This window comes from Callithrix jacchus, chromosome X (assembly GCF_049354715.1).
Source record: "Callithrix jacchus isolate 240 chromosome X, calJac240_pri, whole genome shotgun sequence".
In the NCBI taxonomy this organism is placed as follows: domain Eukaryota; kingdom Metazoa; phylum Chordata; class Mammalia; order Primates; family Cebidae; genus Callithrix; species Callithrix jacchus.
In genome coordinates, this window is record NC_133524.1 from 55,215,619 (window position 1) to 55,351,717 (window position 136,099).

General features: G+C 42.2%; 4 protein-coding genes and 1 non-coding gene across 45 annotated transcripts; 3 read left to right on the plus strand and 2 right to left on the minus strand.

Moving 5' to 3' along the window:
• The first annotated feature begins 7,844 nt into the window (after positions 1–7,844).
• On the plus strand, positions 7,845–18,358 carry TRO (trophinin). Of its 12 annotated transcripts, none has more exons than XR_004738799.3 (14): positions 7,845–7,899; positions 9,247–9,335; positions 9,634–10,824; positions 11,513–11,617; positions 11,723–11,786; positions 12,042–12,121; positions 12,641–12,732; positions 13,420–13,499; positions 13,593–13,635; positions 14,050–14,112; positions 14,674–14,788; positions 15,607–15,714; positions 17,670–17,960; positions 18,133–18,358. XR_004738799.3 is itself a non-coding variant. In XM_017968514.4 (13 exons), exons 2-12 carry the CDS (start codon positions 9,291–9,293, stop codon positions 17,947–17,949), a joined length of 4,221 nt encoding a protein of 1,406 aa, XP_017824003.3. In that variant the 5' UTR covers positions 7,845–7,899; positions 9,247–9,290; the 3' UTR covers positions 17,950–17,960; positions 18,133–18,358. The 12 variants fall into 12 exon arrangements, 10 of the variants coding, with proteins under 10 accessions (XP_017824003.3, XP_078220157.1, XP_035145313.2 ...); XR_004738800.3 differs by having other exon boundaries at positions 9,262–9,335; XM_017968514.4 differs by having other exon boundaries at positions 15,607–17,960.
• On the plus strand, positions 14,312–14,440 carry LOC118150837 (small nucleolar RNA SNORA11). Its single transcript, XR_004738968.1, has one exon. It is a non-coding gene; the product is annotated as a small nucleolar RNA SNORA11 (small nucleolar RNA).
• On the minus strand, positions 15,024–83,128 carry PFKFB1 (6-phosphofructo-2-kinase/fructose-2,6-biphosphatase 1). Of its 29 annotated transcripts, none has more exons than XM_078364046.1 (16): positions 83,010–83,128; positions 51,349–51,474; positions 48,975–49,002; positions 48,092–48,158; positions 47,119–47,193; positions 46,578–46,634; positions 44,430–44,551; positions 40,020–40,227; positions 39,551–39,644; positions 39,252–39,424; positions 37,209–37,355; positions 33,621–33,725; positions 24,072–24,201; positions 21,848–21,910; positions 20,740–20,804; positions 15,024–20,382 (listed from the first exon to the last, which is right to left on the minus strand). In XM_078364046.1, the coding sequence occupies exons 1-16, from the start codon at positions 83,035–83,037 to the stop codon at positions 20,323–20,325; spliced, it is 1,548 nt and encodes a 515-aa protein (XP_078220172.1). In that variant the 5' UTR covers positions 83,038–83,128; the 3' UTR covers positions 15,024–20,322. The 29 variants fall into 29 exon arrangements, with proteins under 29 accessions (XP_078220172.1, XP_078220170.1, XP_078220167.1 ...); XM_078364044.1 differs by having other exon boundaries at positions 39,551–39,647; XM_078364041.1 differs by having other exon boundaries at positions 39,551–39,647; positions 48,975–49,068.
• Positions 83,129–84,924: 1,796 nt separating this feature from the next.
• Positions 84,925–94,010, plus strand: APEX2 (apurinic/apyrimidinic endodeoxyribonuclease 2). 2 transcript variants are annotated; one of them, XM_002762915.7, is made up of 6 exons: positions 84,925–85,174; positions 86,278–86,361; positions 86,988–87,168; positions 87,699–87,845; positions 88,540–88,609; positions 92,751–94,010. In XM_002762915.7, the coding sequence occupies exons 1-6, from the start codon at positions 85,018–85,020 to the stop codon at positions 93,666–93,668; spliced, it is 1,557 nt and encodes a 518-aa protein (XP_002762961.5). In that variant the 5' UTR covers positions 84,925–85,017; the 3' UTR covers positions 93,669–94,010. The 2 variants fall into 2 exon arrangements, with proteins under 2 accessions (XP_002762961.5, XP_078220180.1); XM_078364054.1 differs by lacking the exon at positions 86,988–87,168.
• Positions 94,011–95,286: 1,276 nt separating this feature from the next.
• On the minus strand, positions 95,287–117,543 carry ALAS2 (5'-aminolevulinate synthase 2). The gene is made up of 11 exons (XM_002762916.3): positions 117,504–117,543; positions 112,089–112,284; positions 111,316–111,438; positions 110,358–110,468; positions 107,324–107,546; positions 106,286–106,470; positions 103,491–103,670; positions 101,388–101,552; positions 100,559–100,827; positions 99,330–99,492; positions 95,287–95,577 (listed from the first exon to the last, which is right to left on the minus strand). The coding sequence occupies exons 2-11, from the start codon at positions 112,267–112,269 to the stop codon at positions 95,414–95,416; spliced, it is 1,764 nt and encodes a 587-aa protein (XP_002762962.2). The 5' UTR covers positions 112,270–112,284; positions 117,504–117,543; the 3' UTR covers positions 95,287–95,413.
• Between the last annotated feature and the right edge of the window lie 18,556 nt (positions 117,544–136,099).

Here is a 136,099-nt window from a genome sequence, read left to right on the forward strand (position 1 = left end):
AATTTTTCAATTTGGCATTCATTGGGTGAATGCCAGTGACCTGAAGACAATTTATATTGTCTTCAGGTCACTGAGTTTCTCATATATGAAAATTTATCTTTCACTTCATTTGGAAAGCTTTTGGTTATTACTTCTTCAAATGCATTTTCTGCCCAAATCCTTTTATGGAACTCCAATTATACATACATTATCTGCATTGATAATGTCCATCAGGTCTCTGAGTTTCGTCTGTTTTTTTCTGCAGCATTTTTCTCTGTGTTACTCAGATCGAATAATTTCCATCAGTCTGTCTTTAAGGTAGTTAATTTTTCCTTTTGTAATTGGCATTCTGTTATTGAGCCCATCCGATGTATTTTAATTTTACTTATTGCATTTCTCAGTCTAAAATTTTAATTTGTGTTTTTCTTACAGGTCCTATTTCTCTTCTGAATTTCTTTTCCCTTCAATTCATTTCTAGTATGGTTTTATGTACCTTATGGTGTATAGTCACAATAGCTGCTTTAAAGTTATTCTCATAATTCCAACATTTGAGTCTTTTCTGTTTTGTCATATATTGATTTTTTCTTTCCTTGAGAATAGGGCACATTTTCTGGTTCTTTGATATGGAGTAATTTTCTATCATATCCTGGACGTTCCAAAAGTTATTTTGTGTAGCCTCTGGGTTGTTAGAATCTTCTGAAAAATGTTGATGCTTTTCTTTTAGCAGAAAATCAACCCAGTTAGATTCTGGCCATCAGTTCTGTCTTGCCTTTTCTCGGTTACAGTTAAAATCTCAGTATAGTTTTTTTCTTTTCTCTCTTTCTCTCTCTTCATGTATATATATATATATTTGATCTTCATATATATATATATATATATATATATATATATGCATGTTTGAGGTTGAGACTTTTGTAGGTGATTTAATTCTCTGTTCAGTTCCCTAAGCCTTTAAATTACTTGTTTGGTTAATTCTTGCACATGCATTGTTTAATGGTTGGGCTGAGAATTGTGTGGTTTCATACACATATATGGGAATGCTTTCTCTATCTCTTTTTCTTCTGAGATTTCTTGTACATACCACATCCTACCCAGGTTTTTTTGTGCTTCCTCTGGCCAAAAAGATGGCAGAGAATCCCTCAGAGTTTTAACCATATGCTCTGCTCCGGTCTTTGAGTGGGACACACTCAGGGCAAGGCTGAGAGAAAACAAACTCTGGATAACTTACCCTTATGCAGGTCACTTGTCTATGTTTTAACTCTCCTCTGCAATCTGCCTGGTTTTAGTTACTTTGCGGAGTGCTTAGACAGGTTTTCTTTTATTTAAAAAATTTTGGCTGGGCGCGGTGGCTCAAGCCTGTACTCCCAGCGTTTTGGGAGGCCGAGGTGGGTGGATCATGAGGTCAAGAGATGGAGACCATCCTGGTCAACATGGTGAAACCCCGTCTCTACTAAAAGTACAGAAAATTAGCTGGGCATGGTGGCGCATGCCTGTAATCCCAGCTACTCAGGAGACTGAGGCAGGAGAATTGCCTGAACCCAGGAGGCGGAGGTTGCGGTGAGCCAAGGTCGTGCCATTGTACTCCAGCCTGGGTAGCAAGAGCGAAACTCCATCTTGAAAAAAAAAATTTTTTTTTGACTAGAGTTTATAGGTATAATGAATGAGTATGGTGGTGCCTATATGGGGTTTATACTGCCGTAGCAGAATGGGAACTTCTAAGAGCACTGTATTGTAAATCTCATTCTATTTCTCACTTCTTTATTCAACATTATGTTGGTAACTCTCCATGCTGTTATATATAGATTTAATTGATTCTCTTTTCCCATTGCATGAGATACAATACAAATGCTCATACAATACTTTACATATTTATTCTGTGATTATACACTGCTAGGTTGCCCAAACTTTTCACTACCACAAATGATATCACAATAAACATTCTGTGCATGTCACTTGGTAGGCCTAAGAGAGATCTTTTCTGGAGTGGCTTTTTCAGTTATAGTGTGAATGTTTCTTAATTTCACTAAATACTGCCAGATTGCTCTTCAAGATGACATCACTAGTTTGCATTCTCAACTGGAGTATCTAAGGGTTCTTCTTTTCCCTCATCGGTTGACATAATCTGACTTGCTAATTTTTCCTATTTAATGGGTGTTGAATGAGGTCTCAGGCATCGTATTGCCTGACTTCAAACTATACTATAAGGCCATAGTCACCAAAACAGCATGGTACTGGTATAAAAATAAGCATGCAAACCAATGGAACTGAATAAAGAACCCAGAAATAAAGCCAAATACTTATAGCCAACTGATCTTCAAAAAAGCCAAGAAAAACATAAAGTGGGGAAAGGACACTCTATTCAACAAATGGTGCTGGCATAATTGGCAAACCACAAGTAGAAAAATAAAACTGGATCCTCATCTCTCACCTTATACAAATATCAACTCAAATGGATCAAAGACTTATATCTCGGGCCTGAAACCCATAAAAGTTTTAGAAGATAACATTGGGAAAACCCTTCTAGACATGGCCTTAGGCAAAGAGTTCATGCCTAAAGACCCAAAAGCAAATGCAACAGAAACAAAACTTAATTAAACTAAAAATCGTCTGCATATCAAAAGAATTAATCAGTAAACAGATAACCCACAGAGTGGGAGAAAAATCTTCTCAATCTATATATCAGACAAATAACTAATATCCAGAACCTACAAGGAACTAAAACAAATCAGTGAGAAAAAACAAACAATCCCATCAAAAAGTGTGGTAAGTGCATGAATAGACAATTCTCAAAATGGGGTGGGGGGCTAGGGGAGGGATAATAGGGGGTGGGGGGATAGGGGAGGGATAATAGGGGGTGGGGGGATAGGGGAGGGATAGCATTAGTAGAAATACCTAATGTAGATGATGGGTGATGGATGCAGCAAACCACCATGACACGTGTATACCTGTGTAACAAACCTGCAAACTCTACACATGTACCCTAGAACTTAAAGTATATTAAAATTAATAATAATAAAAAGATATACAGATGGCCAACAAACATATGAAAAAATGCTCAACATCATTAATTTTCAGGGAAATGCAAATCAAAACCACAATGCAATACCAACTTACCCCAGGAAGAATGACCATAATAATAATAAAAAAAGGATGTTGGCATGGATGTGGTGAAAAGGGAACACTTTTACACTATTGGTGGGAATATAAACTAGTACAACCACTATGGAAAACAGTGTGGCGATTCCTTAAAGAACTAAAAGTATATCTAACATTTGATCCAGCAATCCTACTACTGGGTATCTACCCAGAGGAAAAGAAGTCATTATATGAAAAAGACACTTGTGCATGCATGTTTATAGCAGTACAATTCACAATTGCAAAATATGGAGCCAGCCCAAATGCCCACCAATCAACAAGTAGATAAACTGTGATTATATGTGTGTGTGTGTATGTGTGTGTCTGTGTGTGTGTATACATACATACACATATATAAAAATATATATACTCACACACATATATATTTTTATTGCACTTTAGGTTCTGGGGTACATATGCAGATCATACAGGATTGTTGCATAGGTACATACATGGCAAGGTGGTTTGCTGCCTCCATCCCCTGTCACCTATATCTGGCATTTCTCCCCATGTTATCCCTCCCCAACCTCCCCACACCTGCTGTCCCTCCCCTAGCCTCCTGCAAAAGACCCCAGTGTGTGATGCTCCCCTCCCTGTGTCCATGTGTTCTCATTGTTCAATACCCACCTATGAGTGAGAACATGCAATGTTTGATTTTCTGTTCTTGTGTCAGTTTGCTGAGAATGATGGTTTCCAGGTTCATCCATGTCCCTACAAAGCACACAAACTCATCATTTTTTATGGCTGCATGGTTCCATGATGTATATGTGCCACGTTTTCCTTGTCCAGTCTATCATCAGTGGGCATTTGGGTTGGTTCCAGGTCTTTGCTATTGTAAACAGTGCCTCAATGAACACACGTGTGCATGGGTCTTTATAATAGAATGATTTATAATCCTTTGGGTATATACCCAGTAATGTGATTGTGATGTCAAATGGAATTTCTATTTCTAAGGCCTTGAGGAATCGCCACACTGTCTTCCACAATGTTGAACTAATTTACACTTCCACCAACAGTGTTAAAGTGTTCCTATTTCTCCACATCCTCTCCAGCATCTGTTGTCTCCAGATTTTTTAGTGATTGCCATTCTAACTGGTGTGAGATGGTATCTCAACATAGTTTTGATTTGCATTTCTCTAGTGATCAGTGGTGATGAGGATTTTTTCATATGTTTGCTGGCCTCTTCTTTTGAAAAGTGTCTGTTCATATCCTTCGCCTACTTTTGAATGGGTTTGTTAGTTTTTTTCCTTGTAAATATGTTTTAGTTCTTTGTAGATTCTAGATATTAGCCCTTTGTCAGATGGGTAGACTGCAAAAATTTTTTTCCATTCTGTTGGTTGCCAGTTCATGCTAATGATTGCTTCTTTTGCTGTGCAGAAGCTCTGGAGTTTAATTAGATCCCATTTGTCTATTTTGGCTTTTGTTGCCGATGCTTTTGGTGTTTTAGTCATGAAGTCCTTGCTTATGCCTATGTCCTGAATGATTTTGCCTAGGTTTTCTTCTAGGATTTTTATGGCGTTAGGTCTTATGTTTAAGTCTTTAATCCATCTGGAGTTAATTTTAGTGTAAGGTGTCAGGAAGGGGTCCAGTTTCTGCTTTCTGCACATGGCTAGCCAGTTTTCCCAACACCATTTATTAAATAGGGAATCCTTTCCATGTTGCTTCTTTTTGTCAGGTTTGTGAAAGATCAGATGGTTGTAGATGCATACACACATATATCTTATATGCCATAGAACACTATTCAGCTATAAAAAGGAATAAAATAATCACATTCTCAGCAAGCTGGATGGAATTGGAGACCATTATTCTAAGTGAAGTTAACTTGGAAATGGAAAGCCAAATATCATCGTATGTTCTCATTCAAGTGGATGTTAAGCTATGAGGACGCAAAGGCAGAAGAATAATACAATGGACTTTGGGGACTAGGGGGAAAAGGTGAGAGAGATTGAGGGATAAAAGACTACACATTATGTACAGTGTACACTGCTCAGGTGATGCATGCACCATAATCTCAGAAATCACTACTAAGGAACTTGCTCATGTAACCAAACACCACCTCTTCCCTGAAAACCTATTGAAATAGAATAAAAACAGAAATACAACTGATTTTTGTATGTTGAGTTTGTTTCTTAGTTTTTTTTTGTGGATTCCTTGTCTATATATAAGATTATGTGGTCTGCCAACAGGGAAAATTAAACTTCTCTTTTATTTTCTCTTTTTCCAAATTGGATGACATTTCTTTCTCTTGCTGAGGATGTCAGTACTATGCTGAATGTAAGTGGTAAGAGCAGGCATAGTTGCCTTATTCCTGACCTTAGAGAAAAGGCTTTCCACTTTTCACCATTGGTAGGATGTTAGCTATAGGTTTGTTGTATATGACCTTTATTGTGTTGAGGTACATTCCTTCTCAACACAATAAATTAGGTATGAGGTACATACCTAATTTGCTGAGTTATTTTTTTAAATTATGAAGCATTGTTGAATTTTGTCAATGCCTTTTCTGCATCAACTGAGATGACCATGTGGTTTCTATTCTTTATTCTGTTAAGGTATTGTATCACATTTAGTGATTTGCATGTGTTGATCACACAGTGATCAAGTGTGATTTATCCCAAGGATGCAAGCTGCTCAAGCGTTATTTATCCCAAGGATGCAAGCATGGATCTGTTTAATATTCTGCTGAATTTGGTTTGCTAGTATTTTGTTAAAGATTTTTGCATCTATGTTCCTCAGGGATATTGGTGTGTAATTTTCTTTTCTTCATTGTCTTTGTCTGGTTTTGGTATCAGGGTAATTCTGGTTTTGTAAAATGACTTTGGAAGTATTTCCTCCTTTTCAATGTACTGGTAGGATTTGAAAAGGATTGATATTCATTCCTCTTCAAATGTTTGGTAAAATTCAGCAGTGGATCCACCAGGTCCTGGGCTTTTCTTTGATGAGAGACTTTTATTACTGATTTAGTCTCCTTTCTCAGTATAAATCTGTTTAGATTTTCTATTTCTTCTTGATTCAGTCTTGGTAGGTTTTATGTGTCTAAGAATTTATCAATTTCTTCTAAGTTATCCAATTTCCTGGCATATAATTATTCCCAGTATTCTCTTATAATCTTTTGCGTTTCTGTGGTATTAATTGTAATGTCTCCTCTTTCATTTCTGATTTTGAATCTTCTCTTGTTTTTTCTTAGTTGATCTAGCTAAAGGCTTGTCAATGTTATTTATCTTTTTATAAAACCAACTCTTAGTTTCTTTTTTTTTTTCCTATTGGTTCTATTTCATTTATTTTTGCTCTGATCTTTATTATTTCCTTTATTCTGCTAATTTTGAGCTTAGTTTGTTCTTCTTTTTCCAGTTCCTTGAAGTGTAATGCTAGGTTGCTTTTTTCAGATCTTTTTTCTTTTTGATGTATGTATTTATTGCTCTGAAATTCCTTCTGAGAACTGCTTTTGCTGCATTCCATAAGTTTTAGTATGTTGTGTATACATTTTCACTTATCTCAAGATACTTTAAAGTTTCCCTTTAATTTCTTCTTTGACACATTGGTTGTTCTGGAGTATGTTGTTTAATTTCCATGTATTTATAACTTTTCCACAATTCTTATCATTATTGATTTCTAGTTCCATACCTTTGTGCATATATTACTTGATGTGATTTCAATATTCTTAAATTTGTTAAGACTTGTTTTTGGCCTAATTTGTGATCTATCCTGCAGGATTTTCTATGTGTGTTTGAGAAGAATGTATATTCTAGTGGATAAAATATTCTGTAGGTCCTTCTTGTCTAAATTATAGTTGAAGTTCAATGTTTCCCTATTGATTTTCTGTCTGGATGATCTGTAAATTGTTGAAAATGGGGTCTCCGAGTCTCCTACCATTATTGTATTGCAGTCTACTTCTCCCTTCAGATCGATTAACATTTGTTTTATATATTTAGGTGCATCTATGTTGGGTGAATATATTAAATATATTTATTATATCTTCATGATGGATTGATTCATAATCATTATATAATGACCTTTAAAATCTTGTTTTATGGTTTTTTACTTTAAGTCTATTTTACTTGACATAAGTATAGTTATCCTTGCTTTCTTTTGAATGATTGAATGAATAAATGCTACGAATTGTTTTCTGCATGGGGAAACAGTGCACCATGTCACAAGAGACAGCCTAAGTACAAGTTGTTATTTTTAAAACATCAATATAGTCATTGTCGGATCAATAAAGACTTTTCATAGATTTTTACACATTACCGTTTTTATTCTGAATTGCATATGATGTAGGGGCACCCCCCTATCTTTTAATGTTTAGAGCCTCTAAATGTTTTAATCTGGTAGTACTTGAAAGACAGAAATGAATATGACCTATTCCCCGCTCCAGAGTGGCTCTAGGGAAGAGAGATCCAGACACAAGGTATAACAACACTATGTAAACAGTGTTGGGATAGAAGGTCTGAGGAAGGGTTGTTGTGGGAGCTCAGAGAAGCACATTCCTCCTAGGGGAAAGAGGAGAATCAAATAGGAACAGAGATACAGTGTGGGGAATAGAGAAGTCAAATGGAGAATAAGAGGAAGTGATAACTGAATAGGGGCAGTAAGCAGAAAAGAGGAGCTACATTGAGGAGAATGGAAAGTTTAAAGTAGGTATGGAGGGGCGGAGACTGATAAGCAGGAACGGAGACCCCCTCTGGAGGCGGAAAGAGGCAGGACCACTTCCGGCCAGGGAGCGGGTTAGGCTCAGACCTAAGGAGAGGCTTGGAGAGAGCAGACGCCTTCTCGATTCAAGAAGACGAGGTGAGTTGAGGTGCCTGGCTTTAGTGTAGATCCTGTGGGGGCTTCCTGGCTGAGGCTTCCACGTGCCCGACTCCACACGCCCCTAAGGTTTGAAGCAAACCTGCTGGGGATTCGGGACCTAACCGCATGGAAGTCATCTTTAGCGGTGGCTGGACCCAGTTCGCACAGGAGAAAGTAGGAGGCAGAATCCCCTTTGGGCCACAGAAAGGAAAGATCTGGACTCGGTTCGGACCGTGGAAGGGAGGGATGCAGACCTCAGATCGCAGAAAGGAAGGATCGAGAAATCCTTCAGACGGTAGCACGAGGGGAGGAGGACACACACAGTTCGGGAGGGAGGTAGGAGACGGCAGGACTCCGTTTAGGCTGGAGAAAGGGGGCAGGACCCTGTTTGGGCCACAGAATGGAGGGATCGGGACCCAGAGAAAGGAGTGGGCAACATCCCTTTTGAGAATAGCGGAAAGGACCAGACTCAGACTGGAGAAAGGAGGGGATAGGACCCAGTTGGTTCCGGTTTGAACAGGGAAGAGACAGGACCTGGTAGGGTTTGAGAACAGGAATACACCGAAGGTTCAAACCGTTGGATTTGGGGGTGGGGTATTCATGTTGCAGAAACGGCGGAGCTGCACACTTGCAGACGTGGAAAGAGGGGGGAGTGGTGTGGGTTGGGGAAGGGGAGTTGCGGAGACGTACCGCAGAGCGGAGGGAGGGGGCTTATTAAAGGAAGGGAGCTTATTAAAGGAAGGGAAGGTGCAGAGAAGTGCTGCAGAGCGGAGGGAGGGGGGTGTATTGGGAAGGGGCGGTGCGTGGCAGTGCCGCAGAGGAGAGATGGGCGGTGTTGGGGTAGGGGCGGTACGGAGTGGTACTGCAGAAGGGAGGGAGGGGGCTAGTGTTGGGGCAAGGGTTGGATCGAAATGTGATGCAGTTAGAAAGAGTGGGTCAGGGTTGGCGCCAAGATGTTCTGTTGCTCTGAGAGCAGAGGGCATATGTGGGATTGAGCTGGTTAGAAACTGTCCGGTTTACCAAGGCGCATGCGCACGGAGAGCTTGAAAGAACCGGTTCTTTGGGGATCTCGGTGGGCGTGAGATGGGGGCTGGGGGCGCCTCTAGTCATTGCGCATGCGCACTATCGAGTTGCGGAGGGGGCGTGTAAAGGGGCGGGTCGTAGAACTGACCCTCTTGGAGGAAAAAGGAGCCGGGCCTTGGAAACCAGATGGCCTGGGTTTTTTTTTATGTAGGAGAACCCAGGAGTTGAAAGGATTAGGTCCAAGGTTACATGAGACTCCCCTACGTAAGGATAAGTGAGATGTCTGATGAATCTCCCCCTCCTTCTCATTCTCCTCTAACTCAGGCCCATTCCCCTCAGGCTCAGCTGTTACTCGGCCTCCCAGAAAGATGGATAGGAGAAATGACTACGGATATAGGTTGCCTCCATTTCAGGTGAGGCCTCTCTGCATTCTCTCTAGGCCATCTGCCCGGTCCTGAGTTCACTTACTGCTCTTCAGACCCCTTCCACCATGTAGTTGCATAATTCCCTGCCTAACCCTTCTCAGTCCTCCCTTACATGGTGAAGGAGAGGAGAGGAAAACGTGCCTGACTCTATTCCTTCCTTGCTCCCTACACCTTCCCCCACCCCATTTCAATTAAGTGCTGCTCAGAGAAAGGGAAGGCCTTTGTGGAAAGGGGTGGGCTTTAGGGAGGCCAGATGGCCCAGAGGATTGTAATCCTAAGTGTGTAGGGCCCTCTGCCTCCCCCTGGGAGCCTGGGGCTTCCCTTCCCTCCAGATACACAGACTGAGACCACAGAAGAGGACAGTGTCTTGCTGATGCATACCCTGTTGGCGGCAACCAAGGACCCCCTGGCCATGGACCCACCAGTTGTCAACCGGCCTAAGAAAAGCAAGACCAAGAAGGCCCCTATAAAGGCTATTACTAAGGCCACACCTGCTGCCCCTCCAGTCCCAACTGCCAGTGAGATTGCCACCAACAAGCCCGAAATAACTTTGCAGGCTTTAAACCTGCCAGTCATCACCCAGATCAGCCAGGCTTCATCTACCACCGAGGTAGCCAATACTCAGGCTTCTTCAGTCACTTCTCAGCCTAAGAAAGCCAACAAGATGAGGAGAGTTACTGCCAAGTCAGCCCAAGGCTCCCAATCCCCAGCTGGCTATGAGGGTGTCACTACACAGCTCAAGTCACCCTTGCAAGTCCTAAACCTACCAGCCATCTCACAGAATAGTCACGTTCCAATTGCCAATGAGTCAGCCAGTTCCCAGGCCTTGATAACCTCTGTCAAACCTAAGAAAGCTTTCAAGGCTAAGAAAGTTGCGAATAAGGCCATAGCTAGTGCCACCGAGGTGTCACCGGCTCCAAATGCCACACATACAGCTATCACCCAAGGCCAAATTACCAGTGAGACAGCCAGTATCCATACCACAGCAGCCTCCATCCGAACCAAGAAAGCCTCCAAAGCCAAGAAGACAACTGCTAAGGTCATAAATATTGACACTGGGCATGTAGAGGCTCGAAATGTCACTGAGGCAGCTACCAGGCAGATTGAGGCCTCAGTAGTAGCTCTCAGGCCCAAAAAGTCCAAGGGCAAGAAGGCTGCCAGTAGGGGCCCAAATTCTCTTTCTGAGATCTCTGAAGCCCCACTTGCCACTCACATGGTCACAAATCAAGCCCTAGCAGCCACCCTGCGGGTCAAGAGAGGGTCTAGGGCTCGGAAGGCTGCCACTAAGTCTCGGGCAACTGAAAGCCAGACTCCAGTTGCTGACCAAGGGTCCCAGGCCAAGATGGCCACTGCTCAGACCAACGTAAGTGCCCTTCAGACTCAGGTTGCTGCTGCTGTCCAGGCCCTGGCAGATGACTATCTGGCTCAGTTGAGTCTGGAGCCCACAACCAGGACCCGGGGCAAGAGAAACCGAAAGGTGAGATCTCTGACGTTACCATCCTTAACTTTGTCCTTCTTTTCCATTTCTACCCTTCTAGTTTGTTCATTTCTTCTATAAAAGTTTGCTGAGCCTTTTTTCTTTGAGGTAGTCCCTGTGTTCAGATAGGCTGTGGAAGATGCTGAGAAGGCGATACAGTTTCTGTCCCCTAGTAGTTCACAGATTGGTGGGGAAATAAGACATGCATACACTTGTTACAACCTGTGTGTAATTCTACTTGTATTTAAATAGTAGTTATGATGTGCCATGCTTTGTGTTGGGTACATTTACAGAGGGTATGTCTGAATGTCTTGAAAGTAACTTACCAGCAAGGGATCATAGGTCCCAGTTTTACATGTAAGAGAACTGAGTCCCAGAGAAATGAAGTGACCTGTTCAAGAGGTGCCAGCTAGCATAATCAGTGGTGGCCAGAGGAAGAGAAAGACCCTTAGGCTCTTATCTTCAGTTGTTCCTGGCCTGGCAGAGGAATGAAGTTCCTTCCTGGAAGACAGTGAAAGATAAGCTCAGAACTCAGGGTGGCCAATGGCAAGGTCAGGATCAGGCTTTACTATAGCAAGGTGGGGGGAAGGTGTTAGAGGGACTTTCTGTCTAGAGGAGGCAAAGTGAGAAGACAGAGCCATCTTGTTCACCCGGTGACTCTGGACCTTCCTTCTTTCTGATGATGAAGTCCAAGCATCTGAATGGGGATGAGAGAAGTGGCAGTAATTACAGGCGGATTCCACGGGGCTGGAGACCTGCGCCACCGCGAGATGTGGCCATTTTACAAGAAAGGGTAAGAATCAAATGCTGTCCAGTCTCTTCTCTTCTTCACCTGCCCTCTTCTCTGCCACCTTCCAAGTTTTCGTTAAGATCTCTCCATCTATTCCTCTCCTCCCAGGCTAATAAGTTGGTGAAATACCTGTTGGTTAAGGATCAGACAAAGATCCCCATCAAGCGCTCAGGTAGTGTCCTACCAACCCTCCTCCTTGAGCTCTCCTCTCCACTCCCCTCTCCTCCCGTAGTCTGGGAGTAACACTTTATGGCCTCTTCGTTCTCTCATATCTCCACACTTGCCCTCCTCACACTCTGCCATGGCTGGCATCGCCCATTAACTCACTTCAGGTCTCTGGTTGCACTGACCCAACTGGACTGGCAAAAGGGCTGCAGCTCTGTGACCCCTACTAAGCTCAGCTACTCTCACCTCTCCTTTTCTACAGACATGCTGAGGGATGTCATCCAAGAATATGATGAATATTTCCCAGAAATCATTGAACGAGCAAGCTACGCTCTTGAGAAGGTGAAGGGGCAGTGCTGGTGGATGGGCACAATGGGGAAGCTTTGAATTGAGCTAAGATATACACGTCCCGTTTGGAGAGAACCACAGAGACCCGCTAATCCAGACCCATCACTGTGCCAATGGGCAGACGGTGGCCTAGGGAGAGGTGTAGACTTGCCATGGGTCACACACCAAGTCAGTGATGAAAGCATGGCTAGGACCCAAGTCACTCAACTTAGTCTCAGCTTCTATCCATGGTTGGACACATTCTGCATGTATTTCAGAGCTCACCTCTCCCTTCTGTCCCCATTCTCTGTCTCCCTAGACTCCTGCTCATCACAAAGATGATGTTGATGACAGTAGTATGATTGCTGCGTGTTTACTGGGTGCCAGGCACTGGGTGCTTTATATGCATTATCTCACTGAGTTCTCACACATGCAAAACCCCCTAAGTACACCAGGAGTTTTAGGATGCTCAGAAAGTTCACTGATACCTAAGCTGAATTTTGTGATCTCACAGGCTATTCTTTCACTTGGCAGATGTTTCGAGTCAATCTGAAAGAAATTGATAAGCAATGTAGCTTGTATATTCTCATCAGCACTCAGGAATCCTCTGCAGGCATACTGGGAACGTAAGCTGGGAAAGGGCTGGATGGGAAGAGGGCGTCTGCTTTTATGTCTTGCTACCCCTTCTTTGTCCTACTTCCCCCATCCTCTTAGAGAGTCAGGAAAAACAGAGTCTCAAAAGCCCTGTCTCAGCTCCTGCACACAGTTGGAGCCTTGCTCACAGTAGTGGCACCTGAGTATGATTGACTGAAGGGTACAAGAGCCTGGGATGGGACATTCCTGCTGTCAGGTTTGCTGTCTCTGTAGAAGCTTCCTAGGAAAGCAGGCCTGTCATTGTTTGCCTGTTCCGTCTGAGTGCCTGGCCTGGCCTTGGCAGAGTGGTTCTTAAGGAGGGCTTCCTGTTGTGGGTGGATCAGGATGCACAAAGTGCAGGAGTGTCAGTGGGGCTGAAGGTTTTGAGAGAGAAAGAAAGGAGTCACATTGACTGAGTGCTTGTGTTGTACCAGGTTGACAGCCATTCTTCTTCTTGGCAACCTGGGGAAGGGAGAATATGGTTTTCCCATTTTACTGAATTATAGACTAAGGCTTGCAAGTCTAAGTGCCTTTCCCAGGGTGGCATAGAGCTGGAAGCAGAGACTGGGCAGAATTCTGCATCTGAGGAATTTGGGAGAGGCTAGCCTAGTGAGCTGGCTGGTGTGTCTTGCGGATGGGTGCTGAACATAAACCTTCTTTCTGTGCTGTTATTCCCTTAGGACCAAGGACACACCCAAGCTGGGTCTGCTCATGGTGATTCTGAGTGTCATTTTTATGAATGGCAACAAGGCCAGTGAGGGTGAGTGGCTGGGCATGCAGCTAAATGGGAGGCCATGGTCTGGATTCCATGTGTTCAATTTCTGTCCCTGTCTCCTCTTGCCTCCCCTCGCAGCTGTCATCTGGGAGGTGCTGCGCAAGTTGGGGCTGCGCCCTGGGTATGATTGGGCTCTCTCAGCGCTTGCTGTCCATGTTGTCCTTTGGCAAGAGAGGACGGTCCTAGGATTGCATCAATCTGGTGGTCTGGTGGAGTGGGTGGGGGTGCTGGATTGGGTAGAGGGCCCAGGGTTCTGACCTGGGTGGATGATGGGCAAATGGTCCTGAACTGTCTGCTCTGTCTCTCCTCTATGTCCTCTATCTGTTCTAAGCTGAGATGTTAGACCTTCAGGGATCCCTGACAGAGCGGCATCTGGTCTCCAATGCTTGCGTCTAGTGGCCATGTGCTCACTACTTTCTTTGCTTCATTGAGACTGCCCCATGCGCTAGAGAGGTCTCTTCCATGTTGAGAAATGCCTCTGCCCTCATCTGGGCAGTTCTGATCTGTGTTCATGGGTTATTTTTCCCATTGTCAGGGTGAGGCATTCACTCTTTGGGGAAGTGAGGAAGCTCATCACAGACGAGTTTGTGAAGCAGAAGTAAGTGGTGTTTGGGGCTTTGTCTGGCCCTGAAGTTTTCTGGGTCTACTGATCTTGTTCAGAAAGTGCTTAGTCAGTGCCTTTCTTATACTAGCTTGAGAGGGATGGGCATCCTGTGTCCTAGAACTGATATTGTCTAAAATTACCATGGGCAGACCTTTCCAGGACTGGGACAGCCTCAACCCAAGGCCCTTGCAGTGAGGTGTGCTCAGAGCAGGGGGCCTTAAGAATGGCTTCTCTGTTTACAACACACCCAACAGGAATCTGGGCGTACTCCTCACAGATGGCATGATACTTTGGCCTTCCTGTGACATCATGCCCTATACATGTCTCCCCTGGAAAAACCCAAGGGACTGCTTTGCACAGAGCCGGTGGGAAATGGCTCAGTATTGGAGGCCAAGACCGTGAACTATGTTTTGTAGTGAGTTTGGGGCTGAAGGGTCTTAGAAATCCTTGTCCAGGGGCTGTTTGTATTTGTTTGGAGGAGGTTGCCACCTGGCGTCTAGTGCTTAGACAGCAGGTTTGCTTGGTTAGAAACAAGTTTCATTTCCTTTTTCCAAGGTACCTGGAATACAAGAGGGTCCCTAACAGCAGACCACCTGAATATGAGTTCTTCTGGGGCTTGCGCTCCTACCATGAGACTAGCAAGATGAAAGTCCTCAAGTTTGCATGCAAGGTAATAGGAGAGCTGCCTGAGCTTGGCATATTAAGGCAATGGGATAACCTTGGCTGGGGCAGGCAATGCATAGGGATGGGCAGGTACAGAGCAGCCTGCAGTTCATATATAAACATGTGGAGCCTCATTTATGTCCTAAAGTGCTGCTAGATTTATAGTTTACATCACCTCATTCATTCTTCATACTTTGCATTAATCAGCATGGGCTGCCATAACAAAATACCCTAGACTGGGTGGATTAGAAAACAGATTTATTTTCTCATAGTTCTTGAGGGTGAGAATCCCAGGTCAAGGTCCACCAGGGTCAGTTCTTGGTGAAGGCTCTCTTCCTGGCTTGCAGATGGTTGCCTTCTCGCTGTGTCCTCACATGGTTTTGTGTGTGTGTGAGAGAGAGCAAGCTTTCTGGAGTTTCTTCTTATAAGGACACTAATCCTGTTGGATCAGGACCCCACCCTTATTGCCTCATTTAACCTTAATTACCTCCATAAAGGCCCTATCTCCAAATACAATCACACTGGGGGGTTAGGGATTCCACATACGGGGCGGGCACAACCCTTCAGTTCATAACATATTTACTCTCTTATCATTTCCTGTACTTATAAATGAAGACACTTAGGCTAAATGAGGTTAAGTAACTTGTCCAGGGTCACATAGCACGTAAGTCATCAGAGCTGAAACTAGATTTCAAGACTGACCCATGAAAGAGCCCCAATAACTAAAAAGTTAAAAAAATTATTGCTACTAGTACAATATGAAGCCCATAGATTAATACATGATTACTCGAGTTATTTTCCTTATGATTATCATCCCCATTTCAGGTGCAGAAGAAAGACCCCAAGGACTGGGCTGTGCAGTACCGCGAGGCAGTGGAGATGGAAGTCCAAGCTGCAGCTGTGGCTGTGGCTGAGGCTGAAGCCAGGGCTGAGGCAAGAGCCCAAATGGGGATTGGAGAGGAAGCTGTGGCTGGGCCCTGGAATTGGGATGACATGGATATCGACTGCCTAACAAGGGAAGAGTTAGGCGATGATGCTCAGGCCTGGAGCAGATTTTCATTTGAAATTGAGGCGAGAGCCCAAGAAAATGCAGATGCCAGCACCAACGTCAACTTCAGCAGAGGAGCTAGTACCAGGGCTGGCTTCAGCGATGGTGCTAGTATTAGCTTCAATGGTGCATCCAGCTCCAGTGGTGGCTTCAGTGGTGGACCTGGCATTACCTTTGGTGGTGCACCCAGCACCAGTGCCAGCTTCAGCAGTACAGCCAGCATTAGCTTTGGTGGCACACTGAGCACTAGCTCCAGCTTCAGCAGTGCAGCCAGCATTAGCTTTGGTGGTGCACCCAGCACCAGCACTAGTTTCAGCAGTGAAGCTAGCATTAGCTTTGGTGGCATGCCTTGTACCAGTGCCAACTTTAGTGGTGGAGTCAGCTCTAGTTTTAGTGGCCCACTCAGCACCAGTACCACTTTTAGTGGTGGAGCCAACTCTGGCTTTGGAGGCATACTCAGCACCACTGCTGGCTTTAGTGGTGTACTCAGCACCAGCACCAGCTTTGGCAGTGCACCCACAACAAGCACAGTCTTCAGTAGTGCGCTTAGCACCGGCACTGGCTTTGGAGGCACACTAAGCACCAGTGTTTGCTTTGGTGGCTCTCCCAGCTCCAGTGGTAGCTTTGGTGGTACACTCAGTACCAGTATCTGCTTTGATGGCTCTCCCTGTACCAGCACTGGCTTTGGAGGCACACTCAGTACCAGTGTTTCCTTTGGTGGCTCTTCTAGCACCAGTGCCAATTTTGGTGGTACAGTAAGCACCAGCATCTGCTTTGATGGCTCTCCCAGCACTAGTGCTGGCTTTGGTGGTGCACTCAACACCAGTGCTGATTTTGGTGGTGCTATGAGCACCTGTGCTGATTTTGGCGGTACACTCAGCACCAGTGTCTGCTTTGGTGGCTCTCCCTGCACCAGTGTTAGCTTTGGCGGTGCACTCAACACCAATGCTGGTTTTGGTAGTGCTGTCAGCACCAGTACTGACTTTGGTGGTATACTAAGCACCAGTGTCTGTTTTGGTGGCTCTACCAGCACCAGTGCTGGCTTTGGTGATGCACTCAACACCAATGCCAGCTTTGGCTGTGCCGTCAGCACCGGTGCAGGCTTCAGTGGTGCACCCAGCACCAACCCTGGCTTTGGTGGTGCATTCAGCACCAGTGCTGGCTTCAGTGGGGCACTTAGTACCACTACTGACTTTGGTGGTACTCCCAGCAACAGCATTGGCTTTGGTGCTGCTCCCAGCACCAGTGTCAGCTTTGGTGGTGCTCACAGCACCAGTCTCTGTTTTGGTGGAGCTCCCAGCACCAGCCTTTGCTTTGGCAGTGCATCTAATACTAACCTATGCTTTGATGGCCCTCCTAGCACCAGTGCCTGCTTTAGTGGTGCTACCAGCCCTAGTTTTGGTGATGGACCCAGTACCAGTACCGGCTTCAGCTTTGGCAACGGGTTAACCACCAGTGCTGGATTTGGTGGTGGACTGAGCACCGGTGGCCTAGGCACCAGTGCTGGCTTCAGTGGTGGCCTAAGTTCCAGTTCTGGCCTTGATGGTGGGCTAGGTACCAGTGCTGGCTTCGGTGGAGGACCAGGCACCAGCACTGGCTTTGGTGGTGGACTGGGCACCAGCGCTGGCTTCAGTGGCGGACTGGGCACCAGTGCTGGCTTTGGTGGTGGACTGGTCACTAGTGGTGCCTTTGGTGGTGGACTGGGCACCAATGCTAGTTTCGGCAGCACACTTGGCACCAGTGCTGGCTTTAGTGGTGGCCTCAGCACCAGCGATGGCTTTGGCAGTAGGCCTAATGCCAGCTTCGACAGAGGACTGAGTACCATCATTGGCTTTGGCAGTGGTTCCAACACCAGCACTGGCTTTACTGGCGAACCCAGCACCAGCACGGGCTTCAATAGTGGACCCAGTTCTATTGTTGGCTTCAGTGGTGGACCAAGCACTGGTGTTGGCTTCTGCAGTGGACCAAGCACCAGTGGCTTCAGCGGTGGACCAAGCACGGGAGCTGGCTTCGGCGGTGGACCAAACACTGGTGCTGGCTTTGGTGGTGGACCGAGCACCAGTGTTGGCTTCAGCAGTGGAGCCGCCAGCCTTGGTGCCTGTGGCTTCTCCTATGGCTAGTGAGATTTCAGGTAATTGCAATATTTCCATAGCCAGGATCCACAGGGATGGGTATAAGTGCAGGGAGATGTTATAAGAAACACTGAGGCAGGTGAGCGGGGTGGAAAGATGAGGGCAATGAAGGAATTATGAGAAGACAGTATATTTGGTGCTAAAATGTTTTCCTATTTGTTTTGATTTCAGATTTATTCCCCATGTTTACAGATACCGCTAATAAATTGCAGTAGTCCTTCCCATGGAGCCAAAGTACATCCTTGGAATCTTTGTCCACACAGCAGTCTAAGCAGCTACGACCAATCAGCTGAGGGTGTCACATGATGAAATAATGTTTGCTTTTCCTGTTTTATTGTTTGCTTTCTGTGTGCTGTCATATTTTGGTATCAGAGTTACATTAAATTTGCAACATGAATTGGAGTTTTTTTCTGTCTTTTAATATGCTTAGGTAGTTTTAGAGTGGCATCTTGGGTTCATAGAAAAGCTGGAGATCAGCAAAGCTCTTTGGAGAACGTGGGGCTCCAGCTTTTGGCTCAAAGGCAAGTATGACTTCAGCAGGATAGCAGCCTGGGGAACTCATGGCAGGCAAGAGGATAACAGCTTGAGGAAAGATATGGACAGGGAAAGCCTGGAGCAGAAGGCAAAGGGAGAGGGTTGTGGACAGTAAGTACAGATTGATTTTGAGCCATTGGTGTAAGAATGGAGGGAAGGGCAGAAATCACTAGGTGTAGACATAGGAACAAGGGAGGGTTTGATTGGAATAGGAGAGGAAAACTTGAGCATATTGTATAGACTGTGGGGAAAAAGCTAAAAGGGATAGGAGATCGATATGGAAGAGTCAGGAGTTAACTGAAGTAGCCCATCCCTGAGAAGGTAGGATGGAATAGGGTACCAGAGAAGATGACCCTGATTTTGAATAGGACTTAAGGGTGGCTGTGGACGCAGATAAATATAGATCTGCTTCAAGCAGTGATCAGCAACTTTTGTAGTAGACAATATCAAGAAAAGGAGAAGTGGATTACACAAGGTTTAGGTCTTGCTGGGTGGTTGTGATAGAAGGATAAGGGAACAAAGGCAGCAAGTTTATGAGTCTGTCTCTTTACCACTGGGTTGCTGGCACCTGGCTTATGGTAGCTGCATGAAGAGTGGCTGAAGAGATAGACCATAGGATCCAACACAGTTAGGGACAGAACACTAAGGATAGACTGGGGGACCAATGAGCATTCAAAGGACTCTGCTCTTGATGCTATACAGCAACAAATATTGTTCATTCAAGAAATACTACAGGCTGGGCACAGTGGCTCATGTCTGTAATCCCAGCACTTTGGGAGAGGCCAAAATGGGAGGATCGCTTGAGCACAAGAGTTCGAAACTAGCCTGGATAACATAGTGAGACCTTGTCTCTACAAAAAAATTCAAATTTCGCTGGGCATGGTGGTGTGCACCTGTGGTCCCAGCTACTTGTAAGAGAGGCTGGGGTGGGAGGATTACTTAAGCCCAGGAGTTTGAGGCTGCAGTGAACTAAGATTGCACCACTACACTTCAGCCTGGGTGACAGAGTGAGACCCTGTCTCAAAAACAAAAAAAGGTAATACTACATATATGCCTATTGTATGGAGGCATGCTGCTGGGATTCAGTGGATGACAGTAAGGATGCCTGGGGTCGGGGAATGGGCAGTGGTCAGACAGTTGGATGCTTGTATTTAAGAAGTCAGACCAGAGAGATGATACCAAAATCCATGGAGCAGGTGGTTGAAGGGGAGAAGATGATCACGAGTTGAGGGGGTCAGGGGACTGGGAGGCCAGAGTATTGGTTAGATCATACACATAAACAGTGAAATCACTCAGGATGGCAGCAAGAGCTGGAGAAGAGAGGAGCACTTGGCTCAAGTGCCAGATTCTTCTCTTGAGTGTAAAGATGAAAGTGTCTTGCCCCCAGCAACCTTGCTCATCAAGGGACAAGGCCCACAGGCACTCACAGGTACCTATCTTCTCCCCCATCTTTGGAGGTGCTACTGTAGAACTTCCTTCCAGGAAGTTCTCACCCATTCCATGCTCTCAGCAGCAGAGCTGAGTCAGGATTAGGATCAGTACCTTAAGAACAATTGGAAAAGCCTTGCCATGACCTCCTCCTCTCCTCTTGTAGGCAGTAAGTCTTTATTCGTCAGAGAACAGGAATTAAGAAAGTGAGTTTCATCCAGAGCTAGATAGCTGCTTGGTTGCAGCCAGTAAGCAAGGCTTGTTTGGGAGCTGCGGAGGAATTCCTCACTGGAAGTGGGGTGCCTCCATGAGGACAAGGCAAAATAGAAGAAGAGCAAGGACAGCATTTCCTAAAGGTGGAAGGCGAGGGCACAGGCAGTTTGACTTTGTGGAAAGGGCTCAGTAGTGGGCAGGGACAGTATCCAGGGCTTCCTCAGGTTCCCGGGTGATGTCCACATTCTGAGGAGAGAGTGCAGGATTAATAGGAAGGAGACAGCAGGGTAGGGTCCCAGCCCCTCCCCTGCCTCTTGTCCTCACTGCCAGGCTCCCCTCTTTTAGCCAGGCCTGGATCCTGACCCTCAGGTAGGCCTTGTGGAAATCTCAGCCTGAGGCCTTTTTGGCAGGAATTGCCCAGCCCTTCATCTCCATGTGCCTGAGGGCTGGGCTGTGGTTCCTGCATTTCTGGGTGCTGGTTGCTCTGCCTTTTGGTGCAAAACACCCAGGCTCGGTGGGGTTGGGACAGCCTTTCTGTGGAGAAGGTGCTTTCACCATGTGCTGTGTCCACAGCCAGCTTGGGCAGCAGAGTCCTCCACCTACCTCAGGCTTCTCCCGGTGTGTGTTCACAGCCTCCACATTCAGGTAGATGGACTCCACCTTGCAGCCTTGGAAAAGAACAATTCATCTGTCCATAAGCCCCTGAGGTAGGCGCAGGTCTCCCCTCAGGTATCACCTCCCCCTGTCACCACCCACACCCCCAGCTTCATACTGTGTACAGATTGTCACTCGCCTGTAGGGAGGGGAATTCAGACAGCTGTGTGATGTGTGGGGAAGACACCAGGCCTAGGAAGCAGCCAGCAGGGCATCCTGTCACCTCTGCCCCTAACCGTCTTAGTTTTCTGCACTTCAGCTGCACATTTGTAAATGGGGATGGAGATAAGAGATGAAGTCTATGGCTGCCCAGAGCTCTTGTGGTCCACATGAGAGCAATCTCATCTGTGTAATATTGATGTAGCTCTGCAGATCCTCCAAGCTGTGTTAGGTGCTGAGGAGGTGGAAGAGTCCTGGGGCCACTGCCTTGGGCAATCAGTGCCAGGCAAAGTTTATCTGAAGGACAATGTGGTTGTGGCAACACCAGGAGTGTGGAAAGTCACAAGGGAGTTCTAGGGAACCTGAAGACGGAGGAGGGTGTATCACTGGGACTTGGGGCTGACAGAGGCTGCCTAATGCCTATGGAAGCTCCTGAAGCTTCATGCCTGTGAGCTGCACCTTATTACAGGCTACAGTAGGTCATCTGCCCTGTTCACACCCCAGAATAGGTTTAATTCTGTCTCTTCCCTGTTCATGGACCTTTCATAGCTAATACCCCAAGAAAGAGCCTGAATTGCCCAGGCTGGTCTTTGTGTTCTTTCTCCAATATGATCCTAACCTACAATTTTCCTCTGGTCCCCTTTGGGGAAGCCCCCTTCTACAGCTTGGTGCTCTGTGCTGGGTGCTCTGGCAGAGACACAGAAAGTCAGAGCCAGCACCAGATTTAGAAGTCATCCTACTCTATGTTATCTTACTACCATCAGTCCCATCCGCACCAGGACATCCACCCACCTACCCAGGGAACCTACTGCAGGACTCTTCTGGGCAAATGGTAGGCACTAGGGCCATGCTCATAGCCTCCATATGCCTGTCCTTGGATCAGGGTGGGAGTACTTACCATAAGCCACAGGAGTGAGTTTGAGCACTGTGTGCAAAGGGCACTTGAGATACGGAAGCTCATCTAGAAAGGAACAGGAAGCAGCTCTCAGAGGCAGGGTGCTGGCCAGGACATGGCCTCTCCAGGCCTCCAGGCTTGCTGTATGCTCCTGCTTCCACGTCCCCTCGTTGTGGTGGGGCTTCACCAGGGGCCCATTCCCTACCACCCTGCAGAGGCAGCACTGAGAGCAGCTGGGAAGAGAGCAGGGAGGCAGGAGCACCCTAGAAAATGGTAGTGAACTGGACTACATGTCGCACAGGAGGGTCAGACTGTCCACCCTGGAGACGACCACCACCTCACTCACATGGCAAACAGGAGACCCAGGTAGGTTTCTCTTCCGCCCCCAGCCTGGGGCCTTCTGTAGACCCAGCACCGCAAAGCCCCATGGTCCACACCAGCAAGTGTTTTCTGAGACCCTGCTGTGGCATTGGACAGCTCCCACAGCCTTCTCCCAGCCTGGCCTGCTCTCTCTGATCACCCCCATCGCAGACCTGGCGATGGACGAGCATTCGTGCATTCACTTGTTTCCAGTTATTGACATTATCCATAAAGTTGTTCTGATTATCTGTGTACAATTTCTTGTCTGGGCCTGTTTCCATTTCTAGGGCAAGCCCGAATGAAGGGGAGGTGGTAAGCCCATTTCATGGTTTTGGCCAACTGAGGCTCCGAGAAGGAAGATGCTCTCCGCAAGTTGCATAGCCAGGAAGTGGCAGAGCAGGGACTTGAACCCGGGACCCTGTGAGGCTGGGATGCTACTACTGTACATCCTCCTTATACACTTGAGGAAAAAGACTCCGAGAGGGGAAGTGACTTGCCGGAGATCTCTGACCCAGCTCTGCCGCTGCCTCCACTAGTGACCTTGGTCCAGCCTCTTCTCTCTCTGGTCCTGCGTTTCATCTCACAGGACAAGATTGGACTAGATGTACTCTGAGGGTGCCCCAGCCCTGAGGTTCTGTGGGTCTGCATTCTCAGTCACATCATCTTTCTGGGCCTTATTCCAGCATTCACCTGAGTAATGGGGTGGAGGGGGTAAGAATATCTGTCAAGTGCTGCCCTGTCTGGCTCCCAGGACAGGAGGCATGTGTTTAAGAAGCACCCCAAGCATATCTGAGAGGGGAAGTCCTCTGGCATGTACCTGGGATCTATGTCTATCCCTGACACTCTGAGCCCCATGACCTTGGGCCAGTCACTTCACCTCTCCGGGTTTCCATTTCCTCATCTGGGCAATACGAGTTCTAGCACCTCCCTCATAGTCTCAAAACATTGCCCTGAAAAGTAGATATGTGAACATAGAGAAATCTAGCAGTGCAAGGACCCCCACCACACATCCTATCACCAATTTTCAGTGAAGAAATTGAGGACCAGAGAGAGGAAATTCCTTATTTAATGTCAAGCTCTCAAGTGCCCCGGGTTCCAATTCTGGATGACTCCATATTACAGTGTTCTTTATTTTCAAACTAGCATCGAAGAAAAGATCCTATACTGCAAAATACTGAATATAATTTTGCATTGTTCTGAGACACTTTAAAAATATCCTGGAAATGCTAACACTTGGAGTGATATAACAGTTTTTTGCCAGTCCAGCTGCCCCAGTTTGCAGTTCAGCCTATGTAGTCAGTGTGTAAACACTCTGTAAATGCAATGCCTAGATATTTAAAAAAAAATAAATTATCATTTGAAAAACAATTTAAAATGAAAAACATCACCATCTTGGGGGAGATTACCCCTATAGCAAGGACAGAAACTTGTAATCAGGATCATGAATCTGTGAAAGGCCCCACTATCACCTGATGGTAGCATGTTTCAGAGAAATACTAGCTCACCTTTTCCAGATTGAGGCAGATTGTTAATGTTGGCTTTGAAAATGTTAGCTAAGAATAATACCATACTAATAATAGCAGCTAGCATATAGCACATAGAATGTGTCATGAACTGTTCTAAACTTTTTATGTTATTTAAAATTCATCATTATTCTCCCCATTTTACAGATGAGGACATTGAGGCCAGAGAAGTTAAAGTAATTTGTGAAAGGTAGTACAGCTAGTATTGAAAGAGAAAGAATCTGAACCTAGGCATCCTTGTTTTAGATACTCTTCTCTTAACTACTAAGATATAGATATCTAATCACTGGTGTCAATGTCTCAAATCCCATCAAACTTCCCCAAAACAGAGAGGAGGGTAGTACCTGAACTCTTATCCAGGAAATAGGCCAGGAGGCACCGCATGACAGCCTGGTGGCAGATTACCAGTACATTCTCCTGTCGTTCTAGCTCCATTATAACTGGCTCCAGACGCTGAACCAGATCCTCATAGGACTAAACATAAGAGAAATATTTGAGTGAGAAAGGGAGGTGAGGCACATTTGCCCAGAGGGGAAGAACTCTAAACTAGGAATCAAGAACATCTGGTTCCAGTGCCAGTTCAATTGTTGACCCAGCAGTATGACCTTAGGCAACTCACTTCCTTCTTAGGGTCTTAGTTTCGTCATCTGCTAAATGGGGTCTATCAATATAGTAGACTAAATAAGTGTATCAATACAGTGGACTAAATAACAATGACAACAATAAAACTCCCCCACTGCAAATTGTCTTCTTAAGTGCAGTACCAACCTTTCAAAAAAATAAGGGAAATTTTATAAATATAGGGCCCAAAAATGAAGAAAAACGGAAAAAAAGTGATAAGTGGATGTAGAAACCACAGTTGCCCTGGGGGCATTTGCCAATCATAGTAACTAAGAGTTCTGAGTTTTAAAAACATTACAGAAGTAGAAGACAAGACCACCGGTGTGTATAAGGTGGGGAGTTGAGACAGACTCTCACATAAATCTGAGACCCTCAAAAGGCAAATCTTTACACTCTTAGTAAAAGTTCCTTAATAAGCAAAAAGAAACAACAAGAAAATGTATCTGTCTTCCTTGGCTCTCAGGGGAAATAAGTGAAAAGCCTCCTGTAAGAATTTATAACCACCAGACTTCCCTCAGGTGGGTTGGTGATTCAGAACTACACTACCCATGTGGTTTGAAGAATGTTTTGCTGAGAGTTTAATAAAAAGTGGTCCCAAGTTATGAGCTCCCAGGACTGCTTAGAAGAAGCAAATGGAAATCTCTCTGGATTCTCTCAACTCAGGCTGTGTGAGATTCCCATAGATAAATTTTTGCCAAGCTGGAGCTCATATAACACACAAGGAAATAAGCTACCATGAGTGAGAATAAGCAGAAACAAGAAGAGAACCCTAAAAACTTAAGGGATGCCACAATATAAAATAAATATGCTTGAAACTTTTAAAGAAATAAAAGGTGGAATAAAAAAATGTGAGGAAGAAATAAGATGCCATCAAAAATAGGATATAGAATTGAAAAATAAATAGAATTTCAAAAATAAAAAATATAGTCATTAAAATTGAAAACTCAGTGGATGGGGTAAGGAACTTAAATACTACTTAGGAAATAGTGATTGGAAGATAAGGCTGAAGAAATTACTTAGAATACAGCAAAAGATACAAAGAGATAGAAAATAGGAAGGAAAATTTAGGAGACATGAAGAATAGAGGCAGGAGTAACATATATCCAATTGTATTTCCAGAGGAAGATGATAGAGAAAATGTGAGAGATGAATTTTTAAAGATAAAATATCTGAGAGTTTTCCAGACCTGATGAAGAATCCCAATCCTCAGATTCAGGAAGTCCCACTAATCCCAAGCAATATATTAATAAATGAAAAGAAATTAACATCTAGACATATTAGAGAGAAACTTTAGAGCAACAATGATACAAAAACCTTAAAAGTAGCCTGAGAGAAAAGAAAACTGGACTGACAGCAGATTTCCTGGCCACAGTAGAAGCCAGAAGACAGTGAGGGTAATACCTTCAAAGTGCTGGGAGAAAACAACTGTCATTCTAGAGTTTTCACTCAGCCAAGCATCACTAGGATTAAGAACCCCTCCTACCAAGAAATTTTTAGACAAAAAGAAGGGTGTGTTTATTAGCAACAAATTCTCACTGAAAAAAGCTTCTAAAGAAAGATGGAGGAAGTTTCCCAAGACGGCGTGGTAGGAACAACTCAGGATTGCAGCATTCATTGAAGGCGCAGAGGGTGAGTCCTAGCCGCATTTTCAGACGGATCTTTGTTGCCCACAGAACGGGGAAATTCCCAGGTGTAGGAGAGTCACGGGAAGCCAGCGCAGCCCTCTCAGCTTGCCCAGCGGTTTTGGCCGGTGCTGCAGCGCAGCGGCACCCCGTGCTGATCTGGGTGCCCTGTTAAACCGGCAATCTGAGATTTGGGAGGGCAGATTAGCATATCCATCTGATTAAACGGGACTTGGACAGTGAGCCAGACAAGGAGATTCCCGGGAAGCGACATTTGAGCCGGTGCAGTGAGCCCCTGCACGGGAAATCCCACAGATCCTACTGCCCTACTAGCAGGCAACTAAAACACCTGGGAGAGAGTCATTGGTTCAACTTAAAAAAAAAAAAGAGGGAGAAAGGGCTCTGAGGCAGGGAGCCAGGTGATCAGGCTCGGCAGGTCCCACCCCCACAGGGACAAACAAAACTGCATTCGAAATGCTAGGGGTTGAGAGTTTCACTGTGGGCACAACTGAATACAGGACGGGGCAGCTCTGTGGGGGAGGGGTGTCCGCCACTACTGAAGCATTCCGCCCTTACTGAGGTACACGCCCATTACTGACACAGCCTGCCATTGCCAAAGCAACCCGCCATAACAGAGAGACTCCGCCAACAGGGTGGAGCCCACAACAGCAAGGAAGAGCCCACGGGCAACAGGGCGGAGCCCAGAACAGAAGGGCGGAGCCCAAAGCAGGAGGGCTAAGCCCACCGCAGCAGGGCAGAGCGCACAGCAGCAGGGACTGAAGTGGACCTCAGCAGTCGTACAGTGGAGGGGCTAGACTGTTAAAAGGAAAACTAAGTAACAGAAATACTTCAGCATCAACAATCTGGGCGTACACTCAGAGACCCAATCGAAAAGCCAGCAACTACTCAGACGACAGGTGGATAAATCCACAAAGATGGGAAGAAACCAGCGCAAAAAGGAGGAAAACACCTGAAACCAAAACACCTCGCCTCCTACAAAGGACCAAAACTCCTCACCAGCAAGGGAACAAAGCTGGACGGAGAATGAGTGTGACAAAATGACGGAATCAGACTTCAGAAGGTGGATAATGAGAAACTTCTGTGAGCTAAAAGAACCAATGCAAAGAAACTAAGAACCTTGAAAAGAGATTTGAAAAAAGATTCGAGGAAATAACAAGAATGGACAACTTAGAGAGGAATATGAATGAATTGAAGGAGCTGAAAAACACAACACGAGAACTTCGCGAAGCATGCACAAGTTTCAACAGCCGAATTGACCAAGCAGAAGACAGAATATCAGAAGTCGAAGATCCACTCAATGAAATTAAATGAGAAACCAAGATTAGAGAAAAAAGTGCAAAAAGGAATGAACAAAGTCTCCAAGAAATGTGGGACTATGTGAAGAGACCTAACCTACGTTTGATAGGTGTACCTGAATGTGACGAAGAGAATGAATCCAAGCTGGAAAATACTCTTCAGGACACTATCCAGGAAAATTTCCCCCACCTAGCAAGACAGGCCAATATTAAAGTCCAGGAAATACAGAGAACACCACAAAGATATTCCACAAGAAGAGCAACCCCAAGGCACATGATCGTCAGATTCACCAGGGTTGAAATGAAGGAGAAAATACTAAGGGCAGCCAGAGAGAAAGGTCGGGTCACCCACAAAGGGAAGCCCATCAGACTCACAGCAGATCTCTTGGCAGAAACTCTACAAGCCAGAAGAGAGTGGGGGCCAATGTTCAACATCCTCAAAGAAAAGAACTTTCAACCCAGAATCTCATATCCAGCCAAACCGAGCTTCATAACTGAAGGAAAAATAAAATCCTTTGCAAACAAGCAAGTACTCAGAGATTTTTGTCACCATCAGGCCTGCTTTACAAGAGCTCCTGAAAGAGGCACTATACATAGAAAGGAACAACCAGTACCGGCCATTCTAAAAACATACAAAATGCTAAAGAGCATCAACAAAAAGAAGAATCTGCATCAACTAACGGGCAAAACAGCCAGCTAGCATCAAAATGGCAGTATCAAATTCACACATAACAATATTAACCCTAAATGTAAACGGGCTAAATGCACCAATGAAAAGACACAGACTGGCAAATTGGATAAAAGTCCAAAACCCATCGGCGTGCTGTATCCAGGAAACCCATCTCACAGGCAAGGATACACAAAGGCTCAAAATAAAGGGATGGAGGAAGATTTACCAAGCAAATGGAGAGCAAAAAAAGCAGGAGTAGCAATTCTCATCTCTGATAAAATAGACTTTAAAGCAACAAAGATCAAAAGAGACAAAAAAGGTCATTACATAATGGCAAAAGGATCGATACAACAAGAAGAGCTAACAATCGTAAATATACATGGACCCAATACAGGAGCACCCAGATATACAAGGCAAGTTCTTAACAACTTACAAAGAGACTTAGACTCCCACACAATAGTAGTGGGAGACTTTAACACTCCACTGTCAATATTAGACAGATCAACCAGACAGAAAATTAACAAGGATATCCAGTGCTTGAACTCAGACCTGGAACAAGCAAACCTGATAGACATTTACAGAACTCTCCACCCCAAAACCACAGAATATACATTCTTCTCAGCACCACATCACACCTACTCTAAAATTGACCACATAATTGGAAGTAAAGCACTCCTCAGCAAATGCAAAACAACTGAAATCATAACAAACAGTCTCTCAGACCATAGTGCTATCAAGTTAGAACTCAGAATTCAGAAACTAACTCAGAACTGCACAGCTTCATGGAAACTGAACAACTGGCTCTTGAATGTTGATTGGATAAACAATGAAATGAAGGCAGAAATAAAGAAGTTCTTCGAAACCAATGAGAACGTAGACCCAACATACCAGAATCTCTGGGACACATTTAAAGCAGTCTCTAGAGGAAAATATATAGCAATAAGTGCCCACATGAGAAGAGTGGAGAGATCCAAAATTGACACCCTAACATCAAAATTGAAAGAGCAAGAGGAGCAAGATCAAAAAAACTCAAAACATAGCAGAAGACAAGAAATAACTAAGAACAGAGCAGAACTGAAGGAGATAGAGACACGAAAAACCCTTCAAAAAATCAATAAATCCAAGAGCTGGTTTTTTGAAAAGATCAACAAAACAGACAGACCACTAGCCAGGCTGATAAAAAAGAAAAGAGAGAACACCCAAATAGATGCAATAAAAAACAATAAAGGGGAAATCACCACAGATTCCGCAGAAATTCAAACCATCACCAGAGAATACTACAAACAACTCTATGCACATAAACTAGTAAACCTAGAAGAAATGGATAAATTCCTGGACATCTGTGTCCTCCCAAGTCTAAACCAGGAGGAAGCCGAAACTATGAACAGACCAATAACAAGGTCTGAAGTCGAGGCAGCAATTAAGAGCCTACCACACAAAAAAAACCCAGGTCCAGATGGGTTCACAGCTGAATTCTACCAGACACACAAAGAGGAGCTGGTACCATTCCTTCTGAAAATTTTCCAAATAATCTAAAAATAGGGAATCCTTCCCAAATCATTTTATGAGACCAACATCATCCTGATCCCAAAACCCGGGAGAGACTTAACAAGAAAAGAAAATTTCAGGCCAATATCCATGATGAACAGAGATGCAAAAATCTTCAATAAAATACTGGCAAACTGACTGCAACAGCACATCAAAAAACTTATCCATCACGATCAAGTAGGATTCATCCCGGGGATGCAAGGCTGGTTCAACATACGCAAGTCTATAAACGTAATTCACCACATAAACAGAACCAAAAACGAAAACCACACGATTATCTCAACTGATGCAGAGAAGGCATTTGACAAAATTCAACAGCCTTTTATGCTAAAAACCCTCAATAAACTTGGTATAGATGGAATGTATCTCAAAGTAATAAAAGCTATTTACAACAAACCAACAGCCAATATCATACTGAATGGACAAAAACTGGAAGCATTCCCTTTGAAATCTGGCACTAGACAAGGATGCCCTCTCTCCCCACTCCAATTCAGTATAGTACTGGAAGTTCTAGCCAGAGCAATCAGGCAAGAAAAAGAAATAAAGGGTATTCAAATAGGAAAGGAGGAAGCCAAATTGTCTCTATTTGCAGACGACATGATAGTATACCTAGAAGACCCCATCGTCTCAGCCCAAAAACTCCTGAAACTGATAAGCAACTTCAGCATTAAGTCTCAGGATATAAAATCAATGTGCAAAAATCACAAGCATTCCGATACACCAATAACAGACTTAAAGAGAGCCAAATCAAGAACGAACTGCCATTCACAGTTGCTACAAAAACAATAAAATACCTAGGAATACAACTTAGAAAGAACGTAAGGGACCTCTTCAAGGAAAACTACAAACCACTGCTCAACGAAATAAGAGAGGACACAAACAGATGGAGAAACATTCCATGTTCGTGGTTAGGAAGAATCAATATCGTGAAAATGGCTATATTGCCCAAAGTAATTTACAGAAGCAATGCTATCCCCATCAAGCTACCATTGACTTTCTTCAAAGAACTGGAAAAAACCACCATGAATTTCATATGGAACCAAAAGAGAGCCCGCATAGCCAAGTCAATTCTAAGCAAAAAGAACACAGCAGGAGGAATCACACTACCGGACTTCACACTATACTACAAGGCTACAGTAATCAAAGCAGCATGGTACTGGTACCAAAACAGAGATATAGACCAATGGAACAGAAGAGAGGCATCGGAGGCAACACAACATATCTACAACCATACAATCTTTGATAAACCTGACAAAAACATGGAATGGGGAAAGGATTCCCTGTTTAATCAATGGTGTTGGGAAAACTGGCTAGCCATGTGCAGAAAGCAGAAACTGGACCCCTTCCTGACACCTTACACTAAAATTAACTCCAGATGGATTAAAGACTTAAACATAAGACCTGGCAGCATAAAAACCCTAGAAGAAAATCTAGGCAAAACCATTCAGGACATAGGAGTAGGCAAGGACTTCATGACCCAAACACCAAAAGCATTGGCAACAAAAGCCAAAATAAACAAATGGGACCTAATGAAACTCCACAGCTTCTGCACGTCAACAGAAACAGTCACTAGAGTGAATCGGCAACCAACAGAATGGGAAAAAATTTTTGCAGCGTACCCATCTGACAAAGGGCTGATATCCAGAATTTACAAAGGAAAAAACCAAACAAGCCCATTCAAAAATGGGCAAAGGATATAAACAGACACTTTACAAAAGAAGACATACATGAGGCCAACAATCATATGAAAAAATGCTCATCATCACTGGTCATTAGAGAGATGCAAATCAAAACCACACTGAGATACCATCTCATGCCAGTTAGAATGGCGATCATTAAAAAATCTGGAGACAACAGATACTGGAGAGGATGTGGAGAAATAGGAACACTTTTGCACTGCTGGTGGGAGTGTAAATTAGTTCAACCATTGTGGAAGACAGTGCGGCGATTTCTCAAGGCCTTAGAAATAGAAATTCCATTTGACCCAGCAATCCCATTACTGGGTATATATCCAAAGGACTATAAATGGTTCTACTATAAGGACACATGCACACGAATGTTCACTGCAGCACTGTTTACAATAGCAAAGACCTGGAACCAACCCAAATGCCCATCGATGATAGACTGGACTGGGAAAATGTGGCACATAGACACCATGGAATACTATGCAGCAATCAAATACGATGAGTTCGTGTCGTTTGTAAGGACATGGATGAAACTGGAGAACATCATTCTCAGCAAACTGACACAAGAACAGAAAATGAAACACCGCATATTCTCACTCATAGGTGGGTAAGGAAAAATCAGAACACATGGACACAGGGAAGGGAGTACTACACATCATGGTCTATTGGGGGAAATGGGGAGGACAGTGGGGAGGGGAGCTGGGGAGGGATAGCCTGGGGAGAAATGCCAAATGTGGGTGAGGGGCAGAAAGGCAGGAAAACACACTGCTATGTGTGTACCTATGCAACTACTTTGCACGTTCTGCACATGTACCCCAAAACCTAAAATGCAATAAAAAAGAAAAAAAAAAAGAAAGATGGAAAGTGAACTCAGAGGGAAGATTTGAGATGCAAGGGGCAAGAATGATCAGAGGAATTGGTAAGAATGTGGTTAAGTCTAAATAAACACTAACTGCATACAATAATAACAACAACTTGGGGGTTAAGATCAAGTTTGACCTAAAATACAAACAATTAACATGTAAATTAGGAGACATAGTGGCCAGAGTTTTAAAGTTCCTGTGTCGTTTAGGTAGAGAGTGGAGATACTGATTTTAGATTTTGTTAATAATTAATATTAAAATGTTAAGGATTCAAGTTGGTTGCATAATAGCAGTGAGAAAATATGAGTGATTTAAAAATTCAACATTTGGCCTTACATCCTTACTGAGATATCCACTAAAAATTGAAAGAATCACAATGAAAAAATTTTAAAATGTTAAGGGTAATCTCTAAATGAATGGAAACAAATTATATAACTTAAATATGGATATAAAAACTTTATGAATTCTAAAGAAGGCAGGAAAAGAGAAAAAATTAAGCAGAGAGCTCAAGACAAGATAATAGTAACTAACTAAAAATGTTAGTAATTACAAGAAAATTACACCAAACTTACCATTCAAAAGACATATATTTTCAGTTGGGATTAAAAACAACAAAACCCATCTATAAGTTGTTTATAAGAGACACAAAACAAAGATACGCAGAGAAGTTGAAAGTAAATGAATAGCTAAAAGTGAACTAGATAAGCAGTTACCAGAAGTCACTGATTCTTGTATAGCTATATTAATATCAGATAAAATACATTTTTAGGCAGAAAGGATTATGGAGGAAGGAGGTTTGGTCACTATGTAATAATAAAATGCAATTCACTGAGAAGATATAATTGCTTTAAGTTTGTATACCTCGAATAACATAGCCTCTAAGTACCTAAAGGAAAATGAGGGCAAATTAAGATGAATTTTATAATGTCATCTCTGAGGATGAAGATAAAAACTGTGAACGTGTTGTGTGACTGAACAGACTATCTACTGTTTTATCTTCCCAGATGTTCTTCTTTTCTGATAACATTTCCCAGGAATTTATATCAGAAATAAAGTATAACTAATAAATGCTCTAAAATGTGGAACTGGCTAAATGGAGGCTTGATTGAAAGCAATGAATACTCATCTCATATGGGGATAGGGAACTGATGGTCTGGTTCATGTGGTGTCAAAGAAGTTGATTAAATTATTGTCCCTTAGGACAATGTCAACTTGCCAGAGAGGCTGGAGCTTTAGGCAACTTGGCAACAAAATATCAGGAAATCAGAGCATGTTGAACTATTTAAAGTGTCTTCATGAAGGAATACAAGAGACAAGGTCCAGGAAGCAGAAAGCAAGTAAGCAAGAAAATTATGTAGCTTTTAAAAGAAAGGGATGGATCTGTTGCTTATAGCCAAGAATCTAAGACAGTCAAGGGCCAGATAATCATGTGCCTTGTGGGATGGTAGCTGCTGCAAGATATGCTTACTCTGTTTCTAAAGCTGGCCAGACAACTGAAGAATCCTGGCAGTTTCAATGAAGCCAATGGAGAGTAGTCCTAGGCATTAGGCTACCCCTCCAAACCTTACCTCTCCCTTGGGATAACGGTAGCGATATTTATCTTGGTCTCTCAGTGCAAATTCTTCAGGGTAATGTTCCTGGATTTCTTCATAGGTCATTTCCTCACAGACACCCTGAGAAAAAGTATTTGGGGGTAGAAGTGTTCACAAGATGAAATTCCACAGAGCCTTTGCCATAATTCTTCAATGATCGTGGAACAGTAGCACATGAGCACCTGAGTCTCTGAGAACACAGCTCTGGGTTTGTGCCTGTTGTCTATAAGTGTGTGTGTGTGTGTGCAGGAGGTGTGTGGCTGTGTGGATGTGACACTGAGTGTATGTGGACATGTTTTCAGGCTGAGTGTATGATGTTTTTCTATGATTGTACAGATAGGTATGTAGGTGTACATTATACATATAAGTATGTATTTTTATAAACCTATGGGCATAAGGATTTGTGGCTGTGTTTACAAGTCTGTGTACAGCATGCCCATGATATGTACTTGTGGTATGTTTAAGGCCTTATGCCTTGTGTTTGTGTATTTGTCTCAGCATATGTTGTGTGCTTGAGTGTATGTGTGTGTGTACAATTGAGCATGTGAGAATGTGTCCATGTGGTATTTCCATGCAGGTCTTAGTGTGTCTGTAGCATGTGTGTCTGTTAATGTATATGTCTCTCATTATGTCTCTGGTGTATATGTGAGAGTATCTGTGTGCCTGTGTCTGAAGTCCTCTGCTTTTGGAACTCTGGCAGATAAAGAAATAGGTAACAACAGACATCTCAGAGAGGAAAAATCAGTAAATTCTTAATGGTTTCAGAGTGGATTTGGGGGAGATACACTCTTTTCACTCAAAAAATGAATGGAGTGCTCAGAGAATGAGTTCCTCAGGAGCTTATGAGAGATTCCAAGTCTACGGAGAAACTCCCAGAGGTGAGGTGACTGCTGATGGTGATGGAAAGTGATGGGTTTCTAAAGTTTCCTTCTGGGTATGTGGATTCCAATGAAATCTCACTGTAGGGGGCCAGTGGCCTCTGATTGTTGTCTATTGGGCCCATCTACCATTCCCCCGTCAGGGGTGAGGAAGTAAACCCCTACCACAACCCACAAACATCTCTGCAGTGTGAAACTTCTCCAACCCACACTGCCCATGGAAGACAGTGTCCCCTGCCGGGTACTCAAGGTCCTTCCAGATTGGCTTTAACTTTCTATTCTGAGGAGTACTTGGAAGACTGTTGCCTGTGAAAATGGTCATTGACTCCTTATTGAACCAAATTGCTTAACCTCTCTGAATTTTACTTTCCTTATCTGCAAAATGTGGAGAATTAGAACTACTTCATAGAAGTGTTTTGAATACTGGAAAAATGTAAGTAAAAGATATTAGTACAGAATGTGCAAGGGACATTTTAAAGACTCAGTCAATAGACTCAAGTATTAATATTAGTAGCAATCATGGAAAATAAACCAGAAACTTAAATTTCTGCTTTATCATCATTCTAAATTCTTGCTTCTTCCTCATTCATGACTCAGAGCCAATTCCTGAGATTTTACCTCCTAAATTTCTCTCAAATTGATTTCTTTTTTCCTCCCTCTCCATTTGTACTACTACAACCTTAGCATTTCCACACACATAAAATACCCTCTTTGTTTGTGAAGTTTCCGATCTCTGTGTCTCTGCCTGGATTGTCATTCTTGATTCTTTCTACTTGGTTCACTGTTACTCAGACCTGGGGCTTCAGCTAGGTATCACTTCTTCTAGGTAGATCATGGCTGAGTTAGGCATCCTGCCCCAACTTCCGTGCACCCATAGTCTTGCCTATCAGAGTCTGTATCACACATGCTCTTCTCTATTTCTCTGTTTCTTCCTCTGTCCACCCTATTTAGCCTGAACATTCAGTGAAGACAGGAATGAATCAGATCAATCTCTACCTCCAGCACCACTCCAGAACCTGAAACAAGGAGGGGTTCAATAAATGTTTATGCCACATGTGGGCCAGAAATAAGCAGCCACCAAACTTATCATAAAGAAATTTCACATTTGCTTGCATATATTTTATAGCAAATGTATGTGGTATACAGAACAATGCTGTATAGCCATTTTCTAACCATGTGTATCTCTGTACCTCTATATTTATATACTCATATGTATGAATGTACACACACATACATGTCTGTTTCTACAGAGGCATATCTAGCAGGCAAGTAAGTTAACCTACCCACACGCAAGTTATTTATACCTGTGGTAAAGCTTTTATGTTGATGCCTAACAATCTTAACCTGTGCACTGCTGCCCAGTGCCATTGTACCTACAGTGCGGGTAAACAGTGGAGAGGAAACAGCTCCTTTCTCAAAGAGCTCATGGAAGAACCTAACCCTGAAGAGCAATTGCTATACCACCAGGGTTGGGTCCTTCACTTCTCCCTCTTCCTCATCCCTTACAGCCAGTGCACCATCAAGTCCTGTTATCTCCACCTTAATGTGGTTTTCGGAGACAGGGTCTTGCTTGTCGCTCAGGCTGGAGTGCAGTGGCATGATCACGGCTCACTGAAGCCTCAGCCTCCCAGGCTCAAACGATCCTCCTATTTCAGCCTTCTGAGTGGCTGGGGTTACAGGCATGCACTGCCACACCCAGCTAATTTGTAAATTGCTTGTAGAGATGGGATTTCACTATGTTGCTCAGGTTGATCTCCAACTCCTGGGCTCAAGTGATCCTCCCACCTAGGCCTCCCAAAGTGTTGGGATTACAGGCATGAGCCACTGCACCTGGTCTGATTCCACCTTTGAAACATTCCCAAAGTCCTTCTTCATTCCATCTCCAACGCCACTACTCTGGTCCAACATGCCCCCACATCTTGCCAGACTAATGCAATCAACTTTTTACTGGTTTACATGTTCATACTGGCCTTCTTCCCACCAAGTTTCCACACATGCCCAGAGGGAGCTTTCTTTAAAAAATGTGCATTGTATTGACCACTCCTCCTTGATGTGGACCCCATCAATGGCTTCCCATTGTTGTTAGGGCAGCATTTGAATCCTTCAACATAAACTGTAAAGCCTGGTGGCCTGAATTCCTTTCCAGCCTCATTTCCCTTTTCTCCAGATCTCACTGTTGCAGTCCCAGCCTCTGTGCTATTCTTTCTTTCAGTTCCCTGAACTTGCCAGGCTCTCTTCTTATCTCTGGGTCTTCACATATGAACTGTTTTCTGTCCCTGAATTAAATTTATTTCCATTCCCCAGACCATCTTGCCTCCTTCTTATATCACCTCTAGCTTTCTGCAGGAAGCTTTCCTTGTAAATCCCCCACCACCAAGTCAAGTCAGGAGCACCCTCACCTTTTGATCCTCCATAATCCCTTGTACCTCTCCTCTCATAGCCTTTTGTCGCACTGAGATGTAATGTCCTATTTACTATCTGTCTTTAGGATGAGGGCAGAGACTTTGTCTATTCTGGCCTTCACTGGATCCCCAAGATAGAATAAGGTCTGGCACATGGCTAGTTGTCAAAAATGTTTGTTGAATTAATTAGGTCCTCCATAGAGGCTGGAGCAGAGGCAACTCAGGGGATAATCCCAGTCTCAAGCCACTCCCCCCACACAGGAGCTTCACCCCATGCATCTCACCGCATCAATCTCATTCAGGGCCTTCCACTGCTCATAGGGGACACCCAGGGCCTCAGCTGTCTCGATGGTCCTCTTCATGTGACTGGTCCACACCTTCAGGGAGCTGATGCCCTGAGACTGAATGAAGTTGGCCAGTGCATAGGCATACTAGGGTGTGGGGATGCAGAGGAGGAGAGAAGGGGAAAAGGAGAGGTGAGAGAGAACATGGTGGCCATGAGAACAAGCTTAGATCTGCCACAAATTGAGTGGTGATGAACAAGCAAGAGCAAAGAGTTTAAATGTTCCAAATTTATACAAAGCCATACTCTTTCCCATGTGATGGTGGGCCAAGGGAACAGAAAAGATCGTCTGTGTGTGTGTATGTGTGTGTGTGTTCACTGATGATTGCTCACCAAAGCCGCTACTTGGTTATTCATTCATTCAAACAGACCCACCTCTAAAATTTGTGGAGCCTGAGACAAGAGGACCAATGGAGGCACTCCATGCACAGTCTATCTCTCCATTTCTGGCTCTATCCTGCACTTCTATGTGCCTTTAGTACGTGCTTGTGGATAACCAAGTCACATGACCGAGTTTTGTCCACATTTTCACCTCCCTGATCCCCATCCTCCACAAACAGCATTCCCTTGGTCCTGTGATATAACCTGACCTCAGGTGGATAGACACTGGAACAGGCCCATGTAGGAACTGAAAGTGGACTCTAGACAATAAGGGCAAAGAATTCCAGGGTTGGGGGTACCTAGAATATGGACTGGAAGTAGGAGGTGTGGGATTTGGGAGACATTTCTCTTTGACTCTGTGAAAATTTATTGCTTAAGCAGGGTTCCTGATACCCAGGTTCCAAGGGCATTCACACATGTATTGAGTGGTCATGCCCCTGTGCTGGGTGCTGGGGTATTATTGCTCTAAAGACACGGCCAGTCCTGTGAGGGAAACACTGGCAGCACCGAGGGGAACCATGAAGGGAGCTACTGATTCGCTCCTCTGTGTAAACGTGTGTTGCTAATTCCACTGATGGCATGTGTTAGGAATGTGTGCACAGGTGCATAGGTCCAGGCACACATTTATATATGTGGAAATGGGCATTTCATACATACATTTCATTATGGACATGAGTCAGCAGTCAGCGTGCTCTGGTGGAAGGAGCCCTTGACTGGGAGGTAGGAGCTGTAGGTTAAACCCCTCCAGCTCCCTTACATGGTCCCTTTTGCCCGCAGACACATCCCTGTCCATCACTGGCTTCATACCCATAGAGCACTGGCTCACTCAGCCTGCTCTCCGGGGGCCGCACTTTAGAAAGTGGCTGGGGAGCGCCCAGACCGAGGCCTGGTGTGCAGTGGGCGCTGTGCAAGTGAGAGCTACCTCGATGGGGACATGCTTTGTAAACTGGGCCTGGTGCTCCGTGATGAATGAGCATGAAGGTGGCGCCGGCTGTGTGCATGGACACACATACAGGTTTGTGGCCTGGGAGGCATGCCCTGTGGAGGTGGCCACGTGTCCATCTGGGCTTCGAGCTGGTGGGCAGGGCTGGACTGGCTCCAACTGAGACACCCCTGGCTGCGGGGGCTGCCATGGGCTTGGGTCACGCCTCCAGCAGCCTCTGACTCTGCTCTGAGGAGCGGGACATGGGGGAGTTACAAGTCAGAGTCTACCTCCAGGGGAGGCTGCCAGTCTGGAGGTAACAGAAAAGGAGCCACCAGGACACGGCCATCTGGGTAGCGCCTTGCCTTGGGACCCCCACCTCTCCAGTGGGGGAGCTGAGGACAGGCAGGTAGACCCGGCTTTCAGTTCTGGCTCTGTCTCATCCTGGCCACCTGCCCCAGAGCTGCTCTCTGCTTGCTCATCCATAAGCCGGTGGCAGGAATGCCCACCCCATGGAGCTGTGGTGATGAAGTGAGCCACACATGGGAAGCAGATGGTACCGTGACTGTGCATAAGTGTCTGACAATCGACAATAAATGACAACCATGACAACAACTGTCCTCCTTGCACTTCATTTCCCACCTGCCCCACCCCCAGCAGTCCTGCCAGCAGGAACAATACCTGTGCTAACAAGCCCAGGTGCGGATCAGATGCTGTGGAAATCGATCCCTTTATTCCAGCCAGCATCCAGAATGTGCAGGTCACTGTCCTGGGCTGGGGGGAGAGACTTGGGCCAAGAGAGCCACACATGGGCCAGTACTGGGAGAGCTGGAGCCCAGGGCATGGCAACCCACCTGGGAGGGAGGAGAGGATGGGGAGGGCTTCCTGGACCACACCATGGAGCTGGCGCTGGGCCTTGGGAGTGGGGAGGGCAAGGAGGACACAGTTATAGGTTGGGACAGGGGCTGCCAGTGTGACACCTGTGTTGGGGTGAGGTGGGGAGTGCAGAGTTGGGGAGAAGAGTGATTCAAGGGTGGGTCCTTCAGGGCAGCTCTCTGTGCTACTGACAGTCACCTGCTGACAGAGGAGACAGAAGAGGGTAGAATAGGTGGGGGAGCTATACCAGCAAAGGCATATCTTTCATGAGAAAGATGAGGGGACCAGTCAGACAGGGCCAAGGGAGTCACTGTAATGGAGCAGCTGGTTTTGGGAAGGCCTTGGGTGCCAGGGCCAAGCTCTTAGACCTGCAGAACAGGTGGCACTGGGAGCCATTCGGCAGCTGGGTCAAGACTGAGTGGCTGAGGAGTGGAAGAGCAGGAGTGATGGAATCTGCTTCTACCCCATCCCTGGGTCCTCCCATCTTAGAACCCAGAATGTGGCCACTACGACACCTCCAGCCCACCTAGGACAGCCCAACCAACCCATCTGGGTGTATGAGGCCCTCCCTACCTGCTTGCCGCGAACTGAGAGGCCAGAGTCACCTCCGATGCGGCCTCTGAGGTTGAGTTCACTTTCACCATGCCGGCATAGGTAGATGGAACGAGGTGTGACGTGGATGTTCATGAGGTAGTAGACTGTGCGGCTCTGGATGTGATCCTGCACTCGGTTCACCATGTAGCGTGTGCCGACGTCGAAGATCTTGATGTATGACAGGTGGCTGGGCCAGACCCAAGCAGGAGCAAGGGCAGCTCAGGGGCTAATGGTGGTAGAGTTGACCCCAAGAGAAAGCCCAAACCACATACCCTTTCAAGCCTCTTCCACAACCCAGCTGTCACCTATTGTGATGCCATGCCTTGCCCTGTTCCGAGTACCTGTTCTAGAGACTTGGTTACTGGCCAACCAAAGGAGCTCATTGCATGCTACCATCTGCCATGTCTCCTTTCTTCAGCCTCAGCTTGAGCCAAACTGTCTTTTCACCTTCACTCATCCTATTACAGGCAGCTGGATTCTCTGTTCTGTGGTTCACCCCCTGACATAGTCAGAGAAGCAGCAATCCTTTGCATTCCTGGCTAGCTCCAATATCTTACTGGCAGCTCCTGACTTGTTCACTCCCCTACCCTTTCTGATCCTGAGTTGAGCTCTTCACCCCTCTTTTGTTTTTAGCCTCTGCTACATATTGTCCTTTATACTCTACACACGGCTACCACATTGCATCTGTATGTATATGTGTCTGTGTCTGTGAATGTGTATGTCTCTCTCCTCACTCAGAAGGGGGGGTTGGCCTGGCTTATTTTCCTCTTTTCTATGCAGTCAACAAACAAACTGTAAACATACTCCTCTGTCCTAGGCACTGTGCTTGGCATGGAGACCCAGTGTCTGTGCTTTGGGAGCTCTTTGGCCAGTCAGGAGCATATACTTGGAAACACATGATCAGTGCTCAACATTCACTACATAAACAGTGTCACTCACTCTAAGGTGTGCCAAGTAGTGGGGTATGGGGATACAGAGGTGGTCCATAACATCATTGGGGAACTTGTGGTCCTTGGCCCAAGTTCCTTACTGTCTCCTCAATTCCTTGCTCTGTCATGAACTAATACCTGTACACTGAGTGATAATCAAACTCTTCAACCACCATTCTGTGTAGAAGCTGGAGGGTAGAGTGAATAATCAGAAGACTAGAAACATGGAGTAAGACTTCTGAGGTCTATGCTGTACCAAGCATTAAATCCTTTAGTTGTTGGCTTGTACAGAGTTCAGAGAGATCCCTGGGAAAAGGAGTGGAAAGCTGGGGCAATGGGGTGACACCAGCAACCCTGATTGCATGGGAACAAAACCAAGTGAATGGAAAGAGCTGCACAAACCCGAGGCAGGTAAGGGTGCTGATAGGTTTGGTTTCAGAAAGCCTCTCCTGAGATCTTCCTACAGAACCCCTTTATGGCTGCACCATCCTCATCATGCCCATCTGTGTCCAATGGCTTCCACAGGGCAGTTGTTATTTGTTGAACATTTTCTGAGCATCTGGTAGGGAGTGGGAACTTTTAAGCGCATGAATCTTCATAATAGTACTACAGAGCAGAGATTATCGTCTCTGTTTCATAGGTGAAGAAACTGAGGCACACACCTTCTCGGGAAGAAGAACCCCAGAATGCTCCCCTCTCTAATCATTTCTTCTAGGACCAGAGCCTAGGGGTAGAATATATCTGATGCAAACTTGTTGCCTAACTACTAGGTCCTTTGAGGCTCTAGGACCTGCCAAATTCTTCAGCTTAATCTGATCTTCTCTAGTTTTGCCTTCTCACACTGGCCCCAGGTGGCCTTACTTTATGGTCCCATGCCCATACCCATATCTTCTCTGTTTCATTCTTGTTTCCATGCCGTTGCTATCACACTTGGAATATTTTCTGTATTTCTCTACTCTTGTTTAGATTTAACTAGGCACTTACAAAGTGCTATTCTCTTTGCTTGATTTCCAAAGTTGAGCTGCTATGCATTCATACCTCAAGAGCCAGCACATTCAATCTCTTTAGGAAGCCTTTTCTGAAACCAGGATCATGTGAAGTCATTTAGAGGTGTTCAACACCAAAAACAGTAGAGTAGCTAATGCCTACCCCCATCCGAATTTTTAATTTTACTTAAAAATTTGAAAGTAATTTAAAAAATTTTTAAATGAAATTAAAAATTTTTAAATAATTAAAAAAATTTGTTTAAAATAAAAATTATAAACTATAGAATATGGGGAGGTCCTCCCAAGTTCTTGTTTTATATTTTTCCACTTTGACTACCTCAATGCTGTTTTTGAAATATCCAGTGTTTAAACCTTTTAAGTCAGCTGGGTGCGGTGGCTCATGCCTGTAATCCCAGCACTTTGGGAGGTCAAGGTGGGCAGTTAATTTGAGGTCAGGAGTTCAAGACCCGCCTGGCCAACATGATGAAACCCTGTCCCTACTAAAAATACAAAAATTAGCCATGCGTGGTGGCAGGCATTTGTAGTCCCAGCTACTCAGGAGGCTGAGGCAGGAGAATTGCTTGAACCTGGGAGGCAGAGGTTGCAGTGAGCTGAGATTGCGAGACTGCACCCTAGCCTTGGTGATAGAGTAGGACTCTGTCTCCATAAATAAATAAGGCTGGGCGCGGTGGCTCAAGCCTGTAATCCGAGCACTTTGGGAGGCCGAGATGGGTGGATCCCGAGGTCGAGAGATCAAGACCATCCTGGTCAACATGGTGAAACCCCGTCTCTACTAAAAATACAAAAAATTAGCTGGGCATGGTGGCGCGTGCCTGTAATCCCAGCTACTCGGGAGGCTGAGGGAGGAGAATTGCCTGAACCCAGGAGGCGGAGGTTGCGGTGAGCCGAGATCGCGCCATTGCACTCCAGCCTGGGTAACAAGAGCGCTGTCTCAAAAAAAAAGAAAAAAAAGATGACATAAAGCTGAACTTGTAGATCTGTCTTCTTCTGGCCCAAACTGATTCATTGAAAAGCAACCTAGCACCTGTAGGAGTCTAGGCCCAGGGCTGGGGCTTTGTCAATGCCTTTCTTTCACTTACACCTCCCATCCCAGCCTTCAGGCTCCTTTCACCATATGCTCTTAGCCCATGTTGTGCCTTTTTGATAATTTTAAAAAGTCATACTTTCCTCAGGGTCACACAGCCCTACTTCAGCACACATCTTGGTGAGAGAAGTGAGTGTACCCTTGACCAGAGTGCCTGAACAATGAACGATCTACCCAATTGGGATATGGGTTCGAGTATATATTGTGCTACTGACTCATTCATTGTGTAGCCCAGGGTAAGCCTTTGACCTGATCTGGATCTCAGTTTCTCCATCTAAAGAGTGGGGCAATAACAGTGCTCATCTCTTGGTACTTCATTTGGGTAAGGCCACTCTTTAAATTTCTTAGAGTGGTGATGACCATTTGAAACCTCTTTATACTTCTCACTTGGCATCTCTTCTCATTGCAACACTGTTTCAAAGAGTGCAGGGTTCTGGGAACATTCTACATCTAAAACTCATATCCGCTCTCTCCTATCTTTAGTTGATATTATGACAGAGCATTTCCTGTTTTTTATAGGTCTTCTCATATGTCAAAGCACTATAGAAGCTACCCGAGGATAGAACTCACCTCTTTTGCACCTATTTATACCCCCTACATATACCACACCCCAAAGGATCCAGATACTTGTTGACTGATGAGACATGGGAATGTTGTGAAAAAGAGACGTGACTAGGAGACAGAACATGTAATTAGAATCCTAGCTCTACTTCTGAACTGTGGTAGGAGCTTGGGAAAGTAATTTCAGCTCAGACTCAATTTCTTTTTCTTGACGTTTTATGATCATAAGACCTATCTCAGCCTCCTTTACAGGAGTTCTAGGGGATTAAATGCAAGAAAGAAGGTAAACATGTTTGGAAACTGAAGTGTCATTCATGTGTGAAGAACACTTTTGTAATAATAATCACAATATCCACAGAAGGGGGGCATTTGTTCCCAGGGTCCTGAACTGTTCATATTGCTCAGGAAAGCACTATTTTCATCATCTTAGGAACACCTTACAGATCAAGGAATCAGAGCTGAAAGGATCCAACCCTGTCTCTACTAAAATATAAAAAATTAGCTGGGCGTGGTGGTGTGCATCTGTAGTCCCAGCTACTTGGGAAGGCTGAGGCAGGAGAATTGCTTGGACCCAGGAGGCGGAGGTTGCAGTGAGCGGAGATCGTGCCACTGCACTCCAGCCTGGTGCCTGGTGACAGAGCAAGACTCTGTCTCAAAAAAAAAAAAAGAAAGATCATCAAGTTCAATTTCTTGATGTTACAGCTAGAGAAGTTGAGGCCCAGAAAGGAAGGATATTTTCCCCAGATCCTACAGGATATCAAAACTGGGCTAAAGATCTAGACCTTGACTTTGGGGTGCTGGCTCTTACCTGTCCAGTTCCTCATCCAAGGGTTGGTAGTTGACCTCATAGCACTCAATTCTCTTTAGAAAGTCTTCCAGAACCTTTTCCCGGTCACAGTCTACATAATCAGGGCTGCCAAGTTTCACTTGCTGGGAGCAGGGAGAATAGAGGTATCAAGGGAGACACTGGGAGACAGAGTGTCTGATGGTTTTCTTTGGAAGGTCCCTCAGAGACTATTGAGTACAAGATCCCTCATTATAAAGATGAGGAAATCGAGACCTGGAGAATGCATCTTGCCCAAGTTTACAAAAATCAACCAATTGAAAAGAAGCTGGATTGTGTGACTCCTCATTCCTAATCTCTGTGTGGTCGAACTAGGCCTGTTACGCTATACTTAGTGCCAGAGCACACGATGCTTATAAAAGAAGAACATTTATAAGAGGACCAGAAATTGTGACGTGAGAAATGGCTGAAGAAGAGGAACTAGAGCTCTTGGCCAGGGGTGATTATGGCTTACATGTATCAAGTGTTTACCAGAAGATTATGACGTGCTGTCTTCGGATTTCTGAAGACTGGCCTCTCCTAATCCACCAATACCCGCTGTCTTCTCCACAGTCCTCATCTTAGGTACTGGCACTTTTATCCACCCAGTCATCTGATCCTAAATGGAACCTGGGAGTCATCCTAGATATCTGTCTTTCTGTCATCCCTCACTTCTTAGTAGGTACCAAATCCTCTCTACTCTATAATTTCCTCTAAATATCCATTCTCTCTCGTTTGTGCTCACTATAGCTTTGTGCTCAATTACTTTGTCTATATTCTTTTTACTTCTAATGTATTCACCATATTGGCAGCCAGAAGGATATTTCTAATATGAACATCTGGCCAAAGTATTCTCCTGCTTAAAACCCTTCCACATTTCATCATACCTTTTAGAAAAAAGTGTGAATTATTTTAGCAGGTGGCTCACGGCTTGTCACGATTGGGCCCCATATTATTTCTTCATCCTTATCTCCCATGGCTCCCCTATTCCTCTACACGTTTGGTTTTAGCCAATTTAAGTTACTTATAGTTCTCTGGAGATGCCATACTTAGTATATGCTTATATCCTGATTTTCCATTCTTCACCCACCAAATTCCGATGTGTTCTTCAAGGTGCCATTCATTTTAATTTTGCCTCCCTTAGGAAGGCTTCCCTGATTTCTGTCCCCATGCAAAGTTCGGCCCTCAGCACTGTGTTCCCAAAGCTTCCTCTGTTCCTTCATATCACATCAGCTCAGAGTTCTGTATATATACTTGCCAGTCTTCCTCACTAGACTATTAGACTATGTGCTCAAGGGAAGGATTCTCCATATCTATGTCTCTAATGCCAAGCCCAGGTATATATTCAATTTCTGTTGAATCAGTAGATAGATAGACGGGGGGATGAAGAGGGAAGATAGAAATTGGACCTGCCATATGTCCTAAAAGGTTAAAAAAATGACCGATTAATAAAAACTATAGGGAGGCAGATTCCAGCTTGACTGGACAGTATTTGTTGAAAGCAACGGGCCCCATTTCATTGCAGGTATAAAAAATCCAGATACACATTTAGATAAGATTTCAAGTATCTGATGGAGGGTAGCAGAAAATTACCTTTAAGGTCTCTTCTGTTCTTGAGCTCCAGTAACTTGATGAAATAGGGAACAACAAAATGTGGTAAATGACCTAGTTCTAGATCACATGCCAAGAATCTAAGAGCAGGGATAGTGCTGGTATGAATTTTGGGGAAGAATACAAAATGAAGGCTTTTGAGGCAGGCAGCCAAGCCTGAGGTCCAGTCCCATTTTCATCCCTTTCTGTCTGTATGAATTTTTGACAATTCATTTCTCTTTTTGGACCTTTCTAACCTCAGTTTCCTCTCTCTAACATGGAAATAACCTCTAACATACAGGTTTGTTGTGAAAAATTAATGACAGTCAAGCTTGGTACCTGGAGCATACATAGGACACTATATATGTTGGCTTCATTAAAATTAATAGAGTCATTGTAAGCCAGGATGGTTAGGGAATGCTTCCTATGCAAACTAGGAGGAGAAGATCAGGGAGGAATTCTTTCTTTAATCTCACAGAGGTGCCTTAGGCATGATCTAAGACTAGGGCAGAGCAAAGTGGAAAGGTAACTGGTGCTCCTTACCCTGATGTTTTCTGCAATTACGCCAGGGTCATTACAAATGGACTCAATGAAAAAGACCTATAAAAGAAACAGAAAAGAGATTTCCAGCAGGAAATTATGTTTGGTAGGAGCTGAACATAGCTTTACTCCTTTTCAGTAGCTCTAAGTCATCTCCAGGGGCATCTCTGACAATATAATGCTCTCATACAGTGGTGTCTTGAGGCTTTTGAGTTTCATGAGGCATATGGGCTCTAAACTGAATGGCCCCAGATTGTTTTATATCTTTACTAGGCTTAGGTCTTATATAAGCTTTCTGTAGTGACTCTCTCTACTCCTTCCCCATAGCCAGCCTGTCTATAGTCATCTTCTATTGCCTAATGTGGCATCCCTCTTTTCTCGTTCTATTGGCTGCTTCTGGCTATATCCTGGAAAGTTAGAAAACCAAATTAAAATGCTGAGTTTATGGTAGCTGATTTGGCTGCTCTGAGTCCCCTAGTTTGCCTTTCTTAGGGGTTTGTGCTGGAGAAACAAACTCTAGATAAGAGTTGGAGTGTTACCATACCTTGTAACCATGTTCTTTCGCAAACTGCAGGATCAGTGACCTTCGTTCTCTGGTAGTGTTGGTGGCATCAAAAACCTAGAGGCAGGTAATGAGACTGGCTTACTCTGAATCTAGTGCTAGTAGAATATCTACTCTTTGCCCATCCCTGTGCTAAGTGGAGGGCTTCCATATGGAGGTAGAACTTGAACAAAGTTTTGAAGGATAGAAGGAGTCAGAATTGGCTTATGACAATTTCACAAGCACACATTGGGCCCTTACTGTCTGTACAGAAATATATGCTACCTTGTGAGTGTAATAAGGCAAGAGGAAATTGTGGGTTTTCATTAGGGTCATTTTATAGGTGAGGTAACTGAGGCCTAGAAGAACTTGCCTTGACCAAAGTCACTGTGAGGAGCTGACAGAGCAGAGCTAGAACTGCTTCTCTCAATTCCTAGCTGTAGCTTCTTCCTTCCATATCACTTTAGAAGTCCACAACAACAGTAAGCAATTCCCTGTCCTCAGCACCTGAGATTGGACCATTTGCGTATTTGAGAATCTCCTTCCCTTTTAGAATTTGCAAATCCTAACCCAAAGGTCTATGATTTTAAATTGAGTAGATATTTAGGTAAATCTCTAGAACTCAAAACTGTTAGTACTTCAGTCTTAAACTCTTAATGTAGTCCTGCTGACTTATTGGGGGTGGACTGGTAGTAAACAGTGGTAACAGTGGGGATTCTGAAGCTACACAACGTGGATTCCATTTCTGGCCCTGCCAGGTATATGTTGTACCATTTGGGGAAATTATTTAATGCCTCTGTGAGCCATCCTTCTGGGCTCTGAAATAGGGTATAATGACAATACCTATCTCAAGGGGGGAGCATGAAATTAAATTATTAATATATACAAAGTACTCAGAACAACAGTAAAGGTTCGGGACATGTTAGCTAATCCCCTTCCTAGCAGATACCCAAGGGAAAAGTAAAAATTTCTTTACCGCAACATGACCTTCCTCATGGCTGAGATAGTTGTGAACATCCTTCAGGGCTGCCAGGGCGCACTGCCTGAAATAGACCAGGAAAGAAAAAGAGACAACCCTTATCCCCCAGGATGGATATCTCTCTCTTTGTCTGCAGTATCTTCTGTACCATCACTCATGTCCTCGACTACATCTGCACAGGGTGCCCTATTCTTTAGGCACCATACTAAATACAGAGGGGTCAAAGAGTTGAAAGTGGCTCTGTGTGCACAGTTTACACAGCTTAGGGGCAGGTATAAAGTGACACAATCCGGAAAAGCTGAGCAGTGACAGAAGCCATATTAAGGGCTCCAATCCTTGAGCTAATGGAACTCAAGCTGAACTGTTTTATGAACCCAGGTAGAGCATATGGTCTGTGAAGTAAAAGGCATTCCTGGCAGAGGTAACACACAGGCATGACAGTGGCAATGGATTTATGCTTTCAGCAAAAGTGTTCGTAATGATTACTCACTGTTGGGTTCTATAATGAGGGCATGAGGCCTAGAATCTGTTCTGTAAGTATTCAGAGTCTTGTAGGGTAGACAGACCTTGAGGTTGAACCAATAAGAATGGAGAAACTAGAGTGGGCCAAGCTATTGAGATTCTTCTCTCAAATGCTAAGCTGAGAAGTTTCTACTCTCTCCTGTCAGAAGTAGAAGACCATTAAAGGTTCTTGATATGTGGATGGTTATGACAAGAAACAGGCTTTGGGCAGGATAATGGAAGGGCTGTTCCAACTACTGTTTGAGAGTCTAAAAGGCCTCCCTTTCTGGTCCAGATTTTTCTGCCCTACTCCCCCAATATCTTAATAAGGGCCTTTCACCATGAGATAGCACAGGTTCCTAAAATATCGAGTACTTACTTCCTGATTTGCAGGGCCTCCATGTTGTCTGGAAGAAAGAATTCATAGTTCTTGTAGCTCACTGCCTCTCGTCGATACTGGCCTAAATTAAACACTGAAAGCAGGGAGTGCCAGTGAAGAGGTTGGGAAGATGCCTGTGGCCAAAAAATGTCCCTGCTGGGAGGGACCTCAGAGGTAGAAGAAGGTATAATTTGTAGCTATAAAATGTGCTTTAAAAACTACAATTATGGCTACCAGTTTATTTATTTCTCACAACAGCCCTGCAAAGTAGAGATCACTATTACCATTTTATAAATGAGGAAACTGTGAAAGTTATTTCCTGTATGTAGAGATCTCAGATTCAAACCCAGGTCCATTTGGCCCCATAGCCAATGGTCTTTCCATTATTCTACTTTGTCACAAACGCCAATCCTTAAAATGCCCTACTCCAGTGGAAAGATGAAGAAACAGAGATCTAGGAAGTAAAATGAATCACCAAGGGTCAAACACTGAGTGAGCTGGTGACAGAATAGACTGGACCTCCTGATTTCTAGTCTAAAGTTATTTTATTTTTCTATATTAGGAGGGAGATTCTAAATCTAAATCTCTAGGCCATACTTTCCCACTTACAATGATGAAAAACTAGAGAGGAGGGAAGGAAAGGAGGAGAAAGAGGATAAGCAGCCAAATAATTAACATTTCATTCATTCATTTAACAAATACTTTTTCATTCCTACTCTGTGAAGCAGGGTATAGCTCTGGGTCTCGGAGATTAGCTCGATCTTCATTATGGGGACCCTAAGGCACTCACAGTCCAACAGGTAAGACAGCGAGTAAACCAGTAAACAGAGAGCTCCCACAGAGTTCATTAAATGCTCTGACAAAGACAATATGAAGCCATGCAACAGAGTGAGAGGGAAAGAAAAACTAATTGTTTTTGGAATGATCTGAGAAGATTTCACCATTTGAATCAGGCTTTTTAGGGTAGGTGCCTTTTACAGGCAGGTATGCGCAGTGGCAATCAGGAACAAAGGCATCCCAGGTAGAGGAACAGCTTGAACAGGAGTATGGCATTGGCAGAGCATGTTTGGAACATGGTGAGTCATCCACTATAGCTGAGGCCTGAGACGCTGGAAGGAGCCAATTGTGAGGGTCTTGAACAACAGGCTAAGGAGCTTGGATTTAAACCTGCAGGCTAAGGGGACCTTTGGAGGCCACAGGCACAAAACTTTGTGCTTTGAAATATGACTCTGGAGGCCTTTGAGAGAATTGAGTGGAGTGAAGAAGAAAGAAAGCAGGGGAATCAGGGCAGAAACTCATCTGCCAGTATCCCATGTGCCTCTACACTCAGCAGATTTTCCTTAGAGCTTACAGTCCTCCATGAGAGCTGCTCCTTCTCTCCTTCCCTTCTGCCAATGTCGCATTCCTCCCACAAGACTCAGCTCCAACATATCCTATGTAGGAAGCTTTTCTTGCTTTCCAGTCAGCAAATCCCTATGTGATTTCATGCAGCACCCTGATCCTGCTCTAGAATTCCCAGATAATGTGAAGTATTCTTATATATCCCAGCTAGACTCAGAACTCCTCAAGGACAGGGTGTGAGTCTCATCCATTTTGGTATCCCCATTGCCTAGCAGGAGTTTGGACACATGAAAAACCATTGGGAAACTCCTCACCAGTGAATTAGATAAAGAGAACAGAGATGAATGGAAAGAAAAAATGGGAAAAGGAAACAAAAATTGGGGAAAGGAAGGTAGATGGGGAGAGATAGAGGGAAGCAGGGCAGGGAGACAGAATGTTGAGATTTACAAGAAAAAGGAGAGAAAAAGAATGGAGAAAAGGAGACCATAGGGCTAATGTGGGATTCTTTTCTCTTCCAATCAGTAGAACCGTACATTAGACTTGGCACAGTGAGTACCAGGCTTAGAATCAAATAGACCTGGGCTCATATCCTGGTTCTCCTACTTACTGGCCATATGCCTTTAGACAAGGCACTTCACCTCTTGGGTCTTAATTTCCTCAACTATGAAATGGTAAAGAAGTGGTAATGCTAATAAAAGTTGTAATATTGGTATGGCAGGAACAGCAATGGCAATAAAAATAGTACGTTACTCACAGGATTGTTTTGAGGTCTTGGAACATCCTGAGAGAAGACATTTAATCTGAATACTAGTTTTCCTATGCCTAGCACCTAGCATGGTGTTGGGCACAAAGTATGTGCTCCAGAAGTTATAAAACGTATAAGAATGCAGTCACAGTGATAGCAGTAATCCTGATGTTGGTAATAATAATGATGGGGCATTTCTGGTATTGAGGACTTTGGCCTTCTACCTAAGGAAGGTTTTCAGTCAGTGGCTTTTATAGGGTTGTTGAACAAAGGCTTTCAGAGACATACCTTTAGTTGGTGTTCCTATCCAGTTGAGATAGCGTGTGAGCTTCGTGGAGATATAGGTCTTGCCTCGAGCTGGTAAACCCACCATGATCACCATTGTGGGGGAATTGGTAAACTGCGGTATGGATGCTGAAAGACAAACAGACCCTCAAAAGCTTATCCTCAGACTCATATGCTCTTCTGGTATTAGGTCAGAAATGTAGAGTTGTAAAGAATATCTCTCCCACCATTACAGTAAGAAAAAAAGTTGGGAAAGTGAAAATTAAGAACTTCTCTTGGACTTATCAGAAAACTAGAAAACTGAGGCTGCAGTACCCCAAACCTGTAGAAACAAGCACCTTCAAGGGAGGGAGCCACAGGACCAGGCATTTGTTTATCTGGTGCAGATACCACAGAACAACATACAAACTCATAAGAAGATTCAGCCAGAAATTATTAATGAATTGCTAAAGGCTGGTTATGGGCTCGTGAGAATGATGTGAAGCCTGTAGGGGCTGCATAAGCAGTTTTGTACCCCTTTGCAGAGTTTTCCTCCAGGAACTCCCCCAGGTGCTGACAAGAAAGACTGAGAAGAATCCTGAGAAAGATATCCTGTAGTTCTGGCTTGGGGAGAACAGTACAATAGCCATTGCTGAAATTCTGCACAGACTGTTTTTCCTATATTCTCTATGAAGCAAAAGCCTTACTATTCAGGAAAAAGAAACAAAAAGTATACTTTGAAAGTACTGGAAGAAACTCACTGCAGCGGGCAGAGAAGAATGGCCAACATCACTGAAACTCTGCCCATATATCTTACCTAAGGGAAAAAAGTCTTAGTCTTCAGAAGCTGAGGGCACTGGTGAAAACTCACTATGTCTGGGGGAGAAAATTGAAAAAAACATGTTCTAACCTGGGAGGGGCAGGAAAATGTGCTAGGCTCACCTAGGTTAGAACATAGGAAGAGGGGCAGGAATACTTGTGAAGGTCACACCTCCAACACTCAGGGTAAGCCTGTCTCAGACTGAGACTCAATCAGAATAGCATAGAATGTCCCTGGTCCCCATTCCCCCACTACCAGGCTAAAAAGTATCAGTAAAAATAACAGTGGAATACATCTATAAGAGATGTAAGAGATATATTATCTCCAGGGTGCAGCACAAGAAGAATCAAGGCAAGGAATAAAAATATCTAAAGAGAAAAACAATCATTAGGATCAGAATCAGTTATGACACAGATATTGGAAATATCAGACAAGGATTTTGTTTATTTATTTGGATTATTTTGTTTTCTTTTTTTAGATTGATAGATTCAGGGGGTATATGTGTATGTTTGTTACATGTGTAGTTACATGTTACATGTTATATGTGTAGGTATTGTGTCATGGTGGGGTTTGGGTTTCTAGTGAACCTATCACCCAAATAGTGAATCTAGTACCCAATACGTAGTTTTTCAACTCTTGCTCCCTCCCTCTGTTCCCTCTTTTGGAGTCCCTTTTGTCTATTGTTTTCATCTTTATCAGCTAGGAAACTTAAAATAGCTATTATTAGTATGTGAAAGGCTCTATTGAAAAAGTTGTGCAAGATCAGATAGGTAATTTTGGCAGGGGTGTGAAAAGTAGAAGAAAGAATCATACATAAATGGGAGAGAAAAAAACACAGTAACAGATCTGAAGACTGTCTTTGATGTGCTCATCAGTCGAGACTCAGCACAGCTGAGGAATCAGTGAACTTGAAGACAGGTCACACAAAACATCCAGGAACTATGGAACAATATCAAACAGTATAACATATATGTATTTAGAACACAAGAAGGAGATGGAAGAATAAGGCAGAAGAAATATTTGAAGACATAATGGCCAAAATTTTCCAATGTAATGACTGACACCAAACCACAGATTCAAGAAGCTCAGAGAACACCAACCAGGGTAAATACAAAAACCAAACCAAATACCACATCCAGACATATGAAATTCAAATTGCAGAAAATCAAGACAAAAATAAAATCTTGAAGACAGCCAGGAAGAAGGTGGTAGGTGGGGAACATCTTACCTACACAGGAACAAAGAGAAGAATTATACGAAGCTTCTTGTCAGAAACCACATAAGCAAAAAGACAGTGGAACAAAACCTTTAAAGTGTTGAAAGAAAAAAATGCCAATCCCGAATTCCAACTTCTGCAAAAATATCCTTCAAAAATTAAGACAAAATACTTTTTCAGATAAACAAAAACTGAGGAAACTCAACATGAGTAGACTGCCTTACAAAAAACATTAAAGGAAATTCTTCAGACAGAGGGATATGATACAGGTCAGAAAACTGGATGTATATAATTAAAGGAAGAGTGTTGCAAAATGAATAAATGAAGAAAAATATAACTTTATTTATTATATTCTTAATTGTTCTAAATAACTGATTGTTTAAAGCAATAATAGTAGCAATGTATTATATGTTTATAGCATTTGTCAAAAAAATAATGGAATACAACAATGACACAAAGAATGGAAGGAAAGAATTTGGGACAGCCTTGTACCACACATGAAGCAGTATAGTGTTATTTGAAGGTAAACCAAATTATATAAAAATGTACATTGCAAACTTTACGGAGACCACTAAAAAAGTTTACTTAAAAGGTATCTAAATAAAAAAGAAAAAAAAAGGTATCTAAATAATAAATAAATTCATGAGACAAAATGGGATCATACAAAATGATCAAATAAAATAATGAAAGGCAGAAAAAAGAGGGAAAAAGGAAACAAAAGCCAAATACAATAAATGGAAATCATCAAGAACAAATATAATGAAAAGAAAACAGAAAGATGGTAGAATTTATTCTAACTATACTGACAATCACTTTAAATGTGAATTGACTAAATATTCCAATTAAAGACCAAGGTGGTTAGATTAGATTTAAAATTAGGATCCAACTACATGCTGTTTACAAAACATATATAGTTGGGTTCAATTCTCAGACCTTTTATCTCTCACTAACTCAAATATAAAACTCTGATAGAATACATGGACACCTATATGAAAATGGAAAGGTAAATCTGGTGTCAGAGAAGACACCAGAGTTTGAAGTGCCAACTAAACAACTGCAAATTCAACATTACTTTTCTCCCATTCGGTATTAGAAGCCTGAATTCAACACGGTGTGTAATCCAAAATGAGCACTGTTTAGTAGACAGAGATGCAGAAGTCTTGGAGTTTTGGCTCAAGAAGTGTAAAGAGAACTAAAATTCAGAGATTGTCGGGGAAATCCCTTGGGTTTTTATTTACTGCTTCTTTGGTCCCACAGTGGACGTAGTAAAAGCAAAGGTGGCTCAGAAGCAATAGTGGCCCAGGATGACACCTTTATACTAGCTTTTCCTCTGTCTCTCTCGTTCTTGTTCTCTCTCTCTCTCTCTCTCTCTCTCTCCCTCGTTCTTGCTCTCTCCTCCTGCTACTTGTTTCTGGAAATGCTGCAACCATGACAGTGGGTAGTTTTTGAAGAGAAAACAGAAAATGAGAGCCCAGGGAACTGGAAAGTACTGAAAAGATAAAGGAGAGGGAAGAGTTTTGAAAAAGCAACAGTGTGTAATTGATTAGAACCCCTGGGCTTACCGCTGACTTGTGACTACTTTGATCTTCATTAGCATACCAAATATTTGGAAACTCAACTAGAAAGTAGACCTCCCTCAAAGTCTCAGACTGACCACTAGATGGTACACACACAGGACAGACCTAAATAGTACTACTAAAGGCTTGAAAACTGAATTGATGTTGGAACCAAAATACACAAAAGGCTAAAACAAAAATATAGACCTCCATAGGATATAAACAAGGATATAAACAGAATCTCGAAACAACACTCACAATGTCCAGGATACAAACTACAATCAATCAGTATGCAAATAACCATAAAAATGTCAATTCACATGGAAAAAGACAACAGGCATGAATGATGAGATAAGACATTATATTATCTTAAATTATCTATTATAAAAATGCAGAAATGATGAGTTCATGTCGTTTGTTGGGACATGGATGAATCTGGAGAACATCATTCTCAGAAAACTGACACAAGAACAGAAAATGAAACACCGCATATTCTCACTCATAGGCGGGTGATGAAAAATGAGAACACATGGACACAGAAAGGGGAGTACTAAACACTGGGGTCTATTGGGGGGAAAAGGGGAGGGTCAGTGGGAGGGGGAGGTGGGGAGGGATAGCCTGGGGAGAAACGCCAAATGTGGGTGAAGGGGTGAAAGCAAACAGAACACACTGCCATGTGTGTACCTATGCAACTGTATTGCATGCTCTGCACATGTACCCCAAAACCTAAAATGCAATAAAAAAATAAGGAAAAAAAAATGCTTGAATGAACAATAACAAGCAATCTTGGAACAAATATTTAAAACAGAAGCACTCAGTGAAGAAACAAGACATAAATTAGAATCAAATGGATATTTTGAACTAAAAATATAATAGCTGAAATAAAAACTCAGGAACAAAAGAAATTTTATAGGTATTACAATGACAAGAGTATATAATAGCAATTCTAAACACATAAATTTGACAACATAGATGAAACAAATTCCTCAAAAAGCACAAACTGCCAAAACTTATCCAAAATGTAACAAATAATCTAAATCCTTCTATAAATATTACTGAAATTTCTTCCCCCAAAATACTCAGGTCTAGATGGTTTCACTAGCAAATTTAACCATACATTTAAAGAAGAAATAGCATCAATTCTACACAATCTCTTCATGAAACTAGAAGACAGGAAATTACATATCACCTTATTTTGTGAGGCCAGCATTACCCCGATATAAAAACCAGAAAAATAAATGATACAAAAAAGAAAAGCACAAATCAATATCCCTCATGAACATAAACATAAGAATCCTATACAATACAAGTGAAATTTGGCCATATATAAAATAAATAATTCATATACCACAAGAAAGCATGGTTTATCTCAGGAATAAAAGTCTGGTTCAACATATGAAAATGAATCGAAGCAATCCATTCTAAAGATGTAAAACTCCATGGTATGGTTTGAATGCATCCTCCAAAGTTCATGTGTTGTAACTTAATCTCCAATGCAACAGCATTAAGAGGTAGGACCTTTAAGAGGTGATTAGGTCATGAGGGCTCTACCTTCATGAATAGAGGCTTCTGTCCTCATGAATGAATTAATGGCATTATTGATAGAATGGGTTAGTTAACTCAGAAAACAGTTCCTGATAAAAGGATAAGTTTGGCCCCATCACTCGTGTGCACAGGCACGCACCTAAGTACACTCTCTTGCCCTTTCACCTTCTACCATGGGATGATGCAGCAAGAAGGCCCTCAAGACATGTGGTCACAGGATCTTGGACTTCCCAGCCTTCAGAACTGCAAAAAATAAATCTCTGTTCTTTATAAATTAGCCAGTCTATGGTATTCTGTTTTAACAGCACAAAATAGATTAAGATGCCCCAAATTGTATTAGCACATGAAAAAAAAACTTTTTACAAAATACAATATCCATTCAAAATGAAACTCTTAGCAAACTAGGAATAGAAGGGAGTTTACTTAACCAGATAAAAAATATTTACAAAAAATTTACAGCTAATATTGTACTTTATGTTGATAGACTACATGCCTTCCGTCTAATATCAAGAAAAAGGCAAAGATGTCCACTCTGATCACTCCTATTCAACAAAGTACTGTAACTTCTTGTCAATACTTCAAGGCAAGAAAGGAAATATAAGGCATACAAATTGTAAAGGAAGAAATAAATCTGTCCCTGTTCATCCACAATAGGAGTGTCTGTGTAGAAAATCCCACTGAATCTATATTTTATTTATTTTTTTTAAATTTTACTTTAAGTTCTGGGGCACATGTGCAGATCTTGCAGTATTTTTTATTTTTTGAGACATAGTCTTGTTCTGTCACCCAGGCCGGAGTGCAGTGCTATGATCATGGCTCACTGCAACCTCTGCTTCCCAAGTTCAAGTGTTTCTCATGACTCAGCCTCCAGAGTAGCTGGGATTACAGGCATGTGCCACTATACTTGGCTAATTTTTGCATTTTTAGTAGAGAAGGGGTTTCATCATATTGGCCTTGTGAGGAAGTTGGAAGTGGATCCCTACCCACTCACCCCCACCCAGTAGAGCCTTGAGATGACTGAGGCTCCAACCAATACCTTGATTGTAGCCTTGTTAGACATCCTGAGCCAGAGAACCCAGATGAGCTGTGCACTGATCTCTGAACCACAGAAACAGAGAAAATAGATGTTTGCATTTTAAGTCACTACATTTTGGGGGTAATTTATTACACAGTAGTTGACAAAATAAGACAGTGGATTATAAAGAGCATATTTTTGGATTTAACTTAAAATGTATATATACAAACACACATAAATGTTTTTATTGAGTGGCATAAAATGGATTTATTGAGTGGCAAAGTAAAAAAATGTTTCTTCTCTGGGCCATTGTCAAAGGATTGATGCATTTCTAGCTTAAAACTTGGGCTTTAAGAGATAGCATGTATAGAGGATAGTAAACAAAACTCTTCGTGCTCAAACTGGGAAGTTGGATCTGAGAGCCTGCCTAGAGTGTGGACCCAACAAAGGTGACATAATCAGTGGGTGAAGAAGAAGCACATAACTGAGACTGTCTCAGACTTGGCTTTGTGGAGGGAAACAAGAGTAAATAGCTTGCATTTATGTGGGTTTGGGGCTGGGATGTATATTACCTGTGTAGAAGGAAAAAAAAAACAAAACAAGCCAACACACACACACACACACACACACACACACACACACACACACAGAACCTGTATGAATAAGAATCCACAGAAACAAACCAAAGAATCAGAATTGCAAACACTATAATTGGAATTATCTGGTTTATACTGTAAAATAAGCATTGGTTGTATGTTTAAAGAAATGAAGGAGGTATCAAAAGTATATAAACAAAATGTGAGACTATCAAAGAAAGACCACATGAATTTTTAAAAGAATCAAATATAGCTTCTAGAAATTAGAAATGAGAGCATTAAAATTTAAAACTCAATGTATGAGGGTTAAACAGCAAATTGAACAGAGGTGATGAGATATTTAGTGAACTGGAAAATAAATCTGAAGAAATTATATAGAAAGTACCATAGGAATAAGAAGATATGGAAATATAAAGTAGAGATTAAAACATATGGCTAGAATGATAAAGTCTACCATGGGTTTAATTAGAGTTCCAGAAAGAAAAGAGCTGATGAAAGATACAAGTCCTCAAGTTAGGGAAGGAAGCCATACTTAAAAAAAAATTAAAACCAGCAACATTTAGAAAAATCATAATAAAATTTCAGAAGACTAAAGCCGAAGAGATCTTAAAAGCAATCAAAGATAAAAGACAGTTTACCTAACAAGAGTAACAATTAGATTCGCAGTTAACTTCTCAAGAGCAATAATGAAAACCAGAGATAGTAAAATAATATTACTAAAGTTCTATGAGAAAACAACTTTTATCCCAGAATTGTATACTCAGAAATAACTCTCTTCAAGAATGAGGATCCCATAAACACATTTTTGTGCAAACAACTCTTAAGAGAATTTATTTCCCTCAATAAGGGTTCTATTGAATGTACCTCAGACAAAAGAAAAATACTACCAGAAGAAAGGGCTAAGAGACAAGAACAAATGGTGAGCAAGTAAAATGGCAAACATGTGGGTTAAACTAAGCCAACACTGACTTGAGAAACAACAGTAAAAACGTCTATTTTGTGGGTTTATAAAACAACTAAATAAGGGACTTTCTAGTTTCAGTTCCAAGAGCTTGGGAGTTCTTGCTCTCATCTTTACAATGTGAAAAATTTGATGAAAAATTTGGTCACACTGAAAATCTATAACTTTTCTGGGACCCATTAGAGAACTGAGGCCATAGAGAAAACTATTACCTTGAAATCTGAAGAATCAGGCACTTTCAGAGAGAAAGAAAGCATCTGAAATTTGCTTACCTGCTGCGGAAAGCACTGGATGCCGGAAGCTAGTAAATACTGGAATACTACAACCAACTTTACACTTGTAAATTTAACTATTTAGAATATATGGATCAATTCCTTGAAAACCACAGCCTCTCACAAGTCAGTCAAAAATAAAACAGATACTCGAATAGTCCTATAAACATTAAAGTAATTTAGTTCAACATAAAATCTCCAGAAATAGGAATCTCCAGACCTAAATGGGTTTACTTCAAAAGTCTGTAACACTTTTAAAGAAGAATTAATGCAAATTTTAAACACTATTTTCAAGGAAATAAGAAGAGGAGGGATTTTTTCCAATGAATTTTATGAGGCCAGAATTACCCCGATAGCAAAACCATACAAATGGAGTACCAAAAACCCAAAAACTCTATAGTCTACTCTCTCATAAACTTAGATGCAAAAATCCTCAACAAAATATTGTTAGACAGAATCCAACATTACATGAAAATAATTACAGTCAGTCCTCTGTATCTGTGGGTTCCAGATCTGCAGATTCAACCAACCACAGATAGAAAATACTTAAAAAAAAACCAATAAATAAAAAGCAATACAGTATAACAACCATTTACATAGCATTTACACTGTATTAGGTATCATAAATAATCTACAGATGATTTAAAGTATATGAGAGGATATGTGTAGATTTTATGCAAATACTACACCATTTTATATAAGGGACTTGTGCATTCACGGATTTTGGTATCTGCAGGGGTTCGTAGAGCCAATCCTCTGCAGATACTGAGAGATGCCTGTAAATGGAATGATTAAGTGGGATTTAGTACAGATATGCAAGACTAGAACAACATTCAAAAAATCAATTAATGTATTCTACCGTATCAACAAACTAAAGAAGAAAAATCAATAGACACTGACAAAGCACCTCATAAAACCCATGAATGATAAAGATGTTCGGCAAGTTAGGAATAGAGATGAATCACCTAACCTTGATAGGAACTCCTTTCTTTAAATCATTTTAAAGAGTTGATTTGAGCATTCAGCAATTCATGAATTGAGCAGCACAATACACAAGTAGTTCAGGGCTCCACTGAGGGGGATCAAGGGAAAACTTTTATGAAGTGTTCTCAGAAGAAAGCTAAACATTTGACTGGTTAAAGTAGAAAGTCCATAGTTAAAGGTTAGTTGGTTTCTGAATGGTTATGCTTAAGTTTTTATGTTTTTATTTTTTATTTTAAGTTCAGGGGTACATGTGCAAGTTTCTTACTGAGGTAAATTAATGTCACAAGAGTTTGTTGTACAGGTAATTTTGTCACCCAGGTGTACCTATTACCTATTAACTATCACCCATTAATTATTCTTCCTGATCCTCTCCCTTCTCCCTCCCTCCACCCTCAGGTAGGTCTCAGTGTGTGTTGTTCCCCTTTGTGTCCATGTGTTCTCATCATTTAGCTCCCATTTATAAGGGGGAACATGCAATATTTGGTTTTCTGTTCCTGTTTCAGGTTGCTAAAATAATGGCTTCCAGCTTCATCCATGTATGTCCCTGCAAAGGACATGATCTCGTTCTTTTTTATGGCTGCATAGTATTCCATGGTGTACACATACCACATTTTCTTTATCCAGTCTATCATTGATGGATGTTTAAGTTGATTCCACGTCTTTGGTATTGTGAATAGTGCGGCAATGAACATATGTGTGCATGTGTTTTATAATAGAATGATTTATATTCCTTTGGGTATGTACCCGGTAATGGATTGCTAAGTTGAATGGCAGTTTTGTTTTTAGCTCTTTGATGAATCACTACACTGCTTTCTACATGGTTGACCTAATTTACATTCCCACCAGCAGTACATAAACATTCGCTTCCCTCTGCAATCTTGCCAGCATCTGCTATTTTTTGACTTTTTTATGATAGCCATTCTGACTGGTGTGAGACGGTATCTCATTGTGGCTTTGATTTGCATTTCCCTAATGATCAGTAATGTTGAGCTTTTTTTCATATGCTTATTGGCTCTATATATGTCTTCTTTTGAAAAGTGTCTGTTCATTTCCTTTGCCCACTTTTCAAAAGGGTTTTTGCTTTTTTCTTGTAAATTTATTTAAGTTCAACTTGATAAGAAAATTCTACAAAGCAAACAAAAACTATCATCAACATTATAATTAAAAGTGAAAGACTAAATGCTTTCCCCATAACATCAGGACTAATGTAAGGATTTCTACCTTCTCCACTCTTTTGACATAGTACTGGAAGTTCTAACAACTGCAAAAAGGCAATAAAAGGAAATAAAAGGTGTACAGTTTGGAAAATAGTTTTTAAAAATTCCCTATTTTCAAATGTCATGATTGCCTACATAGAAATATCCCCCTAGACTATAGAAATTCCTAGAACTAATAAGTGAGTTAATCAAGGCTGCAAGATACAAGATCATCACACAAAAGCAATCTTGAGACTTTCATTTCTGGCATGACATGAAGAGCTCTGAAGATCCATTCTCTAATGAAACAAGCTTAGCTGGCAAAAATTACAACAAAACAACCTTTAAAAATCTTTGGATATTGTCTTAAGGGAATACAGCACATGAAGATATTTTTATTCAAGAAAACCTACTGAAATTTGGTAAGAATATAGTCTTTGACATGTGTGTCATGCTACTGTTCCCAGTCTTCCTACTGTCCTCTCACTACTGGCTCCAAGCTTAGCTTGATAGAAGCTCCACTTAAGGTATATATAGCCAAGATGAAGCTCCCTTTCTTCTTGGAGAGAATGTCCCATCAATGCTTTGGCATCTTACTGGAAGGAGCAGAGAGCTAGCATTTAGCATTCCCTTCCGCTAAGAATTGCAAAGGCTAAATTCCTGGCAAATGTGGTTAAGAGGCTGGAGGATCCCTTCCTCCTCCCAGCTTTTACTCATAGAATGGAGGCTATATCCCAAGTGCAATAGGCTAAGAATCCTGGGGTCCTGATCACCCTCATTCTATCTTGCTCAAAGGTTAGGTTCCACACCAGGACAGGCAAACTAAGACCAGAAGCTGCTGCCTTGCTCAGCACCCAGAACACTGCTAAGAGTATGCCCATGGAAAGAGGAAATTCATAAGATGAGAGAGCTCTGAAATCCTCCCCCCAAAACTAACTTTATTTTTAACATAGTATAAAGAAGCTCAAGCCTAAGGATGTTCTCAAAAACTACAAGTTCACTTAACTAAGTAAGAGCAACATATGCAAGCTAGTTCATCAGAGACAACAAGAGACAGAGAAAGGTAAGAAGAGCCCTTCTGGGGTATGAAGAAACCTTAAAGACTTACCTCACAAACTACTCCTGCTGTAGTTTAATCAGAAAAGGCTGCTGAGCAATGCATGCTTCAGGACACTGCCAACAAAACAAACAAACAAAAAAACCAAAACCAAAATAGAGCAATCAGTAAATAGTGGAGCCTAGAGTGCATGTAATATTCACCATGGGGGCTGACAACTTAATAGAGACTGGGAAAAAGTCAAAGAAAGCCTAAAGGTTAACTTAAAGAAAACCTGCAAGCCAAAAGCTATGCACTCCTAGAAGCAACAATGAAGGGTTCACACTGCAGGGTAACAGACTTCAAAAATAGTCTAGCCAAGTCACAAAGCAAAGAGTTATGCAAAAATAATGAACTTATACTAGAAGGTAATTCAAACCCACAGGAACAAATGAAAATAATATAAAATAATAAACATATACATGTCCTTTTCTCAGCTTCTTTAAAACATAAAATCATGTGAAATAATAATTACAATGATGTATTGTTTAGTTTTTAGCATACACATATATTATATATATATATATATATATATATATATATATATATATAATAATAGCACAAAAAGGAAGGTGGAAGAGAGCTATACAGAAGTAAAATTTTTATATCTCATTAGAATTAAATTAGTATAAATTAGAAGCACACTGATAGTCAAGATGTATGTGAAAAGCCCTAGAACAACCACGAAGAAAATATCTAAAAAATATATAATAAAAAATGATAAAATGAATTAAAATCTTAAACTAGAATCATTCATTTAATGCAAAAGAAAGCAGTAAAGGAGGAATAGAGGGAAAAAGACATGAGCTATATGAAAAAACAAAACTGTATATTTAAACCAACTATATCAATAATGATTTTAAATCAGAATGAATTTATCACACCATTCAAAAGGCAGAGATAACTGTAAACAAGATCCAACTGCATGCTGCCTACAGAAGATACATTTTAGATTGAAAGATACAAGGCCAGGCCTGGTGGCTCAAGCCTTTAACCTGAGCACTTTTGGAAACCAAGGTGGGAGGATCCCTTGAGCCCAGAAGTTGGAGACCAGCCTAGGCAACATAGTGACACTCCATCTCTATTCTAAAAAAGAAAGAAGGAAAAAAGAGAAAGAAGCAAATAGATTAAAAGTAAAAGAATAGCCGGGCGTGGTGGCTCATGCCTGTAATCCCAGCACTTTGGGAGGCTGAGGCAGGTGGATCACGAGGTCAGGAGTTCAAGACCAACCTGGCCAACATGGTGAAACCTTGTCTCTACTAAGAATACAAAAATTAGCTGGGCATGGTGGCATGCATCTGTAATCCCAGCCATTCGGGAGACTGAGGCAGAAGAATCGCTTACACCCAGGAGGCAGAGTCGCAGTGAGCCGAGATCACGCCACTGCACTCCAGCCTGGGTGACAGAGCAAGACTTCATCTCAAAAAAAAAAAAAAGTAAAAGAATGTAATACATCATGCAAATAGCAAACACAAGAAAGTTAGAGTGACCATACTAATATCAGACAAAATGGATGTTTAAAAACATTACTAGAGATATACAGGGATATTTAATAATGACAAAAGGGTCAATCCATAAGGAATATATTATAACTATAAATGTATATGGAAACTTCAAGACCACTCTTTCAATAATGGATAAAACAACTACACAGAAGATCAACAGAGAAATAGAGGACTTCAACACAAACTGGTAATAACAAACATCTGTAAAACACTCCATCCCCACAGAGCAGACTACATTTTTCTAAAGTGTATATCAAACATTCTCCAAGACAGACAATATTCTAGGCCATAAATGAACTTCAATAAACATGGAAGAATGGAAATCATATAAAGCATGTTCTCCAATCACAATGGAGTAAAATTAGAAATTAATAACAGAGAGAATTTTGGGAAATTCAAAAATATGGGAACCTAAAGGAAACAGAAGAAAGGATATAATAAGGATTAGAGGTGAAAATAATAAAACTGAGAAAAGAAAAACATTAGAAAAAAATCAATAACATCAAAAGTTGGTTATTTAAAAAAATTAATAAATGACAAATTTTTGTTAGATGAACCAAGAAAAAAAAGAGAAAACTCAAATTAATAAATTAAGGAAAGAAAGAGGAGACATTACTACTGACTTTATGAAAATACAAAGAATTATAAGGGAATATTATGAACAATCATAAACTATATATCAACACAATAAATGCCTTAGGTGAAAGACAAATTAATTAGAATGCTACAAACTCTCAAATCTGACTAAAAAAGAAATGAAGTCTAAATAGATCTATAACATGGTGTTGAATAAGTAATGAAAAACCTTGCCACAAAGAAAAGTCCAGGATTAGACAGTTTCACTGGTGAATTCTAGCAAACATTTAAAGAATAATACAATTCTTCAAAAGCTCTTTCAAAACATAGAAGAGGCCAACTCATTCCATGAGGCCAGTATTTCTGTGCTACCAAAGTTAGACAAATATATTAAAAGAAAAGAAAATTATAGACCAATAGCTGTTACAAACATGGATGTAAAAATCCCTACAAAATACTAGCAAACTGAACCCAGCAATGTAGAAAAGGATTTATACATATACATTATATATGTATATATTATACTTACACATCACAATCAAGTTAGATTTATTATAAGAATGCCAAGTTGGTTTAACCTCTGAAAATAAATTAATGCAATGGACCACATCAATAGAACTGAGGACAAAAACCATATGATAATGTAATAGGGTCAGATAAAGCATTTGGAAAATTAAATACCCCTTCATGATAAAACCACACAACAAATTAAGACTAGGAGGAAAGCGGGGGGACTGCCAAGATGGCACGGTAGGAGCAAATCAGGATTGCAGCTCTCAGTGAAGACGCAGAGGGTGAGTTCAATCCGCATTTCCAGACAGATCTTTGTTGCCCATAGAACTGGGAAATTCCCAGGTGTAGGAGAGACATGGGACGCCAGCGCAGCTGTTAAGGCTCACATGGCCTGTTTCCGCCGGCGCCGCAGCGCAGCAGCACTCTGCACAGAACGCGCTGGTCTGGATGCCCTGTTAAACTGGCAATCTGAGATTTGGGAGGGCAGATTAGCATATCCATCTGATTCAATGGGACTTGGACAGTGAGCCAGACCAGGAGATTACTGGGAAGAGACGTTTGAGCCGGCGCAGTGGGTAGCTGCATGGGAAATCACACAGATCCCAGTGCCGTATCAACAGCAGACTGAAACACCTGGGAGAGAGTCTACCGTTAAACTTAAAAAAAAAAAAGAGGGCTCTGAGGCAGGGAGCCAGGTGATCAGCCTCGGCAGGTCCCACCCCCACAGGGACAAACAAAACAGCGATTCGAGGTTGACAGTTTCACTGCAGGCACAGCTAAACCCAGGATGGTGAAGCTCTGGACGGTGCAGCTCGGTGGGGGAGGGGCATCCGCCATTACTGAGGCAAACCGCCCCTACTGAGGTACACTCCCATTGCTGACGCAGCCTGCTGTTGCCGAGGCAAACCGCCATAACAGAGAGACTCTGCCAAAAGGGCGGAGCCCGCTGCAGCAGGGCAGAGCCTCAACAGGCAAATAGTGACTAGACTGCCTCCTTGCTGGGCAGGAAGGTGCAACGGATACTCACAAAGAAAGCTCTAACTCCCCGAGACAGAGCATCTGAGGAAAAAAAGGGGTTTCATGAGTTCTGCTGCAGCAGACTTAAACGTACTGGCCTAACTGCCCTGAATGATCAACAGAGCTCATAGCTCAGCACTTGAGCTCCTATGAAGTACAGACCGCCTCCTCAAGCAGCTCCCTGACCCCTGTATATCCAAAGAGTCACCTCAAAAAGGACTGATCAGACTGACATTTGGCGGGCATCATTCTGGACAAAGATAGCAGAAGAAGAAACTGGTAGCATCCCTCACTACTCTGCAGCTGCTACAGGTGTACCCCAGACAAGCAGGGCCTGGAGTGGACCTCAGCAGTCCTACAGCAGAGGGGCTAGACTGTTAGAAGGAAAACTAAGTAACAGAAATACTTCAGCATCAACAATCTGGGCGCGCACTCAGAGACCCAATCGAAAAGTCAGCAACTACTCAAATGACAGGTGGATAAACCTGCAAAGATGGGAAGAAACCAGCGCAAAAAGAAGGAAAACACCCGAAACCAAAACACCTCGCCTCCTACAAAGGACCAAAACTCCTCACCAGCAAGGGAACAAAGCTGGACGGAAAATGAGTGTGATGAAATGACGGAATAAGACTTCAGATGGTGGGTAATGAGAAACTTCCATGAGCTAAAAGAACATGTTCTAACTCAATGCAAAGAAACTAAGAACCTTGAAAAAAGATGTGAGGAAATGATAACAAGCTTGGACAACTTAAAGAGGAATATGAATGAATTGAAGAAGCTGAAAAACATAACACGAGAACTTTGGGAAGCATGCACAAGTTTCAACAGCTGAATTGCCCAAGAAGAAGAAAGAATATCAGAAGTCGAAGATCAACTCAATGAAATAAAACGAGAAACCAAGATTAGAGAAAAAAGTGCAAAAAGGAATGAACAAAGTCTCCAAGAAATGTAGAACTATGTGAAGAGACCTAACCTACGTTTGATAGATGTACCAGAATGTGATGAAGAGAATGAATCCAAGCTGGAAAATACTCTTCAGGATATTATCCAGGAAAATTTCCCCAACCTAGCAAGGCAGGCCAACAGTCAAGTCCAGGAAATACAGAGAACACCACAAAGATATTCCGCAAGAAGAGCAACCCCAAGGCACATAATCGTCAGATTCACCAGGGTTGAAATGAAGGAGAAAATACTAAGGGCAGCCAGAGAGAAAGGTCGGGTCACCCACAAAGGGAAGCCCATCAGACTCACAGCAGATCTCTCGGCAGAAACTCTACAAGCCGGAAGAGAGTGGGGTCCAATATTCAACATCCTTAAAGAAAAGAACTTTCAACCCAGAATTTCATATCCAACCAAACTAAGCTTCATAAGTGAAGGAAAAATAAAATCCTTTGCAAACAAGCAAGTACTCAGAGATTTTGTCACTGTCAGGCCTGCTTTACAAGAGCTCCTGAAAGAGGCACTACACATAGGAAGGAACAATCAGTACCAGCCATTCCAAAAACATACCAAATGCTAAAGAGCATCAACAAAAAGAAGAATCTGCATCAACTAATGGGCAAAACAGCCAGTCAGCATCAAAATGGCAGTATCAAATTCACACATAACAATATTAACCCTAAATGTAAATGGGCTAAATGCACCAATCAAAAGACACAGACTGGCAAATTGGGTAAAAAGCCAAAACCCATCGGGTTGCTGTGTCCGGGAAACACATTTCACAGGCAAGGATACACAAAGGCTCAAAATAAAGGGATGGAGAAAGATTTACTAAGCAAATGGACAGCAAAAAAAAAAAAAAAAAAGCAGGAGTTGCAATTCTCATCTCTGATAAAACTGACATTAAAGCAACAAAGATCAAAAGAGACAAAGAAGGTCATTACATAATGGTAAAATGATCGATACAACAAGAGGAACTAATGATCCTACATATATATGGACCCAATACAGGAGCACCCAGATATATAAGGCAAGTTCTTAATGACTTACAAAGAGACTTAGAATCCCACACAATAATAGTGGGAGACTTTAAAACTCCACTGTCAATATTAGACAGATCAACCAGACAGAAAATTAACAAGGATATCCAGGGCTTGAACTCAGACCTGGAACAAGCAAACCTGATAGACATTTACAGAACTCTCCACCCCAAATCCACAGAATATACATTCTTCTCAGCGCCACATCAAACCTACTCTAAAATTGACCACATAATTGGAAGTAAAGCACTCCTCAGCAAATGCAAAACAACTGAAATCATAACAAACAGTCTCTCAGACCATAGTGCAATCAAGCTAGAACTCAGAATTCAGAAACTAACTCAGAATCGCACAGCTTCATGGAAACTGAACAACTGGCTCTTGAATGCTGACTGGATAAATAATGAAATGAAGGCAGAAATAAAGAAGTTCTTTGAAACCAATGAGAATGAAGACACAACATACCAGAATCTCTGGGACACATGTAAAGCAGTCTCCAGAGGAAAATATATAGCAATAAGTGCCCATATGAGAAGAGTGGAGAGATCCAAAATTGACACCCTATCGTCAAAATTGAAAGAGCCAGAGGAGCAAGATCAAAAAAACTCAAAACTTAGCAGAAGAAAAGAAATAACTAGGATAAGAGCAGAACTGAAGGAGACAGAGACATGAAAAACCCTTCAAAAAAATCAATAAATCCAAGAGCTGGTTTTTTGAAAAGATCAACCAAATAGACAGACAACTAGATAAAAAAAAAAGAGAGAACAACCAAATAGATGCAGTAATAAAAGATAAAGGGGAAATCACCACAGATCCCACAGAAATTCAAACCATCATCAGAGAATACTACAAACAACTCTATGCACATAAACTAGCAAACCTGGAAGAAATGGATAAATTCCTGGACACCTGTGTCCTCCCAAGCCTAAACCAGGAGGAAGCTGAAACTATGAATAGACCAATAACAAGGTCTGAAGTTGAGGCAGCAATTAAGAGCCTACCACTCACAAAAAGCCCATGTCCAGATGGGTTCACAGCCAAATTCTACGAGACACACGAAGAGGAGCAGGTACCATTCCTTCTGAAACTATTCCAAATAATCCAAAAAGAGGGAATCCTTCCCAAATCATTTTATGAGACCAACATCATCCTGATACCAAAACCCGGCAGAGACTCAACAAGAAAAGAAAACTTCAGGCCAATATCCATGATGAACATAGATGCAAAAATCTTCAATAAAATATTGGCAAGCTGATTGCAACAGCACATCAAAAAACTTATCCATCATGATCAAGTAGGATTCATCCTGGGGATGCAAGGCTGGTTCAACATACGCAAGTCTATAAACGTAATTCACCACATAAACAGAACCAAAAACAAAAACCACATGATTATCTCAATTGACGCAGAGAAGGCATTTGACAAAATTCAACAGCCCTTTATGCTAAAAACCCTCAATAAACTCGTTATTGACGGAATGTATCTCAAAGTAATAAAAGCTATTTACAACAAACCCACAGCCAATATCATACTGAATGGGCAAAAACTGGAAGCATTCCTTTTGAAATCCGGCACTAGACAAGGATGCCCTCTCTCACCACTCCTATTCAATATAGTACTGGAAGTTCTAGCCAGAGCAATCAGGCAAGAAAAAGAAATAAAGGGTATCCAAATAGGAAAGGTGGAAGCCAAATTGTCTCTATTTGCAGATGACATGATAGTATACCTAGAAGACCCCATCGTCTCAGCCCAAAAACTCCTGAAACTGATAAGCAACTTCAGCAAAGTCTCAGGATATAAAATCAATGTGCAAAAATCACAAGCCTTCCTCTACACCAATAACAGACTTAAAGAGAGCCAAATCAAGGACAAACTGCCATTCACAGTTGCTACAAAAAGAATAAAACACCTAGGAATACAACTTACAAGGAATGTAAGGGACCTCTTCAAGGAAAACTACAAATCACTGCTCAACGAAATAAGAGAGGACACAAACAGATGGAGAAACATTCCATGTTCATGGTTAGGAAGAATTAATATCGTGAAAATGGCTATACTGCCCAAAGTAATTTACAGAATCAACGCTATCCCCACGAAGCTACCAATGACCTTCTCCACAGAACTGGAAAATCCACCATGAACTTCATATGGAACCAAAAGAGAGCCCACATTGCCAAGTCAATTCTAAGCAAAAAGAACACAGCGGGAGGCATCACACTACCGGACTTCAAACTATACTGCAAGGCTACAGTAATCAAAACAGCATGGTACTGGTACCAAAACAGAGATATAGACCAATGGAACAGAAGAGAGGCATCGGAGGCAACACAACATATCTACAACCATACAATCTTTGATAAACCTGACAAAAACAAGCAATGGGGAAAGGATTCCCTGTTGAATAAATGGTGTTGGGAAAACTGGCTAGCCATGTGCAGAAAGCAGAAACTGGACCCCTTCCTGACACCTTACACTAAAATTAACTCCAGATGGATTAAAGGCTTAAACATAAGACCTGGCACCATAAAAACCCTAGAAGGAAATCTAGGCAAAACCATTCAGGACATAGGAGTAGGCAAGGACTTCATGAACAAAACACCAAAAGCATTGGCAACAAAAGCCAAAATAGACAAATGGGACCTAATGAAACTCCACAGCTTCTGCACGGCAAAAGAAACAGTCACTAGAGTGAATCCATAACCAACAGAATGGGAAAAAATGTTTGCAGTTTACCCATCTGACAAAGGGCTGATATCCAGAATTTACAAAGAACTCAAACAGATTTACAGGAAAAAAACAAGCCCATTCAAAAATGGGCAAAGGATATGAACAGACACTTTACAAAAGAAGACATACATGAGGCCAACAAACATATGAAAAAATGCTCATCATCACTGGTCATTAGAGAGATGCAAATCAAAACCACATTGAGATACCATCTCACGCCAGTTAGAATGGTGATCATTAAAAAATCTGGAGACAACAGATGCTGGAGAGGATGTGGAGAAATAGGAACACTTTTGCACTGCTTTGGGAGTGTAAATTAGTTCAACCATTGTGGAGGACAGTGTGGTGATTCCTCAAGGCCTTAGAAATAGAAATTCCATTTGACCCAGCAATCCAATTACTGGGTATATATCCAAAGGACTATAAATCGTTCTACTATAAGGACACATGCACAGGAATGTTCATAGCAGCACTGTTTACAATAGCAAAGACCTGGAACCAACCCAAATACCCATCGATGATAGACTGGACTGGGAAAATGTGGCACATATACACCATGGAATATTATGCAGCAATCAAAAATGATGAGTTCGTGTCCTTTGTAGGGACACGGATGAACCTGGAGAACGTCATTCTCAGCAAACTGACACAAGAACAGAAAATGAAATACCGCATATTCTCACTCATAGGAGGGTGATGAAAAATGAGAACACATGGACACATGGAGGGGAGTACTACACACTGGGGTCTATTGGGGGGAATAGGGGAGGGACAGTGGGGTGGGGGAGCTGGGGAGGGATAGCCTGGGGAGAATTGCCAAATGTGGGTGAAGGGGAGGAAGGCAGCAGAACATACTGCCATGTGTGTACCTATGCAACTATCTTGCATGTTCTGCACATGTACCCCAAAACCTAAAATGCAACAAAAAAAGACTAGGAGGAAAGATCCTAAACCTAATAAAAGACACAAGTGAAAAATGCACAGCGAACATCACACTTAGTGGTGAAAGATTAAATGTTCTCCCCCTTTCCCCCTGCCAAGATAAGTAACAAGAGAAGGATATTTGTTTTCACTTCATCTTTTCAACATTCTTGTAGAGATTATAGTCAAGATAATATGGTAAGAAAAATAAAAGGCATCCAGATTGAAACGGAAGAGATGAAATTATTTCTATTTGCAGATAACATAATCTTATATATCGAAAATCCCAAGGAATGCACGAATTGGACCTAATGAGTCCAGCAATGTTGCAGAATTTAAGATCAATATATAAAAATCAATTACATTTCTATAAAGTAGCCATGAGCAAACAAAATGAAATTAAGTAAAGCAACTCTATTTACAATACCATCAAAAACAATAAAATGCTTAAAAGAATACTTTTAAAAATGTAAAACACTCTGAAAACTACAAAACATTGCCGAAAATAATTAAAGACTTAAGTAAATGAACAACATCTCATGTTCAGGGACCTAAAACTTATTATTGTTAAGATGGCAATATTCCCTAACTAATCTGTAGATTAAATGTAGCCCCTCTCAAAGTCTCAGCTTAATTATTTGCAGAAATTAATAAATGGATCTTAAAATTTATATGGAAATGCAAAAGGCCTAGAATAGCCAAAACAATCTTGAAAACAATCTGAAAAATTTTCCCAAATTCAAAATTTACTAACAACTATAGCAATCAAGAATGTGTGGTACTGGCATAGGGTAGAGAGGCATGTAAACCAATATAATAGAACTGAGAGCCTAGAAATAAACCCTTTAATTTATAGTCACCTGTTTTTCATCAAGGTGCCAAGACAGTTAAGTCAGGGAAAGAAGAGTCTTTTCAAAAAATGCTGCTGAGACAACAGGACATCCACAAGCAAGAGAATGAAGCTAGATTCCCATTTCATATCACATGCAAATATTAACTCAGAATAAATAAAAAACCTAAATGTAAGAGCTAAGACTATACAACTCTTAGAAAAAAACCTAGGCATAAATCTTTGTGACCTTGCATGCTACAACATGAATTAACCTTGAAAACATCATGCCCAAAGAAATGAGCCAGATGGAAAAGGCCATATATTTTATGATTCTCCTTATATACCATGTCCAGAATAGGCAAATCCATAGAGAATAAAAGTAGATTAGTGGTTGCCAGGGTCTAAGGGGACAGGGGAATCTGGAATAAGCCTAGAGTATGGAGTTCTTTTTTGGCATAAAGAAACTGAACTGGAATTAGTGGTGATGGTTACATGACCACGTGAATATACTCAAAACCACTGCCTGTATACTTCCAAATGGTGAATTTTATGGTATATGAACTATATCTTTATCAAAAACAGTTTTTAAAAAAATATAGGAAAACACATATGAGGCAAATATTAAGCTAAATAAAGCTAAGGTAGGTATATTAATATGAGAAAAAAGATTGAGTATAGGGCAAAAATGTCAATGATACCAAATTACCAGATATTACCAGAGTTAATAATTTCCTTACATGGTGATAAAATATTCAATTCACCAGAAAGATATAGCAATTCTAAATTTGTTTGTAATGATCTATGAACTTTCAAGATTGACAAAATTACAAGGAGACACTAACAAATTTTCCGTATCAACAGGCAGCCAAAACCCCAGAAGAATATACAACATTTGAGCCAGATTAACAAACACAACTTAATTGAGGTATATACTACACTAAACACAACTGTAAAATGCACATTTTTTTTCAAGTGCTGTTGGAACTTTTACCAGAATTGTCCATAAGTTGGTCCATAAAGCAAGTCTCAACAGATTTCAAAGAACTGAAATAATACAAAGTTTGTTCTCTGACCAGAATGGAATTAAACTGGAAATGACAAGAGCACTGATCTATCAAAACAGAAGCTGGTCCAGGGGCTGGTACTAAGTAGTGGAGGCCTCCTGCTGTGGTAAGCATTAACCCTTTAGTTGCTAGATGATAATCAGTAGGTCCTAGCTGTCCTGAGAAAGGAATTGGGGTGGCCAGGGTAACTGGGTAAGTGTTGGAGAGACTAAGAAAGCCTGGGACAGTGCCTATTTACAAAATGGACTAGAAATACTTTTATTTTTTTATTTTTTACTTATTTATTTATTTTTTTTATTGCATTTTAGGTTTTGGGGTACATGTGCAGAATGTGCAAGACAGTTGCATAGGTACACACATGGCAGTGTGTTTTGCTTCCTTTCTCCCCTTCACCCACATTTGTCATTTTTCCCCAGGCTATCCCTGCCCAGCTCCCCTGCCGCTGGCCCTCCCCTTTTCCCCCCAATAGACCCCAGTGTTCAGTACTCCCCTCCCTGTGTCCATGTGTTCTCATTTTTCATCACCCTCCTATGAGTGAGAATATGCGGTATTTCATTTTCTGTTCTTGTGTCAGTTTGCTGAGAATGATGTTCTCCAGATTCATCCATGTCCCTACAAACGACATGAACTTATCATTTCTGATTGCTGCATAATATTCCATGGTGTATATGTGCCACATTTTCCCAATCCAGTCTATCATCAATGGGCATTTGGGTTGGTTCCAGGTCTTTGCTATTGTAAACAGTGCTGCTATGAACATTCGTGTGCATGTGTCCTTATAGTAGAACAATTTATAGTCCTTTGGATATATACTAGAAATACTTTAAAAATTCATATGGCCATATGATAATGAATCTGTGGAATATCAGCCCTGTTTAGTAGGCCAATGATAGAATTGGATACTTAGAAAAGAAGAAAGTGTGAAAATGAAGGAGCTGAGCAGCATGCAACTCTACTAGTTAAAAAAGAACAGAATAAATCCAAAGAAAGTAGAAGAAACAGAGTAATGATGAAAAATACTTAAATACAAAATAAAGATAACAGAAAGGATCAAAAAGTCAAAAGTTGATTATTTTAGAATTATAAAAATGACAAACTTATAGCAAGATTGATAAGAGAAAAAAGAAGGTACAAATAAATATTATAACAAAAGAGAAGCTATCACTACAAATGCAACAGATAAAAAGATGCAAAGATAGGAGCTTTACACAAAATAAATCTGAAAACTGATGTGAAGCAGAAAAATTCCTAGAAAGCCATAACTTAGGAAAGCTTAAGAAAGCTGACTTTAGTGGAAATAGCAAACTGAAAGGACTCTATAACTGATATAAGAAATTGTATCAGTTAAAATGTTAAAGGAGACACCAGGTCCAGATGGTTTTACCTGGAAATGCTGCCAGGCAAAATATTTGAGGAATGGATAGTTCTGCGGACAACCTCTGTCAGAGGACAGAATGAAAGGGAATAGTTCCCACCTATTTTATGAGGTTAGTATAATTTTGATACTCTTGGAAGAATTACAGGCCAATCTCTTTCCTGAGCAATATGCTAAAATCCTAAACAAAATATTAGTGAAAGAAATTCGGATGTTTTTATTTATCCCAGGACTGCAAGATTATTTCAACACAAGAAAAACTCTATTGTAATGTACCATGTTAATGGGTTAAAATAGAAAATTAATGTAATTTCAGTGAATACAGAAAACATGTTTAATAAACTTCAGCATTCATCCATCTTTTAAAAATTGTATTGGCAAACTTGGAATAAACAGGAACCTCTTTAACCTATTAAATGGTATCTACAAAAAAAAAAAAAAAACTACAGCAAATTTACCCAATAGCGAAACTTAGAATTGGGATCGGAATAAGAATATACACAATTAACATTTCTTTTCAACATGTACTGCACACCTCGTGTGTGTGTGTGTGTGTGTGTGTGTGTGTGTTAAAGGTGGGATGTCTTAGCAGTGTAATAATATAAGAAAAAGATAAAAATAAGGGTTGTAGGGAAAATGAAAGCTGTCATTGACATACAAATTATGAAAACTCACAAGAAAGTTTAGCAGGTTTGCTAGTTACAAATTCATGACATGAAAAACAAGTACAGTTGTATTCATTAGCAACATACTGCTATAAAATTTAACTTTCTAAAAAGGTACTATTCAAGATAGCAACAAAAAAGTAAAAAATCTTACAATGATGCACAAGCCTTTTAGCAATTAAATTATAAAACTTCACTTAACATGAAAAGGTCTGAATATATTGAGTGATATACCATGTTTAGGGAAGACTCAATGTCACAAAGATGGCAACTCTCCTCAAATTGATTTGATTTACAGATTGTAATTTCCATCAAAATCCCAAAAGTTCTCTCTCTCTCTCGCTCTGTGTGTGTGTGTGTGCATGTGTGTGGTGTGTGTGTGTGTGTGTGTGTGTGTGTGTAATTTGGAAAGCTGATTCCAAACTTTATGGGGAAGAGCACTGGGCCAAGAATAGCCAAGACACTCCATAAGAAGAGGGACAAAGTGGACTTGCTCTACCAGGATAAAGGTACACAAATGTCCACTGCACTATTGTGCATAATCAAAAATTAGAAACTACTCAAATGTTCAACAACAGTAAGATGGATAAATAAACTGTGATATATTCACAAGGGGAATAAACAAACTACAACTGCATACAACAACAACATGGGTGGTTCACAGAAACATAATGTTGGATGAGAAAAGAATATGCACAGCTGTTCAAGCACTTTACATGTTAATGTATTTCATCCTCAGAATAACATCATTAAGTGACTATGTGTCTTCTAGAGAGGATGCTCCAAGAAAAGGGTGATTTAGACTTTTCAGGGATCAACAGACTGGCCTCCCTAGCAGGAGGTGAACCAGACATTGCCCAGACTCGGCAACCACTATCTAAGATTTTTGCCTCTGTGGTCTAATAACATTTAGTCAAATATTAATGAATGGCTGTCTTGTGACCACAGAGCCCCATTCTTGGTTATGGTGAGTGGTAGAGTGGAAGTAGCACAGAATGGCTGTTTAATGAGCATCTACTATGTGCCAGGATCAGGGCCTGATGTTGAGGATACGATGGTAAGTAAGATCACACACCTACTTTCTTGTTTAAACAACAAGAACAATAGTAATAATGATAATTAACAATTATTGAGTGTGTACTATGTGCTGGACACTCTTCTAAGCATGTCACATGCTTTAGCTCATCTAATCCTCACAACTACACTGTTATTAAATTCCTTTTACAGGTGAGGAAACAGAAGCCTAGAAAGGTTAAGACACTTGTCCAAGGTCACAGAGACAGGGGGAGATAGAGCTGGGATTCAAACCTAGGCAGTCTGGATCCAGAACCTCTGAATCAGTGAACTACCCCCAGAAACACTGGGCCATAGGCATTAATCCTGTTTTATAGCTGAGGAAAGTGACACTCCAAACTAAAGTGAGCACATATTTATTTTTCACCTTCTATTTGATAGAGACTATATTAGGTGATTTACATATATTATCTCTACAACATGAAAGACACAGTTCCCAGGACTATAAGCATTCTATTCTGGAGGACCCATGTATGTAGAGAATGGCTTGTCACCTAAACCCACATCCCTTTGGAAAAGACCAAGAGTGGCTGGCTGGGTGAGGGTACCTCTCAGTCTCCAGGCTCCTAGATCTCCAGATGAGTAAGTGAAACAGCTGGTGGAGAGAAGAAGGAGAGAGAACAAGAGCCTAGTCTTTTTCCTTCCTCTTCCCCCACCCACGCCCTGTATACTATAACTATATGTAACATCCTATATGCTCCTGGATCCTCTAAGCAACTACTGCTACCCCCAGTATCCCTGAGCCTGGGCCTCCTCTAGCATTAACAGAGTAGAAACTTGGTCAGCTGGCCTTTGGGGTGTCTAAGTCTCACAGTCCACAGCTGCCTTATCTTCACCCACCTTATGTCCCCTCAGGCCACAATCCCTGGGCTGGATGCACCTTGGTCCACCACTGTCGCCTGTTATCTATGGGAAATGGTATATTCCATTTTTTAAAAATATGTACAGGTTTTATTTGCTTTTTTTTTGCCCTTCATCTTTCTTAAATTTTCAAAGTGAGCACCACACCAGTGGGCTAGCCCTGAGAGACTGCCTCTCTCAAATTCCCAAAGCAGCAAGGGGGTCCATATGTGCCAGGAAGGCAACACTGGAGACAGGACATTGAGTGCTTCCCAACCTAGGCAGGTACAGACTCAGAAAAGGCCTGAGAAAGGAGAGGAGCAATGGCATGACCAGTGGCATGGCACTGCTGCATACCCAGCACCTGTCCCTTGAGAGATGATGCCAGGAGCCATCACCTTATTTAACCCAGTCACTATCGGTCAGACAAGACCAACTCCCAGACCCTTCACAGAAATCACCAAAATGAAACACACTAGGCTATCACTGGACAGTCCCAAACTAGAAATCTTAAATTCCAAACAAGAAACATTCCAACAAGTTCTACATAAGAAAGGAAAGGTTCCTAAAGATCTCTCTGATTAAAATCGTCTTAACCTAATCCTTTCTCTGTCTTCATCTGTTTCTTTCCGCCTCTTCTCTCTCATTCTTTTCCCACCTTTTTGACACTAGCCTCTATTTCATCCAGTTGTTCATCTATTCCAACTTTTAGGTTGAGAGGGGAGTGGATGGCAAGGGGAGATGCATCCTTTGCTCTTCTACACCCACTCTACCACCACCACCTTGAAACCCACAGAAGCAAAACCCACTTACAGCCCCTTCTCCGTTGCAGCCTGCTGCTGCCGCTGCTGTGTGGAATCCAGATCTTCTGTAACCTGGTTTGGGTGAGCTCGCCCATCTCTGGAGACATCTTAGGAGTCGCAGCTAATGACATCACTGCCCACAAGGTACCTGGTCTTACTTCCTGTCTTACTATCTTACTGCTATGGCCACAGCAGCAGGTGGACAGGGCCGGGACGAGGGGTACACTGGGTTTCTGAGCCCTCTCAAAGTCTGTCTTCAGTTTTCTCTCCCCTTTCCTCTGGTCCTAGCCTGTCTCTGCTCCTGTATGTACTAGTAGGGGCTTGGGTGCAGAAAGCGAGAGGTTGGGCAGAGGTCAGGAGAGGCCTCTGAACTCCAAGGGCTGTGTATATAGGAGGTAAGTTGGAGCCTAACAAGGAAGGTGCCAGCAACACAGCCCAGGTCTGACCAGTCACTTCCCTCCAATGAAGACAAGACTAATAGAGTATGCAAATAAAAGACCAAAGATCATGTGCTTACAGCCTGTGTGGGGTAGAGAGGCAAAGGTGATGGAGGTAGGTCTCAGCAGCTTTCCCAGCTTTGAAATAAAAGATGGGCCCAAGGAGAGTGTAAAGGTCCAACCCAGAAACAAAGATTCACAACAGAAATGCAAGGTTCCCAAGGACAAAAACACAAAGTCCCTACTGGGGAATGCAGTGTTTTGAGCTGGCAATTAGAGGCCCAAACTGGACGTGGAAGGTCCACTACCTCTCGGCTTCCCCGACCCAAAATGGCATTGCATCCCTTGTATTCCCTGGATTCTGCTGCCCTCCTTGCCACAGGGCCTCTCCCACCTAAAATGTGTTGCCTTGGGCACTCTTGAAGAGATGGGCACTATCTGATCATCTTTCTACTCTCTCTAGCCAAGAACTAAATAAATAGGAGTAAACTGACACCTTTGGAAGAGTGCAGCCATTGCCTGGGGCTGGGGGTGGGGGAATGGTAAGCTCTGCCCACATGGCTGCTAGCCACCATCAGATGCCCAAAGGAGAATAACACTGATGATGCCAGTGACTGATAGAAAATTTCGCTAAAGTTCCTCATGCCAAGCCATTGGGATGGACACTTAAGAGGGTGGAGGTTGCAGCAGGGAGCAGAGAGCAATGGCCTCAAAGTAGGATAAGTCCATAGGCCAGAGTCGTCCAGCCCAGATGACCTGCCCTCACTTGCCCTCTCTCCCGCTTCCCTGACGCGTTGTTTTGAGGTTTTTATGTGTAGAACTCATAGAACTGTACTGCTTTCCTGGATGACATCCAAGTATGCTCTTACTTCACTCTTTTGCAACCTTCCCACCCCCAATGAACCTCCAACGATTGGCTACGAGGAAGCTCAACTTTCTTCCACTGAGCTGGGCTACACAAGGGCAATCTCTTGGGTACAGAAATTTCCAATCCCTGCCCTCAAATGCTCCCAGCCCCACTTTGCCTTTTAAGAAGTTCCCTAAAATACATTTGCAAGCCTTAGTCTACACAAGGGTCAGATTCCCTCCAGTTGTTGTGTATAAATCATACCAAATTTTTAATACATTCCAGAGCCCACCTATCTAAATGAATCAACTGAGACAGCAGATCATCATGGTTAAGAGCAATAGGCTCTGAAGCCATATTACTTGAGTGGAATCCTACCTCTGCCCCTTGTTGGCTATGAGACAATGAGCAAAAGACTAAACTTTTCAGTGCTTTAGTTTTCCTATCTGGAACATGGGAATGATAGGAGTGCCTACCCTCCTTAGCATTGTTGAAGATTCAGTGTGTGAAAAAAATGTAAAGTGATCTGGGAAATGTTAAAAACATATTATCTAACACTGTTACTCCCTGTGGGAGGTAAATGATCAGACACCTCTCTGATTAATCTGAAACTTCTAATGTAATGCTGACCATACAGAAAACCCTCAGTTAAGGAAACTTACAAAATTATGGCAAAGGCTTAACATTTATAATACACAAAGAGCTCCTACAAGTCATTTAAAAGGATGAATCAATTTTACTCTTTTGGTTTTGTGTAAAGAATTGTCAGATCATTTCATCTCACCCTCTCAGGTAAGAAAACTGAGATCTGGAAATATTTTCCTAAGCTCATGTAGTAAATCAGTGGCCAAGTCAGGAATAGAACACTGGGGACCTAATTTCTCCCAGGCCAGGGCTTTTCTTTAATTAATCAAATGAGCCTCATCTAAGAATGTGGTCTTACAGGTTAGCTCAGAACCTCTAGAGTCTCAGAACTAAACTTTGTAAGAGGTACAATTCTCTTAATTCAAATAAATTTCCTAACTGGTATAAATCTGTTAATATTAATAACCTTAATTATAACCCTTTCCCTGTATGTTTTCCATTGTCCACAAAGCAACAACATATCCGTTATCTTATTTGATCCTTACAAACATCCTTGTTAACCTTACAGGGAAACTGAGGTCTGGGGAGGGGAAATGGCTGTTCAAGGTAATCTAGCTGGTCACATGAATGCCTCTTCTATGATTACAATTTTGTCCTCATGATTACAATTTTGTCCTCATGATTACAATTTTGTCCTCATGACCCTGCCAACAGGCAGAAGGATAATTTTAGCAGCAGGAAATCTGAGATAGGAAGCTGGCAGGCTTTTGACAAAGTTTGAAAGGGTAAACCTGGGGTCCAGGCTCAAAAACGCAATTTAAAATTGCCTGGAATTAGCTATGAGATTCCTCACTACAGTTACCAATTCTGATCCCAGAAGCAGGAGACCAAAACAAGCTTTATGGAAAGACCTCAGCTTGGCACTCAAGACTTCTCAATCAAGCTTTGGCCTACCTGTCCAGCCATGTCTCTCCTTAGATCTCCATGCTTAAACTGCACTGGCTGACTCACTGGCCTCCAAAATACACCGTGTATCTTCCTGTTTCTTGGCCTTTGCTCAGCCTGAAATGCCCTTTCTCCTTCTATTCCCAACAAAATCTGACTCACTTTTCAAGGTCTTGTTCAATGTTCACTTCCTCTGGGAAGTGACCCCTGTATCCTTGGGACAGGCTTTGTCTTTGGTTCTTACATTGCTTATATGCTCCTATCTGAGCAAGTATCCACCAGTATTTTCCTGGTCTGCTTCCCCACTAGACTGTGAACTCCTTGAGGCTGGAGACTGGATCTCAGTGATCTGTAATTGGTGTTTCCAGTGTCCAACTCAGGCCCTGGCACAGAGGACAGAGGAGATACTTGCTCGTGTTTGTGCAGTCTACATCTCCCTGCCCTAGATGAGATGTACTTGTGGACAAGTAATCCTAGTTCAACAAGGTAAATATTATAACAGAGAGCTGTGCAGGGAATTGGATGGGAGAACTAACTTGGTCTGAGGTAGGAGGTGGCATTTGGAAAAGTTTTTCTACATTGAATGGGACAGAAACAAATAAATGAATGAATGAAGTCCTCTCTGAAAAGGGCCAATAGATTTGTGGCAGAGAAAGGGTTCAGTGAGTACCAGATTCTCATTCAAGACCAAGCTCTGACCTGCAGCTCTTGGTCTAAAATTCTAAAATGAGGCTATCTCTAGGGAAGAAAAGATTATAATGTGATTTCCCAAGGCCCACAGATCCTGACCCCATGCCCCTCCCAAAGCATAGGGCATGTATATGGGGGGAGAATCCCATGTAAACCAGCATATGACAATGCTGATAGGTAATATAATCATGAATGAGGTCTCCCTATTGGGAGCTCTTACTGTTTGGGTATGAATGCATTTGTGGAGAGTGAAGGTGTGAGGGGAGATCGACCACACGCTTACAAGCTAGGTGCATGTATTTGAGTGTTAAGCCTTCTGTGGCAGTAGCCTAGGATCCCCCTCCTTCTCAGCCACTGTCCTTGCCCACCATCTCTCCACTATTTTCAGCCTCATGCCTGGACCCCAAACTTCACTGAATCCTAGTCCTAGAAGTAGCTCTCCACAGACCATAGTCACACAGGGAGAAATGGAGCTGGAGGGTTTTGGGTGGTATTGCTTGTGGAGCCTACAGAAAAAACAAGATCACTACTCCTAGACAGAGCGAGGAAGTCCTGAAATGTCTCCAAAGAGCTTTGGTTTCTGTCCTTCCACCCTTTTTGATTGTGACAGCTCTCTGAGGAGAGTTGGCTGGAGACTGTGATTTCCATTTTACTGAGGAAGCTACTGATGCCCAGAGAAGCCAGAGAGCTTGTTCAAAGCACCACAGCAAATCAACCCTACTTTATACACCAGTGGGGAGGTAAGAGATACAATCTCAATCACTCAGTTCATTCAAAACCTGACTAGAGCAAGTTACAGAGACTTTCAAAGGTGCTAGGAAATTGCCCTGGGGACCAGTGTCTCACAAAGGCCAGAATGGATTTTTAAAAATGCACAGATAGATAAATAGATGACATATAATCTTTTCCCTCACTTTCCCATGCACTTTAATGCACATGCCAACCAACTACCTATGTAAAACTTTCCAGAGAGCCTGAAGAATGGATGTGGATTTGTGTAAATCCTGCCTACTTTCCCTTCTTTTTCACTTACCTTTTATTCTAGAGGTTTTTTCTTCCATCGCTAATTATCCAACACTGGGTTCTCTTGCATTTATAGACCCCCAAGACAGGTCCAGTCGGTGGCATCAAAGAGGAAGCCTGGAGGTATTCGTTGGTTCCCTGAGAAGGCTGAGGATGTACCCTTGTTAAGTGGGGGGGGTGTACGTGCTCTGTTGAAATATCAGCTGTTGTAGTTGCCAAAGAAGTTCCTGAGCCACCCGAAGACTTTTCTCTTCAGTCCAACCATGTGTTCACCTTGCCCCAAAGGTCAGAACTAATATTAACAAGCCACTGCAGAATGGGGAAATTAAAACCAGCTATGGAGACAGGCAAGTTCTGGATTTCGCTGGGGTTGAGTTTCAGATGGGTCTTCAGTGTAAATGGGCACAATCCCTTACTGGAAAGCAATCTGGCAATATGAAGCAAGAGAATAAAAATGTTCATTTCCTTTGTCCTAGTTATTGCACTCCTGGGACTCAATCCTGAGTCAATAACCCCCAAAGCATGAAAAAGCTCAGGACATACAAATTTTTATTTTATTCACAGAGCTATTTTCTGATAGCAACAACTGGTAACCTTTAAGTCCTCCGGGAGGAAAATCAGTTTACTGGATTTTTGCTGGAACCATTGAGGATGATGGCTCTAAGACTGAAATTCTGGGGAAAAAATAATTATGCTACAACTCTGGGTGAGGAACCTAAAGATGTATCGTTATGCTTTTCCCTGGACATAAGGCATATCCATTACTTCTATTTTTTGTGCTCTCAAAAACCAAGCCATGAACCTGTTGATGCTCTTGTTATTGTCCTTTGTTCATTCATTCACCTGACAAATGTCTATTGCTTCCCAATATATGCTGTGTCCAGTATTAGGGGATGGGGCTAACAAGATGAACCTGACATAGTCATTGCTCTCAAGCTGCTGGCAGTCTAGTAGCAGCAGAAATAGAAGCCACTGATAGCTGTTCATTCTAAGTCCTGTGACAGAATGGACCATACGGTGCTGTGGGGCCCCAGAGGAAAAGTCTTAACTGGGGAGGTGTGCGGTCAGTAAAAACACTCAGAAAAGTAATCCTTGAGCTAATTAAGACAGGGTTTGAATCTTGACTGTACTACTTCAGTGTAAGAAAGAGTGAACTGTGAGAATGAAGTGAATTCACTCGACGTCTCTAACTTAGCCTCAATGCCCCGAACTGGGTTGTCCTGAGAATGAAATGAGATAACATATACAGAAGAGTCATCGATGCATCGGGAGACAATGCTGCTCACGAGCTTACATTTCCTGGGCTTTGATTTCACTTATCTGGGAAACAGAACCAAGAGTAAGTTTGTGTCTGGCTACATCCTTCAGAATGTTAGGCGGGCCAAGACAAATAGGGGCAGGCTTGAGACAGCCTCCTCCTCCTCCTCCCCTTTGGCCCAATAAAGCCAAAGGCCCTCCTCCTAAGTCTTATCTCAGTGGAGCAACTCTTACTGCTCCCTCCTACAACCAGGAACTTCCCCTTGCCCCGCCCAACGCGAGCACAAAGCACCACCTACTCCTGGGGCTCAAGCGCTGCAGCCTTCGGCGTACTTAGGTGGGCGGTCCGCCGCACTGAGGGCGGGGCTTTGGTACTTCGCGGTTCCGCTCAGGGTTCCGTAGCTTAAAAAGTGGCAAGATCCCGTTTGTAAGTAACCGGAAGCACCAAGTGGACTTCTCAGTAGAGGGAAAACGCACTGAGACTCAGGTGTCCGAGCGGGAAGAGCAGGAGCCCAACTAGAAACTCCTCTCGTCATTCATTGCCCCTAGGCTTCCGCTCTGCTTCCTTCAGCGTCCACCAGTTCCTCTTCCCGCCAATGAGAGCTAAGAAAGTTGAAGCCCCGCCCCAGTGCGTCAGACGCTTTTGTGGCACGCACGAGAACGCCTGCGCAAAGGCGCGCGGGAGGCGGGCCCGGCCAACTTCCGAACAGCAAGCCGTTCTCCCGCGCCTTCTTTGGCGCGGACTGTCCCGACCCTTTAAGATGTTGCGTGTGGTGAGCTGGAACATCAATGGGATTCGGAGACCCCTGCAAGGGATGGCAAATCAGGAACCCAACAACTGTGCCGCTGTGGCCGTGGGGCGCATTTTGGACGAGCTGGATGCCGATATCGTCTGTCTCCAGGAGACCAAAGTGACCAGTGAGCGCTCTGAATTCCAGGATCCCTACATACTTTTTCTTTTTCACAAACTTTTGCCTCTTGCTCCATGTAATTTTACTTTCCCAGTTTCCTAGTCTTAGAGTTCTGCCCTTAGACCCAGATCCCTTCCCCCTTAAACGCCCATTTCCCACCCTAGCTGGATCCCCTAATTGCACTCATCTCTCGTCTTCAGCAAACTTTAGCTCCTCCTCCAAACCCCGTATGTAGTCAGATTCCCACTCATTCTCCAGCCCCAAATTCAGTCCCCTGAATTTCCTCCTTCCATAAGCTGTCCATCTCCCCGCACCCAGTCAAACCCCCCAATTCTTCATCCTTGCCCCAAGCTCAGATCCTCTAATTCCCACCCCATCTTTGACCCCAGCTCAGTCTTTGTAGTTTCCTCCTTTTCACACCTCTACTTCACACCATTAGTGATGGTGGCAGGTAGGGGAAGAGGGTTTCCAATATTTGATGAGAGGGTAATAAGAAATTTAGACATTTAGTTTACAGAGCTAAAGCTGCATAATAGTAAGTTATGTGAAATATAATTTTTATGTATAAAATTGTCCCCAAGACCCCTTATCTATCCCCATCTTTCTTCACCAGCTGAAAGCCTCTAATTCCCACCTCATTTCCCACCCCAACCTTAGATGTCCTCTTATTTCTTCTCCCTATTATTTTCCCTCAGAATCCCCTAATTTCTTTTCCCTCCGTCCCCAGTGCAGATCCCCTAATTCCCTCTCTCTTACCTCCCACCCTTAGCTCAGATGCTCACTTTCATATGTCCATCCCCACCTCCAGCTCCCTCCCATCATCCAGACCCCCAGGCTTAGGTCTCATTCTTTTCCCCTCCCACCTAATTCTCAAGCTCCACTTCATAGTCTTTAACTCTCCCCCTACCCTTCTGATTCTCATATCAGTTTCCTCTCTGGCTTTTCCCATCTTTCTAGCTCCTCCTCTAATCATAGATACTTCATTTCCTTCACCCCCAACTCTGGCTCTGATGTGTGCAAGGAATTAGCCTAAAACTGTGATTCCAGGACTTTGTGTTTCGTGCATTCTAGTTTTACTTCTGACTTAATCTTACATTTTTTTTTCCCCAGGGGATGCACTGACAGAACCCCTGGCTATCGTTGAGGGTTATAACTCCTATTTCAGCTTCAGCCGCAACCGTAGTGGCTATTCTGGTAAATGGGGCCTTCTGTGGACTTTAAATTAGTGATGGTGGCAGGTAGGGGAAGAGGGTTTCCAATATTTGATGAGAGGGTAATAAGAAATTTAGACATTTAGTTTACAGAGCTAAAGCTGCATAATAGTAAGTTATGTGAAATATAATTTTTATGTATAAAATTGTCCTGCTGGACCTCAGAAGTACAGTAGTAGTATGGTACTTAATTGTGTGAACTGTGAAGCCAGATGGCCTGGGTTTGAATCATGGCTCATTTCCTAGCTGTGTACCCTCTGGCAAGTTACTTTACCTCTTGGTGCCTCAGGTTACTCAGCTAGAAAATGAGGATAATGTTTACCTTCTAGGGCTTTTACAAGGATTAAATGAATTAATCCATGTGATAATAGCTAATACTTCTTGAGCACTCACCATGTATCAATGTAAAAACTTAGAACATTAGCTGTTATTATCCTATGGCTTTTTTGGATGCAGGAAGTAAGACTCCAGGGTTTGAGTAAGGTTGCCCAAGAGCCACACTTTGTGAAGATGACTTAGGTGACCTGTGTGGGGACAGTTGGAGTGGGACAGGCTGTACAACAGGCTTTTGGCTGCCAGGTCCGCTCAGTGTACCCTGTCTGTTCCCAGGTGTAGCCACCTTCTGTAAGGACAGCGCTACCCCAGTGGCTGCTGAAGAAGGCCTGAGTGGCCTGTTTGCCACCCAGAATGGGGATGTGGGTTGCTATGGAAACATGGATGAGTTTACCCAAGAGGAACTCCGGGCTCTGGATAGTGAGGGCCGGGCCCTCCTCACACAGCACAAGATCCGGTAATAGCTCATATCTCCCTGCTTCTGAGCACTGCTGGTGTGACTTTTTGAGTGAAGATTCTAAGGTTTCCCTTATAAACATACATGCACTGCGGAGAAGTTCCCAATTTGCCTTTCCTCGTTTAGTCCTGGCTGGGCTGCTCACTATATCACCCTGGCAAATTACGTATCCCTCTGAGGCTTGAGTTCCATCTCTGCAGTGGGGGGCTGGCCAGGTGATCCAGCTCTTACTACCACAGACACCTCAAAAGCAACTTAGTGCTGAACTCTCTGCTCCATGTTGCTCTCTTTCTGGGTGTTCTGTCTTTGTGAATAGCAGCACAATCACCTGGTTGTCATCCTTAGATGTCCCTCTCCCTGCCTTACCAATAGTCAGTCCCCAAGTCCCGTGCATACCAGCTCATTTGTGTCTCTTTAACCCTTTTCTTTTCCATCCCAGACAGTCACTAAATGGAAGCCATGTGGTATGGGGAAGGGACAGGAGGGGAGGTTTGAAACTGACTCCTTTTGGGGGTTTTTCTTTTCTCCAGCACATGGGAAGGAAAGGAGAGGACCTTGACCCTAATCAACGTGTACTGCCCCCACGCAGACCCTGGGAGGCCTGAGCGTCTGGTCTTTAAGATGCGCTTCTATCGCTTGCTGCAAATCCGAGCAGAAGCCCTCCTGGCGGCAGGCAGGTACTGCAAGCCTGGGCAGCAAGGCTTCCTTGAGTTCGTCCTGAGTACCCAGCCCTGTGTCAAGCTCCATTGAAAGGGATATGGACCCTTCGTCTCTGAATTATTTCACAGCATAGTTGCAGACCCCAGTATGCCCACCTGAGTAGGCTCTGCTCAAAAGAAACGTGGGTTTTGTACTCTGACCACTTATTCAGGCTCCTGCTCTTGCTCACTGTGTGTGAGCCCTAGGGCTAGTCTTGCCTCTGTTTTCTCTTTTGTCAAATGAATATATGAATCTCTACCTGACAGAATAGTTTTAAGGGTGAAATGAGATGACAATGGTAAAGTGCCTGGGAGCAAAGGAAAGTCTTGTTCCAGGGAAGGACAGGAAAGTGAGGATGGGTTAGAGCAATCAAGGGGAGGTGGTATCTGAGTTCAGCTTCGAAAGACAAGAAAAATGCTCATTAGGTACTGATCAGTGAGGCAGTCGTGTCAAACAGAACGCTGTCACCTTTGGAGATCAGAGTTGGGTTGGTCAGATGTGAAAGGCAGCAAGGTTGTAGTAAGATTGTGGAGAGGTAGGCTGCTATGAGTAGCTGTTGGCTAGGAATCCTCAATATGGGAAGTGGCCTGTCTGAGCTCTTGGGCCCAGGAAAAAGTATATGGGCCAGGACTACTGCACCCCTTTCTAACAATCCCACATTGTGTTTTTCAGCCATGTGATCATTCTGGGTGACCTGAATACAGCCCACCGCCCCATTGACCACTGGGATTCAGTCAACCTGGTAAGGCTCCCTCTAGGTGCCTGGCCCCACTCCTGACTGATTCTATTTGTCCAGCCAACCAACACTGGGTTTTTGGCCCAGGGACAGCTCCTTTATTGGAAAGTAGAGCTTGCTTTGCAATACTATTCTTATAGTACTGAGGATTGGTCATTCATTCAATGGACAATACTGACTCTGATCATGGCCTGGCCCTGAGCCCATACTGAGGGCTCAGGAGTCAGATCCAGCTCTTGGTTCCTAGGAACTCTCAGCATGGTTGTGGGCTACAGACACATGGCTAGCAGGTTATAGGATGGTATTCTCAGGGCAGAGGCACAGATGACATCCCAGAAAACTACGGGAGTTCAGAGATGGGATTCCTAGGTGAGGTCAGACATCAGGACAGGCAGCTGAAAATGGCTGAATCTTTAAAGATGAGTAGAACAGAGCTTTGAGGTAGCAAAGCATTGTAGCATGGGCAAAGGTTTCAAGGTGAGAATTTGCATTGTGTGTATGGGGAACCACAAGTCCCTTTCTTGTTAGTGACATGGGAAGGGAGGTGCGTGGTGGAAGATGGGGCTGAAGAGTTTTTGGGGAGTCAGATTTCAAGGACTGTGAGTTCCACATCGCCTTGGTCATTTCCTTAATACACTCTGTTTCTTGCTTGTGAGCTTTCAGTACCTCGCTGTTATCTCTGTGATGCAGAGAAAATATGGAGGCCTAGTATTCAAGGCTCTTGGTCTGTGACCTGTCTCTATTTCCACCTTCAGTGTCCCTACACATTTTGTCCTCTTTAGACAGGTTGTCACCTTTCTGCCCGTTGCAAAAGCTATTCTCATTCTGGCTTTTCTCACTGTGCCCTGAATTGGTGGACATGACCCCCTTTCTGTCTTTTTGTTAAATGAATCTCTTATCTCAGTCCCCCTAGGCCCATGGTTTTCAATTCCTAACTGCGTATTAGAACAAAAATATCAATATCTTAGCACTACTCCAGACCAATGGACTCAGTACTCTTGGGTGTGGGGCCAGAGTAGTGGCATGTTCTGAAAGCCTCCAGTGTGACTTTACTGTGCAGCTAGGCTTGAGAACCACTGCCCTAGGATTTTCAAGCCAGCTCTCATCTTGGTTTGCCTCATGTCTCATGATGGGGGATCAGTGATTCCTGCTGGCACAGTCCCACTCAGCACTGAGCTTGGCTCAGAGAAGGGGCCATGAGAATATTCCTTGATTAATTTGCATAAGAGCAACATAAATGTAGATATGGCTCCCAGCTGGGAAAATGAACAGAAGTGAGAGAATGGTGGTGGAGGTGTGGTGGGGAGCAGAGAGAATGCTACAAAGTGTGAGCCTTCAGTTCCTCCCTGCCTCATTCCGCTTATGCATTTATTCAGTGTGTGCTTTCAGATTCCCGTGATAGCATCATACGCCTATATGCCTTCTCTACTTAGTCCAGAGCTATTCTAGATCTCACAAGTATGTGTACCTCCTTCATTTTCTCCTTCAGGAAAAGAGAACTGATAGTGTCAGCTCAGATGACATACACAGTCTTTCCAAAATAGCAGAACATGTCCACTTGCCACCAGGCTTGCTCTTTTAGTCTTGTCATTTCTGTAAATGGCAGCATCATCCCCTCGGTTGCTTCAACTTGCAGCCTGGGAATTGTGCTAGTATCGTCTTTCTTTCTTACACCACTTCCCACATTCAGTCAGTCGGCAAGCACTGTTGAATCTTGCTATAAATCATCTCATAATTTCATGCTTCTGTCTCCTCTGGCAGCCACACTAGTCCAAGTGACCATCAGTCATCTTGCTTGTGTGACTATGGCAGTCATTTCCTGCTGGTATTCTGGTCCTAAGTCTGGTCTTTCCTCAAGTCTTTTGGGTACACAGCACGCTCCCTCCACAGGCCCAACACAGAGACTGTTCTTAAAGTTAAGAGCACCCTCCACCTAGGTTACTCTTGCTCAGCCTCCACACCTCAGCTCCAGATCACTTATTGAAATGAAGCCTCCTTGGTCCCCAGGAATAGATCAGGTTCCTACTTTGTCCCTGGCATCATGCTTGATGCATAGTAAGTATTCCATGAACATTTGTTGCATCGAATGACTGGGTGTGTAGGTGGATTGAATGGATGGACTAATGGATGATGGATTGGGGATCAGAGCCTAAGGAAGTATTCAGACCTGGATCCTTGCAGGTCCTCAGCTCATGAGTTAGGGATGGTCATTGAGGGCTTTGACACACCAGATAAGCCAAATAGTGCCAGAGGGTTTAAAGGAAGAAGCTGACGGTCTTCGGATCTGTTAACCCCAGCCCTACTTCATAGAGGCAACCACTTTTTTTTTGTATTTATTTAAACTTTTTTTGCATTTATTTAATTTTTAAAATGACACTTTTTGAGTTCTGGGGTACATGTGCAGATCTTGCAGGATTGTTACGTAGGTATACACATGCCATGGTGGTTTGCTGCCTCCATCCCTCCATCACCTACTTTAGGTATTTCTTCCAATGTTATCCCTCCCCAATCTCCCCACCCCTTGCTATTCTTCCTCTAGCCCCCTACCTCCCAGCAGACCCCAGTGTGTCATGTTCCCCTCCCTGTGTCCTTGTGTTCTTGTTATTCAGCACCTGCCTATGAGTGAGAACATGTGGTGGTTGGTTTTCTGTTCTTGTGTTAGTTTGCTGAGAATGATGATTTCCAGATTCATCCATGCCCCTGCAAAGGACATGAACACATCCTTTTTTTTAAATGGCATTTTAGGTTTTGGGGTACATGTGAAGAACATGCAAGATAGTTGCATAGGTACACGCGTGGCAGTGTGATTTGCTGCCTTCCTCCCCTTCACTTATATCTGGCATTTCTCCCCATGGTATCTCTCCCCACCTCCCCACCACCCGCTGTCCCTCCCCTATTCACCCCAATAGACCCCAGTGTGTAGTGCTCCCCTCCCTGTGTCCATGTGTTCTCATTGTTCAACACCTGCCTACAAGTGAGAATATGCGGTATTTCATTTTCTGTTCTTGTGTCAGTTTGCTGAGAATGATGGTCTCCAGGTTCATCTATGTCCCTACAAAGGACACAAACTCATCGTTTTTGATGGCTGCATAATATTCCATGGGAACACACCCTTTTTATGGCTACCTAGTATTCCATGGTGTATATGTTCTATATTTTATTTATCCAGTCTATCATTTATAGGCATTTGGGTTGGTTCCAGGTCTTTGCTACTGTAAACAGTGCCACAGTGAACATACGTGTGCATGTGTCTTTATAATAGAATGATTTATAATCCTTTGGGTATATACCCAGTAATGGGATTGCTGGGTCAAATGGTATTTCTATTTCTAGATCCTTGAGGAATCGCCACACTGTCTTTCACAATGGTTGAACTAATTTACACTTCCACCAACAGTGTAAAAGTGTTCCTATTTCTCCACATCCTCTTCAGCATCTGTTGTCTCCAGATTTTTTAATGATTGCCATTCTAACTAGCAAGAGATGGTATCTCAATGTGGTTTTGATTTGCATTTCTCTAATGACCAGTGATGATGAGCATTTTTTTATATGTTTGTTGGCTGCATGAATGTCTTCTTTTGGAAAGTGTCTCTTCATATCCTTTGCCCACTTTTTGATGGTTTTTTTTTTCCTTGTAAATGTGTTTTAGTTCCAAAGAACTAAACTAGATTCTGGATATTGCCCCCTTATCAGATGGGTAGCTTGCAAAAATTTTTTCCCATTCTGTTGGTGAGGCAACCACTTTTAACTTCCTGTTTTCCATTCTTTTGAAAAGCAGTTCTGGGAATTGCTTCGATTAAACTAACTTTCAGATTTGCTATTGATGGACCAATGCAAGATAAATTCAAGCTCATGTAGAGGGAAAAATAAGCATGGGCTTTTAAATAGGATGAAAATCAGAATCCCAGCTCTGCCAATTCCAGAGGTCAGGAGTTCCCGACCAGCCTAACATGGTGAAACCCTGTCTCTACTAAATACAAAAAATTAGCTGGGCATGGTGGCGCATGTATATAACCTTAAGCAGTAGTCGTCTTGGGACAACCAAATTTTCTTATTTGTAAAATGCAGCAGTTAGTCTAAGTCCCTTCCAGTTCTAGGTATCTAGTTCTGTCTCTTTCTTTTCCAACTCCCTTTCCCTCTCGCCTAGGAATGTTTTGAAGAAGACCCAGGGCGCAAGTGGATGGACGGCTTGCTCAGTAACTTGGGGTGCCAGTCTGCCTCTCATGTAGGGCCCTTCATCGATAGCTACCGCTGCTTCCAACCAAAGCAGGAGGGGGCCTTCACCTGCTGGTCAGCAGTCACGGGCGCCCGCCATCTCAACTATGGCTCTCGGATTGACTATGTGCTGGGGGACAGGACCCTGGTCATAGACACCTTTCAGGCCTCTTTCCTGCTGCCTGAGGTAATGGGCTCGGACCACTGCCCTGTGGGTGCAGTCTTGAGCGTGTCCTCTGTGCCTGCAAAACAGTGCCCATCTCTGTGTACCCGCTTCCTTCCTGAGTTTGCAGGCACCCAGCTCAAGATCCTTCGCTTCCTAGTTCCTCTCAAACAAGGGCCTGTGTTGGAGCAGTCGGCACCGCAGCATAACAGTCAAACTCGGGTACAGACATGCCAAAACAAAGCCCGCGTGCGCTCAACCAGGCTTCGGCCCAGTCAGCTTGGCTCTAGCAGAGGCCAGAAAAACCTGAAGAGCTACTTTCAGCCCTCCCCTAGCTGTCCCCAAGCCTCTCCTGACATAGAGCTGCCTAGCCTGCCACTGATGAGCGCTCTCATGACCCCGAAGACTTCAGAAGAGGAGGCAGTGGCCAAAGTGGTGAAGGGGCAGGCCAAGGCTTCAGAAGCCAAAGATGAGAAGGAAGTACGGACCTCATTCTGGAAGTCTTTGTTGGCGGGGCCCTTGCACATACCCCTCTGTGGGGGCCACAGGGAGCCATGTGTGATGCGTACTGTGAAGAAGCCAGGACCCAACCTGGGCCGCCACTTCTACATGTGTGCCAGGCCCCGGGGTCCTCCTAATGACCCCTCCTCCCGCTGCAACTTCTTCCTCTGGAGCAGGCCCAGCTGAACCAGTGGAGGCCTGGGGATATCTGGCATGATCACCCCTGCATCTGATCTGAGACCAGCTCCCCTTCCTCTCAGCTGCCTCCTGCTTCTCCCCCAAAGTCTCCTACCCTTCTCTTCCTCCTCTAATCCCTCTCATCCTCTTTCTCCTTGCCTAGCTCCTTGTTGGTGAGCTTCTTATGCCTTACTCCTCTGACCTAGTCCCCTACGCCACTTACCACCTTCCTGTCCGAAGTACATGGGCACTAGCTGCCCTGGGAAGTTGTGTGATTTTAAATCACTTCTGTCCTTGCTGGGAAATGTATTTGTGCATAAATAAAGTCTGTGTATTTGTTTCAGGGTTGCACATTGAGTGGAAATGTGGATGTACTCCATAAAGTTGAGTCAAAGAAGCTATCTCAGTATTGGGTTTGGCAGCTGGCTGTAGCCCAGTGATATAATTCCCAGGGAAAGCAGGGCTGGGGGGAGGAGTGAGGAGCAGTGCTCACCAGAAAGGGTTCTCTGTTCAATTATAGGAGTTTCCTATACTGCTGAGGTTAAATCAGCAAGGGAGGTGGGCTGTGTAGTCTTAAACCAGAGCTTTCCAACTAGTGTGCCCCACAGCTGCCACAGTGGGTTACAGGGTTGAAAGAAATAGGGTCCTCAGCCCTCAGAGTTGCCAGGCAGGGTCTGGGATCACACAAGTCTCAGGGAAGATGGCCTCCTCAGCAAGTAGTATCGTTCGTGCACCTAAGTGTGCCATGGAAATATTTCCTCTATGCTGTGACCTTGAAAGTGAGAGCATTGCCTTGAACACAGTACTTGCTATAGCCAAGCCTCTTCTCACCTTTGAAAATGGGACTGGTAGGCTGGGCAAGGTGGTGCATGCCTATAATCCGAGCACTTTGGGAGGCTGAGGTGGGCAGATCACCTGAGGTCAGGAGTTCGTGACCAGCCTGACTAACATAGTGGAGCCCCGTCTCTAGTAAATACAAAAAAATTAGCTGGGCGTGCTGGTGCATACCTCTAGTCCAAGCTACTTGGGAGGCTGAGGCAGGAGAATCGCTTGTACTTGGGAGGCAGAGATTGCAGTAAGCCGAGATTGTGCGATTGCACTCTAGCCTGGGCAACAAGAGTGAAACTTTGTCTCAAAAAAGAAAAAAGAAAAGAAAGGAAAAGAAAATGGGACAGGTGAATCCTGTTCTGTGAGATGCTGTGGGAGGGAGAAAGGATAATAGATTGAGGAAGACTTCCATATTCCCTTCTGGAAAATACTTCCTTGGTTTGGGGGAACCTCTCCTTTCTAGGGAATTTGGTTAGGGCTGCCTTATCTCCTGGCTTCAGGGGCTACCTTGGGCCCAGAATTCTAGGGCCCAGATTACTAGTGAAGAGTCAATCTCCGGATTTTTATTGAAACCATTGGGGAAGAGCCATTTCAAGTAAATCTGCCAGGTATCCTGGCTCTGCAACTCACTGTGTAGTTTTTGGACATTTCTTCCCTCTTTCGCATTCTGTTTCCCTGTTGGTAAAATGGAATGGTCAGACCAACAAGTGACTTATGCTTTCCTCATAGATCCACCACTTGTCTGAGGGAGTCAGGTATAGTGCAGTTGTCTGTTTCCTGCCCAATAAAAGGCTCCACGTGCTGCGCGGTTTGTGCTTTATTTTTAGGCTCAATTCAGCTAGAGGCACACAACAAAGCAGAGGACAGGAAGAGGCCCAGACCCAAGTGAAGCGCAGGTGGGGTCTGGATCCTAGGCAGCTGGCTTCTCAGGCATAGGTGGTGACATATTGGGGCCCCATGTTCCCAAAGTAGGAACGTTCCCACTCGCTCATGAGCTCGAAGTGTACAGGACGGTGACAGAAATTGCAGGCAGCCACAGACACATCCTGGAGGGGCAGCCCCACCTCAGTCCAAGCCAGCAGCAGCTTCTCTGAAGGTGGTAGGGGGAGGGGAGGGAAAGAATTGGTTAGACTAGATCTTTCAAGTCTGTCACAGTACAGATGAGCCAAGATATTGATCCCCTCAACCCTTCAAGGTGCCTCAGGATCAGAAGTAGCCTACTGTTTGCTCCAGTGTGTGCCATGAATATTACCATTTGTATCTGAGTGCTCGGATATATATTAGAAAAGATTGGGAAGCTCTCCTTTGACATACTCCCTAAGTATAGGATGTGCTGTGGCCCAAGAATGACTGCGTGGGAACTCCAAGCCCTATGAGGAAAATGACAGTGACAGTAACCCTATTGTGTCATTGGTGCTGTGACCAGGAAACCTGGGATAGGGAATCCACCTGGGGGTGTGAGAACCCAGAGAGAGGAACCTGACCTAGCTGGAGGAAGTATGTTCCAGGGCTCTGTTCTTGGCCTTTTCTGTGTTCATGCCCTTGTTGATCTTTGCTAGTCACATGAGTTTGAAGACCATCTATATGCTGATGGTTCAGAAATTTTAATCTCCAGCCCACACCTCTCTACTGATTTCCAAACTTATTTATCCAATGGCTTTTCTCCATCTCCACCTATATGTCTAGTATGCATCTCTAACTTATGAGTACAGCTGAGCTACTCATGTCCCTGCCCTCCACCAAGCTATTCTACTTTTCACTTTTCCCATCTCAGTGGATGACAATTCCAGTTGCTCAGTCCAAAAATTTCAGCGCTGTCCTTTATTTTTCTCTTTCTCTCTTACCCTATATCCCATCTATCAGCAAAGACCATTGGTTCCACCTTCAAAAGCTGACCACTTCTTATTACCTTCATTATGATCAAGTCTGAGCCACCATCATCTCTCACCTGGGATATTACTGCAGCCCACTCTTGGGTCTCCCTGCTTCTAGTCTTGCTTCCTTTTAGTGTATTCTCTACATAGAAGTTGGAGCAATTCTGTTAAGACCTGAGTCAGATATATCAGCCCTGTGCTCATATTCTTTCAAGGGCTCTCAGAGTAAAAGCCGAAATCCTTCAGATGGCCTACCATACCCTATACAATCTTGTCCCACATTGCCTCTATATATTCAATTTTTCTGTCTCCGACTTGCTTACACCACTCCAGCCACACCTGTCTTCTTACTGTCCCTCAAATATAAAAGGAATACTCCTGTGTCTTCCCTGCCTCAGGCTGTTCCCTCTTCCTGGGATGCCATTCCCTTAGATCTGCCTCACTAACTCCACCTCCTTCAAAGCTGCTCAAGTGTCACCTCAGCGTCCTCTACCCTTGCCACTCTAATACTACAACCCTTCTCTGAACTCGCCCCCGTCCCTTTATCCCATTCTCCTTATCCTGCTTTATTTTTTCCTAAAGCACTTAGAACTAATGTGCTACTTAATTTGCTTATTTTTAGTAATGGTTTTTGACTATCCCCTTCCGCTAGAATGTAAGCGCCAGAGGGTAGGAATTTTGTGTCTGATTTGTTTACTGCACCCCCAGTGCCTAGAACAGTGTCTAGCACACAGTTGGTACTCAATATATATTTGTTGAAAGAACGCCTAAGTTAAGTCTAGAAGATGAAGGAAAGTAAGCCAGAGGAAAGTGCGAGGGAGGGCATTCCAATCAAAAGCAGCATGAGCCAAGTCCCAGAAGTAAGAGAGCAGAGAAAAATGACAAGTCATTCAGGGTAGCTGGAAAAATCAAATGCATGTGGGGAGGAGGTGAGGGCATAGAGATCACCATGTGGAAGACGTTGAATGCCATGCCGAAGAGCTTCAACTCTGTCCTATAGGTCAGTGGTTTCCAAATTTTGGAGTATACATGCCTATCAGTACAAATGTTTTAGCATGTACCTCCAATCTCTGTATATTTGTTTATATGTTATATACATGTATAATTGTCAGTCTGTATATTAGAGATCAGTGTCAATGCTTGATTTCCTATTTTTAAGATTAAAAAACCCCATAAAATTATAATATATATTCTGTTCCTTCACCCTGTGGATCATCTTGTATACCTCACCTTGGAGACCACTGCTTTAGAGTCTAGAGGGAAACATAAAGGGGTTTAAGCAAGGGAGCAATATAGTCAGGTTTTTAGAAAAATCCCTCTGGTGGTCAGCCTGGAGAAAGGATTTGAGAGGAGCAAGAGAGAAGCAGGGAAATTAGGAAAAAATCATGTTGACATGGATTAAAGAAGTGGCAGGGGAGAAAAGCAAATGGATTTGAGAGATTGTAGAGAACTTTTTCAAGATTTCAGGATGGATTGGCTGTGGAATTTAGAGACTGGTAGAGACATGGTGGATGCCTCGCATATATTCTTACAAAAGCCCAGCCTAAATGGATATTCACAGAACCAAGAATACTGAGAGGTCTGTAATTGAAGTCCAGAGCAATAGAGAATGGTGAACAAAAGGCCCAGGAGTCTGGATCATCAGCTCAGAGAGGTGGTAGACCTAGTGGTTATGACCATGGAGGTAGAGACAGACGTCCTAGTTGCAACCTAGTAGCTGTGTGCCCTTGGATCAGCGACTGTATATTTTTGCGCCTCAATTTCCACATGTACAAAATGGAAATCATGAGAGCATCTCTAACTCATAAGGTTGTTGTGGGGATTAGATGAGTTAATACATGTAAAGTGTTTAGAACAGTGCTTGGCACATGGTAAGTACTTAATGTTAGCCAGCGTTATTTGATGTTTTTAAATGAATGAAGGAATGGCTCCTATGTAGCTTGTCTTCCTTGAACTCTCATGCTGCCCATGCTTCAGACAAACAGAATGATGTTCTCAATACATGCCCCCTGCTTTCCTGTCTCTAGGTCATTGCTCATGGAATTCCCTTATTCTGGAATATTCTTACAACATACTCACATGTACTTCAATATGCATCACAAAAACTTCCTTATTCACAAAGCCTCTCCAATTTCATCCTTCCCACTTTAGCCATAATGTGCCCACTCCCACTAGCTCTCAGAATACTAGAGCTCATCATACTGAACCAGTACCATCTATATCTGGCTCATCTGCTAGACCATCAAGTCTTTCATCCAACATGCCTGGAATGAGCACCTGCTCAATGTCAGGCCCTGTTCTAAAAACTGCACCCAACAGAAATCCAGCAAACTTTAGGTGAATTGACTAAACTGGCATTCTCAGGGTAAAACTCAAACTACTCAGCTCTACAAACCTTTCAATCTAGTCCTTGTCTTGTGTTGTCTTTGTAGACTCATAGATTGATACTCCCCTGCCCCACTGCATTCCTATGATCCTACATTCCAGTACCACCTGCTTATTGTTCTTGATATATACCTGGCTGCCTCTCACTCCCCTCACCTTTCTTCCTGCTCTTCCCTCTGCTAGGAATACTTCTTCCATGCCCTCTTTCTTTTAATATCACTCACTTTGCAAAAATCAGCTCATGTGTCACCTCTCCTAGGAAGCCTGTCTCGTATCCCTCACACTGAGTCAGGCCCCTCCTCTCTGCTCCAACAACTCTCATGCACTGCCTTTGTGGAGCTTTGATGTCATTGTGGAGCTTTGATCTTTTAATGTCATTGTTTGTGTCCACTATGGTATCCCCAACCAAACTGAAGACCTACAATTCTAGGGGCTGTTTCTCATTTACTTATGATGCTGGTATAGGTGCTGGCACACATTAGATGTTCCAGAAATATTTTATAAACTAATGGCTTCTGTCCTCTCAGCTTCTCTTTCAGATCCTGGGGCTGAGGGGAGCGAGGTACCCATGTTGAGAACTTACCCACAAAATCTTCCATCATCTGAGGGCTGTGGTGGGGGGAGGGTGCCAGGCGCAGGAGCTCCTCACCCCGGGGGACAGTTGGGTAGTTGATGGCCTGCACATAGATGCCGTGCTTGGAGAGCAGGAGATCACAGAGCTTGCTGTTGAGTGCTGCATCACCCACCTGGACCCAGGAGAAAGACCTATCAGTACCTGTCACCCTGGCTCCACCATCACTAGCTCCATGAAGTAGGTGGAGGGAACTAGATCAGGGAACATCACTGAATTTTGGAACAGATTTTTCTTTTTCACTAAGGACTTAGTGGCAGCTCCAGAATTTCTATGGAGGAGGAGCTCAGAGCTAGCAATTGGGTTTGAAAAGGATGGAGCGGAGGTGGTACCAGGAACCCTGTTTGGAAGCTGTTTGCAGAGCAAGCACACTGATTCTACTTAGCTAATATGTTAGTTTGGGACGGTTCTGGGTGAGAAGATAACCCTACCATGCCAATTCTGGGGTGCTGTCACTAAGTTAATTCATAAAATAAGTGTTTAAAGGAAATACTAGGTTAGCCTAAAGAGCAGTGTCTATTTCTCATCCACAAAATTGTCACAAATAAATGTCCTTTCCCTGCCCTGCCTTGCTGACTCACGCAAATATATGTCATTTAAGAAAGAAGTAACAGTTCATTTTTAAAGGCAGTAAACGCTCATAGTTGAAGATCCAAAGTAGCAGCTAGTCCCATGGCTTTTGATTTTATTTTTCTGTCCTCAATTCTCAATAAGAAGTACATTTTTACACCGGGACCATAAACACACACATACCTGGATATATGCACATATACAAAATGAAAACAAATTTTTCAGAAATTGATACCCTTACTATGTGTGATGTACTCCAACATTTTCTATTCTATTCTTTTTTTTTAAACTAATGATAGCCCACTAAGCTGATTTTGTGAACCATTGTCTTGATCCAGTTTGAAAAACTCTGAATTAGAGGCCATGAACACTCACTGTTGTTAGGGTTAGGGTAATCTAATAAGCATGAGGTAATGGCTGATGCAAGGAAAAGACGGGTTAATCCAGAGTGGCTGGTAATTTTTCAAAAAGGGAAACAAAGCTGGCAATAAGGGGAATGGTTAGCAGGAAAGCAAATAATTGAAGACAGGAACGAATGTAAGTTTGTTGGGAGTGGAGAGGCTCCCAGAAGAAATAAGTGGAGAGGGCAATGGGCAGGGTGGGACTCTCACCCGGATGGGGATGATGTGGCTGGGGCAGGGGATGACAGGAAGGCCCCTGTCCATTAGTAGCTGGCGCATGTGCTTGACATTGCGCTGGTGGGCTCTCCTCAGGGCTTGGCCCTCCTCTCCCTTGAGGAGTCGCACAGATTCTAGAGCTCCAGAGAGCACCATGGGGGGCAGAGAAGTGGTAAAGATGAAGCCTGCTGCATAGGAGCGCACCATGTCCACCAAGTCACGGGTGCTGGCGATGTAGCCACCCACACAGCCAAAGGCTTTGCCTGGATAAGGAAAGGAAGAAGATAAACACAGATCCCATAATCAGTCCCCAGAGGAACAGGATCATATGCCAGATAACATAAGCCTGTGTACCCAGAAGTTGGGCCTCCAGGCTCTCTTCCCAGGCCTCTGCTCATCTGTCCATGACAAGGCAGTCAGAGCTGATAATTCTGCTGCTTGGAGATAGGACTTTCAAGTCTTGCCATATGCAGTGACTAGATAGGCAGGAGCTGGGTGGGGACCTTTAGCTGGATAGGGTCAGCAGTGAAGCTAAGATGAAGCTTGGGGCTAGGGTGGGGGAGGAGTTTAGAAAAATAGCTCTTCACATTCTCAAGTTGAATCTAGCTATTTGGCCTAGCTCAAGGTCTTTTTAAAAACTCTCCCAGACTTTCTCATCAACTCTGCAGTGGGACGTGAGTGGAGAGAGGGAGTCTAGGAGGCAGCAACCTGGGGCTCTTAATTCTGTCCAAACAAGCCCTAGAGCTTTGGGGAGGAGGGAGAAAGAATTTTGTAGGGGCCTCCTCCCTGGAGAGTATATAAGAAGGCCAAAGCATTCACTTACCAAGAGTTCCAGAGATGATGTCAATCTTGTGCATAATTCCATCACGTTCCCCAATCCCAGCACCCCGGGACCCATACAGTCCTACAGCATGGACCTCATCCACGAAGGTCAGGGCCCCATACTGGTGGGACACATCACACAACTCCTCTAGCGGACAGATGGCACCTGAGCAAAGCCAAAGGATAGAGGTAGGACATCATAACCCTTCTTCAGCTCCATCTCTAGTGTGTAATTTCCCATCCATGCCTTTGGGTTGGAAAAGGATGTTGTAGAGAGGAAAGAGGATGTGCACCTTCATTTAGAACTATTAACCTCTGTGTATGGATCCATTGCCCATATTCCATCCCTACCTTCTCTCTCTCTCTCTCTCTCTCTCTCTCTCTCCCCCTCTCTGTGTGCATGTACACACGCGCTGGTGCGTACATGTTTGTGTGTTCTTCAGCTTGGGATCAAGGCTTGATTCTTTCTATTTTTACTTCATTCTGACAATGTCTGTTTTCCTGTTTCTGCCATGTTCAGTCTCTCTCTGCCTCGCTTGTTTGTTCGTTTGTTTTTCCTGCAAGTCTGTGTGTATCCCTCTGTACTCCCTGGAAACAGGGAGTTGTAATACAGAAGAAATATCTTCAGGTGGAAATAGGGGTTCCAGGCCAGAATTTAGAAATGTGAGCAATTGGTGGGACAATCTGAGGGGAGTCAACTACAGGAGGCGGAACCTGAGACAAATGACAGTGTGATGATTCAAGCATCATTTCAGTAGGAGAGATTCAGCCCAAGGATCAAATGTTTAGGCAGAGTTTGTACCCCAAAAATAGGTAAATAAAGAACTATTCATTCACAAATGCAATGAGGTAGAATGGTAGCAACATAGTTTCCACTAGAGGAATGTATTTGAATAGTCTCAGTGGTAGAAATATACAAAAGGGATAGGATAGTTTTACTTTATTGCTAGTGTTAGAAATGTGGGAGTGGGCACAGTAGTAAGTTCCTTACATATATTAACTCATTTAATTTGCATACCTATTTAATTATTATCACTTACATTTTGCAAATAAGCAACTGAGAACTGAGACACAGAGCAATTAAGAAGCTTGCCCAAACTAGTAAATGGTCAGGCTAGGATTTAAACATGGATAGTTTGGTTTTAGAGCCTGTGTGTATAAGCATTACATGGCACTTACGATAGCTGAATCAGGGAATACTATGGACTTTTTTTGTTTCAGTAGGAAAAGTGACAAACTGAAATGAGTTGACATCCTCTTCCCTTAAATAATTCCATAAAGGGATGCCTAAAACACATGATTTCTATACAACAGGGCCAGCAATAGAAAGCTTTGTGCATTGTTTCAATTGAGCGAAGAAAGGAGGTAGGAGTGTGAAGATCATTTATTTCTACTAAAGCATAATAACTAGAATGGTTTCCATCATCTCTAATTCTTACCACCAGATATTTTGCCTTTGGGAAAACTGAGGCTTAGACAATTAAAGAGTTACCCATGGTCATAGCCAGTAATTGTCAAAGGTGGGATTTGAACCCAGGTCTCTCTGACTTTAAAACCTGTTTTGACTTGAATGCTTCATACTGGACCTTGAAAAAAGTCCTAGGCAATGGTTTGTGAAACTTCCTTCATAGAAACCTAACACTGGGATGACTGATTCACATATTATTTCTAATAAGAGAAATGTTGCTTGAGGAATTGGAGTTATGTGTTAGGGTGCAAATACTCACTTTAGCACCAATTTGCTGAGCCGCTCAAGATGAATTGGATGCCAACTCTGAACTTTAGTTTCTTTACCTATAAGGTGAATGTAATAGCTGCCTCCATTTTTTGTCATTTACTAGCTGTGTGACCTTGGACAGATGACTCTTATGTCTCAGTTTCCTTATGTAAAAAATCAAAATAATAACAACACCTATCTCATAGAATTGTTGAGAAAATTAAGTGAATTAATACATGTAAAATACTAATAATTTTGCTTGGTACATAATAAACACTATAGCTGTTAGAAGTTATAATGTTATCATCGTCATCATCATCATCATCATCATCCTCATGGTTTTTGTGAGACCAACACTAGTAAACATACACTCACACATATACATACCATCCATGGAGTGGACAGTCTCAAAGGCCACAATTTTGGGTGTCTCAGGGTTGGACTTCTCTAGAAGTTTCTTTAGGTGGTCAGGGTCATTGTGCCTGAAGACAAACTTGGCTGCTCCACTGTTACGGATACCTTGGATCATGGAAGCATGGTTGCCTGCATCTGAGTAAATCTCGCACCCTGAGGAAGCAGAATAACCCTTAAGCTTCTGTCCCAGTACTCCCACTTCAACCTTCAGGTCTGACCTGGGACAGAAAAGGACCAACCCTTTCTTCCCTCTGAAGACCTTGCTTTGCTTCCTCCTTTTCTGGGAACCTTTGTGACACTTCTTTCTCCCGAGAAAGGACTTCCCTGTTCCCAAATTCTGACCCCTACATCCTTCTCTCCAGTCATTTGTAACCCTGGTCTAGCCTCTGACTGCCTTGGGCTGGAAGAACATTTAATTTCCCAAGAAACTTCAGAGTTTTTTGAGGACAGAACCTATTTTCCTTCTCCCCAGCATATAAGATCAAGACTTGGAAAAGGGATTACCCCAGGGAATGCTTGCTGACTTGGACTGATACTAGATTCTTCCTAGTCTAGATGAAATTCCATCTGTTCCAGGTGGCATCCATCTGCTTGTGGTTACAGGGATGGATATTTATCAGGCTTTTACTGTTGGAATCATAAGCTCATGGCATGTCAGAGCTGGAAGGCCTGTTAGTGATCATGGAATCCGTCCCCTTTACTATACAAGTGAGAAAACTAAGGTCCAGAAAGACTTGAAGAATGCAGGGCTTTTTACTGGGTAATTCTGTTGGGGCAGGTGGGCATGTGAAATTGGTAGAGGGAGTTGATTCCTGGATCCTCCCCACCCCTGCCACCAACTGCACTGCCATCAAGGAACTGTGGCCTTTTTATAAGAGGGATAACCTCCACTTGAGAAAATAAATTATGGCTTTCTGGAGAACATGGCTTAAAAGACAAGCAGACTGGAAGTTGCATGGCACTCTGCTTCTGGTGCCCAGTATAAGAGTAAGTACATAGTAGATGCTAAGTAAACATTTCTTGAATGAATGGATGAATAAACTGATGACTGATTTATAAGTAAGTGAATGAGTATATGAATGAATGTATTACTGAATGAAAGAGAGGAGGAGTGCAAAAAGGTGAGGCTGAAGAGATACACAGAAACCAGATTATTGAGAACTTTAGAAGCTGTGATAAGAAATCTGGATTTGGTCCTGGGGGAATGAGGATCCACCAAAGGGTTTTGATGGGGGGTGGTGGGTGAGAAAGATAGTTTTGCATTAAAAAAATTCTGACTGTTGTGAAGAATAGATTATATGAGGGCAAAGGTAAAATTTTCTTTGAAAAATGCTGTTGGGTGAGGCTAGGATGCTGGCAGTAGAGATGTAAAGAAGTTGAATTCTAATGGTTGAGGAGAGGATGGATTAAAAAATCTTAAAGATGTTGAGTTTAGTTGGGGCTTATCAGTGAACTCAAAAAAAGTTTCTGAGAAGTGGTGGTGATATTTTTTGCTGTGGTGAAGAATCAACAGGAGATGAAGAAGCAGATAGTAAGGGTGGAGACTTCTCTCAAGTAGTTTGCCTGTTTTAGGGAGGGAAGAGAAAAAGCTGTAGCTAGAGAATGATGAGGGGTTCCGGCAATTTTTTTTAAATAAGACGCAAGAGACTCGAAAACATGTTTAAAGAGTGGGAGAGGCTGAAGATACAGGAGAGGGCGAGAGAGCTAATAGGTCAAGATTCCTAAGGAGGTAGAAAGGAATGGGACACAGGGCAACAGTGGAAGGATTAGTCACAAGAAAAATAATACTTCTTCCACTATGACAGAAGAGGAGTGAGGATGAGAAGAGGACACATGGAGATGCTTATGAGTTTGTAGGTGCTTTGTGGCGAGGAGTCAAGAACGTTGCTGTCTGGTATATTCTATTTTGAATGTAGTAGAGGATGAAGTCATCTGCTGAGGGAAGAGGGGAGGATGGGGTACGGGAAGGCTGAGGATAATGGTTGTTTGGTAAAACTGCCCCAGAAACTTGGAGAACTGACCAGGGAAATGGGATTGCCAGAGAGCATGGAAAACCCAGTAGAGGTTAAGACTATGAAATTTTACTGACTCCTGTCTGAGTAACTGTATGGGCCTAGAATTGATATAGTGAAGATGGAGAGTTGTATTCATTCTGGATTGGGCCATGGTGGAAGGACAGCAAGGCATATGAGGTAAGGACAATAGTGACTAGAGAGTAGGAGCCTGGGAGTATGGGAACCAGTGTACAAGTGAAGGAATTGGCTTTAGGCAGAAGGAGAGATTTGCCTTTCATTGTAAAAGGAAAGAAAGAGGCAAGGGTGGATGAAAAATTAGGTAAGTGTGTAGGTTTGGTGGCAATAAATAAATGTTCTCTGTCAGGAGGCTTCTGTTTTTATTGTGAAGTAAGATGTGAGGCTATTTACTAAGTGTGAAGGAAGAGGTAGCCAGAGGTTTTACAACAGGAGAAAAAGTTTAAAAAAGCTCCTGTGGAGACATAAAATAACTATTTATATGTATCAAGAGTCCAGTTGAGTTGGGAGGTGATGAATTTACAGTGTTTCCCTTCTGTGAGGTTGGGTAATGTTCCCCAGTAATGTTCCTCCCTAGGTGCAGAAGGGAAGAAAGTTGTGGATATGCAAGGTAGATAAGAAGGAAAAACAATAGGACTGAAAGAACTCCAAATACAGGGAAGGAGTGATGGAACCAGTGAAACTGGATGCTGTATTGCTGGATATCAGACCTGAGCAAAGCTCAGGCCTCAGGCTTACCTGGCAGGATCTTGGCCAAGGTGAAGAGAGTAGAGTCATTGGCCACAAAGCAAGAAGAGAAGAGCAGGGCTGAGTCCTTCTGGTGCAGCTCAGCCAGCTCCTGTTCAAGCTCCACATGAAACTTACTGGTGCCTGAGATGTTGCGGGTACCACCAGCTCCAGCACCATGACGCTGCAGGGTCTCCCTGGCCAGGAGAAAACAGGAGAAAAGGAGAAGAAAAAACTCTTGTCAGGCATTGAGGAATTGGGTGGGTTTCCCTTGCTTGATGGGAGTCAATGTTGAGTTAGTGATCCTATATAAACTGTGTCCTATGAGACAAAGTAGAGGGAAGAATGGAGAGGATAGGGAGACATGCTTTCCTTCTAGAACTTGAGGTACTTAGGGAGAAAGGGAGAAGCTAGGTTGTGCTTGAGTAGTTTGGCAGACCTAGAGGAGGTCACACTCCATCTCTGGCAATACGAATTATGCAGCTAGATTAAAAACTCAGGCAGGCCGGGTGCAGTGGCTCAAGCCTGTAATCCCAGCACTTTGAGAGGCTGAGACGGGTGGATCACGAGGTCAACAGATTGAGACCATCTTGGTCAACATGGTGAAACCCCGTCTCTACTAAAAATTACAAAAAATTAGCTGGGCACGGTGGCGCGTGCCTGTAATCCCAGCTACTCAGGAGGCTGAGGCAGGAGAATTGCCTGAACCCAGGGCGCGGAGGTTGCGGTGAGCCGAGATCGCGCCATTGCACTCCAGCCTGGGTAACAAGAGTGAAACTCCGTCTCAAAAAAAAAACCTCAGGCAGAGTGGCTTTGCTTGGTCTCCCATCCTTCCCCTCCATAGCACTGGACACCCAAGAGTTTGGGAAACATGGTGTGTTGACTGACTCCATTCATATCTAAGGAATAGATATGCAGGAGGACCTTGGATGAAATAAAGTGGTGGTAGAACCCAGGTTTCCACTGCCAGCTCTGCCTTTTTTTTTTTTTTCCATGTGTGGTTTTTCATCTCCTCTGGCCGCTGCTGATCGCTGAGAACCTACTACTTACTGTGTGGCTTGCAAGACCTGAGGGTGTCGGCTCATGCCCAGGTAATCATTACTGCACCAGACAGACACATCCTTTGAGGCCACAGATGCCTCAGAGAAATGTTGGGCAAAGGGATATGCATCAGCCCAGCGGTTCACAGTCTTGAACACACGGTAGGTGTGATCTTGTTTCTTCTCCGTGATCTTGTCCCTGAAAAACTGGTCATAACTGAAGACATAGTTTCCTGCAGGAGCAGATATGAGGATGAAAAGAATTCATTTTAAGTCTGTTCCTGGCTAGTATTATTTTACCCACGTTGCTGATTTTGAGTGTTCCAACTCTTTTTCCACATATTCATTTATTTGCTCAGTTATTGACTTATTGGACCACATTAACTCTCCACTACTTCATTCAGCCATCCTTTTGCTTACTCATTCACTCATTCACTCAGTAGTTCATTCACACATTCACGTAGACTTTCTCATGACCTTATCTGTCTTCCCGGGTTGGTGTGGCAGCTTCCTTACTAGAATCACTACGTTCAGTCTTAGTGGAAGGAATATCAACAGATCTTGTTTCTAGCAATCTCTTTGCCACTTCCTAACTACGTGACCTTGAACAAGTCAAGAATCTTCTTTCTTACTTTAAATTTCTTTATGTGTAGAATGAGGCTAATAATACTTTCCTTGGAGAGTTGTGAGCATCTGACAACCAACAACATGTAATATATGCAAACTAATAAATGGCACATGGTAATAGTAGTATTATTACTGCTATAGTATTAATAGTCATAATAATACTAATAAAAATAGCCAATATTCAATTACATTATTATAGCTAACATTTAATTAATGCCTAATACATGTAAGACTCTTTCCCAGGAACTTTATAAATATTTAATTTATTCCTCACAACACCACTACATGGACAGTTCTATTAGTATCTCCATTTTACAGATGAGGGAACTGGGGCATTAAGTGTTGGGTAACTTGACCAGGGTCATGCAGCAAGCAAGTGTTCATTAAGTAAGTAACTTAGAGCCTACTTCTTTAACCATTACCACTAAAAATGAGGTAACTTTATTTCTAGGAGAAACTGAAATAACGTTTGCCAAAGGGCTTGTTAAACCATAGAACTCTTTACATGAGACAGAAATCACCTTGCAGACAGCAATTTATGTGGCTGCTGGAGGTACAAATTGGTAACATCCTTGCTGCAGAGATGTTTGGAAATATGTGTCAAAAGTTTTTAAAATGCACATACTGACATATCTAAAGAAATATTTGCAGCATACTTAACAAATGATTAATATTCAGAATTTATTGTCTAAACTCTGAAGAATTACCATTAAAAATTTCAACCCAGCAGAAAAATGGGCATAGAATATGAACAGACAATTCAATAATTGTAGAAAAAAGATTCTTAATTAGGGAAAATAAAACTGGGAAAACAAAATTTCACCTATCAATTGATAAAGATTTAAAAGTTTGATAATATCAAGTGCCTGTAAGGGTATGAGACTATGGATACCCTCCCTGATTAACTGATACAGCCATGTTGGAGGGCTAATTGACAATATTTATTAATATAAAAAATGTACACACCCTTACATACCAAGAATTTCCACCTCTGCATGTCTGTCTTGGAGAAACACTTGCCTGTGTGCACAAGGAGGTACATTCAAGATGTTTGCTGCACCACTGTTTGTAATAGAAAAAATTGGGGCTGGGCGCGGTGGCTCACGCCTGTAATCCCAGCACTTTGGGAGGCCGAGGCGGGTGGATCACGAGGTCAAGAGATTGAGACCATCCTGGTCAACATGGTGAAACCCCGTCTCTACTAAAAATGCAAAAAATTGGCTGGGCACGGCGGCGCGTGCCTGTAGTCCCAGCTACTCGGGAGGCTGAGGCAGGAGAATTGCCTGAACCCAGGAGGCGGAGGTTGTGGTGAGCCGAGATTGCGCCATTGCACTCCAGCCTGGGTAACAAGTGCGAAACTCCATCTCAAAAAAAAAAAGAAAAGAAAAGAAAAAAAAGAAAAAATTGGAAGCAACCAAACAGAGGAGTAGCCAAATCTCTAGTATATCTATACTACAAAATATTTGGAAGCATTGAAACGTAAGGTAGATACATATGTGTTAAAGTGGAAGCATCTCCAAGGTATATTGTTGAGTGAAAAAAAAGGCACAGAGCAAAATATATAGCAAGATATTATTAGGTAAAAATAAAAACTGACAAAAGTAATACTATGCATTTTCTTGGAGTACATTTGTATGTATGTAAAACCAACATACAATCTAAACTGAAAGAATACAAAAAATTGGAAACAACAACCCAAATTATAGGTGCTTGATTAACTGAATGATATTGCATCCATTCTATACTCATGACATATTGTCAAGTGAACAAAACAGCATAACAAACTCCATGTAAAATAAGATCACACTTCTAACAAAAGCATGAGTGTGGTGAAGAGAGCAGAGGGTGTGTGTGTGTGTGTGTGTGTGTGTGTGTGTGTAGCCATAGAAAAATATCTGGGAGAAAATATAACAAAACCTTAATGGTGGATGGTGGAACTCTGCATGACTTAAATTTTCTTCCTTATACTTTCCTGTATATGTTGAAAAATATTTTACCATGAATCATATTCCTTTTATATTAGAAAATAATGCATATGCCATTATGAAAATGCATATACACATGTACAAGAATTGGGAAAAGGTGCTCTACAAAGGGTGAGAGTTTTTAAGGGTAGCATGGAGTAAAAATAATGGGAGTAAGCCTAATATTTAATGAAGCCTCATTAGAAACACTTCTATAAATGTAATTTTATTTTCTTCTCATGGTAACCTACTGAGATAGGTATTAAATTCCACTGAAGGAAAGTGTCTTACTTGCCAAAACGCCTAGATCCAGCAAGTGCCAGCATTAAAATTTAAACTCAAATTTCCTTTGGTTCCAAAGCCCTTCTGTGGTGTTTCCCCTACTATGACAGAAGCCCTTTTAGAATACCTTCCCTATTCTGATCCCCTTTATTTCCACCTCAGCAAACTCACCAGGCATATTGTTTTGAATCAGGTGTGTGACTTTCCCATAGATCTGCTCCTGCTCCTGGGGACCAGAAAATGGCTTCCTTAGGCTGGCTGAGACCAGGGAGCTGGGCAGATCTGAGATGGAATGTGAGATTGAGTCATTGACCATGAAGAGAATGGGGGAAAAAGAAAGCATGTATTGTCCTCTTTAAGCTCAATGCAACATGTGAAAACTCAAGTTTATAAGGTACGGACTCCTTCTGCAGCGAGAAGAAATCTTCTGCAAGGTGAGCTTCTATATATCTCCCCGAATGGAGACCATTACATTGTTAGGAAACCTTCCATAAGGTGAATCATACTTCTCCCCACTAGGATTTTCCCTTGGGTAAGTAACTGGGACAGCCACCCTTGATCCTGCACTTAGAAAGTAGATGCAGGACAGTGCACATTACTCTTCTTTTCTAAACATCATTAAATTTCAATTTTGAAGTTTTTGTCTTTAATGATATCCCAAAGGGGCCTATGAAAGATGTCAAGAGTGTAGACATCTTTCAAGTGTGATTATCTTTGGTGGTCTGCACTAACTAAGTTAATCCGAGGATCTGCACCCTGGTTAAAGGAAGTACCTACTCCCAGCTCTTTCTCTTTCATGCAAATCCATATTCTCATAGAGTGGTCTGAAATGTGGGACCCCAGCCTGTTGGGATCAATTTATCCACCTGAAAAAGGAGTCAGAATTCTAGAGGGCTCATCTTAGAATAATGACTAAAAATTTCAGGAGCCTGTACATGTGCGTGTGTCAAGAACGGTGTGCTTCAGCATACAGTCTAAACTGTTGCCTACCGTGGCTCCCCTGGAAAGACTGGACTTCTCATCATGGGATGTGTACTGGCTGCTTTTGTATCATCCTAGCTCAGGACAGTGATGCAGTGGGTTCAAGCAATAGGAGGAAAGGTTGCATAAGGTGGAACTTGACTCCAACCTGTCTTGAAAACCTTCACATCCTCCTGGACTTCTGGGGCTGCCTTCTGCACAATCTTGCTCTTTCCATCCTGGAGTTCCGACAGCATGAAGGGACAGTGGCCCTTGGCCCAAGATGGAGAATCTATGTAGAGGGAAGAGAGTAACTGGGGTGCATTTCTAGTCATAAGTTCAGCTCAACAGTGATTACTGAGATCTAATGTACCCCCAAAGACCTATCTCAGGCTATTGTAGAGACACAGAGATAGATGACTCTGGTCCCCTTGGGGGACCTCCTAAGCTGGTGGGAATAGCACACTCTGAAGACATATTGTGAACAGTGCTGGGATACAGGGGCTATGGAAATCCGGAAGAGGAAGGGGATATGAGCCAGAAATGGAATTAGACAGTTTGGAGGTCTAAGCAGGCTTTGCAGAGGAGATGATGGCCAAGCTTAGTGTCAAATGAGAAGTATGAGATTCTCCAGTACAGGGTCTAGGAGAGGGTAATCTGACAGGAGCAAAGGTACCAAACTCTTGATACAATGGTTGATTTAGGCAATTTTAAGTAGTTTCAGCATGTCTGGAGTATAGTGTGTGAGGGACATGAGAGTGAGACACTTTCTAGAGAACCTGGCAGAAGACAGATCCTGGGTATATTTTGGGACCAGTTAATTGTGTCTTGACACTTTTCCCATGACCCCTCCTGATTTTTAGGCAAAGATGGCCAGTATGACTTGGGACTTTTACCCCAGGACCCTAACATTCTCCCCTTTTGCTAGCAGCCTTTTCTTACCTCCTCCAGCCTTTGTTGCTTTAAGGTGGATTTGAGAACAGTTTGGTCCTTGGGTGGCCAGGATGGGACAGCGTCCAATACCAAACAGGAACTGGTGAGCCTTAACCACCTTTCCTAGGAGGCTTGTAGGGCCCCAGGCAAGCACTGGGCAGCACTGTAGCAGCATAGCTGCAGTCACCATCTTGAACCCGAAGTTCTGCAGAAGACATGGAAAAGATGAGATTCCATCATTTGATCCTCGTTTTTAGCTTCCCATCCAAAACTTCCTGCCCTCCTCAGAGATTCTCTTGTTGCCCCTCCAGGGAAAGAACTTTTTTCCCCAATGTTAACATGTACCAATAGGACATCAGAGAGGAAGAAATAGGAGACTGACTACTAAGCAAAGGGGTGAAGGAAAGAGTTCTAACTGGAGGTCAGAAAGCCTGGATTCTGACTCGCACTCTGGCACTGACCACCTCTGTGATGATGAGGATCACTGAAATGTGTTTTTGGGTGGCAGGATAAGAACTGCCAATCCACTAACCCTTTGATCAATACTTAAAACCAAGAATCTTTCCCCAACTCCCCACCCCCAGCTGTCCCTCCCCTATTTCTCCCCAACAGACCCCAGTGTGTAGTGCTCCCCTCCCTGTGTCCATGTGTTCTCATTGTTCAACACCCGCCTATGAGAACATGCAGTGTTTGATTTTCAGATATAGGTGAAGGGGAGGAAAGCAGCAAATCACACTGCCATGTGTGTACCTATGCAACAATCTTGCATGTTCTTCACGTGTACCCCAAAACCTAAAATGCAATAAAAAATAAATAAATAAAAATAAAAGGGAAAACAATATTAAAAAAAAAAGAATCTTTCTAAGAATGTTGGTCTTAGCCAAGTGAAGATTCAAGCCTGTTAATGCAAACATATGTCATTGGGCAGAGCTCCTGGGGCTTGGCCCAGGGTATTTCCTGAGCAGGATCAGCCAGAGAGGGAGAAGGAGCTTGAGGTCATATGTATCAGGTTATAGAAATTCAGGGAACAGGAAGGAAGGGTACACCCTAGGCCCTATAGACTATGTGCCACCAGTCTGATATTTTGCTGCCTTTGAATTTGCTGCTGGCTCTTGGATAAACACAGATATAAGAAGAGGTGAAAGCAAGTCCCAAGGGGGCTGGAAGACAAGATACAAAGACATAGTCTATGGGTTAGTGGAAAAGCCAGAGGCCAAGACAGAGGAGAGAAAGGGGGCAGAGAGATCAGAAAAGAAGAAAGCAAATGACACATAGGCACTCAATAAATATTTGTTGAATTTTGGGGTAAATTGATGAATGAACGGAGTCTGAAATTGGGGAAGGAGAAGGGACGACTAGGAGAAAAGCCAGAAGAAAAGAAAATTTAGGAAAGATGAAAGGAGGAAAGTAGAGAGAACAAAGATGTGGTGGTGTTGGTGGTAGAGTTAGAAGAACAGACATTGAGGGAGAAAAAGAGATCAAAGGTAGAGGGAAAAGGAACAGGGTAGGGATGAGAACAGAGATTGAGTTGAGAGAAAGAGAAAATGAACAAAGAAAAAGGGGGTGGGGACAGTGCACACAGGGATAAAGGCAGAGGCTGACAGACCGAGGGACACGAAAGGGACATGAGGAGAGATCAGTGAGTCTAGAGGTTTATACAAAGATTTATAAAAGTGAGAGCAGGAGAGGAGAGAATCCAGCAGGTGTGGAGAGTCAGCCAGACACGAAGATAAAAAAATGCTGCCATAAATTGCGAAAAGGTAAGCGAGTTTGGGAAAGAGGATCATGGCTCTAATTGAGGGAGATGAGAGAGAGACTGAGGGACAGAGAGAAGAGAGTAAAGAAAATGACAAGATCAAAGGATAGAGACAGAAGTGACTATGGTAGGGGGTGGGGATGAGGGTTAAGGGTTGAGAGCTGAGAGTCACCAAGAGAAAGATAGCTAGAGAGAGGAAGAAGGAGAAACATGTAAAGAAAAAGGGTAAATTGGAAAGAGAGTCAAAAAATGAGACAAGATAAGAGACAGTACAATGGGAAAGACCTGGGAGAATGTGGGAAGACTAAAGCCTTGACACTGTGAAGAAAGTTACTGAGTAGAATCTCCTAGCACCCTCAGCCTTATGTTAGGTACAGGTCAGCTCATGGCCCTGTCCTCATATGGCAACCTCCTTCATCTCCCTCCCTTCCTGATCTCATGGAACAAGAACCCTCCCCCTACCTTACAAAGCAATCTCTTTTTCTTGTTCCATCCCAGAGCAGTCTCTCCCCCTCTCATAGGCTGTCACAGCAGCTTGGGTTCGTATGTGGGGCCAAGGTATGTGGGCCCTGAAACTGGAACAGACTGAAGGATTGTTGGAGGGACTAAATGAAACAACCCAAGTGAAGCCTTTAGGGTAGTGTTTGGCACATGGTAAATCTTCAATAAATGTTAGCTTTTCTTATTAAAATTCCAGGTCTCCAGTTTCATTGTTGGATGTTCTTATATAAATCACTTCCCCTCTCTGAGTCTGGGCTTTCATCAGCTGTCAAATGTGAGGTCATTATGCCCACTTCGCATGGTAGGTGAGGAGTTGGATCCAGTGCCTACCTCATATCTAAAGCTATGCATTTCCCTTACCCTGCCTGCTTGTGAAAGCTAAAGCACTTGGGTCTGAGCCTGCAGACCACAGATAAAGCTGCTAGAGTTTATCACCACTGGGGTCTGACCACTCCCCAAGCCAAGACCAGGGTGTGGGAGAGAAGAGGAGCCCCTTCCTGGAATCACGTCTGAGCATCTGGCTAGAGCTGGCCCTGGCTATTGGTGGTGAGAAGTGCATGGCCCAGGAAGAGGCAGGCAAGGCAGATGACGAGGCTCCAGGCTCCTATAAACTCTTTCCCCCAATGTTAATATTGGCAACAATGATACCAACAACATTGGGGTGTATAGTGGGAAGGAAAGTCCCCAGTATTGGAGGCAAAGTTCAGTTTTGCCTTGGGATGGTGGAGAAGACCTATGTCCTGTATATAAAATCAGGAGAAATTAAAAATACTCGTCATTACTAAGAGGCTTTTGGCCATGATATGCTCAGGGTTCTGGGAAAATATAGACCACTTCTTGGAATTTGTTGAATTCTCAAGTTCTTTCAAGCTCCTGTTCTCATTTCTCACGTTCTGTTACTCCTTTCCTGAAATTTCCTCTGCCTCATTCTGCCTGGCCATCATTATACCCATGACCTCGTAGTCTAGCTACCATGGGCTCTGTTTCTATTCCATCTCATTACCTACCAAGAGGCTAGAGTGAGTAAAATTGAATCAAGGAAGCATTTTAGTCAATTTAGGGTATAAGAAGCATATGCTCTGGTGCCAAACTACTTGGGTTTGAATCCTGGCTCCACCACTCACTAACTTTGGGACCTTAGAAAAGTCACTTCCCTACTATATCTCTTATATCTGGAGAATATTGGTAACAAGAACAATCCGCATCACAAGAATGTTGTGAAGATTTATTAAGATAATCCTTATAAAATATTTAGCAGATTACCTATCCCAGAGTAAACAGTGAAAAAGTATTAGCTATTATTTTTAATTGATAGACTTTATTGTTTTTATTTTCTCCATTTTCCCTGCAGAAAAAATGAAGGTACAGCTAAGGGAAGTCCCGTTAAGAATACACCAGGCTGGGTCTGGGAAGCTAGAGACTGATTCTTGTCCCAATCCTGTCACAGTTTATTGTGTGAACTTGGGCTCTGCAATTCCCCTCTCTGGGCTTCGGTTTCTCCACTAATATTGGACTAGATAATTTCATAGATCCTAACTAGTTCTGGTCGTCAAACACTCACAGAGCCCTCTGTACCAGGTCCTGTTCTCATGTCAACTCTGCGATGATAGGGAAACTGAAGCCCAAAAAGATTAAGTAACCTGTCTAGATCAGAAAGCTAGTAAATAGGAGAAGCAGGATTTGAACCTAGACAATCTGGTTCCAGAGATTCTGAACCACAATGGATCTGTGATTCATATATTACTGCCCTTTTTTCTTCACTGAGAGCCTGACTATAGACATTTATCTCCTCTGCTGCACTAATATAGGCCTCTTTCCGGGTCATATGCCATTTGTCACCAATGCCTTAATCAAAGAAACAGATCTGTAACTAAAGTGGAATTTCAGATACTGTTGAATATTCATTTACTCTATCATTTAATAATTGACGTACCTAATGTGTGGTAATGCTTACCAGGCATCTTCTTAAAATAATACTTTTAACCAAGAGATGACGATGAAATTTCAGACCAAGTAACAGATCATTACTCAAAGGTTTTCCCTATGCCTTTAAAATCCTCTCTCATGTCGGCACCCAATCTGTAGTCCCACAGGTTAAAAGGGCCAACCACAACTCTACCCCAGCAGAGAGCCAGAAAATGCTCATTGCAGCATTCCCTGTCTCTCCCACCCCTGTCCCCTCCTTTTGTGGCCTTTTTCTGCTTTGCAAAAATCAGTTAGGTCTGGAGGGGAAGTGGTACGTTCTCTTCAGGAGTTAGAAATATCAGGCCTTACTTCTGTTCCTAGTACCTCTTTCCCACCACTGAAGAATCATACAGAATTTTAGATACCTGGAATTGGAGAATCAGAAATTCTTGGAAACAGGAAAATTTAGAAGATCACAAAATCAAAACTAGAAAGGGTGGTGGAAACTATAGGCCAAGCCTTTTTTTCAGAGGGTGAATGACTTGCCTAGGGTCTCACAGTGAATTAGGGTGAGAATAGAAATCTGCTTATTTTCTGTATAGTGGCAATACGTTCCTCTTCTACTTTTTTTTTTTTTACTTATTTCTGCTCATTATTCATCTCTCAATTCCCCCAAGTCTCTCCTTACCCAACTCATCATTCCCATCACCCCAGTATCTCCTTAGTTTCCCTCCCTAGCTCTGCCCTTCACCCCTAGGCTCTGGGCCCTGACCCTCTACTATCAGTCCAGCAGGAAGAGGGAGTCAAAGGGAGGGAGGAAGGAGAATTGCAGGAAGAAATGTTAAGCCATTGTTCTTGATAGAGAGGAAGAGAGAGACAGAAACACAGGGACTGAAAGATACAGAGCTGAGGAAAGAGACAAAAAAGGGGGAGAGAAAGAAATTTATAGAAAAGGATACAGTTAGAACTCAGAGGAGGGAAAAATGAGAGAAAGCAAGCGTGTCAGAGAAGGATGAAATGAAATGAATGATCTCGAAAACTAACAAAGGAAAGTAAACAAAGGGAAAAAGAGAGAAGAAAGCTGAAAATGAGGAAAGACAGGAAGAGATATGGGAGAAAAAGAAGAAAATGACAGAGACAGATTCTAAGAAACAAACAAAGGGAAAAGTCAGATCTACTCAGACCAGAGAGTCAGTGTGGACAGTCCTGAGAGACCAACTGGCAGACAAGAGAGAGGCAACCAGGGTGAAAGCAGCTCTTACCTGTTGCCCTGCACTGAGGACGAACGAACGACGGGTGGGTACTGTGGGTTAGGACCTGGCATTTATCCCTTCTCCTCCTGCTCAGCCCCACCCATCCTGCCTTTTGCTGGCCTGGCCTTGCATTGGCCCCAAAGGTATCTCAGTCCCTTCCTTGCTAGAGATAAAACCCAAAGTATCCCCTCCCTCCAGTCTACCCCCTCCCCCAGCTCTGGCTATTCCCTATTTCCTTCTCTCTCTAGAACAGTAAAATTAGCTCATTTGGGCTTTGGAATCAGACCATCCACATAGAGCTAGGGTATCTTGAGCAAAACCTCCTCTCTGACTATAGATCTTAAAAGGAGGGCAATAAAACCCAGAAGTGACTGTAGCACAAGTTGGGAGGGCTCTGCAGTCAGACCTGGAGTACGGTGTTAAGTTTATGAGCTCTAACAGTCAGCTTCCACAGACTAGATTCCCCAGTTGTTGTAACAATTTGGTAATATCCTGTACAGAAAACACTTAGTACAATGGCTGGTCCAAATAAATAACAGTTACTGTTCACTAAGTGCTTACAATGCACCAGACCCTTCACTAAGTGCTTTACATGGATTAATTTAGCGATATAAGGACCTTAAAAGATAGGTACTATTATCTTTGTGTTACAGATGAAGAAACTGAGACTCAGAGAGGTGAGGTAACTTGCTGTTAATTACCCAACTAGAATGCATAGAACCCAACTATGAACCTAGGCAATCTAATTACAGAACCCACACTCTTCTCTTCCTCTCAAAATAAACAATTAAAAATATGAAGTTCTCTGTCTTTTCTATTACTTCTCCTCCCTTTTTCATTTTCTTTCCCTTTTGTCACTCTCTTTTTCCCTTTCCCTTATCAATTGTAAGGCAGCAGGACCATGTTATAACCAGATAATTTCATCCATGGAGTAGATTGTCATCATTAATATTATATTTACATAAATAAGACCATAGTCTACATATTGATCCACAATTTCCTTTTTTTTTTCTTTTTTCTTTTGAGATGGAGTTTCACTCTTGTTGCCCAGGCTGGAGTGCAATGGCACAATCTCAGCTTACTGCAACCTCCGCCTCCCGGGTTCAAGTGATTCTCCTGCTTCAGCCTCCTGAGTAGCTGGGTTTACAGGTGCCCACCACCATGCCTGGCTAATTCTTGTATTTTTAGTAGAGACGGGATTTCTCCATGTTGGTCAGGCTGGTTTTGAACTCCCGACCTCAGGTGATCCATCCATCTTGGCCTCCCAAAGTGCTGGGATTACAGGCGTGAGCCACTGCACCTGGCCTTCCTTTTTTTTTTTTTTAATTCAACCATATGCCAATATACCATGGAGGTATTTTCATCTAAATTCATTATATTTAGTGAAGTTATAATTATAAAATCTGAATGCACTATAATTTATTTAAACACTCCCTTATTGATAGAAATTTAGGTTATTCCCAAGGATTTCCCCCCCTCCATTATGATTAATATTGCAATAAACATCTTTTGACGTTTGTGAGAGCATTTTTTTAGAGAGCAGTATCCTAAAATAAAATAATTCCTGGGTCTAAAGGTAATAGACATTTAAAATTTTGATACTGCCAATTTGTCCTATATATGTGTTATACATTACCCTCTACCCAGTGGTGTATAACAGTAAATGTGTGTCTGTTTTCTCACAAACTCACCAATAACATTTGTTATTTTCAATTTTTAAAAATCTTTGTTAATCTTATAGGCACTAAAAATGGTATATTAGTGTTGCTTTTATTTGCTTTTCTTTCATTATTCATGAGACAGCATGTTTTTTCATATGTTTCTTCATCATTTGTCTATTTCTCTTCTGAATGGTCTACTTTTTGCCCATTTTTGGGGTTGGTTGATAGTAAAATATAGTGGGCTAAAAGTATAAACTCTAGAGTCAGACTCACCCAAGTCACTAAGTCACCAAAAGACCTTAGGTATTTGATTTACTTATTTCCAGATCTCTCATGTACAAAATGAGACAGTCATAGAACCTACCCTATCAGATTATTGTGAGGATGCATGTAGCAATTATTATTTATGTTTATAGTTTTATTTTTGAGTCATGGAAGATCTTTGAAAAATATGGATATTAACCCCTTTTCTATGATATATACTGCTTCATCTGGATTAATTTATTAATTCAACAAATACTTATTGAGAGCCTATAGCATGCCAGGTGCTGTGCTACATACTGGAGAGGCAGTGGCATATAAATTGGAGAGTATGGATATAGCATGGTGTATTTAACCATTTTTAAAATTAAAGATTAATTCTAGTTCTTCTAGATGGTATTTCAAATGCAGCTGCAATAACCTTGACCTCCACCTCTTTAGCTGGCTAACCATTTGTCACTTTGAAAATTGAGCTCAAATGTCATCACTTCTGGGAGGCCCTTTTAAATCCCCACACTGGATATGGTTCTCTCTTCTGGGCTCCCATATCTTCTCTCTCAGAATTTATCACACTGTACTACTGGTGCCTTGTCTTATGTCTTCCTCCTCCATTAGAACTTGAGCAACTTGCTGATAGGAATCTGGAACCATTGACTAGAGGAGCTGTCAGAAATGCCCGTTGCATTCACATGTAATTTCTCTGTTCCTTCAGGAACTGGAAGAATAAAATCTGCTGAGGTTAACAAACCTCTGAGCTGACCTAGAGAACTTGAAGTGCCCTAATGGAGGAAAGTGGCTGGGACTTCCCAGGTTATTGGGATGGATACTTAGGTAGAGCCTCCCTACTATTCCTGGTCCAGCTGAGCCTATGAGTGTGTGTGGGTGGCTGTGGTTGTGCCTGATATCTCCTCTCCTTTAGAGGAAAATGTCTCATTTTCTCTTTGGATGGTGGTTGTGTGTTCTCATCTTTTTATGAGGCAGTGTAGTCTGGAGGGGGAAGTAAGTTCCAGTCCCATGTGCTCATGTAGCATGTCCTCAGGCAACACTTCCCTGGCCCTCCTCTCCATAGTCCTTTCTCTCTGCATTGATTTGTTCTGTGTCGTGGCTGATTTCCTACCTGCATGAGAATTTTTCTGGAATTAGAGTCTAGGTCCAATTCATTTCTGCAACCCTACTGTCAACCTGACAATAAGTAGATATTCAGACGATGTTTAATTGAATAGACTTCAGTGATTGAGGAGTTTCAACTTTTTACTTTGCAGTTGCACTGCAGTAAACATCATGGTACTTAAAGTTTTCTCTGCATCTTAGATTATTTTCTTAGCATAGATTTTCCAAAAGCTTATTATAAACCACAATGTTCACCCATTTAAAGTGTGTAATCCAATGATTATTAGTATATTTATGGAATTGTGCAACCATCACCACAAATATTAGTATTGATTTTTAGAAATGGAATTATTTGACCAAAGAATATGGGTCTTTTAAAGATTTTTTTCATACATTTTCTCCAATATCTCTGTAAAAGATTGTGCCCGTTAATGATAGGCTCAACCACCTGAGATGAGTGGGGATTAAGGAAGATACACAGGCTTTGTTGGGTTACTTCCTGAAGGGTTGGTCTCACTATCAGAATTTCTCTCCTTCATTTAGCTATGCCCCTTTCCCAGATTCTGGAATGAAACTCAGAGAGCAGCATGATAGCTATGTCCCAGATGTGCTGTGGTTTCTTCTTCATGTAAGATTGGTCTATAGTTTCTATTTTAATTTAAATAACACATCTGTTCTTGTAAGTTTTGGAAATACCAGCCAATATAATTATTTGCCCTAATACCATTTGGTGGTGGTAGCTGGGCCACTCTTTGACAGCTTTTCCAATGGTTTCCATGATTATTTATTTTTTTATAAACTTCTTCCCATATCAATTTTAGTAATCAGTATTTTTCAAAATAGCATAGAGTAATACAGAGAATTCTCTTAAAATTTTTGGTTAGCATGCTCTGCTCACGTACCCCAAAACCTATAATCCAATAAAAAATTAAAAAAAAAATTTTGGTTAGGTATAAAAATCCAGAGGGTTATAAATATTATTTTATTATTTAATAATACTTAGAGCTGAAATATTCAATGCCAGGCTCATATTCCTCCTTTTAAAAGTAATCTGTATGCTTAGTAGGAATATCTTCCTATTAGGAGAATTAAAAAATGTCCTGGTTTATTAATCAGGGTTTCTAGAGAGACAGAACTAATAGGATGTATATAAAGGGGAGTTTATTAAATAGTATTAACTTACATGATCACAAGGTCCCACAATAGGCCATCTTCAAACTGAAGAGCAAGGAAGTCAGTCTAAGTCCCAAAGCTGAAGAACTTGGTGTCCAGTGTTCAAGGGCAGGAAGCATCCAGCATGGGCAAAGGATGTAGGCTGGGAGGCTAAGCCAGTCTAGCCTTTTCATGTTGTTCAGGCTGCTTTATATTTGCTGGCAGCTAATTAGATGGTGCCCACTCAGATTAAGGGTGGGTTTGCCTTCCCCAGCCCACTGACTCAAATGTTAATCTCCCTTGGACAACACAGTCACAGACACACCCAGGATCAATACTTTGCATCCTTCAATCCAATCAAGTTGACACTCAGTATTAACCATCACATCTGCCATGTACCATAATACAGCTAGTAACTATTTATAGTTTTTATCTTTTGGTAAAGAAGAACGTGTTTTCTTTCTCAGTCCCCTAGTCAACAGGCAGTATGAACAGCAGTATGAACAAAAGGAAAAAAAGAGACAGCAATATGAACAAAAGGAAAAAACGTTTAAAAGTACCTAATGTGATGATTGATTCAAGACGGCGCGGTAAGAACAACTCAGGATTGCAGCTCTCAGTGAACACGCAGAGGCTGCTACAGGTGTACCCCAGAAAAGCAGGGCCTGGTGCGGACCTTGGCAGTCCTACAGCAGAGGGGCTAGACTGGTAGAAGGAAAACCAAGTAACAGAAATACTTCATCATCAACAATCTGGGCGTCCACTCAGAGACCGATTCGAAAAGTCAGCGACTACTCAGACGACAGGTGGATAAATCCACAAAGATGAGAAGAAACCAGTGCAAAAAGGAGGAAAACACCCGAAACCAGAACACCTCGCCTCCTACAAAGGACTAAAACTCCTCACCAGCAAGGGAACAAAGCTGGACAGAGAATGACTGTGAAGAAATGACGGAATAAGACTTCAGAAGGTGGGTAATGAGAAACTTCTGTGAGCTAAAAGAACATGTTCTAAATCAATGCAAAGAAACGAAGAACCTTGAAAAAAGATTTGAAAAAAGATTCGAGGAAATGACAACAAGAATGGATAACCTAGAGAGGAATATGAATGAATTGAAGGAGTTGAAAAACACAACACAAGAACTTCGCGAAGCATGCACAAGTTTCAACAGCCGAATTTACCAAGCAGAAGAAAGAATATCAGAAGTTGAAGATCAACTCAATGAAATAAAACGGGAAACCAAGATCAGAGAAAAAAAACGCAAAAAGGAATGAACAAAGTCTCCAAGAAATGTGGGACTATGTGAAGAGACCTAACCTACGTTTGATAAGTGTACCAGAATGTGACAAAGAGAATGAATCCAAGCTGGAAAATACTCTTCAAGATATTATCCAGGAAAATTTCCCCAACCTAGCAAGGCAGGCCAATATTAAAGTCCAGGAAATACAGAGAACACCACAAAGATATTCCGCAAGAAGAGCAACCCCAAGGCACATGATTGTCAGATTCACCAGGGTTGAAATGAAGGACAGCCAGAGAGAAAAGTCGGGTCACCCACAAAGGGAAGCCCATCAGACTCACAGCAGATCTCTCGGCAGAAACACTACAAGCCAGAAGAGAGTGGGGGCCAATATTCAACATCCTCAAAGAAAAGAACTTTCAACCCAGAATTTCATATCCAGCCAAACTGAGCTTCAGAAGTGAAGGAAAAATAAAATCCTTTGCGAACAAGCAAGTACTCAGAGATTTTGTCACCACCAGGCCTGCTTTACAAGAGCTCATAAAAGAGGCACTACACATAGAAAGGATCAACCAGTACCAGCCATTCCAAAAAAACACTAAATGCTAAAGAGCATCAACAAAATGAAGAATCTGCATCAACTAATGGGCAAAACAGCCAGCTAGCATCAAAATGGCAGTATCAAATTCACACATAACAATATTAACCCTAAATGTAAATTGGCTAAATGCACCAATCAAAAGACACAGACTGGCAAATTGGATAAAAAACCAAAACCCATCAGTGTGCTGTATCCAGGAAACCCATCTCACATGCAAGGATACACAAAGGATCAAAATAAAGGGATGGCAGAAGATTTACCAAGCAAATGGAGAGCAAAAAAAAGCAGGAGTTGCAATTCTTGTCTCTGATAAAATAGACTTTAAAGCAACAAAGATCAAAAGAGACAAAAAAGGTCATTACATAATGGCAAAAGGATCGATACAACAAGAAGAGCTAATGATCCTAAATATATATGGACCCAATACAGGAGCACTCAGATATATAAGGCAAGTACTTAATGACTTACAAAGAGACCTAGACTCCCACAACAAGGATATCCAGGGCTTGAACTCAGACCTGGAGCAAGCAAACCTGATAGACGTTTACAGAATTCTCCACCCCAAATCCACAGAATATACATTCTTCTCAGCACCACATCACACCTACTCTAAAATTGACCACATAGTTGGAAGTAAAGCACTCCTCAGCAAATGCAAAACAACTGAAATCATAACAAACAGTCTCTCAGACCATAGTGCAATCAAGTTAGAACTCAGAATTCAGAAACTAACCCAGAACTGCACAGCTTCATGGAAACTGAACAACTGGCTCTTGAATGTTGACTGGATAAACAACGAAATGAAGGCAGAAATAAAGAAGTTCTTCGAAACCAATGAGAACGAAGACACAACATACCAGAATCTCTGGGACACATTTGAAGCAGTCTCTAGAGGAAAATATATAGCAATAAGTGCCCATATGAGAAGAGTGGAGAGGTCCAAAATTGACACCCTATCATCAAAATTGAAAGAGCTAGAGGAGCAAAATCAAAAAAACTCAAAACCCAGCAGAAGACAAGAAATAACTAAGATCAGAGCTGAACTGAATGAGATAGAGACACGAAAAACCCTTCAAAAAATCAATAAATCCAAGAGCTGGTTTTTTGAAAAGATCAACAAAATAGACAGACCACTAGCCAGACTGATAAAAAAGAAAAGAGAGAACAACCAAATAGATGCAATAAAAAACAATAAGGGGGAAATCACCACAGATTCCACAGAAATTTAAACCATCATCAGAGAATACTACAAAAAACTCTATGTACATAAACTAGTAAACCTAGAAGAAATGGATAAATTCCTGGACACCTGTGTCCTCCCAAGCCTAAACCAGGAGGAAGCCAAAACTATGAATAGACCAATAACAAGGTCTGAAGTCAAGACAGCAATTAAGAGCCTACCACTCACAAAAAGCCCATGTCCAGATGGGTTCACAGCCGAATTCTACCAGACACACAAAGAGGAACTGGTACCACTCCTTCTGAAACTATTCCAAATAATCCAAAAAGAGGGAATCCTTTCCAAATCATTTTATGAGACCAACATCATCCTGTTACCAAAACCCGGCAGAGACCCAACAAGAAAAGAAAACTTCAGGCCAATATCCATGATGAACATAGATGCAAAAATCTTCAATAAAATACCGACAAACCGATTGCAACAGCACATCAAAAAACTTATCCATCATGATCAAGTAGGATTCATCCCGGGGATGCAAGGCTGGTTCAACATATGCAAGTCTATAAACGTAATTCACCACATAAACAGAACCAAAAACAAAAACCACATGATTATCTCAATTGACGCAAAAAAAGCATTTGACAAAATTCAACAGCCCTTTATGCTGAAAATCCACAATAAACTCGGTATTGACGGAACGTATCTCAAAGTAATAAAAGCTATTTACGACAAAGCAAAAGCCAATATCATACTGAATGGACAAAAACTGGAAGCATTCCCTTTGAAATCCGGCACTAGACAAGGATGCCCTCTTTCACCACTCCTATTCAATATAGTACTGGAAGTTCTAGCCAGAGCAATCAGGCAAGAAAAAGAAATAAAGGGTATCCAAATAGGAAAGATAGAAGCCAAATTGTCTCTATTTGCAGACGACATGAGAGTATACCTAGAAGACTCCATCGCCTCAGTCCAAAAACTCCTGAAACTGATAAGCAACTTCAGCAAAATCTCAGGATATAAAATCAATGTGCAAAAATCACAAGCATTCCTCTACACCAATAACAGACTTAAAGAGAGCCAAATCAAGAATGAACTGCCATTCACAATTGCTACAAAAACAATAAAATACCTAGGAATACAACTTAGAAAGAACGTAAGGGACCTCTTCAAGGAAAACTACAAACCATTGCTCAACGAAATAAGAGAGGACACAAACAGATGAAGAAACATTCCATGTTCATGGTTAGGAAGAATCAATATCGTGAAAATGGCTATACTGCCCAAAGTAATTTACAGAATCAATGCTATCCCCATCAAGCTACCATTGACTTTCTTCACAGAACTGGAAAAAACCACCATGAACTTCATATGGAACCAAAAGAGAGCCCGCATAGCCAAGTCAATTCTAAGCAAAAAGAACAAAGCTGGAAGCATCACACTACCTGACTTCAAACTATACTACAAAGCTACTGTAATCAAAGCAGCATGGTACTGGTACCAAAACAGACATATAGACCAATGGAACAGAACAGAGGCATCAGAGGCAACACAACATATCTACAACCATACAATCTTTGATAAACCTGACAAAAACAAGCAATGGGGAAAGGATTCCCTGTTGAATAAATGGTGTTGGGAAAACTGGCTAGCCATGTGCAGAAAGCAGAAACTGGACCCCTTCCTGACACCTTACACTAAAATTAACTCCAGATGGATTAAAGACTTAAACATAAGACCTGGCACCATAAAAACCCTAGAAGAAAATCTAGGCAAAACCATCCAGGACATAGGAGTAGGCAAGGACTTCATGACCAAAACACCAAAAGCATTGGCAACAAAAGCCAAATTAGACAAATGGGACCTAATGAAACTCCACACCTTCTGCATGACAAAAGAAACAGTCAGTAGAGTGAATCAGCAACCAACACAATGGGAAAAAATCTTTGCAGTTTACCCATCTGGCAAAGGGCTGATATCCAGAATTTACAAAGAACTCAAACAGATTTACAGGAGAAAAACAAACAAGCCCATTCAAAAATGGGCAAAGGATATGAACAGACACTTTACAAGAGAAGACATACATGAGGCCAACAAACATATGAAAAAATGCTCATCATCACTGGTCATTAGAGAGATGCAAATCAAAACCACATTGAGATACCATCTCACGCCAGTTAGAATGGCGATCATTAAAAAATCTGGAGACAACAGATGCTGGAGAGGATGTGGAGAAAAAGGAACACTTTTACACTGCTGGTGGGAGTGTAAATTAGTTCAACCATTGTGGAAGACAGTGTGGCGATTCCTCAAGGCCTTAGAAATAGAAATTCCATTTGACCCAGCAATCCCATTACTGGGTATATATCCAAAGGAGTATAAATCGTTCTACTATAAGGACACATGCACATGAATGTTCATTGCAGCACTGTTTACAATAGCAAAGACCTGGAACCAACCCAAATGTCCATTGATGATAGACTGGATTGGGAAAATGTGGCACATATACACCATGGAATATTATGCAGCAATCAAAAATGATGAGTTCGTGTCGTTTGTAGGGACATGGATGAATCTGGAGAACATCATTCTCAGCAAACTGACACAAGAACAGAAAATGAAACACCACATATTCTCACTCATAGGCGGGTGAGGAAAAATGAGAACACATGGACACAGGGAAGGGAGTACCAAACACAGGGGTCTATTGGGGGGAAAAGGGGAGGGACAGTTGGGGAGGGATAGCCTGGGGAGAAATGCCAAATGTGGGTGAAGGGGAGGAAGGCAGCAGAACACACTACCATATGTGTACCTATGCAACTGTCTTGCATGTTCTGCACATGTACCCCAAAACCTAAAATGCAATAAAAAAATGTAAAAAATAATAACAATAATAAAAAAGTACCTAATGTGTTTCAGGAAACACTACAGAGAACAGATTGTATTTTAAATGGGTTATGAAGCATGAGTTTACTTGGTAAAGCAGAGGGAGAGGGGCAATCCAGACAGAGGGTACAATATCAACAAAATCAGGGAGGTCTTAAGATGTTTACTGCATTTCAGGAACAGTGAGTTTTCTAGATGTTGAGGGAGAAGGAAGAGTCTGGAATTACTTGCTCAGTCACTTTATGGAAGATGAGATCTAATCCTGGTGCTTGGTTCTTCTAAGTATTACTGCAAGAATGAACAGTGATTAAGAACATTAATTAACCCAGGATTGCCTGGGTTCTGCCATTTATTAACTGTGTGAACTTAAGGAGGTTACTTCACCTGCCTGAATTTCAGTTCCCTTGTCTATAATATGAGGATACTGATAGTATCTACTTCATAGTGTTTTTGTGAGATGTAGAAGGTGAATCTCTGCAAAACTTATAATGTCTGACACATAGGAAGTAACTAGCAAATATTCTGTTCATTTAATTTCAATTCTCCTTTTTGAATTCCCTTTCTCTGTCTCCAAGGCCATGGTTGCAGTTCAGGCTTCATCATCTCCATCCTCCTCACTGGCTGTTGAGATGATCTTTGTATCCCAGAAATATGACCATGTCACTCTGCTATTTACACGCCTTCAATGACTCCTCAACGTTTGCCAGGAAAAACAATAAAGTCTTTTACAGGATTTATAAAGTTGGTCGTGAACCGTCTTCTGCTTATGTCTTGTGTCTTACCTATTGACACTTTTCCGTAAGCTTCCTTTAGTCCACCTGTGCTTGCTTTCTTCCTGGTCTTTACATTCTTTTCTCTAGCTAGAGTTACCTTTCCAATCTCTCTTTTTTTTCCTGATATAATCCATAGGTCCACACAATCCATCTTTTTTGTTGTTGTTGTTTTGGTCTAGCTTATCAACTCCTGCTTGTCCTTTCATATTCAATTCAGATATCACCTATTCCTGAAATCTTCCTTAATTTGCTCTCTTGTCATAGTGGTAGATGTTTCTCCTCTGTGCCTCTATAATTCCCTGTTTATGTGCCTGTCTCTCCTACAAGACCTTAAACCCTTCAAGGACAGACTTCTTATGTTATTCGACTTTCTTTGTATCCCCAGTAACCTAAAATAGACCGTGAAACATAGCAGGCATTCAACAAATACTTGTTGAAGGAATGTATATTGAAAGGAACATGTAGTGTTTTTCTGTTTCTTGTTTTCAAAGAGTGGGGGTACTGGTTAGCTATCTGTGGCTTAGCACAATTTACAGGGTTTTCTGGAGGTGAAACTGCTTAGATGTCCCAGACTTGGGCCTCTATCTTCAACCTCCATACACGTGTTCCTGTCTCTGAGAATTTCCATCCTCTCAGGTTCCTGGGAACCTATTTCTGAGTTCTTAGAAGGTCTTATCTAAATTTTTCCTGCAAATTCTGCTGTATGGCTAGGGATGGATTTTAAGAGGACTCAGCATGTCAAAGCCAATTACTAATATACCTATTTATTTTTTTCAGATGATAAGACTGACAGCAAGAATTCTATTCCAAATAGACATCTTAGTCATAGAAGAATTTCTAGAGCTGTTACAAGCAGGGTTATTCCCCAGGCCCCCAACTCTGAAACAACTTCTGAGTATTAAGGCAAGTTAGAGTGGTAGGTGGGACATAGCCTGATATGTGTTTCCTTCCAAGAAAACTGTTTTAGTTTGGTCTCTGAACAGCCAGTTCTTCCTGGGGGAGAGCTCCTGAAATAATATCCAAGAGAAGAGCTGAAGCCTTATTATCCAAAGGAGAGCAGTGATAGGCCAGAGAGTCTGGAGTAGAAATTCACAAAAGTTTATCATCATACTGAACTCTGAATTTTTAGGTAGTCAGATAGTTAGTCTTAAGGAAGTACATTAAAAATATAACTAGTGTTTAAAAGCTTTTAGATAGAATTCAATTTTTATTCTCTACCAGAGAATTCAAAGTGGGGAAAAGTCCTATAAATGCAGTCAATATGAAACAATAATCATCAGGAGCTCTAAACATAAAAGAATCAATAGCGGAGACAAATGCTAGGGATATAGTGTCTATGGGAAAAACCCTTACTTGGAGCTCAAACCATGTAAACCTTAAGATTATTTATTCACAGTAGAGAGAAGCCATCTATGCATCAAGGCCTTAACTTAGGCCTCAGGCCTGATTATGTGTCAGTAATCTATAGCAGAGAAAAACTTTATGAATGTCATGTATGTGGCAAGCCTTAACCAGGACAACCTTATTAATCACCAGAAAATTCATGACAGAAGTCATTGTAGTAGATACTATGCATATCGATGACTCTCAATTCAAGCCTCGTGTCTTGCCTGGACTAATCTCTTCACTGGTCTGCTTACCTGCAATTCTTACTCCTTGTTACACCAGAATTTTCTTTTTTTAATAGATTTTTGGAGAATAGGTGATGTTTCATTATATGAATCCTTAGTGGTGATTTCTGAGATTATGGTGGATGCATCACCTGAGCAGTGTACACTGTGCCCAATGTGTAGTCTTTTATCCCTCATCCCATCCACCCTTCCCCACCATGTCCCCAAAGTCCACTGTATCATTCTTATGCCTTTGCATCCTCACAGCTTAGCTACCACTTATAAGTGAGAACATACAATATTTGGTGTTCTACTCCTGAGTTACTTCACTTAGAATAATGGTTGCTGTGAATGCCATTACCTCATTCCTTTTTATGGCTGAGTAGTATTCCATGGTGTTTATATACCACATTTTCTTTATCCACACTCATTGGATGGTGAGCATTTAGGCTGGTTCCACATTTTTGCAGTTGTGATGGTGCTGCTATAAACATGCCTGTGCAAGTGTCTTTTTCATATAATGACTTTTTTTTTTCCTCTGGGTAGATACCCAGTAGTGAGATTGCTGGATCAAATGGTAGATCTACTTTTAGTTCTTTAAGGAATCTCCACACTGTTTTCCATAGTGGTTGTGATAGTTTACATTTCCACCAACAGTGTAAAAGTATTCCCTTTTTAACCACATCTATGCCAACTTCTATTATTTTTGATTTTTAAAATTATGGCCATTCTTGCAGGAGTAAGGTGGTATCACATAGTGGTTTCGATTTGCATTTATCTGATAATTAGTGATGTTGAGAATTTTTTCCACATGTTTGTTGGCCATTTTTATATCTTCTTTTGAGAATTGTCTATTTATGTCCTTAGCCTACTTTTGGATGGGATTGTTTGTTTTTCTTGCTGATTTGTTTGAGGACCCTATAGATTCTGGATATTAGTCCTTTGTTGGATGTATAGATTGTGAAGATTTTCTCCCACTCTGTGAGTTGTCTGTTTATTCTGCTGATTATTTCCTTTGCTGAGCAGAAACTTTTAGTTTAATTAAGTTGCATCTATTTATCCTATTTATCTTTTTTTTGTTACATTTGATTTTGGATACTTGGTCATGAAGTCTTTGCCTAAGCTGATGTCTAGAAGAGTTTTCCTCATGTTATTTTGGACAATTTTTATGACTTCAGGTCTTAGATTTAAGTTATTGATCATATTGAGTTGATTTTTGTATAAGGTGAGAGATGAGGATCCAGTTTCATTCTCCTATATCTGGCTCACCAATTATTCCAGCACCATTTGTTGAATAGGGTGTCCTTTCTCTTCTTTATGTGTTTTTTTGATTTGTTAAAGATCAGTTGACTCTAAGTATTTGGCTTTATTTCTGGGTACTCTATTCTGTTCCATTGATCTATGTGCTTGTTTTCATACCAGTACCACGTTGTCTTGGTGACTATGGCCTTATAGGATAATTTGAAGTCAGGTAATATAATACTTCCAGATTTTTTTTTTTTTTTTGCTTGGTCTTGCCTTGGCTATGTGGATTCCTTTGTGGTTCCATATGAATTTTAGGATTGTTTTTTCTAGTTCTATGAAGAATGATGGTGGTGTTTTGATGGGAATTATGTTAAATTCGTAGATTGCTTTTGGCAGTATGGCAATTTTCACAATATTGATTCTGCCCATTCATGAGCATGGGATGTGTTTCCATTTGTTTATGTTGTCTATAATTTTTTTTTTAGCAGTGTTTTGTAGTTTTACTTGTAGAGATCTTTCACCTCCTTGCTTAGGTATATTCCTAATTATTTTATTATGATTTTTTTGCAGCTGTTGTAAAAGGGGTTACATTCTTGATTTGATTCTTAGCTTGGTCGCTGTTGGTGTATAGCAGAGCTACTGATTTGTGTGCATTGATTTTGCATCTTGAAACCTTGCTGAATTCATTGATCAATTCTTGGAGATTTTTGGAGGAGTCAGCATTTTCTAGGTATGGGATCATATCATCAGCGAACAGCGACAGTTTGACTTCCTCTTTACTGATTTGGATGCCTGTTATTTCTTTCTCTTATTTAATTGCTCTGACTAGGACCAGTACTATGTTGAATAGAAGTGGTGAAAGTGGGCATCCTTGTCTTGTTCCAGTTCTCAGGGTAATGTTTTCAACCTTTCCCCATTTAGTATATTGTTGGCTGTGGATTTGTCATAGATGGCTTTTATTACCTTTAAGTTACATCCCTTCTATGCCAATTTTTCTGAGGGTTTTAATAATAAAGTGATGCTGGATTTTGTCAAATGTGTTTTCTGCATCTACTGAGATGATGATGTGTTTTTTTTGTGTTTAATTCTATTTATATGATGTTTCACATTTATTGACTTGTGTATATTAAACCATTCCTGCATCCCTGGTATGAAACCCACTTGATCATGGTATATTATCTTTTTGATATGCTGTTGGATTCAGTTAGCTAGTATTTTATTGAGGCTTTTTGCATCCGTGCTCATCAGGGATATTGGTCTATAGTTTTCTTTTTTTTGTTGTTATGTTTTTTCTTGGTTTTGGTGATTAGGGTGATACTGACTTCACAGAATTATTTAGGGAGGATTTCTTCTTTATCTTGTGGAATAGTGTCAAAGGATTGGTAGCAATTCTTCTTTGAATGTTAGAATTCAGCTGTGAATCCATCTGGTCCTGGACTTTTTTTGTTGGCAATTTTAAAATTACCTTTTCAATCTCAGTACTTGTTATTGGTCTGTTCAGAGTTTATATTTCTTCCTGGCTTAATCTAGGAGGGTTGTGTATCCAGGAATGTGTCTATCTCCTCGAGGTTTTCTAGTTTGTGCAAGTAAAGGTGTTCATAGTGGCCTCGAATGATCTTTTGTATTTCTGTGGTATCGGTTGTGATATCTCGTTTCATTTCTAATTGAGCTTATTTGGATCGTCTGCCTTCCTTTCTTGGTTAGTCTCACTAATGGCCTATCAATTTTATTTATCTTTTCAAAGAACCAGCTTTTTGTTTCATTTATCTTTTGTTTCTTAGGGGTTTCAATTTCATCTAGTTCTGCTCTGATCTTGGTTACTTCTTTTTATGCTGGGTTTGGGTTTGGTTTGGTTTGTTCTTGTTTCTCTGGTTCCTTGAGCTGTGACCTTAGATTTTGTATTTGTGATTCTTCAGACTTTTTGATATAGGCACTTAATGCTATGAACTTTCCTCTTAGCACTGCTTTTGCTGTATCCCAGAGGTTTTGATAGGTTGTGTCACTATTATCGTTTAGTTCAAAGAATATTTTAATTTCTGTCTTGATTTCATTGTTGACCCAATGATCATTTGGAAACAGGTTATTTAATTTTCATGGATTTGCATGGTTTTGAGGGTTCCTTTTGGAGTTGATTTATAATTTTATTCCTCTGTTGTCTGAGAGAGTACTTGATATTTTGATTTTCTTAAATTTATTGAGCCTTGTTTTGTGGCCTATCATATGGTCTATCTTGGAGAATGTTCTATGTGCTGATGAATAGAATGTATATTTTGCAGTGGTTGGATAGAATGTTCTGTAAATATCTGTTAAGTCCATTTGTTTGATGGTGTAGTTTAAGTCTATTTTTTCTTTGTTGACTTTTTGTCTTGGTGACCTGTCTAGTGCTCTCAGTGGAGTATTAAAGTCCTCTGCTATTTTTGTACTGCTGTCTGTCTTATTTGTTAGGTCTAGTAGTAATTGTTTTATATATTTGGGAACTCCAGTGTTAGGGGAAAATATCACAATCCTAAATATATTTAGGGGAAAATATCACAATTGCATATATATCACAATCCTAAATAATATATATCTTAAGGATTGTGATGTTTTCCCTGTTGGACTAGTCTTTTTATCATTATATAATGTCCTTCTCTGCCTTTTTAAACTGTTGTTGTTGCTTTAAAGTCTGTTTTGTTTGACATAAGAATAGCTACTCCTCCTCAATTTTGGTATCCCTTTGCATGGAATAGTTTTTTTCACCCCTTTACCTTAAGTTTGTGTGAGTCCTTACCTGTTAGGTGAGTGTCTTTAAGACGGCAGATACTTGGTTGGTTGAATTCTTATCCCGTCTGCCATTCTGTCTTTTAAGTGGAGCATTTAGGCCATTTACATTCAATGTTAGTATTGAGATGTAAGGTACAAGTCTATTTATTGTGCTGGTTGTTGCCTGAGTACTTCTGGTTTTTTTTTTTTCATTGTCTTATTGCTTTAGAGGACTTGTGAGATTTATGCTTTAAGGAGGTTCTATTTTGGTATATTTCAAGGATTTAAGATTTAGAGCTCCTTTTAGCAGTTCTTGTAGTGATGGCTCAGTAGTGGTGAATTCTCTCAACATTTGTTTGTCTGAAAAATATTTTATCTTTCCTTCATTTATGAAGCTTAGTTTTGCTGGATAGAAAATTCTTGGCTGGTAATTATTTTGTTTAAGGAGGCTGATGATAGGACACCCAATCTCTTCTAGATTGTAGGGTTTCTGCTGAGAAATCTGCTGTTAATCTGATAGGTTTTCCTTTATAGGTTACCTGATATTTTTGCCTGACAGCTCTTAAGATTCTTTCCTTTGTCTTGACTTTAGATATCCTGATGACTATGTGTCTAGGTGATGATCTTTTTGTGATGAATTTCCGGGGTATTCTTTGAGCTTCTTGTATTTGGATGTCTAGATCTCTAGCAAGGCCAGGGAAGTTTTCCTTAATTATTCCCTCAAATAACTTTTCCAAACTTTTAGGTTTCTCTTCTTCCTTGGGAATGCCAGTTTTGCTTAGGTTTCATTGTTTAACATACTCTTAACTTCTTGGAGGCTTTGTTCATTTTTAAAGTTCCTTTTTCTTTGTCTTTGTCAGATTGGGTTACTTCAAAAGCCTTGCCTTCAAGCTCTAAAGTTGTTTCTTCTACTTGTTCAATTCTATTGTTGAAACTTTCCAGTGTATTTTGCATTTCTCTAAGTGTGTCTTTCATTTTCAGAAGTTGTGATTGTTTTTTACTTATGCTATCTAATTTTCTGGAGATTTTCTGTCCATATCGTGTATTTTTAAAACTCTTTAAGTTGATTTTCTCCTTTCTCTGGTGCCTCCTTGAGTAGCTTAATAATGGACCTTCTGAATTTTTTATCTGGCAATTCAGAGATATCTTCTTGGTTTGGATCTATTGCTGGGGAGCTAACATGATCTTTTGGGGTTGCTAAAGAACCTTGCTTTGTCATATTATCAGAATTATTTTTCTGGTTATTTCTCATTTGGGTAAGCTATGTCAGAGGACAGATCTGGGGATCAAGGTTGCTGTTCAAATTCTTTCTGAACAGTGATTATTGTTGCTCTTCTGGTTCTAGCCACCCAGTGGAGCTACTGGGCTCTGGGCTGGTACTGGGGGGTATCTGCAAAGAGTCCTGTGATGTGACCACCTTCAGGTCTTTCAGCTGTGGATACCGGCACCTGCTCTGGTGGAAGTAGCAGGGGAGGGAAGTGGATTCTGTGAGGGTCCTTGGTTGTAATTTTGTTTAGTGTGCTGGCTTTCTCAAATGCTGCTTGTTCTAGGTTTTATGAGTTGCTGTTAATGGCTTGAGTTGGTTCGCCTCTAGCCAGGAGGTGGTGCTTTCAAGAGAGCATCAACTGTGGTAGTATGGGGGGATACAAGCTTGCCTTAAGGTCACTTGGATAAGTTTCTGTGTTTCTTAGGTGATGTGCAGGGCCCTAGAATTTTCTCTTTAAAGCATTAATAATGAGTATAATGTAAGTATAATAAAGAACCTATGCATAGAGAACCTATGCTGGGAGCAGACTTAGGGAAAGAATGTCAGTTTCTTTGCAGGGAGGAATAAGTTTCTGCCATTGGCTGAGTAAAGATAGTATGAAATGTAGCATGTGCAAACCAGCCCCTATTTATAACTTTTTAAATGAACAATTGATTTATCAAATAAGTAAATTAATGAAAGCTTTTCAGTCCTTGAAGTTTGTAAATCACAGTGGTAGAATAATTGGGCAAATTATATTCCAACTTAATTTCAAAATGAGAGGCAGAAAGTACACAAAATGGAAAGAACTTGGGCTTTGACATCAAATGGTAGCTTCTACTTTCTAGTTGTATGGCTTGGGTATAATTTAACCTGTATTTGAGTCTTAGTTTTTCTCATC

Bases quoted from the DNA above. Each gene is read 5' to 3' on its own strand.
- TRO (XM_017968514.4), top strand. From the start codon at position 9,291: ATGGATAGGAGAAATGACTACGGATATAGGTTGCCTCCATTTCAG. The intron at 12,733-13,419 runs GTAAGCTGGGAA...TTATTCCCTTAG, and splicing joins TCTGCAGGCATACTGGGAAC to GACCAAGGACACACCCAAGC. The intron at 14,789-15,606 runs GTAATAGGAGAG...TCCCCATTTCAG, and splicing joins TCCTCAAGTTTGCATGCAAG to GTGCAGAAGAAAGACCCCAA.
- PFKFB1 (XM_054251159.2), bottom strand. From the start codon at position 78,603: ATGTCATTAGCTGCGACTCCTAAGATGTCTCCAGAGATGGGCGAGCTC. The intron at 49,069-51,348 runs GTATGTCTCTGA...CCCTGCTTTCAG, and splicing joins GATAGGAACACCAACTAAAG to TGTTTAATTTAGGCCAGTAT. The intron at 47,194-48,091 runs GTAAAGAAATTT...ACCTGCCTCTAG, and splicing joins ATGAGGAAGGTCATGTTGCG to GTTTTTGATGCCACCAACAC.
- APEX2 (XM_002762915.7), top strand. From the start codon at position 85,018: ATGTTGCGTGTGGTGAGCTGGAACATCAATGGGATTCGGAGACCCCTG. The intron at 85,175-86,277 runs GTGAGCGCTCTG...TTTTTTCCCCAG, and splicing joins CCAGGAGACCAAAGTGACCA to GGGATGCACTGACAGAACCC. The intron at 88,610-92,750 runs GTAAGGCTCCCT...CCTCTCGCCTAG, and splicing joins ACTGGGATTCAGTCAACCTG to GAATGTTTTGAAGAAGACCC.
- ALAS2 (XM_002762916.3), bottom strand. From the start codon at position 112,269: ATGGTGACTGCAGCTATGCTGCTACAGTGCTGCCCAGTGCTTGCCTGG. The intron at 101,553-103,490 runs GTATGTATATGT...GGCTTTGCTCAG, and splicing joins GACTGTCCACTCCATGGATG to GTGCCATCTGTCCGCTAGAG. The intron at 100,828-101,387 runs GTAAGTGAATGC...TTCCTTATCCAG, and splicing joins CATCATCTCTGGAACTCTTG to GCAAAGCCTTTGGCTGTGTG.